The sequence below is a fragment of the Thalia democratica genome, chromosome 8 (genome assembly GCF_965202585.1).
Source record: "Thalia democratica chromosome 8, ktThaDemo2.hap1.1, whole genome shotgun sequence".
In the NCBI taxonomy this organism is placed as follows: domain Eukaryota; kingdom Metazoa; phylum Chordata; class Thaliacea; order Salpida; family Salpidae; genus Thalia; species Thalia democratica.
In genome coordinates, this window is record NC_139172.1 from 11076458 (window position 1) to 11220636 (window position 144179).

General features: G+C 26.1%; 4 protein-coding genes across 6 annotated transcripts; 2 read left to right on the forward strand and 2 right to left on the reverse strand.

Annotated features, from left to right (window-relative positions):
* Positions 1–10711: 10711 nt before the first annotated feature.
* Positions 10712–85487, reverse strand: LOC145842104 (uncharacterized). 3 transcript variants are annotated; one of them, XM_082949485.1, is made up of 33 exons: positions 85407–85487; positions 82012–82073; positions 79398–79528; positions 77619–77770; positions 75007–75135; positions 74479–74530; positions 70181–70284; positions 65942–66212; positions 59230–59442; positions 48276–48407; positions 48038–48123; positions 47084–47336; positions 43678–43817; positions 43429–43474; positions 38482–38625; positions 37061–37137; positions 36704–36871; positions 34173–34327; positions 30050–30263; positions 19388–19585; positions 18105–18297; positions 17603–17777; positions 15952–16032; positions 15700–15866; positions 15430–15510; positions 14618–14755; positions 14152–14258; positions 13909–14008; positions 13572–13727; positions 12900–13085; positions 11720–11805; positions 11372–11639; positions 10712–10956 (listed from the first exon to the last, which is right to left on the reverse strand). In XM_082949485.1, the coding sequence occupies exons 2-33, from the start codon at positions 82034–82036 to the stop codon at positions 10861–10863; spliced, it is 4524 nt and encodes a 1507-aa protein (XP_082805611.1). In that variant the 5' UTR covers positions 82037–82073; positions 85407–85487; the 3' UTR covers positions 10712–10860. The 3 variants fall into 3 exon arrangements, with proteins under 3 accessions (XP_082805611.1, XP_082805614.1, XP_082805612.1); XM_082949488.1 differs by lacking the exon at positions 59230–59442; XM_082949486.1 differs by lacking the exon at positions 19388–19585.
* A 4958-nt stretch (positions 85488–90445) lies between these two features.
* On the forward strand, positions 90446–94122 carry LOC145842786 (uncharacterized). The gene is made up of 5 exons (XM_082950267.1): positions 90446–90544; positions 91368–91479; positions 91605–91832; positions 93505–93641; positions 93895–94122. Exons 1-5 carry the CDS (start codon positions 90497–90499, stop codon positions 94105–94107), a joined length of 738 nt encoding a protein of 245 aa, XP_082806393.1. The 5' UTR covers positions 90446–90496; the 3' UTR covers positions 94108–94122.
* Positions 94123–103352: 9230 nt separating this feature from the next.
* Positions 103353–120977, reverse strand: LOC145842047 (kelch-like protein 9). The gene is made up of 16 exons (XM_082949406.1): positions 120851–120977; positions 118621–118806; positions 114605–114757; positions 114174–114320; positions 113937–114049; positions 111776–111959; positions 111477–111613; positions 111155–111262; positions 110959–111047; positions 110522–110714; positions 110157–110287; positions 109916–110022; positions 109527–109754; positions 106180–106319; positions 104133–104282; positions 103353–103562 (listed from the first exon to the last, which is right to left on the reverse strand). The coding sequence occupies exons 1-16, from the start codon at positions 120923–120925 to the stop codon at positions 103505–103507; spliced, it is 2199 nt and encodes a 732-aa protein (XP_082805532.1). The 5' UTR covers positions 120926–120977; the 3' UTR covers positions 103353–103504.
* An 8710-nt stretch (positions 120978–129687) lies between these two features.
* LOC145842911 (peroxisomal sarcosine oxidase-like) lies at positions 129688–138396 on the forward strand. Its single transcript, XM_082950385.1, has 8 exons — positions 129688–129783; positions 130081–130229; positions 132668–132851; positions 134423–134617; positions 134742–134885; positions 135027–135200; positions 135265–135340; positions 138266–138396. The coding sequence occupies exons 1-8, from the start codon at positions 129688–129690 to the stop codon at positions 138394–138396; spliced, it is 1149 nt and encodes a 382-aa protein (XP_082806511.1).
* Positions 138397–144179: the final 5783 nt, after the last annotated feature.

Below are 144179 nucleotides of genomic sequence, written 5' to 3' on the forward strand. Positions count from 1 at the left end.
AGTTTAATACAATTCTATCTTATTGATATAAAATAGATATTGATTTTTGTTTTGTTATTATCTTTGAAAATATTTAGCTTTTTTACACTAAAAAATTTCGCTTTCAAATAACTTTGGTAATATTTTTAAAGTTACTTGCAATAGAACATTTTTTTAAATACCAAAGTTTTTGTATTTTATTCAATCGTTGAAAACTTTTTTTACGCTATATTTTTGTTCTTTAGATATTTAGTTTTACTGTCATTAAGTTTTACGTTTTAAACTTGCCATAAAACAGTTTTTCACTATGTCTTGTAATTTAAATTTGTCATTTAACTAGTTTTTTTTGACAACTTTTGACTTGTACTTAATCAAAATATGAAAATATGCAATAATCTAAGTTCATCTTGCTTTAATTTTGTTGTAGTTCAGTTTAAATTTCTAGGATTAATACCTAATCTACATTAAATTAGCAAGCAATCTATTCTAATTATAAAATGTCACTTTCTACTACTCATAAATAATTTTTATAATATATATAATGTGCAATGAGGTGCTATTATCACCGTTGTATTGTATATTAAAGAGATTGATATTTTTTCCTTGAATAAAACAGATACTTTCGTTTTATTGAATATCTCAATTTTTATAGAAATTACTGTAACTAGTAAAAAAAAAATACTTAGTAAGTTTATAATTGTGCAAGTATAAGTAATTCTAATGAAGTTTTATTTTTTTAATCGTATAATTTTGAAATTCATAAGTATTTTTTAGAACAGTAACTTTGAATATACTTTGTTTAATAAAATTATCTCAATTATATTAAACAAAAAAGATCTTTTTATAGCTAATTACAAAAATCTTAAGCTAGGGGATTTTTTGAGAAAAAAAATGCGCACCCCTTGACCATTTTACCAAGCTACACCTTTGATTTGAAAACAAATTAAAAATAACAGAACATCTAAATTTGATTATTTGCGAAACTTTACTTTATCAATTATTTTTTTTTATGGTAAAAAAGCATCAGTCTCAAACTCCACCCCCTGCAACGATAAAGGTTGGTTAGTTTTTATTGTTTTTAATTTATAGTTTTAGCTAACTTGTTGTACTACCAAATGAAAATATTTTGTTTTACAAAATATGAATCAAAAGTTTTAAAATTTATACATTAAACTTGGTTTAACCTTAAGTTTTTATACTATACATCGTACTTAAAATTCTAATATACTTGAAATAAAAGCTTTGTTTTGAACTAACTAAAATTCTTAGTTTTTAATAACGTTTAAGTATTTACTTCAAATATGTATGGTTATTAATACGTATTTGAAAGCGAAATTTTTTAGTGTAAAATAGCTAAATATTTTCATAGATAATAACAAAACAAAAATCAATATCTACTTTATATCAATAAGATAGAATTGTATTAAACTCAAAATAACTTTAACTTTTAGATATCGCAGCATTTAAAATACTGTATAAATCTTTATTGTTAATTTTGTAAACAAAAATGTAAAATCTTCAGTATTAAAATTGAAAGTTTTAAATTCTTTTTAGAAGAATTCTAAGAAGCTAGTTTTTTGTCCTAATTTACACATTTTTAGCTTTATTACAATATATAAAACTGTAAAAATAAATCTTAATAATGAAGATAATATGAAATTTAGATAATTTAAAAATAAAAATTTAATACCACTTGAACTACAGTCTTGAGTAATAGTAATATCTGGTTTTGGTCTTCTATTTTCTAATTTGAGCTTTTCAACTTCAGATAATTTTGTAGTCGACAAAAAGGATGTTTTTGAACTTATAAATTTCACGTTATGTTGCACAATTTGGTTTTCTGTTGTTATTTATTAATTTGGTTATTTCTACATGTACAATTTCGTAAACCAGTTTCTTTCACTTTTCTTTTTTACCTTTAATACTTGAACTACTAATTGTTGTATATTTTATTCTTTCGAGACTTTTTTATGCAAACTAAGTTTCGGTCAAAGACCTCGTCAGTGCTTATATAAAAAAATTAGAAATATATGTAACAGTCATGGCGAGGTCTTTGACTGAAACTTAGTTAGCATAATAAAGTCCTGACAGAATAAAAAAATACTATTTCTCCTCTAGAAGTTGAGATCGTTTTATTTGTTTTCAAAAAACTAAAATGTACATATTTAAGTGTTATTTATTAATAATTCTTTCTAACTTGAAGTTTAACCGTTTCGTGTATTTTTAATTGATAATAGTTCATCAATAGTTTATTTTTAAAGTTTTAATTTAATGGCTAATCGCATAACCGAAGAAACCAGTAAAAATTAAAAGTTTGTAAATTTGTTTAAAACTTCACTTCTTGTGTTGTCTTCCGCTAAAAAGTATTAATTTTACACATTAAATCCAAAAAATACTTTTAGTAGAAAGTAATGGTTAGTATTTAATAATTTATTTAGACAAAATTAAACTTTAAGTACATTTTTAGTACATGGAAGTTTTTAGAACTTAAAAGGCATCGTTTTTAAACTTAAATTGTGGAATATAAATGTACAACAGCGTTATTACATCATATTTAATAGATAAAAAAAGAGTTCAAATAAAAAATGCTGTTTACAATAAAAATGGCAAAACCAAGTTGGCCTTCGAAACCTGAATCATTTCAAAAAGTCTTAGAACCCTCTTACACTAAGGGAAAGAGAATTTTTCAGCAAAAATGTTCAGCTTGCCATACTATGAAGAAAAACGGTGTTCACCATCAAAATGGTCCTAATCTAAATATGGTCATCGGTTAGTTGTATAAAAGCTAATTCTTTAAAATCGAGGATTGTAGTACTTTTGTTAATATTTTTACTAACTATAGTAAGCAGTAGGTTTAAATTTCAATCAAAACTTACGATTTATGTGAATATATGTAGAAACTATTGAAATTTAAGGTTGTATCTATTTATTGTCTTTAAGGATGCCAAAGTGTTTTACATAGCGCAAAACTTTTAAATACTTAGTGAACATAAAAGTTTTAGAAATTATACTAAGTAAGCTGTTTTTTAGATATAGAACTAATATTTTATTTTACAGGATTATTGTATTTTTATAGTCCATCGAACTTGTTTCGTTCGGAATATTTTTGATAAAGCATAGTAATCTAAGATTTTGAACATTATATTTTTTTTACATTTACAAGTGGCCTTTTAAGGAAATATTAGTTCTAAATGATTAACTACATAAGTAAAAACGCAGAATTTTTGAAAATATTATGTTTTGAGACCATTGCTATAATAATTTAACGAATAGTGGTATTTTTATACAGGGTTCCTTATACATATGAAAAAATTGATTCTTTTTAAATACTCAGTAAAAAACTGAAAAAAGATCATAAAAACTAGAATTTTATTTTTTTTTAATGGAAGACAAAATTTTATTTAAAAAAGACATATAAACACGTTTATAAAAAAAAAAAATTCAAAACAATATTGTTCCATTTTTATTGGAAGTTCAATGGAAACTCTGTATAAAAGTATTATTTTTCGTTGATTTGTTATAAGTGTCTTGGACAAGACGTTAAAAGGTATGCGTGGTGTGCGACTTGATAACCGAAAGGTCCTTCGTGCACCAGTTTCAAGGACCAAATATTTTAAGCGTTGCTTTTGTCGTTTAATAAACTATAATATTAGTTGCAAGATAATAAAAACAACTAACTTTTATCGTATCTAGGTAGAGAGGCCGGTAAAGTAGAAGGGTACAATTTTTCTGAATCTTTGAAGCAGGTAACTTAAATAAATAGTTGTTTGAACTTTAATAATTTCAAGTAAATCAAATAGGCGAAATAATCAAAAACAAATAACCAAAAAAATAATTACCAGCTTATTTAAATCCGTATAACTTGATTTAACAAGGTTGGATGCAGATGGACACGATCAAATATGAACATTTATTTAAAAAATCCCCACAAGTATGTTACACCTGGAATTGGTTTGTGTTTTAGGGGATTGAGACACGCACAAGAGAGAGTTGATCTGGTGGAATATCTAGAAAGGAATAGTGATCCTCCACTTTAAAATATTTAATTTAAAAATAATTTTTAAGTATGCGCTAAATTTTATACAAAAATAAATTTTGATGAATAAAGATAAAAAATTCGCGTTTTAAAAGTTTATGTTTAGTATGATTTGTTGTTGATTTTTTTAGTTTTAAATCACATATTTTTAATATTCAAAAAGACTTTAAAATAGTTGGCTAATAAAGATTCTAACAAAACAAGTTTGTTGTCATTTGATTGTTTGGTAAAGAGGTGATTATGAAAATAAGTTTTATAAACCCTGATTTTAGGTTAAAATTATTTAATTCACAAGCTAAAACTATTTTAACTTTCTGTATAAAAATATTTAACCTATTTTAAAAAACTCACTTAATTTTTTTGTAGGAAAAATGTAAGTTTAAATTACAACTATACCAAATAAGTAATTATGTTAGAAACCAAAATCTGTTTTATTTGCTTAACCTTCAAATTTGAAGCATGCCATAAGTAAAATATATTAAAAATTAATGGGTACATGTGAAACTGAAAAAATATAAATACTAAAGCTATATTGGGAAAATGAGTGTTTTTGTTTAACTTTATTTATTTTTTAAACACTTACATGTTCTCTTTAGCTATCCTAGTTTATTTTGACAATTAATTTTACACTTTTAGCTTTAGCTCCTTTAACTGGTCTTAAAATTAATTACTAAATTGTTTTAATTTTTTTATCTTTAAAAAACTTAACGCTAATGAGCAAAATGGTTTTAATTTTCAATGCGGAAAATTTAGCATTAGATTGTCTTGGGATTTTTTTCTTTTTAGAAGAAACATTTTTATTGTTTCCTGCAGTGCGTAGTTAAGATATTTTAGTATTAATTTTCGTACGTTAAGCCTAATACAAACATGTTAAAAGCCACAAAAGTTTACAGATGACTATTAAACCAAAATCTCCTAAAACAAAACCTTCACCATAAAAAAAATTCTTTCAGCTCGATCTGTGGTAATCCTTTTAATCTTTCAACAAATATTTTATTTTTATGGTGAAAATTGTGTTTTAAGAGATTTTGGTTTGATAGTTATCTATAAACTTTTGTGGCTTTTAACATGTTTGTTGAAAGATTTACAGGTTGCCACAGATCGAGCTGAAAAAATTCCTTACTTTTCTATATAAAATTTTGAATTAAAACAGATTAAAAAATGCATGACCAAAGACTTTAAATTATGTAAAGCTTTCAATCTTATTTTTACTTTTTTGCTTGATTCAATCATTTAACTTCTATCGGACCACTTGAACCACCTGTGTTTGATCGATGTATTTTCAATAAACAGCTCTATCACCAAAATATTTTTATTTTCTAAATTTTCTGCACAAATAATGCTTGCAACAACTTTCTGAGGAAAGATTTTGCAGGAACTTCTAATATTTCAAAATAGAATTGATCCAAACGATTTGCACTTTGCTTGAAGCTCTTGAACTTTAATGCACTAGTTGGACAACTTACCAAAGTTCTTAATTGTCCAAAGCAAGCATCACCTTTAAAGTTTTAGTGCATTTTTTTCTTTGTTAAGGAGTGCACAATGTTAGCAAAACGCTTGACAACTATTGTGACTTGCAATTTTTCAAGGCTATGCGGATTTAAGCATAACACAAATTTTACAATTGTACTCCCATAGCCATTCTGCTCTGAAGATTATCCACCTGTTTTACAACAACAGTTCTAAAATCTTCGTTAAAATTGAACACAAAATTCTTCATCAACTAGGTCTTTTTTCCTTAAATTTTTAACAAATTGGTTGCAGCACAACCAAGTTAAACAACAGGTTTTAGACAAATTTTATTTTTTAAATTAAGTTTGGATAGTTGATAAAGGCTGATGTTAAAAACCATCTCGTCTTTCATAGTGATGCACAACAATTCAATCATCAAGCACGAGGTCTCTTCATGCATAAAAGCAACAATAGGCTAGGTACTCTAGCTACTACTGATTAGCTTGACGATCACTGTTCTAGTACGATGTCAAAGAAGAATGCATCAGAGATGCCACATAACTCGAAAAATGCATTTTGACGAGAACAAAGTCATCAGCCGCAGCATCCTTTACAATTTGGTAGCATCTGCTGTCAGGACACTTGCTCTTTGGACGTGATTACCGAACTTTCAAAAACAATTTAATGTGTAGCCAAATTTCGATGGCACATACAGCCACAAAACTATCCTTGAGCCAACAAGTTTTACAAAAAGGAATATTTTAAACGTTTACTACCAGTTATAGATTTATAGTCCGTTTTCTGTCCCCCATCTTTTGAAAAAAGTTTAGGGAGACTTTGAAATGTCATCTAGCTTTCATTTACTATTGTCAGCTCCAAGCTCAAAAGCTTTGTGAGCACTGTGGAGACTGCTGCCAATGTTTATAAGCTTACGCAGGTCATCTTTGTTTCACTGATCCCTTATTTTCTATATAAAGACCAGTTTTAATTGGGTCCGTCCATACTTATCTGGACCAGTCATCTAGGGGCTGTTAAGCTAAAAGAAGGTTTTCTTTGAGGCCCTCGGCAATGATATGACCCAAAAATTTGAAGTTAAGTATTGAGAAACTACTTGATTATTACCTAACACCACGTAACCACAATATCGATTCGGGCTAAATAATTGATTTAATTGTAGCTTTCATCAAAAGATACACTGTATCACTTGGATTGCTTTATTGCTTCCAGCAAGGTGTCTTGGAAATGTGGTCCAAGGCCAATAATCATCATATATGACAGATTGGTTCGCATGACTGTGCTTTTGCACTGTCAAGATACACTTTTTTGTTAAGCTCTGTCACACGAACTGGCTGAGTAATTTCGTTAACAACATATAGTCCTCTGCTGTTACAGTTTGGTCTGATAACACATTTTGTTGGTCAGGAACTGCATAAAGCTCAGGATTACTTTTACGAGTATGCCTACTAGTACCGGACGTCTTCTCGGCCGGTTAGGCAAGCGTAGCGAGCTTAAAAACTAGCTTTGTAAGGCTAATGGCCGAGAGCGTCTTGGGCTTTTTACTGGTAGTACACATAGCTTAATAAAAGCTAAATATCTTATTAGTGGCTAGACTAGACAGTAGTTATATAAATTTAACTAGTGGTCTTAATATGTTATTTAATGAAACGTTTAATACAACTTTTAATTGAGCTATCGTACTTATTTAATTTAGTCTATGATGATTATAACATATACTTGGTATATAATCTTAATACAGACTAGAAAGTAAATCATTAAACAATCTAAATGATTTCAAGGTATACCTTACTATAAAAATTTAATATAGAACAAAATACGATACACTAGTTTTGTTAATATTAAAACTTAACTACTACGTTCAACTATTAATACTAAAAGTAAAGGTTTGGACATCTAAGTTTATTTTAGAATGTTACGAAAAAGCGATAAAAAGTAACACTGGTTTGAAGATGTTTTTTTTGCAGGGCAACTTTTATTAGATGTATTAGCGTTTATTTACAGTCCTCAGTAATTCTTTCTGAAGTCAGAGCCAAAATAGGACTTAAAGCTTCTAAAAGTCCGCTTTGGTTGAACTACAAAAGAAGTTTCTACTTGAGAAACGGTTTTTAAACAACAACGAAAGCTGGAAATATATACAAACCAATAAACACTTGCTTTAGTTTTTCGGCGATTCTTACAGGGGTCAATGACCCACTGTAGAAGTGTAGAGCTCGAAAAAACGGTTGTAGCGATCAACGAAAGCTGAAAAGTGTATTGAGTTACATTTACTTTCGTTTCTCAGCGGTTTTTTCTGAAGTCAGTGGACTACAATATAAGTGCAATGCTGAGTAATAGTCGCTAAAAAACAATGAAAGTTGAACGCATATAATCGCTAATATAAAATCTAAGTGACGTTCACTACTAGACCAAAACACGTTCTGGTAAACGTTTCTTGAAATCCTATTTGTTACTAGGTCAAACAATACACGATTCTAACAAAAACAGTGAAATCTTGTTCACAATAAATCTAAAAAGTGCCTGCTAAAACAAAAGAGCGTTTGCTTTAATTGTTACTAATTGTAACTTTTCTTGCCAACAATGATAGCTAACCGTAACGAAAAGGGAATGAACCTGCAAATGCAAAGCGCAACCGCTTTAAACAAAAAAGCTGCGACGCTTAACTACGACGAAAGTTTTAACATTCTACTCAAGGTATTAAAAAACTACAAAACTCCCCTTTCAAGCCGCACTTGGCTTTATATAGTGTTAAGCTAGAGTAAAAAGTTTTTTTTAAAGGTCTTTCGGAACAAGCAGATAATGCTTACACACTATGTAAAGCCCATTAGATCTCAGTAGTTGTGGTTGATGACTTACTTACAAAACTTATTGATATGCTTATAAAATTACCACTACTCTCACAACTTGCTACTCTGTCACTGCATGATTGAATTAGATTAACTCCTGGCATTTCATTTCTATGTAAGGCAACGGTCATATAGACAGTGAGCGCTTTTCTTTAAGGAGCCGTTTAGAAATTTTTTTCCAGAAAACCAAGAATTTTTGAAATATGTTGGTTTGACTTTGACATAATTAAAATATCATATATTAAATATATGGTACGTTAACAAGTTTACATAGCTATTAAAAACTGACCTGAAACGAAAAACAACTATGATTTTTCTGAGTTTGAAAACCCTATACATTAATTGTTAGTTTTTTTTTTACAAATAATTCTAACTAAACACCTTAAAAAAGAAAACTCACTCTCTACCATATATTTAATACACATGTGAAATCATAAATTTTCTAATTTTTATTTAGAAAATTCAGTTACAACCTGGTTAAAGATCAATAAAAGCAAAACTTTTTATAAAAAAACATTAGTAAAATACAATTTTAATAGATGATAAAGTTTCTTATTAAAAGTAAGTACTATATTAAACTTCTTGGTTTTTTTCAAAAACCTCCATTTTTTCCGGGCTTTTTATTTAACTGTTTGTACTGACTTTGCTAATGACTTAGCTAACGCTAATACAGGTTCAGCAACCCTGTATTAGAAAAATATACTTAAAATTAATAAAATACTCAGGTTAGTTTGATTTTATTTTACCACAACCATCAAATAAATAATTTCAATTTTTTTTGAAAATAACTTGTAATCAATGAAAAGTGTCTGCAAACTACACTTACAATTAAAATACATGTTTTCAAGAGCATCTAGTTCTGAATAAATTTAGTTTGCATTGTTTATTATTCTCGTTAACGCTAATTTTTACACTTATGTTTCAATCATGTGGTATGTAAATGTCAATTGAATTTTTTATTTACGTTAAGTATGAAAGTGTACGACTCGATAACCGAAAGGTTTTTCCGTGCACCAGGTCCTGGGACCAAATATTTTGAGCGCTTTTTTTGTCGTTCAATTGACAATTTATGACTAAGACTTTTATACGCTATTTACATTTATATATCAATCAAGATGAATGTAAACGTCAATTTCACTATTCGTTATTTTAGTTTATACAAATTTTGTATGTATACATTTCAAAAAAGTTTTATATTCCTGTTTTAATCATGGGATCTGCAAATTTAAAATTTACTGCTCTTTATTTCCGTCAAATAAACAAACTGAACCTGTTTGTTTTCAGTATTGGATTTGATATAAAATCTGTAAATTCATAACTTTTTTTATTTTGTTTAGTTTTCGATTATTAAAATTTAACACAGTATAATTTTTTTAAATATAATACTTTTGCACACTCTTTTTACAGAGATTTTTAATTTCGAAAAAAAAAAATAGAACAGCGATTTTTGGCTTTAAAAAGCGTACTCAACCAGTAGTACTTACCTAAGAAATGCGTATCTAGGCAGAAAATTACTATACGACATTCAAGTAGATTTGAAAAAAATCATATTAAATTAAAAAATGTTTATAATTTTAAAATTTACACTCTATATTAACTTATTTTTTAAGCTTAGGTTTCTTACTTAGAAAAAATACATTTGTTTTTGTTAAAGTAACAGTCATGAAACTTAAACTAAAAGGCACTACAGTTATAGACTATATTTTTAATTTTCACGCAATAATACAATATTTAAAAACTATTCAAGTAAGTAAATTCTACGTTTAGCAACATTAAATTGTACTACAATAGTATTAAAATGAACTATGGTAGCTAAAAATATTTTTTTTACGTGAAAAAACTATCTTTGTTGGCAGTGAGCGAACTTATAGCAAAAATTATGTAGCCTTTTCTCACAAATCATATATTGAAATGATTCACATTTGGTTTTCTATATACTTTTTGTTTTTTTATCGTTGGTTAATTTTAGTTTGATTTTATTGTAATAAGTTTTGATAGTACACACAGCAAAATTGTTTAACTTTAGTTAAAATTTTAAAATCTACACTTGATTATTATGCAATTTTACATTTTTTAAACACTAAATTTCTGATAAAAATATAATCTTATATCAGTTTAAATGAAGTTTAATTTAGTGAGATACAATTTTTTATAAGTCATAGTCGAAATTAGTTAAATAAAAAGTAGTAAAATGTGTTTTGTTATAAATTTTGAATATATTTATTTCTACTAATTAATGTGTAGTTTCAGTAAATTAGTTACAAAATAATCATAAGTTATTGAGTTTATTGAAAAACCATAGTATAAGTTTTTGTATAGTTCTTAGTTTTCTTAAATTAGTAAAGCAATACTAGTTATATGATTGAAGTTCTATTTACGACCGGAATAAACAGTTTAAACAGCATAAGGTTAAGTAAAACAGATTTCATGAGGAAAAACAGTTTTAAATTAAAAAAAAAATTCAAACCATTAAAAAACACAACTTTTTAAAAACAACATTGCAGAAAAACAAAATTTTATATGAAGACTTTGTTATGTGCAGTTAATTTTATCTTCAAGCAGTCTTAGACAATCTTCAAACTTATCCCAGAAAAGACGGCATAGTGTCTTTGCAAAAGGTAGCGAAAACTAAAAATAAAATTTTAACTTTTTTCAATAAACTTCTAAATAAATTTTTGAAAAATGTTATTGCAAATTTACTTCACTATCTTTTAAACAATCGTCTAATGTTTTACTTTATACCTTTGTTATATTTTTAATTGAAAAAATAATTTTGTGTTTAATGTTTAAATTAGTACCTCTAAAAACACTCGACTGCTATAGAAATCTTGAGGAAATGAAAAAAGTTAAAATTTGTTTTCATAGTTGAAAAGATATTTATTATATGAATTGACTGTTAGATTTTATAGAAATTTACCTTAGATGTACTTATCTTGAAAAGGTTTTAAAAGAGTATGAACTCTTAGAAGAAAAAAAGAGTGAGTTACAGTGTGTCTTTAAGCTTAATCATTACAACAAACTTATCAGTTTAAATAAAACTAACATTTTTTTTAGCTATACTATCAACAGTTTTTTTCCAACTTTCATCGTTTTCTTCTTCTAATATTTTTTTACTAAAGACTTTTTCAAATTTATTGTTCTGAATATTTTGATTACTTTTTAAAGAATGAGAAAGTACAGGTTGCATTAAATCAGAAAGTTCATTTCCTGAAATTTCAAGAACTTGGCATGCAACTTTTTTTGCATTTTCCGACATTTTTATTTTACTCTCTTTGTTTGCTTTATTCAAATTGTTTCTTTCCACTTTTGCACTAAAAATAGGATTAGTTTATTTTTTCAGCTCTTTATTAAGCTAAAATTTTTTAAATCTTATTTAAAAGCTTCAATATACCTCTCATGTTTTATTTGATATATTTTTCTATCATGTATGAAGTCCCTGTAACAAGTCAATTGAGTCAATATTTTCGTAGTCAAAACCTAAAAATAAAATAACCTAAGTTTTGGAAAATTAGCCAGATATACTTTATTTAGTTACTTATATGGTAGAGTGTTATTTTGCTTATCTTCAGCAAATATATTTTACCATCATCCAATAAGCACTTGTCTGCGACGCACGATTAAATACAACAGTTTTCAAAGGAATCTACGACCGGTTTCCTTCTAACTTGAACTTATCACAGGGTTGCCACTCGTTTTTTCAAAAATTTTTCCAAGTTTTTTCCAGGTTTTAAAAAGTAAACATTTTTGGGTCTATTTTTTATTTTAAGTTAATTTCTATAAAATAAACTGTGTTAAATAGTACAAAAACATTCAAAATATGCTGTAAAGTTACTTTAATGTGTTTTTTAACAAAATTTTTTTTTGATGATGATAAAAAAATCTTGTTTATATGATAGACTTTTTGTGTCAAATTGAAATTTTAGTACTGAAAATTTTAAAATTATTGGAAATTCCAGGTTTTTCCATGTTTTTTGATCAAAATTCCAGGTTTTTCCCGGTTTTGTCAAAATTTCTCAAATTACAGGTTTTTCCAGGTTATTTTTGCCTAAATTGTCGAATTCCAGGTTTTTCAAGGTTTTTCCAGGTAAAGTGGCAACCCTGTTATCAGTCGAAAAATTGTAAGGACTAATCATCTAACTCAATTTTCAATTTTAATTTAACTCAAATAAATTTGTTGATATTTTCTAGAATTAGTTTTATTAAATTGTGGCGTAAAAACTTCAGCTTTGCTAAAGACTGCCGAAATAATGCTAGTAGTTAAAATAGTATTAAATGAGCGTAATACATAATTTATGTAAAAACGTTCAATGTCTTAGACGTTGAATTGTGGAATATTTAATTGCATCAATTTTTCAACTGTACCCGAAAACCGATATTTTAAATATTTGATTCTAATGTTCTAAATCCTGATTGTTCTAAATCCTGATTGGTCAAATTTTAACAGCGGTTTCTCACGTCTAAGTCAGTCTTATCACTATTTTTACAACAGAACCGGTTGTAGATTGTAACAGAAACTTTTGGTAATAGTCATGTGTTGCGGTCTAGTTATTTTAATATTTATCAAAACCTACATTAACGAAATCTCCGAACTCTTTAATTTTTTCAGCAGACTTTTCAACTTTCCAGTTTAATTTGTCTATAGCCTCTTCGCTTTTGCTAGCTAAATTTGACAACTTTTGTTTTAAGTCTTTGTGTTTTTCATTTTCTAATTTGATGTATCTTTCGTTTTTAAACTTTAGATTTTCAATTAGTTCTACCTAAAAGTAAAAACTTCTATTTATTTGTTTTGAAAAATTAAGTTGTTAACTTTTTTATTTTATCAAACAGATGAAAATATAAACTATACTTTTTCTCTTTTGTTAAAAAAATATGCATTAACCTTTTCGAAAAATATTAAACATTTTTTATATTCGTACAGAAATGTTTTTTAGTTTTTTTTACAAAAAAAAAATTAAACATTTTACTAAAATTAAACTTAAAACTTAATAAAATTAAATTGTATAACTTCAAACAAAAGTTTCTCTAAAAATAAATAAACTCGTTTGTTTTTAAGTTTATATACAAGCTCAAAGCAAATATTTAAAAAAGGTTAGTGTCTGGTTAAAGGTTTGTTTACTAGTAAAAATTAGAAGTTATGATTAAAAAAAATATGGTATAAATTGTTATACAGTTTTTTTTATGTTTCAAGAAAACATAAGGCTTTAGAAGAGCTATTACACACGTTTAAATTCTTGTTTAAAAACCTGCTCTATACTTTTTGACACTACTTGTTGAAGTTTAGTTTCGAAGTCTTTTTTATCTTTAATTAGTACTTGAATTTGAGTTCTGCACGAGTCTATAGTATTCCTTTTGATTATTATTTCATTTTCTTTAGCAGTTAACGTTTTGCTTAATTTTTCCTGTAGTTAACATGAAGTATATGTAATTGTACTATACAAAGGAAATTTGTAATCTTAATAAAACACTAATAAGGTTAGTAAAATATTATGAACATTCGTTATTTTGTTTATCTATTTACTTTTAAATTAAGGGTATCAAAATAGTTTAATAATTATGCTATTAAAAAACAAATCAAATAACTGTTTGAAGCTGCATTTTGTTCAAGCTATCTGTAAAGAAAAACTGTTTTTCTTTTAAATTTTCTAATAGTTTTCTTTTCATGTTTACGTCTCGTTCTAACCTAAAAGAGAAAGCAAAATTGACTGAAAATTTAATAAAAAAATCAAAATATTACACAATGACTATAAGATAACGCTTAAAAAAATTGTTCAAATTACTAAAAATCGTAGAAAAAAGTCTTAGCACACAAATTAAAAAAGTAACCGTAAAATCTTATCTTCATCAGATTGGATTTTTATGTTCTTTATTTCCATATCTTTTTTTAATTTATGCATTTTTGTTGACAGCTTAACTTGTTCATGGTTTGCAGACTGCATTAGAAAAACAACTTACGCTACTATTGAATAATATAAAGTAATAATTGCATTTATAAAAGTGATATTAAATTATTACTTAAGTTTTAATATAAATAAAATTTAAGAAAGTTACAAGATAACACAGACATTTTTTAAGTACTTATAAAAACGTTTAAATTCTATTTAGACATAGTAAGTTTTCAGAACTCTTACAATATTTTAGAAAAAAAAACAAGACTTATGGTGTGGTGTAAAGTATAAACTTTTATTTAGTAGTAAACTGTTTTTAATAGTTTGGTAGCATAGCAAGTATATTTAAAACAAAATAAATGACATTAGTACAGTTTTTGTTAGTATCAATATCAAATTTAAACCTTTAATTTATTTTCAATTAGCTTGTAGTCTTTATCGCTATACTTTTGCTGCTCAAGTTTATATTTATCTATTTGGTCATGAAGACTTATTTTACTTATTTTTAGCATTTCCACTTCGTTTTGAAGACGTGAAACGTTCTAAATAAGCAGTTTTTGTTTAAATTGAATAAGTATTTTTTCTCTTTCATTTAAAGAAGTTGTTAATTTATATTTAAGCTTTTCTCAAATCTCAAAAAAAAAAAAACAATAATTTGATAAACAACTGACTTTAAAAAAAATCAGCAAATACCGTATTTCAAAGAATAAGTTAGGCAGAATGCTTAATACATTTTTTAATAAAAGGGTTGATCATGCCAATTCGAGACCGGTCTCAGTCTACCTAAACTTGTGGTCTGATGATCGAATTGGCATGACCAACCCTTTTGTTAAACTTGAGCTTGTCTCACGGCAAAGAAAGTCCAGGCTTCTGCTCTGCAGACTTTCGCCGATATTTTTTGTTGGTTGTACAGTTTTTATATTAAAAGTCATTTAAAGTTTTAAAATGTTTTATAAAACATAAAAATAATAAGTTGAGTATCAGTTCAAATTAGTTATATACTAGGTACAAAAAAGAATCTGACTTTTAGCAAAAGAGTAACTGATATGATAGATATATAATAGTTTGTACTTAACTTAGTTTTAAAAGTTAATTAAGGAAATATTAGAACAATTTTACAAAAAAACCACCTATCAAGACATTACTAAAGTTATAATAAAAAACTGTTTAAAATAACAGTAAACATTATTAAAAGTATATAGTATAGAAAACAGACTTGTTTTGCCAGTTTAAATTTGTATTTGTAGCTTTCTAATTCTTTTGTCAAGTTGAGAGTTTTTTCTTTCTCTTCATCAAGCTTTTTATTTTTTAAATATTTGCAGTTTAAAAAATATCTAGTGCATAAATAGTTATAAAACTTTATACCTATAATTTAAATTGATAGTTTAAATTAAAACAAGAAATAAGTAGTTGTATAAAACATTTTATAGATATACTATATATATATATATATTTTACCGTCGTTTTATTACAAGAAAAAAATTACCTTTAAAGTAACAAAAGCTTTAGTTTTCTTTAAGCTTTCTGATTGTTTTTGAAGTTGTTTAAATTTTAAATGAACTGAACTACTCAACAGTTGTTGACATTTTTGCGATGAATTCTTATTTTTGATTACAGAAAAAGATCCAATATTTTTATTTGTTCCCCAGTTGTCTAATAAAACAAGTATCTAACAATGGAACCAAAAAAAAAATTAAGTTTAAAAAATAATTGTAGTTTATTACTTAATTTTTTTTACCTGATATTTTATCAACCCTGGCTGTAGAAGAGTACTTTTCTTCTTGATATAAAGAATTAGAAGACTTTACTAGACTATCATCTGAAAAGTTAACATTTTTTGAATATAATATCATATACTTACAACATTTAGCATTAGTAAAGCCCTTAAAAGCAAAGAGTAGGTATAAACTGTAGACTGATATAGTAATAAAAATACCATACTAAATAAAAAAAATGAATTAAAAAAAAAATATATTTTTAAACAATGTAGAAGTTGTAGTTTATAAATAAAAATACATACCATAGTAAAATAATAAATTTTCAATATCAAAAAGAGTATTTCTACAACTTCCTACCATGGTGCAGCTTAAAATATCAAAAAAATAATTATGGAACTTGATAATAATTAAAAAAGTTGTAAATACTTTCCGCTAAAAAGCGCTATTAGCCATTTCTATAAGAAAAAATATCTATAACTTAATATGTTCGATCGTTTAAGAAATCAACTACATAAACTATTGTACCATATTTTATTTTAATTTACTTTTAATAGTCTTACACTGTAACTATAATGGCTGACTTGGCGTCTAAATTTACCATACTGGAGTATTCTACTTGAATAAGAATTTATTTAAGTACTGACGAGGTCTTTGACTGAAACTTAGTTCGCTAATTATAGTCTTGAAAGAATAAACTATATTACTTCTTATCTAGAAGTTAAGATTTTGTATTTGGTTTCAAAAATCAAAACATTTAAATACTGGACTAAAAGTAAATTAAAAACTAAACTGCCTGATCATCAACAAAAGTCTATGTAATTTTTCCGACAATCAATAATATAAAGATATTGTGTACCTTTGCTTAATTATTTGTTTTTTTGTTGGTTTTTACACATAATTACCAGTTTTATTTTATATTTAGCCTAATGTTTTCTTTCTTCTTTATAATAATTTTTACAGATTTTATTAATCAACTGAGGATCTCGTTTTAACTTATCTAAAACGAGTCAAACATTGTTTTGGCAATATAATCAAAAAATTTTAAGTTATATAAAAATGTTGTTAAACAGTTAGTACCTAAAAAGGTAGAAAATAAGTATATCTAAAATTACTTTTCCAAAAAATAAGATTTTTTCACATTTCTGAAAAAACTTAATTTTTTTTATTAGAAAAAGAAGCTTTAGATTTTTTATGAATAACAATTTCCTGACTTATCCTGACCTTTTTCTAAGAAAAAAAAACCTGTCATTTTCCTGACTATATTAATTAAATGGAAATCATGTACTTAAAGTTGTAGCATGTGAAAACATAATATAAGACTGTCTTCAAGTAATGATTGATGCGAACGTATTAAATGAGAAAATAAAAAGCAAAAATCCCTCTTTTCAACTACGTCTAGCGTATATTTGAAAAGCTTTTTTTTTTAGTATTCAAGAAAAATCTAAACAGCGAATTCGTATAAACTTGTATTTATTTTAGTTGATATCTAAGTAAATTTATTATAAGGAAGATTCTTATTTTTAAAATCATAGATGTTCTTAAAATTTTGTTATTATGTTTAAGCTACTTTTAAAAAAGATATTTTCCAAAAATAATATCATATAGTAAGTAAATATATTACGAACTATTAAAGAATTTATAACAGAATTAAAAAAACATCTATAATCTAACCTTTATTCTTATATTCAGGATGGTTGTACTTAGCTTTTGAAACTATAACCTCCCCTAGACTGCTTATATCTGAAGATTTGTCCGTAGCTATTGTACTCGTCAATGTTGCATTTTCAACAAAGTTACCGAACAACTTTTGCATTTGCTTTACTGACTTACTCAAAAACTTTTGATGCTGAATAATAAAACTTTTTGATAGCAACATTAAGTTTTGTAAAGAGTTTTTTAAGTATGATAATGTATTTCAAAATAGACAAGTTTTCAACATACTATAAAACAGTTATAGATTTATACTTTAGCTTTTAAGTTTAGTATCAAAGTAAAATAAAATGTTTAAATTTAAAAAATGAAAATAAAAGTCGCATGCTCAAATTTAGGAACATCTGTTCATTTGTAAATTTTTCAACAAGATAAGATCAACACATGAATCGAACAAAAGCACATAAACTAGTTTAAAAACTTTTACACATTAAGAAAAATATAGAAAGTTTCAACCATTTACTTTTCTTGCAAACTTTATTTTTCTAGTGAATTTTTTACGACTTTTTTTCGCTACATTGGGTTTTTTTGTTTTAGATGAAACCGAACTAAGTTGAGATAAATAAAAATTAGGGTTAGTTTTTAATTTTTGTTGCTGGTTGTAAATTTCCTGTTTTGATTTCTTTATTTCAGTTATTAAGTTGTCGTTTTCCCATCTGTAAAAAGTAGTTATGCGTTTACGTTTAATAGATAGTAGTAGTATTAGTAAAGAAAGAAGCAGATCTAAATAGTCTTTTTTAAGTGCAAAACAATTTAAAAAAAAAAGATATATTTACGTCAAGTTCAGAAAATTAAATAATTATTAATTACAAAATTGCAGTCATGATATAAGTATTGGTTTAATTTAAAAAATAACCTATATGCTTTTAAATTCGATCGTTAGACTAAAATTAATTTAAACTGGATTTTTATTATAATAAACTTAGCATACTAGGTTTTTAATTTAAATCTAACAAAGACTTGATTAGTCTATAATAAAAGCTTAAAATTTAAATTACATAACTAATTTTTAAAGGTTTATTGTTTTATCATTTTTGTAGACAATAATTTAAACAGTACAAAACGTTTTTTAACTAACGACGTTTCTTAAGTTTAAGGGATTTAGAAATATTGTTATTGTGTTCTATTAAACTTGTTTCGGTACGGTAGATGACGGGAAACGTTGATAAAGCTATAAATTAGTTTGTGGTTTTAATTGAAAAAAAAAGAACGAAATTAGTTTGAATTTAAATTTAGATTTAACTTCAAGGACTTTTTACAGGTTAGAAACAGTAAAGTGACATATAAGTATTCATACTGAGTAGGGAAAGTAAAGTTTGAAAACGAATTGGAACAGAAAAGATCAAGTCAGAAACGTTTAGAGTTAAAAAAGAACAATTTAAAAACGAAATAATTTTAAATTACCAGTTAGAAAAAAACGTTAAAAATATTCAAGCTAAAAATAATAGTTATCCCAGTAAAATAATTGCGTCGAAAAATTGAAGTAAACATCGGCTAAAGTCTAATAGAGCCGTAGTTTGTAGTTTTGTGTACCGTGAAACAAGCTCAAGTTAACAAGCTTTGATCATACCATTTCAATCTTTAGACTATAAGCCCTTGGTAGACTTAAACCCCGACCTCAGTCTACCGATGTGGTCTGATGATCTAAACGGTATGATAAAAACTAACTTTATGTTAAGAAGAAAAACTAAAGTGTGATGATATTAGTTAACAAAATAGTAGAACTAAAATAAATCACAAATAAACCTTAAATTATCGTTTTCATTTCTCATATTTTCTATTTCTTCAATATTTCGATCTTTCTTTAGTTTTAAGTGTTCTATATTTTCGTCTTTTTCTTTTAAGATATCACACATATCTTCAATCTCATTTCTTATTTTTTTCTCATTATTTTTTGCATCAATGACGTTTTTTCGAAGAGCAACATTTTCATTTTTTAGTTCACTAAAAGTTGCAAGATTGTTTGAAGTGATTTAAATTAAACTTTTAGAATTCTAAAACACATAAAGAATAGTTTTTTTTTTAACTAAAATTACAAGCTTAAAAACTGATGATATTTATATAAGGTTTTTATAATAAAAAATACTAAAAACGTAATGAAAATACACATTTTTAATACTTATAACTTGTGCAAACACTTTTATGTTTTTTACATTGCAATGAAAAAATTAAAGATAGTTATTAGACGTACGATAACTTTACTCTATTGAGACTCACATTGCTAACTAAACTAAGTTTTCAAGTGAACACTAAACAGGTATGTTAAAATTCAACATTTAATTCTGAAATTAAAAGTCAAAATGTTTAGCTTTTTATAAAACTTTTAGGTAAAACAAACGGCGCAAGTTATTAGATATTATTATTAGATGAGATTCGCATGAAATAACCGTTCGTATTAAATTAAACTGATTTAATTTTATAAGTACACAACTTTGCGTACTTGTTGTATATTGAAAAAAATATTTAACTATATGAAAGTAATCCTAAAAATTTATTTATACAACCGTAAAGCCAAGTTAATGTAAACAGAAAAATTTGGTTGATAAAGTTAAACTTTTAAAATCTTAATATTAAGTATCTTTATCCCAATCTTTTTTTTTTTATATACTTTTAAGTCTCATTTTATTACTGTTATTTATTTTTGCCTATTCGCTTTTAAATCTGAAGTATAATAACTTTTAACAGTAAGTAAACAGTAATGTTGTTAAAGCTTTTAGATAATGGGAAATTAAAACTGTACACTCGATGATAACGTCATTTTATATTCTAAAAAAAGAATGTTTTGCTTATAATATAGTTTTATTTTGACTAAAGTATTTTGTCTCTTATTATTAGATAAGTCTAAGTCTAAACATCTTTACAATATAATACTTTTCATTGAATGTTTACTGTTAAAAGTTTAAATTTTAATAAAGTATATAAATTTTATAGTTTATATATTGTACTAGAGTTATGAAACATATTTTTGTAACTAACGTAACAAAACTAACTTTGACATAACTAACGTAATGAGCCCGAAAATATTTCACGGTCTTAATATCTGCTAAACATATTTTTAATACATTTTGAAAAGGTTCTACTCTTAGTTACGGAACTAAAATCTCGAGTAAATTAATGTTCGAGAAATATAGCTTAGAGGAGATAATCGCTGCAACCTTTTAATTCAAAGGGAGCAACTTCGTAAATAAGGCAAACCTAAGTATAAACCAATTTATATCATCAGATATAAGATAAGGACCTATATTTTACATGAAAAATTGAACCAATATCCAGATGGGAATTCATTGGCTATGCGAAAGTGAGTTCAACTACTAAAATTAGATAAGGAGGAAGTTTATAGGCTTTAAGAGAAAATATTTCTTACCAAATTTAACGCACAACTATGTTAACTTACCTTTATAACAGATCAAACTTGATACGAGATCTATTGAAATAGAATACAAAAATATGATGAAACTTTAGTTAGACAGAAGATAAATGCAATAGAATCTTCTTGAATTGTAGACTTGTTGTTTAATATTACAACTATACTTAAACATGAAATTCATTCGACTTTACTATTTGTCATAAACAAAGTTTCGAAAAAGAAAAGCTGAATGAACCGATATTTTACATTGTGACTAGCTTAAAAAAAACTAATCAACTGTGAAACACATCGGTTCTTGAGAGTTTTCCGCATTTTAAAAATAGAAGAAAACAAGTAAAAATTTTTACAAAGTTATATTAATACCCACAGCAGGTAGGTATAAAAAAGGTAGACATATTGATGATCAAATAGTTAAGGAGTTACTAAATGGATCACAGGAGCAACAGAACATATTTTTTATTCTAGAAGCTGAAAGGCATACGCAAAAAAAATTGAAAAAAAAACTCTTGAACTTTTAAAAGGAAAAAGTTGAGTAAAAAAAAGTTTTTGGCTGTTGTTACTTATATAACACATACGGGTTCATATTTAAATACTAGCTGTGTCAGTAAATTCAACAACTACTTATTAAGGTGTACAGTACTGGAAATAATTTCTCTGGTATACTAACAGTTTAGACGAAATACTACAACTAAGACAGGGAATGCTAAAAAGAAAAGAAATGAGTAAAAGTATTATTTCAAATAATTTTTGTAGACCTCAAAAATGCTGACACCATTACAGAATATTAAAAAAAGATGATAACGCTCGCTGACAAGTGCTTATCTTAACGCCAGCTAGCTATCTAAATTAATTTCAAAGAACAGAGTCGGTAGAAACTAGAGATTAGATTGAAAAATGAATGCAAACAGCTAAAAAATAGAATTAATTCTTTACGCTCAGCTGTTTCAATTTCTAGTATGTTTCTGTGGTCGGATCACACTGTATGGCTATTTTTAATGAGACCTCTTAGACTAAGTATAGAGTGTCAAGACATAAATTTGCATTTTTGGGTGAATAATTTGATTGGGGTTTCTTGATGTTTACAAACACTATGTCAGTTTTTCCTAAACTCTTTTTTCTTCATTATAGATCAAAATGAAAAGGGCACCTAAACACTGACTTTACTGCACCTAAACTTTAGGCAAAATTAGGTTTTCTTAAATGACCACTAGGTCCAATGTTTTACGATTAAGCCAGGAAAAAAATGGTTGTACAAAAATTTTAGTTTTCGCTGCTATAAGTGATATTTCGGGTTGGAAAAGAAAATGTAAGAATGTAACTGGCGCATAAAGCTGAAAAATGAAACAGGTGCTGTTTTAAAGATTGATTTTTTGTTAAACAAAATGTAATTTAAGTAGTCGGATATTATCTAGTGACTTATTGGATCGAGATGCGAAAGATCATAAAAAGTATTGTTTAGATAATAAATGCCATATAAAAACGACTTGACTGACCATATTGGTAGACATGCGTGCTCTGAAAACGCACAATACTCTGTTTAAATAACAAATACCATATAAAAAACGACTTAATTTACTATATAGGTAGACATGCGTGCTCTGAAAACGCACAATACTTAAGTACATTTTACAGCTGTTTTCGCGCTGACAAGGTTATTAAAAGATAAGTAATGCAACTTTGAAACCTCTTGGGTGGATTTGATGTAAACTGCAGTTACATTGTTTAACACTTGTTGCAGAGATTTCAGGCGATAGAGAAACAAATAATAATAAAAAATATATTGAATTACAAAGACTACGTAAACTTGTTGTACTGCATTAATTAGTTTTATAGAGTGTAGGCGTCAGTATATACACTTAATAAATATTAGGGTAATACATAAGCCTATAAACAAACTTTAGGTAGCCTTCTTTAAACACGTTCATACGATTATTACACAGTAGTTTTAGAAAACTATAAATCAAAAAGTTAACAAACAAAATATTAGAAAAATAACACCAGAAAAAATTATTCTGAGAATTCTACCTTCAATGGTTTTTTAGTTTATAGAAAGGCCAGGTATTAAGTTCTTATGGACTAACAAACAAGTAATGAATGTTATTCTAATTTTTTCATAAGTATCTAAAATATTGTCTATATATAAAACAATACGACTATCTTATTAAAAGTTTACAAGAAAATGTTTAACATTATTTTTTTTTATATAAGCTGTTACTTGATTTCGCTCTGAGAGAAGTAACGAATAAAGGGTTACTGTCTACAAAATTTCAAGAACGAGCACAACGTAGGCTGCGCGCGTAGCTCAATGTTTTTTTTATGTAAGCTCAAAGCAAGTGCACTTTTTGATTTGTCGAAGAGCACGTATATTAAACTTTACATTTAAAGTTACACTTTAGATTTTCACTTAGATGCATCACTTTACGTACGTTGTTAAGTTCCTTTTGCTAAAGCTACTATATTGTATTTGGCTAACTATACCGTAGGTAGAAGAGTACGATCGAATACGAAAACATTCACTCTGTTTCCTCAATACAAAAAACAGGGACCGGGTCGAAATTGCACAAAGATAAAATTGCACGAGAACTAAATTGCACGAAGCCAAATTTGCACGAGGGCACAAAATTGCACGAAGACGATTTTGCACCAAGGGTCAATTTTGCACGAGTTACATTTACACGAGAGTAAAACAATACAGAAAAAAAAAAGAAAAAAAAAGTTAATAAAATAAATAGAAAGAAAAGGTACTGACCGAGGGTGTAAGAGTTAGGGGTAACAGTGATAGTAAAAATATAAAAAATAAATAAATATTAAAAAAAAAAAATCAAAAATTAACTAAAAAAAACCGAGGGTAAGGGTTATAGGTAACAGTGATAGTAAAAAAATTAATAAAAAAAAACAATAAAAAAAGACTTACCGACCGAGGGAAAGGGGTAACAGTGATAGTAAAAAAAAAAGGTAAATTAGAAAGAAATAAAATAAAATTAACAAAAAAAATAAAATTTAACCTGTGCAAAATTGTCTCTTCAAAATTGTCTGCTCGTGCAAAAGTGACTCTTTGTGCGTAAGTATCTTCATGAAATTTTATCTTCGTGCAAAATTATCCCCTCGTGCAAAAGTATTTTCGTGCAATTTTGTCCCCCCGTGCAATTTAGACAGCTACCCTAAAAAACAACCTAGTCTTGATTGTTGAACAACTTCTGTTGTTTAACTAGGTAATCTTAAGTCGTGAAATTATTGTTCTTCAAATCTTAACATTGATTTCAGAACAAGCTTTCGTGAAACAAAAGTAATTCAAGTTGTAAGCATTACCTGCTAGTTCCGAGAGACTTAAAAAAAAGAAGAGTTTTTTATTCTAGCTTAACACTATATAAAGGTGAGCGTGGCTCAAAAGGAGAGTTTTTTTTACAGCTTTTGAATTTCTTGAGTAGAATGTTAAAACTTCCGTTGTAGTTAAGCGTCGCAGCTTTTTGTTTAAAGCGAGTGCGCTTTGCATTTGCAGGTCATTTTTCTGCTTTTGTTTCGGCCAGCTAACATTGTTGGCAAGCATACTTACAATTCCTTACAATTAAAGCAAACGCTCTTTTGTTTTAGCAGGCCTTTTTTTAGATTCTTTGTGAACCAGACTTCACTATTTTTTGTTAGAATCACACATTGTTTGACTTAGTAACAAACTGAACCTCGAAAAACGTTTACCAAAACGTGTTTCGATCTAGTCGTGAACGTCACTTAGATTGTATTTTAGCGAATATATACGTTCAGCTTTCGTTGTATTTTAGCGACTGTTTGCTCAGCATTGCAATTATTTTGTAGTCCTCTGACTTCAATAAACATCGCTGAGAAGCGAAAGCAAGTGTAATTCACATCACTTCCCGACTTTCGTTGATCGCTACAATCGTTTTTTCGAGCTCTTTTCTACAGTGAATTATTTTCCCGTAAGAATCGCCGAAAAACTAAAGCAAACGTTACTCATTTCACTTTCTCGCTTACGTAGTTCGCTACAACCGTTTTTTTAAGTTCTACATTGAATTATTTTCCTGTAAGAATCGTCAAAAACTAAAGCAAGTGTATGTTTGACCGGTATTGATTTCCGGCTTTCGTTGTTTTTTAAACAACCGTTTCTCAAGTAGAAACTTCTACTGTAAACCAACCAAAGCGGACTTTTAGATACGCTTCAAGTCTTAGCTTGGCTCTGACTTCAGTAAGAATAGCTGAGGACTGTAGACAAACGCTAATACATTTAATAGAAGTTGCCTTGCAAACAAACCATTGAGCTCTGACTTGCATGTGTGTGAGTGTTATTTTTTATCGCTTGTTGTTAAACATTGTAAAATAAACTTAAAGTGCCGAACATATACTTTTAGAATTACAGTTGAAAATAGCTTAGTAAGTGTAATATTAATCTAATTAGTGTATCGTATTTTGTTCTCAATTAAAATAATATAGTGAAGTATACGTTGAAATCCCTAAGATTAAATTAAAGATTTACTTTCTAGTCTATAATAAGATTATATATATTAGAGTCATTATAAACTATCCTAAAATGACAAAAATAGAATCAGAGGGTTATAAAATACATACACGCCCGTTTAAGCAACTTAACTCTAAACTAAACTGTATAAAGGGTTAGTGTTCTTTTCTTATCACTAATTTGTTTAAGTTGTTAAAAAACTTTGAGTACCAAACCTTTAATTATTCACTAATTGCAGATTAGCTTAGCGAAATAAAAAAGTTATGTTTTTAATACTTATTTAGTATGTTAGCATTAGACTATAGTAAAGTTTTAAAAAAATAAGTCTAAGTGAATTGTACCTAATATATTATTATCGGTAGTACGAACCCTTGATATATGCTATGAGAAACTAAAGCTTTTGCCCGCTAGTAGTATATCTAAAATGGTCATCAAGCATATTATACCTCGAGCACAAACAGCTGAAAAGGTTTCGGGTGCGAGTAAACATACTTGATCAAGTAATTCCCAGCTAACTACAACATCTGGCCAAGACAATGTTTTATCACAAAACCATAAGGCGTTACCAAAGCATTATAATGTGGTATCTGAACACAGTTATGCAATAGAAGAGTTTTGCAATGTGACACCTGACATAAATATTTACCAGAGACAAAATTAGTAGCAGATTTTGTCTTATTATTTTAATTGTAAATTTACTAGAACATTTTTGACAAAAAAAGTCTGGATGTTAGTTTAGTTTACTATAGATTTTAGACTAAATAATCTAATAAAAATGTATAGAGCTATTTGGTTAATAATAAAAAGAAATTACCTTATACTGTAGCTTAAGTATTTTTTTTTATAATTTTATTTTAACATACTTCAATGTTTGATTTTTTAACTAGTTTTGAGGGGTAGCTGTCAAATTTGTACGAGCGTAAAAAATTGCACGTGGAAAGAAAATTGCATGTGTGCACAAAGATAAAATTGCACGAAGATACTTTTGCACCAAGGGTAACTTTTGCACGGAGACACTTTTGTACGGGTTAAATTTTATTATTTTAACTTTTTAGTAATTTTAATTTCTTTTTTGTTATTTTTTTTTTACTATCACTGTTATCCATAACCCTTACCCTCGGTCGGTAGCTTTTTTTTAATTATTATTATATTTTATTGTAATAATTTTTATTAGTTGTTTTTTGATTTTTATTTTTACTATCACTATTTTTCTCTTTTTTTCTTTATATTTTTTACTCTCGTGCAAAAGTGTAACTCGTACAAATTTGGGCTTTGTGTAATTTTTTGCACTTGTGCAATATTGTTCTCGTGCAATTTAGTCCCCTCGCGCAATTTAGTAACCTCGTGCAATTTAGATCCGTTCCCAGTTTTGAGACCTATATATTTCGCTCCTATTTTTTGGCTTTTTACTGAATAGTTTCAAGAGGTTTGACACAGTTCGAAATGACAGAAGTCGAACTTAATTCTACTCTTCACTACCATTTTTAGTAAAATAGCTAAAAATAAGCGGAGAGTTAAGATTCTCTTTAAGCTAGTAATAAGAGGAGTTTTAATAAAGTTGCCCTCTTCTTATACTTACTTAATTGAATGTAGTGTTTTACTAAATAAGCTAGTTAGAACGAGCCGTGTGTAAAACTGATGAAAGTGCTTTAACAAATAAGTTATATATTGCTGTGGAATTATAGTTGGTTTTGTCATGCCAGAAAAACAGCGAATTTGACATTCCAGAGTCACAACATTTTGAAATTTTAGAGATATATCCAGCCTAATAATCAGCAACCCAGTTCTCAGCGAAACAACTCTAATATTTCCAGAACACAGTGGTCACATTAATTTTATTGTTTTAGTGTATAATAGAGAATATTTAAATAAAGAAATATTTATTTGATATAAGCTTTTCTTTCATGAAGTTAAGTAAATAAGGCCATAGGTGGATTCATCTTTTATTTTACAAGCTGCCCTTGCTTTGTTAAGTTTTATTATAGTCATCAGAATCTTTCAGCTGCTTTACCAATTTAAAAGTGACTTTGGAGATATAAGCGATCAAAGTCAGTGAACTAAGTAGGTTTATTATGGAAGGCGCTAACCAAAAAGACTAGTTAAAAATCTATCTTCTTCTTTAATTCTTTAGCAACATCTTCAAATTTTTTAAGTAAGTCCACTTATAACACTCAGCTCTTAATACTAACTCTTTACCTGGTTTGTCTGACAACAATTTGTATCGGTCTGGTATGTTAGTCGGCCCAGGGTTACTTGTTGGTATGTGGTTACTAGCGTCCGAAAACTTTTCATTGGCATTGATCGCGTTGCGTGCTCAGTTACTAACCTCGAGCGGTCATAGACTGACAAAGGTATGGATTTCTTGCTGCTAGCGCTCATACTCATATATCAGTGATTAGTGCTACTAATAATGTTAATAAAAGTATGTTACAATTAATCCTACTTTTAAATAGGCTTAATACAATCTAGCCAGTAAATAAGTGCTAAAAATATATCTTAAGCTTAACTAGGTTAAATTCTAGTTGGTAAACAAATGCGAATTAAGACTCAATATCTATTTTACAATGTTACAATCTACGATCTTATAAAACAACTTAGTTACTCGCTAAATGAAAATCAGTGGCGTTGTCAAGAATATAAATCAATGTCCAATAGCAAATAATTCTTAGTAAGCGACTCAAAAATACGTCTAAAACATAGTCAAAAGTAGTGTTTGAAAACTAAACACATACGCCTTCACGCATGACCTTACAAAAACAACTAACGCACTTCTCTCGCGATGTTCGGATTTTTATTCCGTTTTTGCGTGTTTTACAAATCTCTTCAGAACGAGAAAAAGCAGATATGCTTACACACTACTAATATTTAAATATTTTCAACGCTTACTTTTTTCAATTTATTAAAATTATCTTTATTTTAATCTTAAATATTTCTTTTTAATTTTTTTTCAAAATTCAAAGTCTTTATAATATATGAGGAATGTTTTCTAAAAACTTGAGGTCTCTAGCTCAAAAATTAAGGCGAAGATGAAGGATAATTGTAGTGAACTTTTAAACTTCTGAAAAAATTGACGATCAAAAATTTACAGTCTGTACTTTGGTATTGAAAACTTTTAACATATATGACTAAATCTCAAAAACTAAATAGTTTTGTCATGTTCTAAAAACCATTTTATAGTATATTTTTTAAACTTTCAAAAAGGTCCAATGTTAATTTTTGTAAAAAATCTTGGACTCACTATGGCCTTAATTGTCATTTTAGCCTATATATTTCTTAAAATACTATCCACTCAAGCTTAAACTATTTGTTAATATTTTTATTCTGCTCTGCTGTGTGTAGCTTTCAAGTTAAGAATATATTGTTCTCGTCAAAAAAAAGTTAATGCACATCGACATCATCAAATGAAGTTAAACGTTTAGTGAATTAGCTAACTAATTTAAGAATATCGATCTAAGAATCAAATACCGTGGGTTCCGTCGTAATTTCTATCTTTACTATTGTTAGAACTTTTCATAGCTTTTACTGGTGTAATTTAAAAACGGTTTTTTTAATTTAATTTTAAATAGTTTACAAACTTGTAAATATATACTTGAAAACATTTCCAAGTGTATTATATTTTAGGAATGTAAGTTACTTGTAAGTAAGACACTAATTATATGTAACTTTAGTATTATAAGCTACTCGTTAGTATAGTACAGATTAGCCTAAGTGTTTGGAGACCATGTTTATAAGACCTCAGTAAACTTTACCCAAAAATACACATCCTGGTGTTCATACAAGTATAATTTGTATAATATTATTATATTTATTGCAAACTTTATTTAAATTTATTTACTGTTTATATTAGAAAGTTCCACTTAGTTGTTGTGTCTAGTTTGTATAACGTAGGAACTAGTAGTTTATTATTTATATTCGTAATCTAAGTCCTTACACTCAATGGCATGTCTGCTACAGATATTAAACAGTTACCCTACCTACAGCAGAAATTGAATCATTGGATGTTGAGAAATCAACATCCATTGGCCTTTTTTCAGATATATGAAAAAAATTAAGTACAGAATGCAATTATTGATTCTTAACATGTATCTACAAACTAATACTCGATAAAGAATTAGTATAGATCATGAACGTATTTAACAACTTTACTAACAGCTCAGTTTTGCAGTACTTATCACAAAAACTTTAATTTTTGCTTATCTTTAGGGTATCTTTAACTTTTATTTAAAATAAACTTATTGTTTTTATCTAGTAATCTTATAAGGTACAATGCTATTAGCAAATCTTTGCTAATATACTGTTAGACTAAAAACAAACATATCTACTTTGCACGTACTACGACTTGGTACGATTTTAAAAACCTAAGCATAAATCATAACTATAATACTTATCATATAAAATTGTATTAAAAAAACTTATTAAGACTGAATGAATATTAGATAACTACTCATTCTTAATTACATATAACAAAAGCAGAATATCTAGAACATATGAGTTTATTGTTTTAAAAATATACTGCTTGTGTAATTTCCGTACTTCAATATCATTAACTTTTTCTTTTTACATATTTACTGACTTGTTTTGTTCATTCATATTTTTCCTTTCTATTTGAAACTTTTGCAAATCTTGCAAGTATTTACGGAGTTTGTAGTTTAGATTTTTTACTTTTTGACGTAACAAATAGTTCTTTTGCGGACCTTTTGTAAACTGTCTACAGCTCGGACCAGGAACATCAACTTTTCTCCAACTAACTTTTGAAAATGATGACTCGGAATTTTTACAACTGATTTCTGAAATATAATATTTATATTCAATCATTAATGAGTTGTTAACGATTTTTAAAACAAGTAAAATTGTACCTTGAATAGAAAAAAGTATTAAAAAATTGTTCAGTTTATTTACTAATAAATTGAGAAATTAAGTCTAGTCAAAACAACAGTTTAATATTTTTTGGAACTAGGTTTTGAATAATACTTTTGCAGTAAAATTTGTTGCCGAAGCACCTGTTTTCTCGTATGGCAATAAAATTTTGACTACTTTTTTCTTAGGTTTTAACTAAGAATTTTAAAATCGTTTATTGAAGTAAAGAACATTTCCATCAAGTTTTTTGTACCATACAAAGTGAAATTCAGGGTTGCAAAACTTTGATGCAAAAAATAGCAAGCATGGGTGCTACTACTGATAGGTTGGTTATCAGTGTAAACTATGAGCTCTACTATCAAGAAAACAAAGACGTTTTCAGCATCAGACCTCACTAAAATAGTCACCAAGAACGTCATGCGTGCGCAGACCGGATGAAAAATTTCTTCTTCTAGTAAATCTACATGGTCAAGTTATTCAGAGTCAAACACAATACAATGAGTTATCAGAGTCGTTAATATCTAAATGAGGATTTTATGGTTTAAGTTTGTTCAAAGCGTAAAGACCTATGCGATCGCAAAGTTCAGCACCTAGAATGAACCCATAGGTACGTTGAATAGGTCGTCATCGCTTTTTTTTCCACATTTTGTTGTCTTTGGTTATCATAGTCTTACATGTGGGTTCTATAATTTAATATCCTTATCTTCTATTCCGTTAAAACTTTTAGCGAATTTTAGGGCTTCTGTTAGTTGAGTTTTGTTTAATACTCAATTAAAGTTTAGTATATCTAAACTGACGAAGTATCTGTGGCATTTGATGTTAAGGTTGCTGAATCATTCGATTATTTCATATTAGTTTTTCTATTGCACCAAATTAGACTTACTTCTAATGCATGGTTGCCACTCATCAAGCTGAGAAAAATTTCCTGACTTTTCCTGACTTTTTACCAAAATTTTCCTGACTTTTCTATATCAGTTTTACTTATATAAATTGTTCACTGAGTTTAATAAAATACTACCCAAACTATTTAATATAAAATACTTAAATTAAAAATCAATTAAAAAAGAATATACTTAAGTAACTGTAAAAAAAGACATAAAAAAGTAAACTATATATCTGTTGTATAAAATATTTCATCTTATCATTTAGTATAAAATTTGTATCAAATAAATATACTCTTATTTACTTTAAAAACTTAAGTTACTCTACAGAAAATACAAACAATAAGCAAACTTAATCTTGGCATATACCTCTCTTATAACTTAATTTATAAGTTTAAACAACTTTGAAAAAGTTATAAAGAGGTAAAGTATAAACATTAACTTGTTACATAAAATACTAAACTAACTGCTTAATTATAAAGAATTCAATTATTTAAACAAAAACACTTTGATTCTAAAATTATGCTAGATAAAATTTGTGTATATATCACAGTTTCACTATGGAAGTGTCCTTGCTACAGATCATCAATACTAAAAAGCTTAAAAAATCTGCTTGTTCAAGTAGGGTACTTGTTCAATATATTAATAGAAAATTTTTGCAGTTTTATAAAGGATGTTTTACTAATTTATACCAGGTGAAGGCATTGGAAATAAAATTAAATATTTTTGTAAATTTCTAGGAAAACTTCAGAATTTTTTTCTGACTTTAAAGGACTTTTATTTAATTTTTACCATTTGAAGGCTTTGCAAAACAAGGAATTTTGTAAATTTAAACTGACAAAATCTGACTTTTTTTTTAATCAAATTTCCTGACTTTTCCTGACTTTTTTACAAAACACCCCATTTTTTCCTGACTTTTCCTGACTTTTGTTATTTTTTAAAATTTTTCCTGACTTTTCCTGATTTCCTGACTTTTCCTGACCGAGTGGCAACCCTGCTAATGTCATTAACAATCCTTCCTAGAATTACTTAAACAAATCATAATTAGTTTTTGTCTGGGTTTGACATTTTGCAGTTTTGGTTTGTGGTCTTTCAATGATCTAGAAGCAACGTACATAGTGCATTTTAGTATTCTATTATTTTCTATTTTTGTGAGTTGTGTAATTTTTTTATTTTGATATTTTAAATCTTTAATTGATTATTAGTTAATTATTGATAACTATGTAACTTCTACTTATGCTATCGATCATGAAGACTTTTTTTTAATTTTGAATTGTCTCGGTATATATTTCTAGTTTATCTGCGAATACTCTTTTGTTTTAATGAAGAAGTTTGTTTTAATAATAGTTCAAAAAACAATATAAAGTTTTGGAAGATGGATTTATAACTTTTTGATATTTGTATTATTTCATGTTAGCTTAAATCATTTTCAGAATTTTTCAATTATTCACATGGCGGGGCTGACCTAAAAGTTTTAAAATTGTCTTTCTTTTTGTAAACTTCAATGTTACCTTTTAATTATTAATAAAAAACATGAATTTGTTAGCAAAGTTAGAGGCGGTATCATATATACTTATTGTTTTTTTTTGTCATCAATATCTTTTAAACTATAGCTAAAGTATATATCTTATTATAAACTCAAAGAAATTAAAACTTGTTCTTTAGGAAATAACTTTAGCAGGGATGCCAAAGGTTTTTGTAAACTTCTTCTAGGTTTTTAAAAAACAAGTATTTTGGTCAATTAATTTTAATAATAAATTAAACTAAAGCTAAAAAAAACTTGTAATGAAACAACTGCTTTTACTGGTTGTTTCTTTGTTTTGACTACCAAATGTGTAGAGTCAACAACAAAATAACCATATATGGAATTTAAAATCTAATGTGCAGTCAATCGTATTAGTCGAAAATAGACTCTGTTTTATTTACAGTCTATATTATGAAATAGTGTTGGTATTGAGATCAAGCTTGAAGTTATATTAGATCTACTTTTAGAACTGCATGCTTATTTATTGTTGTATGTTTATTAAATAAGTATCAAGAATTTTTATTTAAACAACACTTTAAAGGCATAGGGAGGGTTAAACACTTTTTTCACAATTTCATCTTATTTAATATAGTTTTTACTAAGCTACAAGATGCATTTTACTGATTTAAAAAATTCAAACTAATTTTTGAGATATAGTCGGTCAAAGTCGGAGGCAACAATAGGTCCCTATTGGGAGGCGCAAACTAAAACGTCAAAAATAGACTATATCACTAAAACTCTATCTTCTCCTACGTTTTTTTTAAATAACCACCTAAAAATTTTAGTTAGTGTTCCTTAATATATTTAGAAAATTCTGTAGAATTTTTTTTTTTAATTTCTTATAAATAAAATATAATTTTATACAAAATACAAACAAAAAAAAACTGTTTTTTTTTTGTTATTTTGTTATAATTTTTTTTTAAATTTTGTTCTGACAGAACTTTCTAAATATTGCAAAGAAACATTTCCTGGAAATTTGCGGTAGTTATCTCAAAAAATGTGGGAGAAGATAGATTTTTAGTGATTTCTAGATATTCGCCGTTTTAGTTTGCGCCTCCCATAAGGATCCTATTGTTTTCTCCGACTTTAACCGGCTATATCTCGATTTTTTTTTGAATTTCTAAAATCTGTAAAAAGCATCTTGTAGCTTAGTAAAAACTATAAAAATTAGATTAAATTTCAAAAAAAGTGTTCATTTATTGCTTCACTCCGTTTATAATTTATTAATATAGTTATTTTTTATTCTTCTATGAACAATAAGCATAGCCGATTCCGGGTATTTAATAAGCGGGCCTATTAGAGTATTTTTTGGTAATGGAGAACCGAACGACCAAGCTCATTGGAATATACAAAAATAATTTACAAAACATTCAATCTAATAAAAAATTATTCAAGAAATTGTTGTGATAACCAGGAAATAACTAATATCTAACTTTGAGACGAAGATATCCCTAACTTTTTGTGCTTTTTCTTGTTACTTTTTTTGATACTGTTTTCGGGCAAGAAACCAAGAAGCAGTTCTTGAATAGTAGCCTTATCACCGGAAATTTTTACTTGAAGGCGATCAATGTCATCTTCTAAAGCGTGTCTGTTGGAGTAATATTGCTTAAATAACTTTCTCAGATAGTATTAAACAGCTAGGAAAAATTAATTTAGTATGTTACAATAAGAAATAGTTTACTAATTTGATGAAAAGTTATACTTTTATATTCATATACAGTACAGATTAACTCTTAAAAAAAATAATTCAACATATTGTCAATCATACACAAGTATGAAAAATAAAATAATAATTAGTACATTTGATAATGTAAACTTAAAAAGTCCGTTTTACTTAAATTAACTTTAATTCAAATAAAACTTCAATATTTCATTTAAATTTAAACAGAATACTAAAACAACTTATTGCATAGCTATTGAAATTTATTCTAGAGCACTTTTGATATACTTTTATCGGTAAAACACTTGGACAACTAATAAAAATAATTTACTATTATTTCAATATTTAATATTTTAAATTAAACAAGAAATTACGTCATAAATGTAACATTTTGGTGTATACAAAATGAATTTCTAATTTACTTAAAATTTTGATTAAAACGACTGTTAGTAGTTAGTTTTTTGGAAGTATTAAATTTAAAAATACGAATAAGAGCTCAGCGAATTGTGACCCTCGAAGTACTTTTCAGCTGAAAGCCTTGGGAATTACTGTTAGTAAGATTATTACTAAGGTTTGTCCGCGGTGAATGTTTTCCACTAGGTAACTTTGAAACCAGAGGAGGTTGGCACGCCAACTTCCAAGGGTTTGTTTAGAAGGGTAGGGGGGTTAATAGTTGACTCATGGCTAAGAGGTCTTTGGCTCTGAATGCGAGCACTCTTAGCCCGACTCTTATATTGTCTGGAAGACACTCTGGATTTGGACTGACCCGTGACATAGTTTAAATTTATTTTAACAAAAACTATTTAATAATATAAAATACAAAGCAGTTGGGATAAATTTATATACTAAAAACTTATAAGTAAACCAATTTGTAACAAAATATAAAAAACTTAAAATTAATAAAGTAGTTAAAATTAGACAAAAATTACAATAAAAAACTCAGGTTTGAAATAATCAATAAAATTTTATAAACTGTTATAAAATCTTAAACAATATTAACAAAAATCAAGAAAACACTTAAATTTGTCTAAAGACAATTTAAGTGACTTGGTTATAAAAAAAGTCATTAAAATTAGTCACTAGCACACAGAAAAAGTGGATCTACTGGACAACAATTAAGTCCACTCCAATTCTTTCCTCAGAACTCAGACTACTGTCTCTAACAATGACCAAGCTCACAATAGTGATTTTTTTGAGTGATGACAGTTGTTATAGCAACAATTTCAAACTTCTTGTACTATAACTTGTCAACATCTCATTTGTTGTTGTTTATAGCTTGCCCAACAACAAAGTGTTTCCGATTAAAAAATAGAAAATTGTAATTAAATAACGTATCGTTACAACTTGGCTACATCTAGAGGGTGGCTGGTAATTAGGGTCCATTAATTTGATACTTATTCAAATGTAAAATATTTGCAATCAATACAATCAAAACAAGCAAAAATATAAAATATCAAACTAATATAAACCCTAAACAATTGGCAATGAAATAGATATAAAAATCAGCAATACAACAACAACTCAAGTTAATAAAAACCCCGAAAAAAGTGCAATGAAGCATATATAAGCAGTTAAAAATGTTACTTTAGTCTAAGTTCCGAACTTCAGCACAATGCAGAAACAATCTGATCAGAACCAATATCAAAACTGTGTGATGAAAGCAGAGCTGGGACTTTACTCAAGTCGTACCAACAAATCAATAATCAAACCATATTGAATTCCAAAACAAAGTAGAAACAATGTGAACAGAACCAATATCAAAACTGGCAGATAAATTTTTTGTAGGACAATTTATTTCAATTTCTTCAAAGTTTGGATAAGTTTTTTAACAGTAATTTACTCAACAGTAATGATTGAGAGTCAATAATCAACTATAGCAATAAATAGACAACTATTAAGTGTTATTTTACAATGAAATTAATAAACTATGTGTTGATTGATGATTGATCATGCAGTTTAATTTTGATATTAACTTGCTTTTTGGTCTTTTATACAAATGCTCTTTTAACAAGAATGCATTACATTCACTATTACAGTACTACTGAAAAACAATAAGTTTTTATGTAACAAACTTATAATAAGACTCTTAATTTAACAAACACTAATAACAACTGTTTTTGTATCCGTATACTTAATTGACTGAGGGCTTTTAACTGCTCATAAAATATTAACAGCTCTACGTTATTACATTACATCAATAACTATTTCTTTATTGCTCGCCTAACCCAATTTTTTGTTTAAACTAGTTGTTTTTTATTTATTTTTTATTTATGTTATTTTTAATCTTAAAAAAATGTAACAAACTTTTCTTGGCGAAGTACTCTGTTGTCTCGCTTAAGACAAGCATTTTCGTTCCAAATTTTATCAGTTTCACAATCTTCTTGAAATGTCATTCCAATTGTTTCATTTATCATACGATTATTTTTATCACTAGTGCAAAAATGAGCATAGTCACATTTCTGAATCATTTTTCTGGAAATAAAAATTTTATAAATGTTAGCCGTGCACTATTTGTTTGTCTTAGACAAAAATATTATCTTAATATACGATGTAAACACAATACCATTGTACCTTAAAACTGTAGTTATATCTTTAAACTATATATAAAAACTATTAGTTCCGTTTTTTTGTTAAAAAAATAAAGGTAAACAAGTATTTTACTTGAAATCTTTTTGAAGGCTTTGTAGTCTTTTTAGTCTTCGTTCATGAGCTGCTAACAAACTTTTAATTTCATCTTTCTGTATTTAAAATTAGCTGTCCAAATGTACTAACTTCTTTAAAAAAATCTTTAATATCTGACATATACTATCAACACTTTTAAGTGTATTTTAAAGGTTACTGTAAACTAAGTAGAAAAAGTTTAGCCTTTAGTTAGAAACTATTTTAAAGTTTGTTCCTAATCTTTTTTTAGTCCACAGTAGTGCTTATTAAATCATTAAGGGCATAAGGGAGAGGTAAATAATTTTTTTTTACAACTTAATATTAGTTTGTAGAATTTTAGCTTAATTATAAGTAGCTCTTTTGAGATATTAATTAATTTATCTATATAAATTATAGCCTGTTAAATTCAGGGATAAAAAAAAGGCTCCTTATTGGATGAAAAATTAAGGTTGCAATAAGTGAAAACAATTAAAAATCTATATGCTCCTACGTTTGTAAACCAAATTAGTTAACTTAATTGGAATATTACAAAAACTTGTAAAAAGCAAATTAAAAAATTTATGCAATTTTATGATCAATTTTTTTTTTTAAGTTTTATATCTAAATTAAAAAATACGTCTCCTACAAGCTGTATGTAGTTTATTAAAAATAATTTTCTTAAATTTCAAAAAATATTGCAGGAAAACTGTAAGAGAAGATAGATTTTTTGTGAAATAGTCTACATTCGTCTTTTTAGTTTGCGCCTACCAAAAAAAGTCTATTGAACTCTCTAACTCTGATCGCTTATATCGCAAAGCTCACTATGAAACTTGTAAACGTTTTTTCACAAACGGTAAAAAGTAACTGGTAGCTTAGTTAATCATATAAAAAACAAAATGAGAAAAGTGCTAAAACCCCCTTAAATCATTCAATTAAACTTTTGATGAGCTTTTTAAAAACTTCCATAACAATGTAATTTTTACTTACATTGACCGCTATATTATGTTTTTAACAAGCCAGCCCGCAAAAGAACTTTTCAAGTAAATCTGACATGCCTCTTAGAGCAGATAACAAACCCTTATGCTACACTCATTAGTAACTTAAGTATTGAATAACGTGTATAATATAACTATATATTGTATGAACAAACATTAATCATATTTAAAATAGTTATTATAAAAATATAAGCATATAGAAATACTGTTTTGTATTTTAGATCGGTTTGCTTAACAACAAAAGCTGATCGTAGGTAAATAATACAGCTGATCGAATTCACTCAATAACAAACAACAAATAATAAGAAGAATAATCTATCTAACTATTTTAAGATAATAAAAAATACATTATTTTTAGGTAGTATAAGTTTATTATGTAATCTGTAAGATATAAATAACAATGGAGTAATTTTAAGAGTATGACAAAATTTAGTTATCAAATAATACCTTGATTGTGAGCAAAATTTTCATGCAATCAACTTTTGTTTCTAGAGATTGTATCTTTTTTCGGGCTAGTATAAGTTCCTTACCAGGAGACTGTGAAGTTTGACTATAACACATGCTTGTAGGAGTTGAACAACGAGACGTATACTAATGATATGTTATTAAATTTCAAATGCGAGACTTTAAAAATATTACTTATTTTTTCAAATACAATTAAAAGATAATATCAAAAAGCTGTTTGTGTTCCTGAACAAAAAAAAAATTTACTCATCAACTTATGTTAAGATCTCAAAAAATTTTTAAACTAGTGTTTAAGCAAAGTTAGACAAATTTTACATTCAAACCCTACTATAAATACTTTTTGACGACATCTTCCGTTTTTTAAAAGTTTTATACTTATTAAACATACTACAAAAGTATAAGTTTATCTCTTGTAAACGGAAATAGGTGTTAGATAACTTAGAAAAAGTCAACTAAATTAGTCGGAATTCTTTATGATAGCAATATAATTTTACTAAATGTAGTTTGCCTAAGGTTTTTTGTAAACTTCTTTAAGGTTTTCTGAATTTCTTCCAGGGTTCAAAATACAAGTTTTTTGGTTCATTTTTAGTATAAAACGAAACCTAAGGTAAAACACATGACTTAAGTTGTAAAATAACACTGAAAAGATACTACTGTAAAGCTACTTAAAATGTGTTTTTTAATGAAAAAGACAAAAATTAAATTGATATAAAAAATGGGCATATTTATTTTTGATAAATTTTTCCTGTCTAATAAAAACTTTTTAACTTACGTTAAAAAATAAGTCTAAATTTTCAGGTTTTTTAGTGGTTTTGTTCAAAGTTTCAGGTTTTTATAGTTTTTTTTTTCACCCAAGTTGTCGAATTTAAAAATTTTCCAGGGTTCTAGGTTTTTTGGCAACCCTGTAAATGGTTGAAATGTAACGCTATCTGCCCTGCGTTGTGATAATAGTTAATAAGTTTACAAAATAACTAGTTGTAAACACTGACAAGTTTAAATTTATTAAAGCACTATGACGTTTGCTTAACGACGAATTTTTAATACAAAATGCTATTCTTGTTGTAGCAACGGTCAGTTTATTGTTGAACTCTGGCTGATGACATATCATTGAATTGGAACTCTGAGTGGATTGCAGTTGAGTGTTTAAACTTTTGTAAATTTGTTGCTTTAAAAGAAGTACCAAATTATAGATTAAACTTTGTTGCTTATTAAAGAAATTATTGAATTATTCTTTAGCTTTATCAACTTTTTGTATAATTTTACTTGAGTTAATACGTATTTTTTTAAATCACATTTGTTATAAAATATTGTTAATTAAACTGTGCTGTGTAATTTATAACCGGTTGTTTTTAATTTAAGCTACTATTTAAGTGATTACTATACCATTAGAATGATTAAGACTAAGAAGGGCTTAAGACAAAAAAATAAGTTAACGGGTCTTGCAGATACTGAGCCATCAGTATCTGCTGACTTCAATGGCGACTCTGACTTGATATCGAACTCACAATCTCCCAGCAATATTCAAGCGACCATAAACAGCGCTCATGAAACAGAAGTAAACGCGCAGACTAGGGAAAATAATGAAATTGTAGATTTTAATGCTTTAGATGAAGTTGACTTAGACGTTGAGGATTTAGCTCACTTATTAGAGCAAGCTAAGGTTTTAGAGAAAAAAAATAAACTAAAAAATGAACTAAAAGCAATTTATAGAAGATTAGATACAAATAAGACCATAAATGACAGTGGCCTCACCCTTAACAATCACACCTCGCACGCTTTAGGCGAAATGTCAACACAAATAAGTTTCAAGAAAAAAACTCTTGAAAATTGTAAGCTTTTTCAAAAAATTGATGCCGTACGCGATCCGGCTGTGGAGTTACGTTTTTTTGCAGACCGGTGTACGGCTTATGGTATAACATCTGAAATGGAGAAGTTTGAAATTCTCCAGAGAATTTGGCCCCGTTCAGATATAATTGACTTCGTTGAAACACATGACGAAGACAGAACGTATAGCAGTCTTGTTAACTTTTTACAAGGCAAAGGTAGCAAATTGCCTCGTATATTAGGTGCAAGCCCATCATGGCCAGAGCCAGTTCAATTCCAGGACTTGTTTTTGGCAGCTAAGCAATGGGCAAAGTCTAAAGAGGAAGACAGAATTAAATACTTTATGCACAGACATGCCCCTAATAATTTAAAAAACAAAATTAAGGAATGTTTTGGGCTTGAATATAATGAGTTTATTAGGCGCACGGAGTTTATATGCGATATTGAAGAACAGAGGGTCTTTGTAAATGCTAAAAACTTTTCATACGAACCTCAGCGATTTAAGCACAATAAGAGATACTCTTACAAACAAAAATGGCATGAGACCATTCCACAAAAAAGGGAACATTTCCGCAGTAATGAACACAATCGTAGTCAGGGGTATTTCGAGGAAGGGTATAACAAGCGCACGAATTACGAACAGAACGCGCTTTGTCACAAACATGCTAACTTGGGATATAGTGCAGACTATTGTGCTGCAGTCGCAACTTGTCCTATGTCTCCGTTAGAGCAACAACACCACCAAAAAAACGAGCTCCCGTCCTACACACAGTAAGAGGAGTTGAGGATGGGGTCAGAAAACCTCTTACAAAGATGGTTGAAGCTGCTCATTGTTTGTCATGCCATTTAGTTCCAACTAACGTGACAAGTAAATCCACTAAAAAGCAGTCAAAAGTATCTAAGCAGAAAATTTTTGTTCCCAGAAAACCTATAGCCTTTAGATTGACTGGTCAAGTCAAGTGGTTTCATGTTCGCAAAGGCTATGGTTTCATCCATAATGAAGAGTTAAACAGTGATATTTTTATCCATTATAGTGCCATAATCAAAAATAACCCTAGAAAATTAATGAAATCAGTTACAAAAGGGGAGGTAGTTGAATTTGATGTTGTCATGGGTAGTAAAAACTTACCAGAGGCTGCTAATGTTACAGGTCCAAACAATAAACCAGTTCGAGGTTCACGGTATGCTAAAGATAAGAGACACATCTATAACAAAAGTTTCAAATTGCAGCAACCGCCTCTACGAAATAGTTACATGTACTACAGCTGCAACAAATTAAGCAATCAGCAGCAGCGAAATAGGAGACCAAATAGTTACAGAAGGTATTAGAATTACGATTTGAGCCTACAACTTACAAGGAAGGATCTTAGAAGCTTCAAGCAAAGCTTCAGTTATAACAAGTATCGAGATTCTTCGTCAGAAAGAAGTGAATCTGGCTACGAGTCAGAAAAAAGTATGATTTTTCAGAACAATTCAGGACTAGGGAACGTGAAAGCTTTTGTTCCAAGGGTCGCATCGTGTAAGGATATCGATAGCTACAATAGGGAACTAAAAAGTCCCCATAAGTTATGCCGAAGCATGTAGCTCGGATGAATTCTAAGCGTTCATTCGGCGTAAGTATCTTTTTTTTACTGTTTTTAAGCGTTTATGTATATTTAGGGGTAGTGAATGGAAAACAACTGGTTATAATTTTATTTTCTTTCTATTTATTTCTTTGGTAACTAGTTTATTTAATGATTTATTAGTAGTTGATTTTTTTTTTTAGTTGTTGCAATTAAAATATTATTTTTGGTTAAAATACCTGTACAAATTTAATAAAGTTTTTCTCTCCTTTTTAATTAATTTTTCTTTTTTTAATATCTTCAAAAGTGGTTAATTTTTAATTTGGTACAAAAAAAAAAAAAAAAACTGACAAGTCATGGATTCGTGACATTTTTGAAATCACCAGCAGTGTCTAGAGAAGTGTGACGAGTTGCAAGCGGGCAACCTGTTTCAGATGCAAGAGAAAAGAAGCAGTTTAATGAGTTACGTCAATAGTTGTTTAGCAAACCAGTATGTTCGATTTTTCTTTCCTGTCTACTCATGACCTTGATGCTTATCATTGGAGCCTGGCCAAGAATGCCAAAAAAAGGGTACAAAGAAAGGAAAATGTAACGCTATCTGCCCTGCGTTGTGATAATAGTTAATAAGTTTACAAAATAACTAGTTGTAAACACTGACAAGTTTAAATTTATTAAAGCACTATGACGTTTGCTTAACGACGAATTTTTAATACAAAATGCTATTCTTGTTGTAGCAACGGTCAGTTTATTGTTGAACTCTGGCTGATGACATATCATTGAATTGGAACTCTGAGTGGATTGCAGTTGAGTGTTTAAACTTTTGTAAATTTGTTGTTTTAAAAGAAGTACCAAATTATAGATTAAACTTTGTTGCTTATTAAAGAAATTATTGAATTATTCTTTAGCTTTATCAACTTTTTGTATAATTTTACTTGAGTTAATACGTATTTTTTAAATCACATTTGTTATAAAATATTGTTAATTAAACTGTGCTGTGTAATTTATAACCGGTTGTTTTTAATTTAAGCTACTATTTAAGTGATTACTATACCATTAGAATGATTAAGACTAAGAAGGGCTTAAGACAAAGAAATAAGTTAACGGGTCTTGCAGATACTGAGCCATCAGTATCTGCTGACTTCAGAAAAATTTTTTTTAACACTTTTTAAAGAAAACCGCATACCTTTCTTAATTGATGAAAAAAAAAACTTGTAACTTATAGTTATTAAACACATACAAAATTATTTACGATTGAGTTATTAATTAACGATTTTCTTGGCATTAGAAGCATATAAGAAACAATAACTATTTGTAACACTAACTACATTAAGTACAAATATATTCATTTTATGTAGCAAAGTTATTTATCAAAAAAATATTTAAGAAACCAGTAGTATTTTTAATTATGCCTTTAAAAACACTAAAAAAACAGAATATATTTTTAGAATTAGTCTTTTTACTAAAACTTTTAGATGTATTTCAAACATTTTATTTTAATTCGAAGAGTTTTCAGCAAAAAGAAATAATAGAACTTATTACTAACTTCAAAAGCAGATGCTGATCTTTTTTTCCTTTTTTTGCTATTTTTTCTACAAATATAAAATTGATATTAATATAAAACATAAAAAAGTAACACTATTATTCAAAAAAAAAAATCAATTAAGTTGTCAAGACACATTTGTTTATTTCTTATCAAAATTAGAGAACTATAATGTACATAATAATTTACAAAACTTGTTTTTTACAGTAAAGGTTTTTAAAGGTCTTTAATTTTATTGAACTTTTTACATACCGGCCTCGTTTAGGTGTACTTATAGGAGTCGAAGCAAAAATAAAGTTGTCTACTGAAGTGTCGCAGTCTTTGGTGTTTATATTTCGATTATTTCCCACAGATCTAGATCTTCCACAAACGTTTGAAATGCAAGAGGTTTGCTGCAACATTACACATTACAATCATTTAAATAAAACACAATAATATTTATTATAATAAAAAATATTCTATGTACTAAAAAATTAAAACTTTAACCAATTAACGGTATTCTAAGTGAGAAAAATTATCATAAAGTTTTATAAAATAAATTAAAAGAAAACTTAAAAAAACTTAGTAAAAACACAATGTTGAGCTTATAAATCACTAAATGCTACTAAATTATTTCACTTGATAAGAATGCTTTTATAAAGGAATAATTACACAAGCCACCAGTATAGTTAGTAGTTAGAAAATAAATCGAATTAACATAATATACTTTAAAATGTATCAGAATTAAGTTACTTGATATTTTTAGCATAACAGTCAAAAAAATAATCTGAAGTCTAAAAAATTGTTTATTTTTGGCTTACTTAACGTGAAAATGTCTAACAACTGTAATAATAAACATAAAACGATATAGAAAGAGCGAAACAAAAGATATCTTGCAAGTGCTTTTGTTAAAACAATTTATACAGTTTATTTAAGGGCATAGGACGGGTTAAATTCTTTTTTTTTAATTTAGTTTCAATTTTTTACATGATTAGTTAAGCTACTCGTTACTTTCACCGCTTGTGAAAATTCGAAGTTCAAAGATAAAAGCGATCAAAGTTAGAGCGTTTAATAGGTTCCTTATTGGAGGCGTATACTAGAAAGGCGTAAATGGACTATTTCACTAAAAATCCATTTTTTGGTTTTTAATCATATTTTATATAGTTTTTACTAAGCTACAAGATGCTTTTTACAGATTTTAAAAATACAAAATAATTTTTGAGATATAGCCAGTCAAAGTCGGAGGCAACAGTAGGATCCTTATGGGAGGCGCAAACTAAAACGGCAAATAACTAGAAATCACTAAAAATCTATCTCCTCCTACGTTTTTTGAGATAACTACCTCAAATTTTCAGAAAATGTTTCTTGCAATTTTTAAAAAATTTTGTCGGAAGGAATTTTTTGAAATTTAAGAAATAAAAATTTTATAACGAAAAAACTTAAAAAAAATGTTTTGTTTGTTTATTTTTTATATAAAATTTTTATTTCTTAATTTCTAAAAAATTCCTTCCGACAGAATTTTCTAAATATATCAAGGAACATTTCCTGAAAATTTGCGGTAGTTATCTCAAAAAATGTAGGAGAAAAGAGATTTTAAGTGAAATAGTCTATTTTTGCCGTTTTAGTTTGCGCCTCCCATAAGGAACCCATTGTTGCCTCCGACTTTGGCCGTATATATCTCAAAAAACTATTTCGAACTTTTTAAATCTGTAAAAAGAATTTTGTAGCTTAGTAAAAACTATATAAAATAAGATCAAAAACCAAAAAAGGGTGTTTACCCCCCCCTATGCCCTTAATACAACTACATTTGTTCAAAATTTGCAAAATGAGATAAAATTGTATGAAATTTATTTACCTCCTATAGCGTTTAGCTTTGTGAATGACGTTCAAAACAAAAAACGTTTTAACTCTAAACATTAAATTTCGAATCGATTTTGTCAATTCTGTATACTTATTATGAAGTTAAACTGAAGAAAAATGTCTAGTGTTAGAATACTTTATTAACAATAAAAAATCTGAAACGATGATAAGTATAAATATAAGTACATATATAATACGAACACTGATACATAGTAAAATGTTCAATTATGCTACAAAAACCACCATGAAAATGGAAGAAAAGTTTGCAAAAAAGTAAAACTTCTGGTCAACTTTTCTCTATGTTTATTTCCTACTCTATAAATTGTGTTCACCAACATGTTAAAAAAGAAATATACTCGGGCACGAATCATAAACAATTTTGCTGAAAAATATTCGTATACGTTTTACTTTGCTATTAATACTACATGTACTCAAGAATATTATTATTTATTTGTAATACAATAAATGTTAATGATTTACAGTTTAAAATGGAGTATACTTCAGTTATAAAACATAACTAAGTATAGTAAATGATAGCTTTTAGTATAAGTGATTATTTTAAGTTGTATTAAATAATCAACATTAAATATTGCGTATTACTTTATTTAGAGTTTATCAATTTAGTGATTATCAATTTAACACTGTGTATAATCAACATACATTGTAATTACTATTAGTTACTAGTTTAATTATTTTCATCATATTAGACTCTAATACGTTACACATATTCATCTTCTTTTCTTTTCGCAGTACTTATTTTATTTTAGAGTTCCGTGGAACTGTGTCAATTGTTTAAGACAGAAACAGGCATCAGATCAATTAAAAAAGTACTGTACAATTTGTTTTCATTGGATATAGAGGTTTTTGTAAATAGTTTTCAATACAAACAAATGGACCGCAAATTTTTCACTGTCAATTTACTTCGAAACTTAAAAATTAAAAAAAAATATATCTTTTTATTTTCCAAGATATTGATCTCAAATAATAAGGAAATGTTACTTGCATTTAAAGAACAAATCATATTTGAAAACTAAAAACTAAAAAATTTAAAAAAAGTTTTATGATTTTTCTATTAATTTAAGATTATATTCAGTAAGTTTTAAAAACATAGCTTAAAAACAAAAAGAGAAGACAAATTTCTTACAAAATATTTTTTTTTTGTCTTTTTAACTTGACCCTCCCTTATAAAATTCTATTGAACTTTTTGACTCAGTGCCCTAATACCCCAAAAAAAAAGATACATTAAAAGAAACGGTAAAAAACACTGTTAACGAAGTTAAAAATCAATGAAAAATAAAATTACCAAGTAAAAAAGTTTCTTAAGCTCTATGCCCTTAACTGCGAAGACTTACCAAGTACATAACAGCAAAATAAATTTGAAACTCTTTTACTTTAAAAGTGAACATAATATAACGACTAAAAAGAGTTATCCTATAGAGAAACGGACAAAAACAAATCTTTAAAATATAAGTTCTTAAAACAATACTAAAATTTAAACATTTAAGCAATTAAATAGTAAAATCTGCGGGAAAATAGTTTGCAGATTTTTTGGTACATAAATATTATTAACAAGATTACTAAAACTATTATAGCATTAGTAATCTTAATGTTGCAACATTGTATCAGTTTTTAAATTTATTTACTCGACTTAGAAAAACGTTTGAAAAATACTATATAATAGCCAAACATTTGTCTATCTCAAATAAAAGCTATTATTTTAGAAAGTTTGTGTGTTTTGAACTATAATTGGTAAACTTAAATATATAAACGTTTATACAGTACAACTTATACTTTATAATATACTTATAGAAAAAATTACTTGTGGAGTTGATCGATTTTTACAAGCAATATTATCAAGCGATCTTTGAAATAACTCTCTCTCTTCTTTTTCACGTTGTTCAACTTCAAGTTGACACAATTTTCTTTCAAGTTCTAACTTAAGACTCTGATATTTTTCTTCTTGTTTTTCTATCTCCTGTTTGTACTTTCTGCTTTCAGATTGTAGCTTCTTTTTGTATTCCTGATCTAGGCTTCTAACTTTCTCTTCCAAAAAGTTAATATCAAACTGATACCTACAGATAAGCATGTTTAAAAACTATCTTTTGTACAACTCATAGTAAATTAAACTTTAAAAAAAATAAGGAGATGGTGAAAAATTATTTTTTTAAAAATAGTAAATGAAACCAATTTTATATAACAATTATAAAGCTTTAAATAACCGTAAAGCTAAAATGAGCGATTTAATTAAGTACTAAAAGTAAAAGTATATTTTGTCTTGTTTGCTTGATTGGTTTTTTTTAATATAATATGTTTGCTGTTTAATTAACTATTTTTTATTTTTATCACTATTTCAGTGTACATCTAGTTGATCATCTTTTAAGCGTGTTTGAACATAAACCTTGATTTTTTCTTTTATTATTGTGATTGTAAAACCCTGAAGATCGGCAAATAGTAGATAGTTATACTTCAATAAAAATACTAGTTGATTTTTCTATAGTTTATATTAAACTGAAAAGACTTGTTTTTATTACTGGAACATATTGGTTTGAGTAAAATACAACAAAAAACAAAAACTTTTTAGGAAAACTATGAGGATTAGTAAAGTTTCAATTGTGATCTGCAGACTAAAGTTTGCTCACCCCAGATGTAAACGTTTGTAAGTCAATTTTATTCACTGAAGGTGTAATTTTTAGTACAACTAACTTGCAAATAATAAAAATTGTTTTAAATTCTGAAGTTAAATGTAATCAAATAGAATCTTAAGTAATCTAACTTTTTTTCTTTTCTTTTAATATCTTCACAACACTTTTCTTGATTTTCTTTGATATTTTGCTTAGAATATTCTTCTGATTTCTCTAACTAATTTTATATGATTTTTTTAAATTTTATAACTATTATTTATTTTACATTAGTTTCAAAACAAATTGCATAGACATCAAAAATCATTAATAATTCATTATATAGTTGTAGAAAAATAATGTAAAATTAAATAAGATCAAAATACGGCCAACCTGGTTTTTGTGGTTTTCTTTAAGTTTTTTCACTTCTGCGCTATATTCTTTCTCTAAATCTTCAACTTTTTGATAAAACTCCCGTTCTAGTGTTTGGTGTTTTCGCTTGTTGTTCAAATCAATTTCAAGTTGCTATTAAATGATGTTAAAAGTATTTTTCTTGGTTATATGTTTTGTTTTTTTATTTTTCCAATATTTTTAGATTTATCTATTAACTTATATCATAATTTATGTTTTCGAATTTTTTTCTTAAAAAACTATTTATTAAATCACATAATAACTGATAAATAAACTGATTTTTTTTAACTACAAGCTAAAAAAAACACAATAGTATTAGCAGATACTTGAGTAATTTACTTGGCTTAATCTTTTTACACTATTATAAAAGTTTACATTGTTTTCTAAAGAACTACGAGCAAACTTTCAAAAATATAATCAAAATAGAACGTATAAAATTAAGCAGCTATACCCACAAAATCAATACTGACAACTTTGATCGTAAATAAACCATAATTGAGATTAAATACATACAACTAGTCAAACTAAGCCGAACAAAATATGTTCTCCCTGTAAATATAAAGACTGACATTGCAATCAAAGATAATAAAAAACTATTAAACACCAATTCAAAACTAATTAGAAAATGCAAGTACTATAAATGCTACTTGAAAGTTTGATTTTTTATAGCTTTATTTTATTTTACTTATAATAGTTACTATTTAAAATTGTTTATTTTGTATTTTGTCAGCAAATCTTTTGTGATCAGTTGTATACCGTCTTAGTTTTATAGCTTAATTCTTAATTATGTATATATTTTCATAATTTACTTGATTGTCTAGTACAACATAATAACTATGAATACTGAATATTTATAACAACCCTTTTTAATAAAACTTAATGAATAAACCTTAATACAAAAATAAACTAAAATTATTCAACGATTATAAATGTAAAATGTTTTGGCTTTATATAAAACAAATTTTCATAGTCTTTTATTAGTTTGTTTTCTGTGATCATCGTGCTTATACACGTGAAACAAATTTGAAAGGAATAAACTCACATTAAAAATTTTTGTAATTTTATCTAAGTTTATATTAACCTTAAACTAATGAAAAAACCTTTTCAAATTAAAAAACGTAACATCTAAGTAACTGCTGCTACTTAACGTATTTATAAATTAAGATTATATAGATGAAAAAAAAATCTTTTAATACTAATAACAAATTATTTTCAAAAAAAAAAACAAGGATAACGATCTTGTAGCTAGGGTTCCTAGATGATATCTTTAGTAAGTAGCTAGGTAATTGCATCACAGTCTGAACTTTAAGTTATAAGGATATTTAAGTTATTTTTATAATATGAAATTCTTTTGCAGATCTTTATATTCGCTGACAGAAATTATTATTAAGTAGTTTAAAAAACACCATGTATCAAAATTGAAGAGTCAATAGGTTCCATACAGAGTGTACAGACAAAAGTAATAATTACTTTATTTTCTTTTGCAACGAGCTTTAGATATTCTTCTTTGAACTTTTTAAATGATATCTAATTTTAACAACTTTCAAACTAGTTTACATGTATAACAGATTTAATTTTTTTTTAAAGTTTGCCGTAAAAACGTAAGAAAAACAATTCTAACATTGTCCGTTTTCTGATTAATTTTAAAGTTCACTTAAAAGTATATCTACTTTTTGGGTTTTATAAACTTGAGATGTAAATACTCTTACAAATTATTTCCTATATATTTTAAAGCATTGAAAAAGAAATTTAAAAAATTTGTGGCAAAATAAGACTTTTTTAGTTTTTGTTTCAGAATAACAAACTTGTAAAATTAAGTGTTTTAAAAATAATTGGAACAAACTGTTTTTTTTTTATTCAGTATATGTCTTAGTAAAGTAGTATTTTTTCAAAAGTCATGTAGTACCTAAAAAAAAATATCTTTGAAATAAATTCAACCTTTAGAACACAAGAAAGACATTTACACATCTAGTAAGATAAAAAAAGGTTGCAAATCGAATGCAACCACAACTGCAAAACTATGCAAACTAAAATTCAGAGAAGTACTAAACGAGATGCAGCTTATTAAAAAATTTTTGCCTAGATTATACACAGGCATGATTACAGGTAAAATAATTAATCAAAAGATCCTCATAACAAAAAATCTACAAAGTTGATTTTACATATCAAAAGTACTTTTGAGATAATGTCGTCGTAAGTAAAACTTTTTTCTTATTTATAAAAACTAGTCTATATTCATTATACAAAATTGTATCAACATTTAAGTTTTTTAATTTAACAAAAAAAGAAAATACTATATATTTTAATCGTTATATAAGAAACTAAAAATTTATTTTTGAAAAACTATGTTTTACAACTTACAGTTTTAGTTTTATTTATGTATCTTTTGTAAATTTAAATCTATAAGTATCTATTTTAAATAAAAGTAGTCATGCGAGAACTATCAATATCAATCCTATATAGCTAAAAAATTATTTTGGGCTGTTTTTACTTTAACTAATTTCATTTTGTAAATTTCCTTATCAATACCATTGAATTTAACATACCCGAAATTATAACAGATATTATTAAACTTAAAATTTGTATAAAGCTATTAAACCTAAAAAATTATGCAGGCTAGAATTAATTAATGGGCTGTTCAATAAAAAAATTAATTTGATGGAAGAGTGGGCTATTTTAACTATTTCACAGTGGGCTGGCAAGTGGCCATTGACTATTTTTACGACTAAACAATTAAAGCAAGATTTTTATTTAATTGTTTAGAGAGGGGTGTCGTCTTTTAAAAACTGGGTTTATTTCTGTTCTGCTCAAAGTATACTATAAGTTATGTAAGCTTAAATGTAGCCAAAGTTTGCTTTTTTTAAGTTTAAAAAAGCCTCGAAAAATGCTTAAATTTTTGTCAAAATTAAGGTCTACATCGATAAGGTAATGTTAGAAAACACCTTAAAAGCTTTTATACAAATACTTTTTTTTAAGTTTTTTCATTTCTTTGGTTTAGTGTTAATTGAAAAAAGTCAAAATTCTTTGAATATTTAAATGTAAAAGTATATTATTTCTCGTTTAAAAAATCTTCTATTCTCGTCGAAAATTCGTTGATGATTTCTGGCAATTTAGGGTATTCTTTAAGGTTAATTTTCTCAATTCGCCACCGTACAACCAACATATTTTTTTTTAATAATTTAGTAAAAATGACAAGGATTCTATATACAAATTTACAGACAAATCTATCATGTGGAATATAACTATTTTTTTAGGTTTTTACAAGCGATATTTCTGTTAAAAAATTTGAAATAATATCCTATCCCTGGTTTTTCACTATGAAAAAAAAGACCAATTTGTATGTTCTAGAAGGTTCTTAATGTGTACAGATTCACTTACTTTTGTTTACAGATCATTTAAGCTCCAAGAATGATGAGAACAGTTAGTATTGATCAAAACATGGTAGCTTAGCATATGTTTTAGTTATTGAAATAGTTTTTTTTTTTTTATTTTAGCAAATTTAAGGTATTGTAGTACTGAAGTTATTATAGTAGTTTTTGTAAAAGTAGTGTTTTTAATTATGATACAAGATAGCCAGAGTATTGCATCTGATTAAAACTAATATATTTTTTGTAGATTTATTACTATAACTTATTTAAACCTAGCAGTGATATGGATAGTTTAACTAACATCGAAATATACGAACTGTTAAAAAACCACAAACCACAATTTCAAACTAAGCCTAACTTTGACGCTATAAAATATGTTATCATGCTGTGGCTGGACATTTTAATTGGTCAGAATCGAAGTTTGAAGGAATATCTAAAAGTCAAGGTGTAAATAATTTAATTGAGTCAAAAAGAAAAATTCAGAAATGTGTAGAAGAAGAAATTAATGTTGCTCTTGAAAAACCGGATCCCACAGTCCATGGTGGAACTTCTACAACAGGTAACGTAGTCAAAACTTTGCTAAACACCAAAAATAGGACTCTGCTGACGAAGCATATTTCTGATGTTAGTTTAAAAGAAAACATTAACAAAATTATTTTATATGTTTCCATTGTTTTATGCCTCATAAATTCTAACAGAAAGATTAATGTAGAGAAATACTCAGTTTTATGTCAAAAAACAATGATGCTGGTCATGTCGGTTAAATGGATTCGCTTTACACCAACTGCGCATACTGTTCTTGCACATAGTGCTGAACTAATTGACCAAAACAACGGTAGAGGTTTGTTAAAATACACCGAAAGTGGATTGAAAGCTAACAACAAGTTTCTAAGACAGTACAGAATGAACTTTTCAAGGAAAACTTCTCAGTATAAAAATTTAACAGATTGTTTAAATCGATTATGTGACAAGAGTGACTACGATGTTAACAACACTTTAGACAGACTGAATTGCACTTATTGTAAAGAAGTTGGACATACTGAGCGAAGTTGTTTGCAGCTAGATGAAAAAATTTCATCATGTAGTTCAGAATGGGAAAAGTTGTCACATATGCTTTGTGCTACTGAATAGAGTGTTTTATTTAATTTAGAAACTTAATTTCAAAGAAGTTTTAAGAACTTACTGTTTGACTTATATTTTCTAGTAAATTTAAAGTACTTTTTTTTAATCACAGGCTAAATTATTTTGTTTTTTGCACTGTTTTGCAACGAATAAAAGTTTTTTTTGTTCAAAATGTTTACGGTTTTTTTTTTTTTTTGATAAACTAGTACAAATGTAACGTTATTAATAATACAAACTTTGATATACACAGAACAGCCTTAAATTAAAAATAAACTGTATTTAGAGTACAGTTTCACCCGGCTTGATATTGAAAATTCGGTATACTATCAAAATCCACCCGCGTTCAAAATCCACCCGATCAAAATCCACCCGCATTCAAAATCCACCCGATCAAAATCCACCCGGTTCAAAATCCACCCGATCAAAATCCACCCGGGTCAAAATCCACCCGATCAAAATCCACCCGAGTTAAAATCTACCCGATCAAAATCAACCCGAGTCAAAATCCACCCGATCAAAATCAACCCGGTTCAAAATCCATCCGATGAAAATCCACCCGATCAAAATCCACCCGAGTTAAAATCCACCCGATTAAAATCCACCCGGTTCAAAATCCACCCGATCAAAATCAACCCGACTCTAAATCCACCCGTTTTAAAATCCACCCGATCAAAATCCACCCGATCAAAATCCACCTGAGTCAAAATCCACCCGATCAAAATCCACCCGGTTCAAAATCCACCCGATCAAAATCAACCCAATTCTAAATCCACCCGTTTCAAAATCCACCCGATCAAAATCCACCCGGTTTAAAATCCACCCGATCAAAATCAACCCGAGTCAAAATCCACCCGATCAAAATCCACCTGAGTCAAAATCCACCCGATCAAAATTCATCCGAGTTAAAATCAACCCGAGTCAAAATCCTACCGACACAAAATCAACCAAAGTCAAAATCCAACCGAATCGAAACAAGCACCTTGTTTATTTATTTCTTTTTAAATCAAGTATCATTTAATTAAATCTCACCACTCTAAAGTACCAATCTTAAACAAGTTTTATTCAAAAAACACTTATAAAATCTTGTATTTTTGTCCCTTATAAATTGACTTAAGAATATAAAAACTGTACTACAGATTGAACTTATTTTGTGAGGTTTTTTGAGTTGTTATTTGGTATTTTTGCTTATTATAAGGAATTTTTGACAAAAATATTTTTGTTTTTTTGATTACTGAATATAATTTTGAATAGCTACAGCCGGCAAGCAGCTTTTAAAGGTACTGTTGTTTTTGATATAAGTATAACTATAAGAGCTAATAAAAGTTTAACAACGTCAGGATAAATAAATTAAAGTTTTACTATACAAATATGACTATGTTAAAACTTTTAGAAAACTAAAGGATGTGCCAGAAAAAATAATCTTGTATTATCTCAATCACAATTACACGACAATCAATTATATTTTACTGTTTCTAGGTATAAAATTTAATAATTTAGAACTTTTAAGTAATTTTTAAACAAATACGTCACACGATATAATTTTTATAAAAACTGAGTATTACAAGTGAAAGCTACCATTTATACTACAAATTAATCTATTTAATTTAGGGGTCAGCAAACTGCGGCCCTCGAAGTGTAAATATGTGGCCCTCGAGCATGTAAATTTGGTCAACTAAACAAAACAAAATTGAAATTTTCAAAAAAGAAAAAGAAATTATAATAGTTTGTTTTTAAGTTTCTGAATATCATTTAAAAATCATTTATTATGCTTAAGCCTTAGATGTGAAAAAAGACAGATAGTAAATCTAGAAGTTTTTCTTTAAAGTTTAGACTTTACTTTTCCTTTTAAACAACAAAAGCTTACGTACTTGGATAAATTACTTATATAATATTGCAAAGTTTTTTTAATTGGCAATTTTACATGTTTTTAACTTTTAAAAACACGGTGACTGGGTTGAAGTAACTGTTGTACTTTTTTGTTTCAAAAAGTTGCAACCCGAAAAACTTTAGATAGATTATTAAGGTATTTAAAGGTTTTAAAAGAAAAACTTACACTGTTTAAAATGAAAGTATTAATATTTGTTTATATTTTAACTAGTTTAACAAAATCACTAAAATTTTAAATACGTGATATGCTGTGCATTAAATAAAAAAAGATTTTTTTTAACTACTAAAAAGAAAATACAAATAAAATAATAGAAATTGATTATAAAAAGTATACATAATGATCTACACCTGTTTTTAATGATCTACACCTTGTAAATAATGATAGGAATAATAATATGACACAAGTTTTTAAAAAAAATAGTTTTCGACTTTAGAAAAAAATATACATTTTAAATATGCCAGGCCTGATCCCTTTAAGTAGATAAACGTGACTAAAACAGATTAAAAACAAAAATTGAATAAAACAACGGCTCGCGGAAAAAATTGAAACATTAAATTTGGCCCGAGATAAACAATTGTCTGCCGACTCTGATTAAATCCAACTGCATCTTCGTTACTTTTAATTACAAAAAAGTAAAAGGCAAACGTTTAAAATTCATTTAGTTTGTGTTTTTTTTAATATAATTTTTTTATGTGAAAGGTCTTAACAAGATATTTATCTATAAAAGTTCTCTTTGTTAAGAAAAGGTCACTAATTTACTTTAGATAGTTACTTTTACTGTATTGCCATTTAAAGATTTTTCAATATTAACTTAAAATTAAATATTTATTAATTTTCGGTTTTATTTGTTAGACAAAATTTTCACGCTTTTAAAGTTAATTTGTCTACTAAACAATTTGTTATAACAATAGTTGTCTTTACCGTTTAAATTCGTTATAACCAATATAAAATTTTGTTTAATTTTAATTTTGTTTCATTTTTAATTAAATTACTTAAAATTTCTTAAGTTTTAACAAAAGGACTTTTTTTATATGAAGATTATATTAAAAAAAAAATAGTGGTAAATAATAACATTTCCATTTCTATGAATTAAAAAATATCAATTAACAATATAATATTGAACAGTAAATAATAATTTATCTTACTTAATTACAATTTCTATGCAACTTTATATTTATAAAAAAACATAAAACGTTTACAACTAATTAATTAAAAACATGCAGTTATAGCTTTTAACTTAAATTGTCGGAAATTAATTCAAGAAAATTTATCGCATGTAAATTAAAAGTTTTAGATTAGAAAATTTTAAATTTAAAATTTAAACGTTAACCAAAAGAGATTTAATTTTATAAAACCACTCAATTAATCACTTTCAAAACTGGCCTTAACCTATTAATAAAATTAATAATACGATTGTTTAAGTTGATACAGTCTGGTACAAAAATTCATAAAAATAACTTATACTTGAATTTAAACTCTCTTGTCTGAAATACATACTTTTTTTAATGAACCTATGTAAAAATAGAACATTTTAATAATAAATTAAAAATGTTATAAGTTTTTTTTTCGTAATATTTGTTATAAATATAGTGTCATTTCTAAAAAACTCAACTTATTTATTTACTACTACAATTCTAAAGTATATAATTTCCCTAGCTCAAGTCTAACTACTAACTATTTTAGTTGCAATTTACAAGCTATTTGAGCAAACTCAATGAATTGTAGAGTCGATATTTGTTTTATGTAAAGGACTTTAGAATTCATAGAAAAATGTTTAGCTTTTTAATTTGTACTATTAGTTAAAAAATAGCAAATTAAGTTGTTATCTAATTAAAAATAACTTATAACTTTAGTTACCTTAGACGAAACAATTTTTTGTTTTTTCAAAAATAGATGGTTTATAAAAAAAACATTTAATAAAATAAAGTTCAATTAACTTAAACACTTTGAAAAAAACGATAATAGCACCTAAAATTATTGTATAAATTAAAAAAAATAACTAAAAAATATTTGTAACAAAAATTAGATAGAAAACAATAAAATTGTTTTAAAACAGTTATTGATTTCTTACATATTCCTCATTTATATTTTTAGTAAATTAGTTTTCGTATTTTTATATTAAAATTTATGTTCTGTTTTTAAAAATTACTAATAAAAGAAACGTCAATAAATTGTTTACTAAACGACAAATAAAAGCGCTCAAAATATTTGGTCCTAAGTCCTCTTGCACGAACATACCTTAAAGTTATCGAGTCGCACACCAAAAATATCTTTTAACGTCTTTTCCACGTCGTTAACAATAATGTTTAAAATATAATTAATAGGTGATAGTTTTTCCAAATTTAACAAAGGATTTTTATTTTATTATCACGTAGCAATTTTATATTATTCTTTATCTATATTTTATTTTTTATAAACACTGTTAGTTGAAATTTTTTATATAATAAAATATTGTATGTAATACTATTTTTAAATTTAAGTAAAGCACAAAACACAAAACTTTTTACATCAAAAAAAAAAGCTCAAAAATTTTAGATTAATATTTTAATTTTCTTTTTGTAACATTTAATTAACATTTTCCATAAATTTACATTATTTGGTATTTGATTTTTGTAATTTTCTTTAGCTTAATAAATGTTATTAAAGATTCTTCTAATTTATAAACTTCTATAGTTTTGATATTTTAATTTACTATGAGTTATCCTTAGTAAATATTTTTATTTAATTATGATTGACTTTGGGAAATTAAATTAGAAGGAAGTTTAAATGGATTGAAACTGAGCGTAATTCTTTTTTTATTTTTTTTAACTTCTTTTTTTAAAAGTAACACCAACACTACTAACATTAATAAATTATAAACATTTTAAATACTTGTAAAGCTACTATGAATTTTTTTTTAATGCTGTTTAATTATATTGTTTAACTTATTTTTATAATTATTTTATTAAATAAATTAAAATTTCTTTCTTTATAAATACTTACTCTTTTTTATACCAATAGTTGTTTAAACATATAACTTTATTCAATATTATAAAATTCTATTAGAAATTAATTCTTATTTCGAAAAAAAATGAACTCGGGTTGATTTTGATCGGGTGGATTTTGAACCGGGTGGATTTTGAACCGGGTGGAATTTGATCGGGTGGATTTTGACTCGGGTTGATTTTGATCAGGTTGATTTTAATCGGGTGGATTTTGAACCGGGTTGATTTTGATCGGGTGGATTTTGAACCGGGTTGATTTTGATCGGGTGGATTTTGACTCGGGTGGATTTTGACTCGGGTTGATTTTGATCGGGTTGATTTTAATCGGGTGGATTTTGACTCGGGTTGATTTTGATCGGGTGGATTTTGAACCGGGTTGATTTTGAACGGGTGGATTTTGACTCGGGTGGATTTTGACTCGGATGGATTTTGATCGGGTGGATTTTGACCCGGGTGGATTTTGATCGGGTGGATTTTGAACCGGGTAGATTTTGATCGGGTGGATTTTGACCCGGGTGGATTTTGACTCGGGTGGATTTTGACTCGGGTGGATTTTGATCGGGTGGATTTTGATCGGGTGGATTTTGATCGGGTGGATTTTGATCGCGGGTGGATTTTGATTGCGGGTGGATTTTGAACGTGTCCCGAAAATTCAATCATATTTAAACTAAAATGGGAGTAAATGTGACTCTCTTGAGGTAGCCAATTATTATTTTCTTTTTTTTAAGTTTCTTTCTTTAAAGTTTTATTAGAAATTAAAATTTTTACTATTTTTTAAATAAAAACAAACATTATTCATATTGTAACACTAAGTGTAACTTTAAATTGTATTATACTGCTTTTTATGACAGTTTTATGTCAATGGCCGCTTGAACCCTGTTTTCAGCCCACTGTGTATTTATTAAAAAACAATAATAACAAATTAAGTACAATGTGCAATGCTTTCCTATCACAAAATTAATTTCATTACAGACTATTGCATAGCTAAAAAAAAAGATTATCACAGCTCACATTTTAGGAATCAACAGGCTAAAGAATGCATGTGAAAAACAAATTTTATATTAGTTGATTTCATAACTATGATTTAAATTATATCATGTTTTCACAAACGAGTTAAGAAACTAAAATCTAACTATAGAATTTAGTAATTGTCTAAAATAGATTTTTTTAAATCATTGCAACTTGTTCTTATAAAAAGTGGTCTTGAGCATTTTTAAAAGCTGTGCACTGCACAGTAAATAGCTAAAAATTGAATTGTGTGAATACTAGACTATTAAAAGTTCACTTTTTTACTAAAAAAAACTATTTATTTTATGTTTTGAGTGACGTAATATATTAACTACGCGTAAAGAACTGAAAAGTTATGATATAACTTTTTCTAATAGAATAGAATAAAAAAGGTTTGTTTTTTTCAATATACTAAATGTTCTGTGCACAGGTACATAACATGAAGACCACTGATTTATATCATTACCTAGTTTATTTTCTATCAAATTTGTACTAGTTCTGTTTTTAAACATTTTAAAAGTATCTACATGACTTCTTTTAAATAAACAAAAAAATTGTTTCTATACCTTCTGGCAAAACTCTTCTTCCTGACTTTTTAGCCGTTTCTCAAAACTTAATCTTTCTTCTTGGAGTATATTTTCGTAAAAAAATTCTTTATCTTCTAACTCTTTAGTAAACTGACTTTTTTGTAAAGATAATTTTTGTTTCAACTCTTCAGATAAATCACTAACTAACGCTTCAGTTTTACGCTTATGGCTTTCTTCTCTAAAACGAATTTCCTGTAAAATATATATTTATACTTACAAAAAATAAACTTTTAGTATATGTATAAGCACAATAGTTTATTTAATTAAGTAATGTGTAGTCTTACGATATGAAAATTTTAGAAAGATGTAACTTATATATAGTACGTATGTCGGACATAAAAAGGTACGCACCTATAACTGAGGCAAAAGTGTGTACCTTACGTGAAATATGTACCTTACAGTTTTGTGACAAATTTTAACATTTTCTAACTAAATAATAAACTATACTTACTTGTTTTTTATTTATGGTCTTTTCTTGTTTACAGTCATATTTAGCTTATCTAATCTAACTTGATGCATTTATTATTTGTAACTTTTTAAGTTTTACATTATAGTTTTAACGTGTCTGACTACTTCGGTTTAAATTTTTTTAGTAATAAAAAAATGCTACTTAAAACGGCATGAATGAAACAATCTAGTGTCAATATAGTTTAAAACTTGTGCTAAAAGAATAACAACAAAATTGAAATAAATACTACAGCAGTAGTGCAAAACAATACTACTCTTAAAAAAAGATATTGTAACTGTAGCTTATACAACTAATAAAACAACTCAGTCGTAGGACATAGTTTCAAAATGACTACTCAATAAGCAATATATTTTAAAAATTAAACTACCATGACAAAACTAAAGATTGCAATGACATAACAATGTTATTATAACAACCAAATAGTAAATAACTAATGATATGGTTTATTATGTAAGACAGAAAAATAGGCGATTGATAAGATACAAAAAAAAGAAAAACTTAAAGCCAACAAGATAAAAACATTTAAGTTTTGGTATGGTAACAGTTAATAAAGTAATTAGTAAAACTATTGTTAGAACAGAACACTTGGATAATTTCGAATTATAAAAACTTTTTTTTTAAATATTCACACTGCAAAATAAATATTTCTAGTTTATTTTAGGTAAAAAAATAATTTATAACAACTGATGTAATTAATGATGTTACTTATTTTGATGGCTACATGACAATTCAAATTCGGACAACTCAAATTCCAAAAATTCAAATTCTTAAAAAATATCTAAATGATTATATCTCTAATAGTAATATAAAAATTGAAAAAAATAAAAAATACATATGTATATCTTGTTAATATCTACAAGCAACTTTTTTCTTTTTTGTAAAATCTAAAATATTTTTCAAAATAATTTAAAACTACTAAAAATAACTATATTTTTTATTTTATTAAAGCCATATCTCATAAAATATTTAATTTTTTGTAAAAAGAAAGAATGGCCAGTAGATATTAATATAATTCACATATGTATTTTTTATTTTTGTCAAATATACATTATTTTTTTTTATTTGTGGCCAATACTATGTCACAATATATATTATAAAGTTGGTTAATTAAATTGTATCTAACTTTGATTTTTCATTATTTTAGATTTAATCATTACAAACACTTAACACATAAAACACACGTTATATCAAGTTCATGTGACTTTTATTGTCTTGACCGTCGTTAAATTTCATTGATTCTTTAACTAATGGTTGTTGTTTCGTTTTTATTCAAAATAGATTACACACTACATTAATTAACCAACTTAATAATATAAATTAAATGGCTGTCTTAATCTTCATATATACTGTGACATAATTATTGGATTTAGTTTATTCAAACGTTTACAACAGTAAAATAAATTTGAATCAGTATTTCTTTCCATTAAAGTAAGTGGTTTGTTTATATTATGATTTGTTGTTTTGTTGTGTATTTTAGTTTACTTTACTTAGTTTAGACTTAATAATTATAAATATTTTATAGCTTTATACCAGTCGGATTTAACGTTAAGTATTTTACCTATTATTAACTATTAACCCGTGAAAATCTGTAGAAATTACTTTATTTTAATGAAAACATGTATACACCCACTTTATTCTATGCTTCTATTCTTACATTAAAGTATAATTACTTTTTTACAGAACCCAGTTGAAGTGTGTTGATTCGTTAACACACAGAAACATATGTTGGTACAATAAAGGAAGATTACTGTATAATTTGTTTTAAAAAAAAAAATTATATATATATATACAAAAACAGAAGAAAAAACTAAAAGATAAATTTAAAAAAAAGATTTACTGACCGAGGGTAAGGGTTAGGGGTAACAGTGATAGTAAAAATTAAAAAAAAACTAAGAAAAAAAAAATAAAAAAACAATAAATTAATTAAAATTAATTAATTTAAAAAAAAAGCTACCGACCGAGGGTAAGGGTTAGGGGTTACAGTGATAGTAAAAAAAAATTGATAAAAAAAGAATTGACATTAAGATTAATTAGAAAATTATTAAAATAAATAAAAATAAAATATAACCCGTGCAAAAATGTCCCCTCATGCAAATTTGTACGCTCGTGCAAATTTGACAGCTACCCATTAAAATTAGCTATAGTTCAATTATGCTACATCCCCTCCAGCTCATTTAAAGAACTCTTCTTCTACTTTGGAGTACTCCACTTTCAAGCTTTACTAGCGCCTTGAAATCTGACAAACGCAAGGCAAGTGGCAACTTATTTTCTATGGAGACTGAAAGAGCAGGAATGTGCACACTCAACTCATCTGTCAATCTCACGTGTTTCATCCGTATTGGCACCGTGGAAGTGTTCTGTAACCTCTACAGGAGAATCAACATGTTGATAACGTACGTTGCCCTTCGGTGAGCTGGGTAGATTTTTTAGCTAACCATTGAAAACTTTCGTTTCAACTGAGTTAAACAACCATAAAAACCTTATGTTCGAAAACGTTAGTCTTTGTGAGCCATCGATTCTCACTACAAACTGATCATGTGAAAGTACTTTCATCACCACTCCACTACATGGATACCGCCATGGTTCTGCAGTAAACACCTACTGCCAACATACAGAGGTTGCAACTTCCTAGCGTTATGGTTGATCGCTTTTGCATTTTTACGAATTTTGTACGAAGTGCCTCTTTTTTTAGTTTTACATGCTTCTCTCCATAAAGGACGCACAGCAGGATTAGAAAACTAATCCAGTTTGTTTAAAAATTCAAAACCATCTCGCAGCTGACGTCCGCATATAATTTCAGCTGGGTACACTTGACAGTCGCTGTCAGGCGTGTTCCTCAACTGAAGCATTGCACCCAGAAATTTATCACTTTCTAGGCTAAATGACTCGTTTAAATTAGACCTTGGAAGTCTTTTTGCTTGCTTTACAGTGAATTCCGCTCTTCCGTTTGATCTTGGATAAAAAGCGGAAGCTATTCGATGCGTAAGTTCCAGGTTATTAATTATTCCTTTGTTGAACTGAACAAGAATTCTGGTCCACTATCGCTCGATATCTCCTCGGGTACTCCGAATAAGTCTCGAAGGCATTTAATCAACCTACGCGAACCTTCTTGACAAAATTCCGCTGGGTGTATAAAATATTTCTGACCAGCCTGACAATCTGTCGCCCACTACTAATAAATTATTTCCAGCAAACTGGAGAAAATATGCAAATATATTTTCAAAAGGGTCTTGTAAGAGGATCAGATAACTCCCGGGTAACGATAGTTGAGAAGGAAAGTTGCGGTTACAGCTAAGGTATTTTTTCCGAATAGATTAAATTTCCTGTGTAATACTAGGCTAGAAGAAAATCTGTTGGACACGATTATTCATTGATATCACCCCTTGGTGCGCTGAATGTAATTTGTTGAGGACACAAGATCGTAGACTTAAAGGCACCACTCTATCCTTGTAAAGACTCCATCATATCTAAAATAACCTGAAAAATTTTTATCCCGTTTTTAACTCCGACCATCTTAAATACACCTTAAAATCTATAAAGGTAATTTGTTTATATGTCTCTTCCACGATTTCTTCATAAGTGATTGCCCTTGAATGGCATACTTCATTACTCAATGAAGCAATAAGAAGTGATTTATCAGTCAAATCATCATTGTGCAAGTTCATTTCATTTGTCAAGGTTGGATAACGTGATTCAGCGTCTGCAGCTAAACTGGTTTTACCAGGCATATAGTGTACTTCAATGAGCCCTGGCAGTGTGCGCAGTTTCAGTCTAAATATAAGTGTGTTCTGAATTTCGATAAATCCCGATGACCAAAAACTTTTATTAGTGGCTTATGACCCGTAACCACAAGAACTTTGCAGCACTTAGTTGAATACTTTGTCTGCTCTAACGACTAAGCAATAACAAGCGACTCTTCTTCAATCGCAGGATAATTCTTTTCTGCTCAATTTAAAAACCTTGAGCCTCTAAGTGTCACCTTCCAACCAGTGGTGCTTGCAGCAGTCTGGTAGCTCGCTATTGCAGTTGCAGTGTTTCTGCATACGAAAGTCGCCCAAGCCTTGCTTTGGCCAGTCTGATTTTAGAAATATCAGTTTCCCAAGATCAAAAATATGTACACCGCTTCTTATTGCATCAATGATCATTTCTTTTGATTCAATAAATGCTTGGTTTAAACTTTCTGACCACATGAATTTGTGTTTTAGAGTGAGAAAGTTTCTGTAAGGTGCAATAACTTTATGGAGTTTGGCGTAGTTTAAGACTTAAGCAAGACCAGTTCGGTACATCTGTGGCAGACTTTGGAGTTGGGAGTTCCAAGTACTTACATTAGGGGAGATTTCCTAATGGAGTACAAGTACTTTAACAAGTTTTGCATCTGGGAGACATGAACCTCAGGAACACCATTTAAATTAGCACGCATAATTCCAAAAGGAACGTTCAAGACTGTAACAGATGCGTGGAACGAGTATCATGGAGCCTCCTTGATAGAGAGTGATATGCATCTCACAACATTTATCACTCCGTTTGGTAGGTTTCGTTATACTAGAGCCCCCCAGGGCTTTATATCATCTGGTGATGGTTACAGTTTTCGTTTTGCAGCTATTTTATTATATTTTGAGAGAGAGGAAACGTGTGTTGACACCATATTTTATGATTCAGAATTAGAGTGTCACTGGTCGCGAACAATAGATTTCTTATCAAAAGCTGGAAAAGAAGCTATAACTTATAACCCAAAGAAGTTTCAGTTCTGTTAAAAGTCAGTAGATTTTGCAGGACTCAGAATTTCAAACAAACGCATAGAGCGTTTGCCAAAGTACTTGTACTCCATTAGGAAATCAGCTAAGGTAAACGATAACCTAGACAAAACATTTTAGTGCTAAAAATTTCTCTTCTAATTTAATTTCTACACCTGCAAGCATAACGTCTTTTACACTTCTTACGTATAAGTCGGGGCATTTTTTTTTTCACATTCACACTCACTGACTGTTGTGAAATCACAAGTTTCTTCTTTACTACGAACACGGGTTGCACATGTTCTAAATGGTTCATCGTGGTCTTGTGCAAGCTCATAAGTTCTGCTCTTTTTACTCCAATTACATTTAATGATCGCAATTGACTCCATCAGTTTAGCTACGTATTCTTCTGACTTAGCCATTAGCCAACATAAGATTGCCAGGTTTGTCATGCGCGCATTGAAAAAGCTGTATGCTTGCATTTTGGCTACTTATGTTTGACGAAGTTTGCAATGCCTCCCACCTGCGAATAAAGGCAAAACATGTTTCTTAGCTGATACCCCGGTAAACTCTTAGCCGAATCACTTGAGGCGCAGGAGGTATTATAACAGCATTTGATGATCCATAATTTATTTTCATGTTCCACTTTGTGCAAGTCGTGCAGGTCAAGAAGTCTGCAAACTACATCACATGGTTGATCTGGCGTCTCGTAGTTGCATCCATGAATTGGGCATTTTACTACAACTATTATAAGTTTAAAATATTTTTCATGAAGAAAAATTCCTTGTGTTTAAGTACTTTTTAACAATGAAAAATCTGAAACAATAATAAGTATAAATATAAACACACATATATAACACGAAAACTGATACATAGCAAAATGAGCTATATTTCAATTATGCTACCCAATAGTGAAACACTCATTTGAAAATTAAAACAAACAAGTCTTACCAAACTCAGTAAGCTTAGTCAAAAATTTTAGAACATTATATACTTGAAATAAGCAAGCAAGTAATTTAGCAATACTTAATGAATAATGAAATTTCAGTTAAACTTTTTTTTGACTTATAGTTATCTTTAATTACAATATTTGTTATGATCTAATTGTGATATACAGTAACATTAACCTTTATTTATAACAAACTTAACAAAAACGTTATATACTCTGGTAAATAAACTACTTATTTCGTCTATATTTGTGTTAGAGAAAAATAGCATTTTTTTTTTAAGTCAAAACTTTTTGTTAACTTTTAGCTTAATCTAGGAGCAACATTTAGAGTACACAACTTAATGCCAAGATTAATAATAAAAATTTAGTATTTTAAAGAACTTATTTACAAAAATATGCTTAACTCTGTATTTCAATTGAATTTCAATAACTATTTTAGAACTTAGTTATAACTGAAAATCTCTACAGGGCAAAACATTATTTTGTAAATAAACTGTTTGAAATGTAAATTTGTCATAAACTATACAAAAAATCTTTTACCTTTTCGAGATTATTTTTAAGATCAATATTGTCTTCACGGCACTTTTCTTCCGCAAGTTTTATCTTGTTGTTAAACTTCAAGTCTTGATCAGTTAGATTATTCTTTAGTTGGACCTCATTTTCCGCAAACTTTAATTTTAAGCACTTTATATGTTCATCAAACTTGATTTTATTTTGTTCAATAGTTGTTTTAAGTTCTTTATTTTCTAATTTAAAGGTTTCAATAGTGGTAGATTTTTTTTCGAGCTCCGTATTTAGTTTCACAAGTTCTCTGTAAAATAATAAGTTATTAATACAAATCTAATTAAATGTATAAACTATTAAGAAACAACTACCTTTGTATTTATTTTTGATCATAATTAATAATATGATAAACTATGACAACAAGGTCTATAGAAAACAAACTGCATTTAATATCCTAATTGCTTATAAAGTTATTGATATGCATTTCGACATAAACTATTTTATCATTTGAAGAAACATTAGTTTTATAAAAATTATTTTTACTTTAGTTTCAAAACTAATTGAAAAGTATATCCTTTTTTTCTACATTTAATTCAAGTGCATTTGAATAATAAAGAACTATTTAATGTCATTTTTATTCTCATTTCTAAGCACTTCGACTTTTAATGGCGTCCATGGGAGCCTGCCTCGTAAATAATGTTCAATAGGCATCAAAAACTGTACACACTACGCTTTTTTTCACAGTTTGAAGCTTCTTACCCGACTAACGTCGTTAGTATGTGCTATAACCAACATAGTTCTACAGAGTTTTTTCTAACAATATGAAATACTATTTTTACATTTAAAACAAGCAAGGCTTTTTTTGTAAATTTAGTGTTATATTGTTACTGGTCTTGTAAAATTTACTATCTATTTTATTGAGTGGCATTTTTTAGACAGTCTTTATTAATTTTATATTTTACCAACATCTTTTTTTAATCAGCATTAAAAGAAAAAAATATTTGTTCATTATATTTTATAGATTATATAGGTGTTTTTAAGTATAACTTTTAAAATACCAACAAAACACACTACAGTTTAAATACGTCTATTTTTTAAATAAAAAATTTTAAATTTGAACTTATATTTAACTTAACAACTTAGTTTTGATAATATAGTAATACAGTAACCTCTCGCTTATTAACGCACATTGTGTCCACAGAAAAAACGCGTAAAGATACGAGAGATCGTAAAGATACGAGAGGTACCAAATATACTTCCTATAATAGCTGTTTTTTGATATTGCTTATAGTTAAAAGCAGACTGGGGATTTTCCCACTTTTAAAAATTTGTTTACTTTATTTATAAGTATGAAAACAAAAGATAAAACTATCCATATAATAATAAAAAAGGATTTAAATTCATATAAAATAATAATACTTGTAGATAAATTTTACTAATTTTAATAATAAGTAGGTTTTTAAGAAGTAGAAAATTAGTAATATTTTTACTAAAAAAACAATTGAGATTTGTGTTAAGTGTAAGCTCTATATTTATGAAGTATCACTGCTACTTTTTGCTAAGAAGTTTCATTAGATTTCTTTTTTAGATGTTTATTCATATATAGGGCAAAAGTGCTGTACTATTTATTTTTGTTTTAAACTTTCATTATTTTATTATACTTTAATTTTTAAACACAGTCATATTTCTTTCAGAATTTTAATTTAATCTCTTATTGTTAACACAATTTCTGACATACTGAGGTATAACTAAATGTTTATCAATTAGTCAAGGAACATAAGTTTACAAAGTCTAAAAATATAGAGAGGTAATTAGTATTTAAAAACATATCTTAAGTTAAAAGTATACAATAAACCTAATTTGTGCAATATTAAATAAAAAAAAAAATATATTTTTTAACTTCTTAGAATTCTAAAATGCGTAACTAAACGAGAGTGCGTAACTAAACGAGTACGTAAAGATGCGAGAGGTTACTGTATTTAACTTAGTGCATTTTTTTAATACTTCAAACATTATCAGCTAATTCATATTTAATGCAAAAACAAATAAATAAAACACTCTCTCAAGTTTTTTCTGTGATAGTTTATACGTATTACACTACTTTTCGTCAGAACTTAACAGTAGAACAAATTTAAAACTATGAATAAGTTTTTTAAACAAAAACACAAAAAGTTAAAACTAACAAAGTAATAAGCACAATAAATAATCAGTGTAAAGTAATAAATAATTAAACTCAAATACTACTAACGGATAAAAAATAGATAATTTAACTAAACAAAGACACTTTGTTATCAAATTCCTTCTGTTTACACAGTTCTGGTTTCTCCAAAAATATAGAGATAGCCTCCAACTTCACGAGATCAAACACACTATTGCAATGATGGATTATTCTAAATCTGGATATGTCATATTTCCTAGCACAATCTCTATTATTTATTAGATGTTCTGCAACTGAAGATCTTTTTGCTGCGTTTTTTGTTGCTATTGTCTTAATTTCAGGTTCTTGTTCGACGAATTTCAACACACAAGCAGGTAGATGTTCTTTTATCCTGGTTTTTAAGTGCCTAGAGGTCTGACCGATATAGCTCTTTTCGCAAGAGCAATTAAACTTGTATACTACACAACTTTTGTCTTGGTCTGGTATCGGGTCCTTTAACTGCACTTTTAATAAAGATTTTGAAAGAAATATAACTTATGGAAGCACTTGATTGTAAGATGTTTTTGTGTCTTTTAGTTTGCTCTCAAATACTCGTGATTTTTCTCCAATATAAGGTAGTTTTAATATTGCTGGGAACTTCTCCGGTCCAAATAGCCTAGGTTGATTTATGTTATTGTGGTGTGATTTTATCACCTTCTTAATCAATTCTGGTGGGTAACCATTTTTTATTAAAATTTCTTTTATTCTCTCAACCTCTGAATGAAGTAATTCTTTCGAACAAATTCTGTATGCTCTATGGTACAGCGTTTTGATTAGGTTTACTTTTCGTTTCTTACTACAAAACGATTGGTAGTGTAAGTATTGCCCAGTGAAAGTTGTTTTTCTATAGACATTCGAAAAGAAGCTTGTTTTATCTTTTATTATTAATATATCTAGAAATGGCAGCTGGTTGTTCTCTTCTACTTCTCTAGTAAAAGAAATCTTTTCATGTAAAGAGTTTAATTTTTGAAAAATAGCTTCGTTTTCACTTTCTGTTTTGGATATAACCAAACAATCGTCAACGTATCTTATGTAGACAACCTGTGAAGACAAGTCGTCAGCAATTTTGGATTCTTGCGAAAAGAGCTATATCGGTCAGACCTCTAGGCACTTAAAAACCAGGATAAAAGAACATCTACCTGCTTGTGTATTGAAATTCATCGAACAAGAACCTGAAATTAAGACAATAGCAACAAAAAACGCAGCAAAAAGATCTTCAGTTGCAGAACATCTAATAAATAACAGAGATTGTGCTAGGAAATATGACATATCCAGATTTAGAATAATCCATCATTGCAATAGTGTGTTTGATCTCGTGAAGTTGGAGGCTATCTCTATATGTTTGGAGAAACCAGAACTGTGTAAACAGAAGGAATTTGATTACAAAGTGTCTTTATTTAGTTAAATTATCTATTTTTTATCCGCTAGTAGTATTTGAGTTTAATTATTTATTACTTTACACTGATTATTTATTGTGCTTATTACTTTGTTAGTTTTAACTTTTTGTGTTTTTGTTTAAAAACTTATTCATAGTTTTAAATTTGTTCTACTGTTAAGTTCTGACGAAAAGTAGTGTAATACGTATAAACTATCACAGAAAAAACTTGAGAGAGTGTTTTATTTATTTGTTTTTGCATTAGTGCATTTTAATGTTGAAGTTTCTACTTAGATTTTTTGAACATATATTTTTAGTTTAACATAAACCGCTTTAGTTTTGATGTTTTAAGTAAATATTTGTATTGTTTTTTTTACTAGCTAGTATATAAATTTATTTTGCAAAAGATTTAGTATAATTCTACTATTTAAAACAGGTCCTAAACTAGATTTATTTAAAAACTTAAACTGGGGTATATTTTTTAATATTTAATAGTTTTCGCAACCCAAACAAAAACACAATGCATCGTAACTGATGTGTAAAACACTAATGAGATATTTAAACTTTTTAGTTTATGAAAAGTTTTCTTTTTTTTTATGAACACATAAAAGAAGAATAACTTTTGTGATTCTTTAAGCAAGGTAAACAATAAGTCAAAATATATGTACATTACAGCTATATGAGTAAAACCAGAAATAATAACCTTTCTTTTAAATCAAGATTCCTTCTTATTTCACAATTAATTTTCTGGTTTCTTTCTTCGTTTTCACGTGTAATTCTCTCAGTTTCTTTTTTAGTTTGTTCCAACTATTTACATATAAAATATAAAATAAAAATTTTGCTAGCTTAAAACTGCTGCATCTAAGAAATCTATAAGATAAATATATATTTAGTAACATAATAATTTCCCTCACATACAAGATCCTTAGACAAATAAAGTTAGGTGATACACTCGCACAAAAATCAAGCATTTAATGAGTTAGTTTATTAAAAATAGTTTTGTTCTTGATACAATATATAAAAACACCTGCCTTAACTAAACATTGTTGAATATAATTATATAAAACTAAATATTGTTTAATATATATAAACTTTAAATATGTTTTAGAAAAAATTATAATAGGTCTGCTTATGTACTAATATTTACTAAATGAAAAAATAAATTACCTTTTAGGGATATAAGTTATTTGAAACTTTTTATATCTCCATAACTTTATGCTAATTTTTTACTGAATAATAAAAAGCTTTTATTTCTTTTTACAACTAATTTAGTGCAACAGAAAATTTGAAAATAAACAGAAAGTTTGAAATTTTTTAAATGTAAAACATTTAAAATTTGATGATAAAGTTAATTGAATAATAAAAAACTAAAACGTGACCTTAAACTGAGATGATAACTTGAAACATTTAGTTGGTCGAATTAAACAACTATTTAATGATGAAGTTATTTAAATAATTACATGTCTTTTATTAAACGTTCTCATTTTACCCTTACCTGGTATAAAAATTATTCATAAAGCTACAATCAAGTGATTCAAAAAACTAACTAGTAACTATAATACACAGTACTCAACGTTTAAACAAATTTCGTATAAACCTGAACTATAAGATAATTTTGTTTTTCAATTTCAGATCGAAAGTTATCGCACTCTTCCTGAGAAAGCAACAACTTCTGATGTTCCTCACTTATTTCATTATCGTGAGTTATACAAGAGCTTTCTAAACTTTCAATAACTTCTCTTAAACTATTGTTTTCTGCAGATAGTCTTTCAACCTACCAAGATTTTAACTACGTCAAAAAATCTAATGTAAAGTATAAAACTAACTTCTTTTATTAAAACAACAAAGCCTTGCACTATATCATAATTCTTTCACAAACATATAACAATTTTCGTGTAAAACCTAAACTTTCTCTAAGTAGTTTCTGGTTACAACTAATAACAGAAAAAGTTCATTATGCATTCCTAAGCTATCGTTTACTAGATCATAATGGCAATTAACTCTATTGAAACAGCTTAAGTATTCTAAATTAATAACAATATAAATATATTTAAGTATTTAACTGACAATATTAACTATATTTAGTAAAATAGAAACTTGAAGACAACTAGAAAATATCAACCTGAAGTTTGATAAATTAATTAAACTAACAGTATCTACTTTTCGAACAAAGCTTTATTTTAATTATAAAAAACTATATAATTTATATAGAAGTTTATCAAAAATATACTCTATATGTAACAACCAGCTTTCAAGATAATTGAAAAACTACTTATCTTAGATACCATGTATTGTTTGTTTTTATAATATATAACATCGTAGTTTTCAACCTAGATTTGTGATACTTTTGTTCTAAAAAATAGGAAGATTACGACAAAGAAAATCAAGAAGTAACTTATATGCTTAAGCAGTTTAAGTGCTTGAAAACAAAACAAATAAAGATAGATCAGTGACTAAAAGTTCAAAATGTTTTACAAATTATAGTACATACTGTTAACAGTTAAAAAGTATAAACTTTTGTTTATAACTGTTTAAACAAAAATATAACTAATGATAATATCAAAAAATATCTAAACTGCTCCGCCAAAAATAAAGAATACAATGAAAGGCATATACAGCGCGGAAATTCAAAATGTTTTGAAGTACTTTAAGTATCAAATAAGAGAAAGTTTTTTTTTTTCTTTTGTTAAAATTAAACTGTTCATACGAATGTGACTAATTAAAATATTGTTTGAGTAAAAATCGGGTTAATTATGCTAATCGTTAAAGTATAACAAAGTAAATAATTTTAGTAAAATATTTTTCTTCAAAAAGACTAATACTTACATATATATAGGTAAACGTATATTTTAAATTCTACTAATAATCAAGTCATTAATTCAATTAGTATTAAGTAGAATGTGAAGTTTGTCCTGAATCTTCACTGTTTCTAATAATCTAAAAACAACCAGAGCATGGATTTTAATCGTAGGAGCAAAGTATTCTTTATACTTATGACTAAAACTAAAACAAAATTTACAGTAGAGGTTGACAACATACGGCCCGCATGCTTGGTCCGTCTAGCTTAAAAGAAACCCGCGACGTATCTTTAGCTTCAGAACAAATAAAATATAACTATTTTATAAAAATACTTTGAAATGAGCTCTTAATTTCATTTTTAGTGAGCATTAATATCTTTTAGATAATTGTTTCAAAACAAACTAGTTTTTAAAGATTATTTTAACTTTTATAAAATATTTTTCGTGAAAAATACTCGATCTGTGAAGACTTATCACCTTTAACAGTCCGGGGTGAAAAAGACTTTTTTGGTAAATTTGGTCCGCCGATTATAAAAGTTGTTTACTGCATGGTCTAATCACAATCTTGACTTTATTTTAGGATAAGTAATGTTGTTTTAAAATAAAATGATGTATAATTATTTTGATTCTTTAGGTTTAGAAAAAACAATAAGAAAGCTATAAAAACAATGTATACCTATTCTGAAATGTATAAAGTGTTTATAAGACTATAATAAAAGAATGGCATTGAAACAACGTAGCGCAACTTTAAAGAATTTCATAATTTGATGTGAATATCCTTTAAAAAAGATAAGTTTAAGATCTTTGAGAGTTTTGCCAACATTTATATATAAAGTAAAGCATGACTTTACGATTGCATATGAATCATATTGATCATGGACTAAGAATATAAATCTTTAAATAAAACGTAGCTAAATACTTTTAAATTTAAAAATGATAGAACTTTTCTGATCAATGGTGAAAACGTAACATAACATTGCTGACGTTACAAATGAACAAACCAATAAAAACCATAAAACAACTAAAATAAACTATCTGATAACTGACTAAATACAATAGGTAAACTACAAATCTTAAAACGAAAAACCTCATGAGCTAGCTCTTCCAATGTATTAAGTTTGCAAACAATTTCAGTATGCAGTGCATTAACTTTAGTTGAAACTCGTGCATTTGCCCTCACATAATCGTTCTCTATTGCTACTGATGTGCTGCTTAACTATTAATATACTTTATATATTATCTTTACGGCTGCAAAAATTATGTTTTTAGTAAAAAAAACATTGTTTTAGTCGAAAGCAGTACACATATTAAATATAAATTAATAAAACTAAGTAGCTCTTACTGAACGCTTTTAAATTAAAAACGAACTTTAAATATTTGAACCATATTCTCTCTAAACACAACATACCAAACGGATAAAAAATTTAGTTACGTAAAAAGTTGGGTTATTACTTGGTCGCGTATTGATATATTATAATTCTTACTTTTCAACTTGGTGGCATTGTTAAGCTGTACAACTTTATAGCATAATACTATTTTAATTAGGTAAACTTGTAACAGTTCAAAAAATCAACTTTAATCCATATTTTGAAATGAAGTGGGTACCTTTTTTTTGCAAAGTTAAGTATAAACTTTACACGCTTAAAATTAACTTCAAATATCAGAATTGAACTTGAAAAAACTTTTACTAAACGAGCTTTAATTTTGAACCGACAACAAAAAGTATTAAGACAAGTAAAATCTAGTAACAATAGTTTTTAAAACATATTTATCATCTCTAAGTACAAACTGAAGTTAATATTTATAAGAAAACAAAACGTTGATAAAAACTTTTAAAACGTGCGGAAAAATTGAAATCTTACTATTTAAAGACATATAATTGTCTAAGTTTGACAGAAAAGATTTAAATGAGTATAAGTAAAGTTTTCAGTCAGCTTTAGTAAATTTAATTGATTTAAAACTGGTATTTTATCTAAAATATAAACTGCAAAATGTTAAATATTTAAAAAATTATGCTCAATAAACAATAGAACAAGCTCAATACTGTCAATATTTAGAATGTTCATATGTAACTATCTAAACGTATAAAAATGTTTAAATTGTCTGAAAACAACAGAAAATTTTCGCAAACTTTCAAAACATATAAAGCATTAAATTTTAAAGCATGTAAAAAAATTAGTGTATTAAAGTAAAATATGTTAACCTGGTTTATAAATGTGTTTGTATTGAGTTCTCCACTGATTCTTGTTAACCTCCTACAATGTTTATTACGTTTAATCAAAAAAAAAATTATAAAGAAAACTTCAGCAAAAGTCATAAAAGTAAAAGACTTACATATGCTGTCAAACAATTTCAACAAGTTAACAACAAGTTTGTATCATATTACTTCAATCATCTGTAAAGAACTTTTCTGATTAGGTGATCGAAACAGTATGTTCATAACTTGTTGTTTACAAATTTTAGCTTGTCTCACGGCACATAAAATCCTTAGCTCAAATGACTTTCAACTTTTTTTGAAACAATTACAAACAACCACTTTAGCTTTTTTGCTAGTGGACAATATTTTTACATAGCACAACAATTAGACTTTAATAACATACAAAAAAAAAAAGAAAAAAACTAGAGGAATTATTTTACCCTAAATACACTATCATTCGAGAAGCATAATAAAGATCTATGCACACTTTTTTAATGAAATAAAATATGACCTTATTCTAAACAAGCTACAAACTTTTCAACTACAGGCATGATAAGTTTTGGGTCAATGTGTTCAAAAGTGTTCGTCATATTTTCAATTTCTCTTCTTAAACCCTCAACTTCGTTTAATTCTTCATTAAACTTCGTACTTAACCTTCTATTTCTAATAATTAAAAAAAAAGTTTTGTTAAAATAACAATTTTTCAGAAGTTATCATAAAATTATATCATATTGCTTCTAGGTCCTAGGATAACTAAATCTTGACAAACTTTTTCAGTCTCTAAGAGGTTATTTTATATATAAATACAAATTATACAACCATAAACATTTTTAATTATTTTTTTAAGGCCATAGGGGGGGGTAGAAGCCATTTTTTGACCAAAAATAACATATAGACTTATATTATAGTAGATTTCATAATCTTTCAGATGCTTTTTTTAGATTTTAAAAATATTAAGTAACTTTTTTTTTATGACCGGTTATATAAAGGGTTGTCTTTATAAAGGGTATATAAAGGGTAACTTTAAAGCCGTTTTTCTCAAGTTTTTAAAAACGGGCTTTAAAATCTATCTTCTCCTTCATTTTTCAAGCAATCTTCTTCAAATTTTCAGGAAATGTTCCTTACATTATGAGAAAAAAACGTTATTTGTGAATTTAAATAATTTCAAAAAATAAAAATTTTATGACAAAAATAATAAAAAAAAAGTGATTTTTATCAAAAAATTTTTTTTTATTTTCAAAAAAAAGGTATTTTTACTTAAAATTTTTTAAAGTCACAAATAACGTTTTTTTGTTATTGTATAAAGAATAGACTGTGAAAGTTTGAAGAAGATTGCTTAAAAAATGAAGGAGGAGATAGATTTTGAATGCAATAGTCTTTTTTTGCCGTTTTAGTTTTTCCTTCCCCATAAGGAACCTGTTATGCGGCCCGACTTTGGCCGGTCATATCTCAAAAACTAATTCGAATTTTTAAAAACGGTAAAAAGCAACTTGAAGCTTAGTAAAAACTCTATAAAATAAGATTAACTTGTAAAAAACATGGCCTACCCCCCCCTATGGCCTTAACATTGAAACACTTTATAGTGTATTTTTTTATTTAAATAGGCTTAATTTCACAGCTAAATTTGGAAATTACCTGATAATAGCTTTAACAAGTTTTTTATTTTATTCGTAAAACTTAATAATGAATTTTCGATAACAATTTGTAGGCTGTCATTATTTTTAGTAAAAAGAACTATAAATTTAAGTGAGTCTGTTATTGCATAACTTAAGAAAGAACAACGTGATCCATAAAGTATTTTTTGTTTTATATAGTTTTATGACCAAAAACATATTTTATTGTAACAATTTTTTATTAGATTGAATTGTGTGCATTGCATGTTGTTCAATAAACTCTATTTTTTTAAAAATGCCATTGCAGTGTACTTCGTTGTATAGACTTCTATAACTACAGTTTTTAGGAATAATTGTTATCTTGATTTTAATATTATTTGAGTTGGATTAACTTATTTTAATGCTACTTGAACAAAACATGTTTTATCATTTAGTTTGATAGGTAAAAAGTGTTGCAACTACTAAAAAATATTAAGCTTTTTATTTCTTAAATACTTACAATACAGCATGTTGAAATATATATATATAAACATGTTTATACATGGTTGCCAAGGTTTTTGAGAAATTTCTTCCAGGTTTTCAAAAGTACAAGTTTTTAGGTCTATTTTTAGTTTAAAATTAAGTTTAAGGTAAAAAACTGTTTTAAATAGTAAGGGTTGTCACTGGTTTTTGGAAATTTTCTCCAAGTTCTGAAATTTTCATCCAGGTTTTTAAAAGTACACGTTTTTTGGTTTATTTTTAGTTTAAAGTTAAGTTTAAGGTAAAGAACTGTCTTAAATAGTATAACAACATTGAAAAGATACTGTAAAGCTACTTTGAATGTGTTTTTTAATTAAAAATTTTTGATGATGACAAACAAATTTTATTTATATGATAGATATTTTATGTCGAATCAAAGTTTTACTACTCAAAATGTAAAAATTATTTAAAGTTCCAGGATTTTTATTCAAATTCCAGGTTTTTCCAGCTTTTTTAGCTTGAATTGTCAAACTCCATTTTTTTTCAGAATAAACTGTCAAAATTCAACCCTGTTTATACTGTAAAAACATTAAAAAAAATTCAATTGAATACAATAATTAAATTCCATAGAAAAAAGACACTATAAACTGTCAAAATTATAAATTACCTAATAAATATCACTTCTTGGGTACCCGTATAGCACTTTAACAAAAATTAATCTTTGCTATTATATACATGTAAAACAAACTAAGAATATATAAAACTTAATCTGAAAGCATAATTACAAAGATCGTAATAAAAACAATCAAAATATATTAAAAAATGAAGTTTCACAAAAAAAAAAATTTTATGTTAAACAAACTGTAGATGAAAAAATTAATATAACTATTTGTAGCAAATTTTTGAAAAAAAAATTAAACAGTTACAATCATAAAATATGGTTATTGTTAAAAGAAACAACTGATTAAAATAAATAACAATAACAGTTTTTTACTATTTAAACCTTTAAATAATATATAGCTATATATCAGTAAGTAAAAAAATATGTTCTTATATAAGACTACTTTAGCTCACGTTTTTGTTAGGTCTTCCTTTGCTGATTTTAGTAGCTCAACTTCATTTTTTAATCTTCGTATTTCAGTATCTTTAGCATTGAGAATTTCCAACATTTTAGCATCTTTTTGTTCATTTTGACCCTTTTCACGCTGCATCACGTAATTGACAGCCTAAAATAATTTGTTTTGTCATTAACAAAAAATTAAAACACTTGTAATTCAGTAATTTACATAACACTTAGGATGAAAACTCCTTTTACTGAGCAAAAGAAAGCTGCCAGTAAAAGCTTATTTAGGATGTTACAAGCACGATTTCAAGTACAACGCTGAAAGAGGTAAAAACACCAAAAGGAATAACATCGCCACCATTTTTTGTCAGTAGAGACAAAGATTGGCTGACATTTCCTTTAAATTGTTAGCAGATACTTTTATCTAACAAACCCGTACCACAAAATTTTTGTCAGAAAACTGTACTCGTGCATGTTAAGCTAAAACGCTAGACAATGTTTTACAGCAGAAAATGTTAGAGGATAAGACAGAGAAACAAAAACTATGCTACTACAGAGATAAATGCATAGTGGATGGCAGTTGTTTACTGACAAATGTCACCTATAAAGCGACAATGGTAACATTGGAGAACAGTAAGCAATTTTTAAGATCATGTGGTTTATTGTTTAAAAGTAAGGATTACTTAAAGGAATAGATAAGTTACAAAAAAAATAATAACATTATTACTTATTTTGAATTTCATCCAAGGCGTACTTATGTAAAAAAATTACTTATTTCAATGTGACTATAAAACTTTTATAATTTAAATTTTGTTGAACTTAAAAGGTTGTTTTTGACGAGAAGACAGTTTACTCTGTCTATAAAAGAAGTTTTACATTGGTTTATACTAAACTCAGTTTAGGTTTAGATACATGATAATCATAATACATCTTTTGTTAAAGGCCAGTTCTATGAGAATGATACAAAGCTTTTAAAGTATGTTTGTTAACTAAAGCGCAAATACATTGAATTTAGAATCAATTGGGAGGTGATAAAAAAGCACAGCCTATAGCAGATGGTAACAGCCTTGTGTGTAGGCTATGTTGAAAAAAGCTACTGCCATTTAGTATGGTTTGAACCATGAGGATTGTATAAGTATAAAAAACTAATTTGTATCGTCTCATTGCAACATTAAATGAACAACTCTAAATGCTCACCAACTTTTTTTTAATTCTGTACTTAGTTATTTGAGGTATTTACACAAACTAAAATGGCAAAAAAAAAGACTATTTCACTAAAAATCTATCTTCTCCTACGTTTTTTGATATAACTATCTTAAACTTACAAGAAATTTTTAGAAAATTCTATCAGAACAATTTTTTTTTATATAAAAAATTAAAATTTTATAAAAAAATAAACAAAAAAACAGTTTTTATTTTTTTATTTTTTTAAATTTTGTTCTGACAAAATTTTCTAAATATTGCTAGGAACATTTCTTGAAAATTTGAGGTAGTTATCTTAAAAAACGTAGAAGAAGATAGATTTTTAGTTATTTCTTGTTATTTGCTGTGAAGTTTTTCATTATTATATGTTTCAGAAAACTTGCTTTGATAGGATCTTTACTAACAAACGGTTATTTAGCTTGAAATTTTAAATATTTATTATAAGATTAGCCATAATTAAAAACAGTTTATATTTGAAATTTCTTAAAATTATAAAAATATATCTAAACAATTATAATTTATAAGTGAAAATAAAAAAGAAAACATATGTACCGTGCACATTTTAGTATCTTTGTCAAGTAACTAACCTGTGTTACATCTGGATTACTTTTTTGAAGTTGTTGCCATAGAGACCATACAAATTCTTTATCAGATTTGCACTGGTTTATTTCGGAGTTAAGTAACCTATTTTCACTGAGTAAATTTGCTATTTCTTCATCTATTTAAGTATTATGTAATTATATTTACATATGTAAATAGTTTGAAGTGTAAAATGATATACCAAAAAGTATTCAAATGTTCTTTTTATAATTGACTTTTTTATCAGCCAAAATAACTTTGCGAGAAAAGTAAAGAGCATAATACAACATTAGTGAAGAATTGTTTGTTGCATTAATCAGATTTATGAGAAAGAGTACTCATTTCATTTTATATCACAAAAAAAATGAAGTTTTTTTTATTTTCTGACATGTATTGATACTTAAACTCAACATTATTTTATCATAAATTTAGATTTACTTTAAACAACACAATTTAGATGATTATTACAATCTAATAATTAAAACAAAACTAAAATTAAACAAATCTATTGTTAAAATAGCAAAAGAGGGTAGAAAAAACTGATGAAACACGAAGCAAAAAATTTACTAACAATTTGAATAACTTACAAAAATAAACACAATAATATTAGAATTTTTGTTATTGTGTTCAATCATTATAAATTATTAGAACTTTAAATTAGTGTGAGCTTTCTATAAAATAAGAAACATTTTTACTTGTTAATTTCCAGTAAATATTTAAATTTTGTATTACTTAAACAATTCAAAAAGTACCCAATTTACTAAGATTGTTTCTCTGTACTAGTTATAGCACAAAAAACACAACTTTTTAATAAAATTAGTACTTTTGAAACTGTTGTTTTTCAATTCCAACATTTTTTGGTTCAGATATCAAGTTAGCAAATATTATTAACAGCAAATATTTCTGAACTTTTAAAACTATTTTAATTTAATTTATTAAAATACAATCAGCTAATCATCAAAGTTTAGTTATTAAGTAATTAAGGACATAAAGTCCTTTTTTACATATGATCTTATTTTAAAGATTTTCAACTAAGCTAACAATTGCTTTTTACCGTTTCATATAATCAATATTCGTTTTTGAGATATAAGGGGACAAAGTTAAAAGCGACAGAGTTAAATAGGGTCTTAATGTAAAGATAAAGTTAAAAAGGCATAAAAATAGACTATTTCATTTAAAATCTATCTTCAATAGTTCCAAAATATCTATCTCAATCTTTCACAGTTCAATCTTAACTTTATAATAAACGATCATATTGTATGATTTTCTTTTAATTTTGAGTAAAAACATACTTAATTTTATTTTCCTGGGCATAAAACTTTTATTTTTATTTTTTTCTAAACTGTTGCAATATGATTTTTTTATAATGCAAGGAACATTTCCTGAAAATTTGAAGCTATATCTTGAAAAATAAAGGAAAACTTTTCAAAATTTGGAGAAAACCTGCCTTGAATTTTTTTTTATTTTATACGCTTATGTTAGATTTTTTGGTTATATTTTTTTATCTCAAAAATTAATTTATTTTTTGTTTAATAAAAAGTATCTTACAGTATATACTCTAAGCATACAAATATGAGTCAAGGTTAAATTTTTTAAATAAAATTTTAGACCTCCCCTCCTCTATGTCTTTGAATGAAACAACAAAATATTTAATTAAGCATAAGTTATTAAACACTTAGTTTAACTTTATGTACGAATGACTTTTTTTAACTTGTATATGTTATGAAACTGGAGAAACATAGTTAATTGTTTATTTAATAAAAAATGAGTCATCTCCATTTGTAACCAGATTCACATAATGAACAAAAAATTAATAAACTTCAAAATTAATTTGTTTAAAATTTATCACTCAATAATAATAGAAAAATTAGCAAGGAATGTAATATAAAATCAACTTAGTTTAAATATTATTTTGAGTGTATAGAAAAACTATTTTAACTTGTTTTTTTTTTTGAAAAATCTACTTTGTAAGAATAGTCAACTTTTAGCTATACATTAAGAATATTAGGGTCGGCTGCAGTTGTAAGGTTATAGATATTTTTTATTCATAACATTATACAAATGAGGTATAGTGATAATATAGTGGTATACTTATAATATCTAAACCCTTATTCCTAACAGAATTAACCCAAAATTTTTAATCTTTACCCTCAACCCTAACCCACCTTTCCCAAAAATACAAAAATACAAAAAACAAATCAAATAAAGCTTTATTACTTCAAACCTAAAACAATTTAATGAAAAAATTAGCCAATCAAAACCTTCTTACATTTGCAGCTAACACACTTTATTAGTCTAAACCAGGGGTCAGCAGATAAAAAAATGAAAAAAATTTATGTGCTTAAAAAGCATATTTTTTATTAAATTTTTTTTATTTAGGCAACAGATTATCTTTTAAAGATAACAAAAAAAAATTAATAATTTATTTGAAAACAAAATCATATTAAATAAGTTTAGAAAATTTTGAATACAGCCCTGCAGGCCACAGTTTGCCTATCCCTGGTCTAACTAATTAAAAGCTTTATTACATAACATATTTATATTTAGTTTTTTATTAGTTAAACCAATCTTGTAATAGCTTATGCAGTTATATTGTTATGACTCGATAAATTACGCTGCAACCTTTTTGTATAACTATAGCCTCCATTCTTCTTCTTATTGATTTGTTTTACAGAAACGGAAACCTGAGGATTTTTTTTTTATTAATAAAATAACTTAAAATATTAAAAAAGTCAAGTAAAAAGATTAAATCATAATATAAGCTTCTAATCAACTATTTTTAGGTCTAAAGGAAAGAATAAAGCACTGGATTTAGATGAAGAATTTATATATCTCAAATAAACTACATATTTAGCAACAAAACAATTGAAATACATTTATTAAAAAACTTAAATTTTATAAATTTTTAATGTCTTTAAACACAGAAACTATAAATTATACAATAGTTAATAATTGTTTAAATAACAACAGCTTTATAGGAAATCAGATAATCATATAAACATTTGAAAAAAAAGAGTTATAGGCTTTTAACAGAGACACATACTGAAAAGGAAAATAAGACTATTTCTATAGAAAACTATCTATTCCTACATTTTTTTAGCCATTTCAATTATGAAAAACTTTTAGTAAGCAGATTTTTTAAACTATTTCAAACTTTTTTCAGCCTGCTTTTTACAAGTTGTTTGAAATGTTCTAAAGAATATTACCTTAAAACAGTAAGTTATTTTTAAAATGTAGAAGGACATAGAATTTAATTAAGTTATTTTTTTATCCAGAAAAATTAGCTATCATAGTTTTTCAGATATTTGTATTGAAAACTTTTTTAAAACTAACTATATCTCAATAATCAATAGAGTTTTTTTAGTTCTATTAAAAGTAACTTTTAACTATAAACACATTAAGCTTGCACATATGGACCAATGCTTTTAATTTTCTAATGCGGTACCCCACCCCCTAAGTTCTTATCTATTAGTTCTTATTCAGATGCTAATATTTTACAGAGTAAGTTAGTTATCATATTGTTTGTATCTGTTATTGAGCTTTTTTTAAGAAAAATGTACTTCTAAAACCAATTGAAAAAAACAAGTCAAAACTGAAAAAACAATAATAATCAAGCTAAAAATAAATTAAATTATCAAATTACTAACAAAAAGACTTAATAAAACCATTATTCAAAAAAATAAAAAAGAGTTAAGAAAACTAGCCTGAGATTTGGAAAATAATACAAACTGACCTGAATTTCTCAAAAACAAACCAATTAATCTCGAGTTTTACATAAAAGTTTAAATTAGCCTGAGCTGAGCAATTTGAGTGTGTGGCAACCCTGCTAATAATGATTTAATACCAATTATAGAAAAACTGACTTTTGTTTACATTATATAGAGCAAATTTAAGACAGTAGTAGACATAGACAGTTACTTCATTCATAAGTTTTACTTTCATAAACTTATATATTACTTTTTTTTAAATATAGATTCTACCTTAGTTAAGAAGTTCTAAATATGGTATTAAAGTTAATATTATTTTTAGTTTTATAGGATTGCAACTTTTTGAAATAAAAAATTCATGCTGAGTGACCAAAACTAGATGGCATCTTAACAAATGAAAACCATAAGTTTTGTATGACTATTTTTGCTGCGCAACACTTATTATTCAGAACTATCCTTTAAATATCCTTTAACTATCCCTTGATAAGATGTGCATCCAAAACTAGCCTGAACTTAGGAGACAAATTTAGAGGATGTAACAGCTAAAGTTTAATTAGTTTACAGTTTATCAGGTTTAATATTTTAAAATAATAATTTAACAAAAGGACTTAAGATTTAATAAATATGATTTTTTAAGAATATGATTGAGTTTCAATTTAATAACTAGCCTAAGATTCAGAAACAATTTTAAACTAGCCTGCATAATAAAATAAAAATTATGATTTATCATGTAACTTTGTAAACATCAAACTTTTAAATATAAATAATATTGTAATTTTGTTTTAGCTATATACAGTAGAAGTTGAAAACAGTATACCAAAAAAATCCTACTAAAATCAATTTGATATTCAGAAGGGTATATATCCTTTTTTTAATATTTATTTGTGTTTTTTAACAATTTGCTTCTATATTTCGAATAAAATCGTTAAAACGTTTTTTTTTTACTATCAGCATTTCAATTGTTAAAAAGTTTAAGGTAATTACCTAAGATTATGTTGCACCAATATCAAACGAATATTGTATTATATTTGCATTGTTCATTGTTGCAGAGGGTAGAGTGAGTTCTGATTTTTTTCTACCTTATAAAAAAATATTTGATGTCTTTTTTAACCATAATTTTAGGCTAAAAATCAATGTTTTAAGGCTAATATGTTTAATCTAAAAGATACTTAGTTTTAACAAGCTATATAAACATATAGTAAGAATTAAATTTATTTATTAAAAACTAAAATATTTAATTGATTTTATTTTACAATTTTGTAATCAACATCAAATATTGTATAAGTATAATAGATTTATATCGAAAATAAAAGCAATCAAATATTTAACTTTTATTAGCTTATGATAAATAAGCTTAGTTGTATTTATGTATTTATAAAATATAAAAGTTTAGCCTATAACTATGGTTAAAAAAGATATTGAATATAATACAAATTCAGCTTCATATTGGTGCGACATCATCCTATAGCTATTTGTAATTACCAAGTTAAAACTTTACCATAGTCTCCTATAAAACAATTGCTAGGGGTTAGCCAAATTATTTAGGTCACACACAGGTAAGAAAAATACTTTTTTTTATATACTTTTATAAACAAATCTGATTTAATTTATTTTTCACACAGATACAAACTTATATAAGTGTACTAAAGATTACCTATGTTCAAGAGTTTTAATCAAAGTATATTGGGAAAATACACAAATGTCTTTATAACATAATTAAAACATTAAGAAAACAGGTAAGCCGTAATCCGGGGTCAAAAAACAACTCCAATTAACTATTGTTTCAGACAAAGCTATACTTAAATTTTCAAATACAAAAAAGCTAAACTAATAGCCCTTAAATAGCTGTCCAATGAAACAATAACCAGAACACTTTAGTTGCAAAGCTTTCGTCCTTTATTAGACATTTTCAATGCAAAAATACGGCTTATTCAATATATTCAATAAGCCGTATTTTTGCATTGAAAATGTCTAATAAAGGACGAAAGCTTTGCAACTAAAGTGTTCTGGTTATTGTTTCATTGGACAGCTATTTAAGGGCTATTAGTTTAGCTTTTTTGTATAATTAAAACATATGTTTAAAAATAATAGTTAGTTGTCAATATGTTAGTTATACTAATATTGTAATAACTATAATTATTTAAACTACACTTATATGCTAGTTATACTAATATGTTAATTAGAAAATTTCTTCCTTAAAAAAAAAAAGATATCTAAACAAATAAGATTATTAGAATATACTATTATAACCTTATTATTTAGAAAACATAATTTAGATAACTAAAATAAGTTCAGTTTACTTAACAGTACCTATTTGACATTCTTTACGACAATGATGTAGATAGTGAGTGGTTTCAAACACAAAAATAAAACTATACTAGCAACCTAAACTAACAAACAAACAAGATATCTTAACTGTTCATAAGCAATTTCAAATTAACAGCATTTTAGAATTGAACGCATGAGTAATTATTATGACTTTAAATGAATAAAATACTCCAAAATAGTTTTAAACATTTGAAGTCTGGTCTACAACGAAATAACTTGGCTTTTTTTTTTTGACCAAGAAGTCGAAGACAATGCATGAAAAATTAAAAGAATGTTCTTTAATTTGTTTATTAAGGATATAACTATTAGAAAAAGCACTACACATTATTTCAAGTTGAGTAGTCGAAAACTTTTTTGAAGCATTTAAATTGTCATATTTGATATAAGGTTTATGTATTTTAAGGAGAAGCCGCAGGGAACAAAATTTATTAACAAATTGTTATCATTAATAGTAACTTCTTTTGAGTTTTTAGGTGTATTTACCAAAATATACTGGCAGCTATCTTACTTAAATTACATTTTTAAGTTTTTATCGATTTTCTTTTGCTTCTTCGCACGAAACTATATCATGTGGTGTCTTATTTAGCAAAACTATTGCTTTGTAAATGCAGAATTTCAGCATTGCTTAGTTTTAAACTTTTTTTTAAAGTTTTTTCTTCTTAATACCTAGTTTTTTTTGTTTGTTTTTACCCCAAAGAGTAAATTTAACCCAGGTTAAAAATCACTAGTAAAGCGCTTCTGTTATACTTGTATCGAATTTTAGAAAGCGTGGGTTTTACATTTTGTATTGATTACTTCATTTGATTAATTTAAGTTCTTTGTTGTTTTATTTTGTAGGTTATAATAGTTATTAATATTTTTTAACTAAACAAGCAATCATATAGATAATAAACAATTAGTTTAAGATTTCAATAAAGTAAGAAAAGTTTTAAAAATACTGGGTACCTAAGCCTGTTAATCAATTGTATAGTTAAGATAATAGTAGTAATATAAAGTTATTTACAAAATAAATATAGATGCTGACTAACTAATATAATTTTTTTATAAATTTAGTAAAGTTTAAAAAATACTGGTTACCTAACACTGATAATAAGTTGCAGTTACTATTAAGTTTATAGTTAACGTTATATTAGCAATATATAGTTATTTATAAGACTTAGTAAATAATAATTTTAGCAGGTATTTAAATTTAATAATTTTATATAAAGTTTTATAAATTAATTAAAATTAGTGCACCGGTTAGACGTTATTGTATGCGATTTATAGAAAGGGCACTAGCCGACAGCTTGTAACTCTCAGTCAGTCACTCCCGCCGGCGCTAACAGGCCCGTCGATCAGACATGTTTACCACTTACAATTTTTAAAATAGTTATTAAAACAAATTTCCATCTTCTATAATCTAGAGTCTAAAGCAAATTTCCATCTCTATACTGTTTGTTAAAATGAATTGCTTAAACTACTAGTGCTTGAAATATTAACTAAAATTAATTTTTTTTACACTTCAGTGTGCTCAAGAGACTTAAACCCAAGTTTAGTAAATCTTTCTTGATATGATAAGTTGGAAATGTTACAACGACTAAATTCTAAACGAGCTAAGTTTTTTGTATATTCTCAATTTTGTTGCTGTCTTTTTTAAGAAAAGGGGGCCAAAGTGGAGTATTGTACTATAGCTTACGACGAACATATAGCGTAAATAATTTCTTAAAAGTAGTAATTGTGATAAATAGACAATCTCTTAGTATTTGATAGGATGATATCGATGTTAATTTGTATGCAAAACTATGTGTATGCAAAACGTTTTAAATTTTGAAATTTATATATTCCTAAGTCTTTAAATTCTATGGGTAATAAGTCTTATTAGATACGATTTCATAAGGGCTAGGCTTGCGTTTATCGATGTTAACGTTTTTACATTTATTAGGATTTAATTTTAGTTTTCTTGTATTTTACCATTGGTAAGTATTATCAAAAGTTAATTTTTATGTATAATTTGTAATAATTAATATAATTATTAAGATTAAGATTAAGCTTCATCTGCAAACTTTTATTTTTCAATTTGGTAACAACCTTTGCTTTGAAACTGAGTCGAATGCTTTTTGAATGTCGGTATACAATATTTTGATAGATTTAATATTTAAATAAGGTGTTAATCGATTTTAATTAGAATTTAATTTTAGTATGAGCTGTTTTTTATTAAATTTTATTTTAAGTTTTTTTTTAGTGTCATAAAAATATCAGTGCAAATCAGGTGCCGCGCAAAAGTGCAGCGCATGCGAAAATGACATCCGTGAAAAAAAATACTTTTTGTGCATACTTGACACCTTCTGACAAGTAAAATTAAATGGATATGTTTGAAAAATTTACTGCAAACTTACTTTTGTATGCAAAACGTAGAAACTTTTAAAGTAAAGTCGCTTATTGTTTCAGTGCTAATTTATCCTTTTTATTGTGCTCAAAAAGTATAAAAAGCTTAAATAAAATCTCTTTCAACAGAGTATCGTTGATTGAGTATTACGTTGTAATATATTTTATTAATTTTTTAAACCTTTAAAGTTCTTATTTTTCAAAAAAGTTTAAAACCATTTTGATTATATAAAAACAAATTACAAGCGAAAAACAATAATAAAAGACTATCTATAATTAGTCATATCAAAACAAATTTGTTTTCAAGTATAAACTTTTAGTGATGTCACAACGAATACAACTACTTCAAATTCCTCAGCTTTTGTTATAAGAATCCTTGAAATAAAAATAACTCCATGTACAAAAAAGTGACATATTTGCTCTTTAAATGATAGTCAAAAATATTTAACTAAAAATAAATTCAATTTTAGCTTGTATAAAATATTATTGATAGTTTTAGTTTTATTAAATACCAATTTTTATATGAAAACATTTATATAAATTTGCGTAGAAATGCAGCTATATAAAAAAAATGTTCAACGTTAAAAAATAGTGATAAAATATACTAGATAGTTTGAAATCGTATATACTGTTGACGCTGCAAGATATGATAACTTACTAACAAAAAATATGCGATCCTACCTTTCTCTAAACGTGTTCTGCAGATAGTTATGCAGTCAATGATATTATACAAGGCACCTTCAAATTGTATACCCAAACTTGTTTAAATCGAAATACACCGTAATAAAAAAAAGTACGTATCGAGATGCTTTTAATTTCTATTTTTGTGTATTAGTTTAAGTACTGGTTTAACTTTTTTCAATTAATTTGAAGAAACTTCTTTAGTTACGAGAGTAATACATTACTACATATTCTTAAACTATCTTTGTATTTTTATTAAATGTAGATAGAACATATAGAAAAAATTCACAAAATCACCCGAAAAACTTATGATGATTTATAAAACAATTTTATCTATATTTTTCAGTCTAAGAAATTATTTGTTATCGACTTTTGTACTAATTTTTTTTCTATATCTGAACCTTGTTAAAAAATTAAAAAATGTTTCAAAAGTAATATACATCTAAATTTTTTAAATAGCAGAATGAAACTTGTGAAAATTGTCTAAAAACAACTCTTTTTGTACGAAAATATTTTATTGGTTCCGAAATTTTATTAGTCATAAAATAAAAACTTTACAAAGTTAATGAAAGATTAATGTTTGTAGTAAATGCAAGAAAACTATAAAATTATGTTTTAGACATATTTAATATAGACATGCTTTTGTGAGTAATAAAAAAATAAGATGTTAAAATTTATAAGCAATTAAAAATTATGTTTAAATATCTTTATTTAAGTTTTAACAACAACAACAACAACAACATTACAATTATAAGATATGAATTTGCTAAAGGTCAAATTTTTTATCTTTCTTATGTATAATATTAACTTATATAGCAACAAAAATGTTATTAATTTATGCAAACTTGTTTGTTTGTAAAGAATAAATTACTAAAATTTATAAACTTTAATTCAAATTTTTTGTTCTTAAATAGTTGAGATATAATTGTTTTATAAAAATTTGTAAGCTATAAATTTCGTTTTACTTACTTATTTATTTAGTAAGAAGACTTAAATAATTTACACTTTAAAGTTTCAGTTTCCATTAAACCTACATACGTACGCAACTGACGAATTGTTTTTGACCAAAAGAATCGCTGACGTATAAAATATGTTTTTTATTTGTTGCTCTTTTATGTCACTGTTTTAAGGTTTATTAAATACTTTTATAAAATACTTTTAAATGTTAAATATAATATTTTAAATGTACTTTATAAAATTATAAATTAAAAATCGAATCTGTCTTCATGTTTATTGTTAATAGATAAATATTATTACTCAAATTAATTTATGGTAACATTGACAGTGTTGTATAAATATAATTTTAAAGTTTAAAGTAAAAAAATAGCTTAAAAGTAAAATTATTTTATTTATAAAATGAAAAGTTCATATTAAAGTTTAGATCAAGCTTTTATCAATGCTGAAAGTTAGTGTTTTTATTTCACGTTTCAAAGAATGTTTTCAAAAATTTAGAGTTTAATGTTTATAATTTTTTTTCAATTAAACTGCTTTCTAATTATTGTTTTTTTTTTTCTTCCAAAAAGCAATTGATTAAAAAAAGCTTTAGTATTACTTATGAATTATAAGTATACGTAATTTTGTTCAAAAAACAATAAATATTTAAAACAGTTGATCTCATTTGTGTAAGTATTAAACAAGTCATCAATTTTCTCAATAAAATTACATCCGAATAATTACTAAAGTAGATATATACAAAAAAAATACTAAAATTCAAGCTTTTTTTTCTAAAGTGCTTAAAAATATAACTTAAGCATGTAATAAAAACTTTTATGATAATAGACGCAATAATTCCCCGGTCAATTCAGGCAAATAAATAGAACACAAACCTAATAAGTTCATTTTGAAAAAGAAATCTATTTTGAAATTTTTGTGGTATAAATTCCTTTCTCTTTCTCATAAATAAACTTACTTTGTTTTGTTGTACGTTTATTATAAAAGCTTGCTCGAAAATTCTTTCAGTTAAATAGAAATTTATACAGGAATTATACTATTCTACTTGCAATATAAAATTTTAACACTATTTAACAATGAAAATCAACTTGTTTGAGGTTTTTTATTTAACAACAATTTTGTTGGTAAGTTATACTAAGTTATAGAGTTTTTGATTACGCGGACTGTATTAACTAAGACATACACACTATTTGTGACACTATTTTTAAGGAATAATGTTTTATAATAAATTTATAGTATTTGAAAAATTTAATAAGTATTTAAATATTGTGCAATTTTGTAAATGCTTTAATTGATAATTATTAAAACTTTTGTAAAAATTAATTGCTAATAAAGTCTTTTAAACGAAATATATGATAAATGTTGTACTTTTTGTTTTATGTAAATTAAATAGTATAAAAACATTTTATTTTGTATGTTTTAGTGCTAAAAATTAGTTTTAACTAAATTTTTAGTACAATTAGGTATATAATTTTTTTTTTGACTTTGTTTGTGTTGTATTCGACTAAAACAGGGATCGGCAGTCTTTTACAAGTCGTAGTATTTTTTGGTATTATCTTTTTTTACAAAATATAAGCTAAACAAAATATAAGCTACTAATTTATACTGATGAAATAAAGTTTTGACGTATGTTTGAAAACAAAAATATATAATAGCAACTAGAGAAATTTTATAAGTAAGTAAATTTCTCTAGTTGCTCGTATATGTTTTTGGTTTCTACAGAATTGATGATGTTTAGTTAATAAACGAAGGATCTTTTTAATGTTAGTGTTTTTTCAAAGACTGATACAGTGGTTTCTAATGGTTCCTTACCATTTTTTATTTTCTATTTAGTCAAATTTTCAAAAACTTTCCAGTTTTCAAAACCAAAAGAGGCAGGTTACCTTCATTCCATCATTTTAATTCCATTTTTAAGGTAGCTTAGTAAAATTGTTTTACTTAATACAGGTAGAAGGAAAGTTTATAACCATACGAGAAGTTTCAAAATCTGAAAAAAAAATTTGCCAATATAATAAACAATGTCCGAGCGATTTTTTATGCTATGAAGGAAGTTGTACTTGTTAGTTTATACATCTTTGTATTTTATCTTATGTATTTTAAAACTAATACTAATACTGTACTATATCTATACTAATGAAAACCCTTTCAAATAAACTAATTTATAGATTGTTAAAATATTTACAGTAAAACACCTTTTACCTGCTTGTCGCGATGGTGGTGAGTTATACGAAGAAGGAAAAAAGTTTAAAAGAAATTTTGATGAATGCCAGTGTTTGTCAAGTAAAATTGTGTGTAAAAGACATACTTGTCAAAAGATTAACCTGAAACCTCCTAAAAAATGTAAAAATCCCAAGCCTAGTTTTGCAAAGGATTTAAACAACTGCCCTTATATAAATTGGAGATGCGATAAAAGTAAGAAAAAAGTTTAAAAACAAAATCTAAAATTCTTAAAGGTGTATAAGTTGTACTTTAATTATAAAAAACAATTTATTAAGTATGTTTGAGTTCTAGATCAGGGTTTTTCAATTTCATCGACTAAATTACCTGATTTTCAACAAAAATAATTGATTCTCGAACGAGTGTATTATATCTAGTATTTCAAATGTAGCTAGCGATCTATCAAATCTAACTTTTTTTGCTAAGATATGGTAAATCTAGCCTATAGACTAGAACAATTTTCCATTCCTATTTTAGATAATAAAAAGATTTAAAAAAAATTCGAAGTTTGATTTAACATTAATACTTTTATCATTATTAATTATCTTGATCCGGATCTGGCTGGGACTTAATTTTTAAACAGAACCAGATCCTGTCAGTTCCTAACTTTATGGAATTGGTAGATCCCAAAATGTAACTATATCTTGTAACTTATCTTCCAATAAGTTTTTGTAGTATTATTACAGTGAAGTCCATAGCTTTATTGCAAATAAATAAGATTTAACTACTTTAATAAGCTTTTAAGATCTATAAAAAGAACCATTCAAATCTAGAACAGCTTTTTTCCTTATGCATTCAATCTTTAAGGCCCAGTTTATGTAAGCATAAAAAGTTTGTAAACCAAACTAGGCTTTTTAAATCCTTATATGAATTAATTTCAAAGTAAATAGTTTCTCGTAAAATTATTTTTTAAAGTGTAGTTCTATTTTCAAATTTATCGCTGGTTTATTTTAGTTTGATTATAATCTAACGAAGTTTATTAGTACAGCAAAGTTCTCCAGTACTATAAGCATTTAGTTAGTTTTTAAATTCGATCATTACGTCATTTTATATTTTAAAACTTTAAACTACAACATAATCTTATTTAAATTTCAATTCAGTTCAATTTAGTACGATACAATTTTTGATAAGACTTACTATGAAAGATCTCAAATAAATTTTAAAAAGTTAAATGTGTTTTGTTATATTTTAAAAATCTAGAACAGAAAATAAACTTGGTTCTAATTTCAATTATATTTTGTGCGACATTAAACAATAACTGTGTAAATTAGTTTTTTCTAAGCTTTTGGGTTACAAAGAGCAGCTAGATTGTGTGCCAATCTTGATGTCAAAACAGTACATTTTTACGATTTTACAATTAAAATATATTTTAATTTAACTACTAAAAATTGTTAAAATAACTACCTAAAAACTTAACATAGCTTTTATATTAATATATGTTAAAGAAATTACAATAATATTGTTCTTTTACAGACCATCAAATAAAAAACATTTCAAGTGTCAATAATTTTTTTTTGGTATTCTATAAACATTAAACTTACTAATTAAAAATATTTAACGTAAAGTAATATTATTTAACAACTTTCTACTTAAACAGTTTCTTTCTAAAATTTACCGAAGGAAAAGAAAAAAATATTTAGCTAATATTTTAATTATTTTTGTTCATTTAAAGATCTTATAACCGCCCCTTTGCCCATCTATTGTTTATTTCCCACAGACTTACTAAAACAGCTCTCATGCAAGATTGACCCTTTGGCTTACTCTGCTTAAGAAATTTGATTGCATCAGGGTTTCAGACGTTTAATTTTAGCCTAAAACTAAAATTAATTTTATAAACACTAAATTTAATAACCATTGCCTTTTTCAGGTAACAAAATAAGAACTACTACTTTAGAAGCTCAATCAGACTGTAAAAATAACTATGAATGCAAAGCTGATAGAACAAAAACAAAGTCAAGAAGCTCTAAACTTAAAATTTGCGCTACTATATTTTCTTCTAAAAAAGTTTGTGTATTTTTTAACACTATAAATTTTTTTTTATCATATGAAATTTGAAAAAGAAGCATCAAAAGTATACTTTTTTTCGTTAAGAACAAATTAAAGTTGTCCAATATAGAAGCAAGAGTTTTGTAAACATAACCTTTATTAAATTTCAACAACCGAAAACTAATCAAATTATTTTTTAATTATCAAGTAGACTCAAATACTTTGCAAACATTTTTAGCTAAAAATTTTAATAAATTTTTAATTCTTTTAGAAATCTAAAAAGTGTAAGAAGATAGTAAGTTCAAAGAAAAAGTTTGTATTGAGGAATGAAGGGTGCAAGTATTCCATTAAAATAGACAGAAAACTTTGTAGAAATCAAACTTCATACAAATTAAGCTTAGGCGATTTTCGTCAAGTAAAGTTTTTATGTCATAATGGAAAAACGATCGAAGGAAAAGTGCAATTTTTTTATTTATGTAAATAATGGATCAAAGTTTAAAATATTTATTCAATCCTTTTATTAATTAAGTGCTAACATCACTGCCCATATTATTTGACCAACTAGTTGTTGTTTCAGATTTTTAAAAGCATTGTAGATCAATGCTTGTTTTTATATTTATTTTAGCTAATACAGCAAAACAAGGGTGTAGCTTGAATGAATCTGCAGCCTTAAATTTTCTTTGAATAAGAGTAAATTTTTATATTTTAGTCTAAAAAATATATTGGTGTTATTTTAAGATAACTAAATTTTATTTGAGTAAATATAAATAAATAAAAATTTTTATTTTAAAGAAGTCAAAGCACTGCAGATTCCTTCAAGCTTCTTTCTAGTAATAAAAAATGTATAAATAGTAAAAAATACTTGTGTACAAGTCATTAGAGCTGACACTTAGCTGCATTTGAGTAGAGCCAAATTTTATTTTATTTTTAGAACATGGTTATTAGAAAATAAAGCTTCATTAAATCTACTTATTACAATCATGTACTTTTTTATTTATTTAATTGTTAACTTTGTTTAGTTATTATAAAGTAGCATTGAGATATAAGTCTTGACCAGGGTTTTCAAAATCAATTTTTTAAAATAACTGCTTTTTTTTTAGACATCGCCCCCTTACTAGTTAATTTATTTACCTATTTTTTATTCGGAACCTTACATATTACCGCCTAAAAAAGTAACGATAATGATTACCAATGGAAATCCTGGTAAAGACTATAGAAATTATAAAGTTTATACTATAGGCACTAGATTTACAACAACTAAAATGATGTTAATTTATCTTGTTAGTGTCTGTTTTGCTAAAACGTTATTATTGTAAACAAATTTTATTTAACTATCTTATAAACTTTTTATCTCATTGTGTAATATTTTCTTGTGAATAAAACATTCATATTTTTTTTATTTTCCTCTTTGTATGTAACATAAAGTTGTAATTCTAACAAAAATAACTAACTTAAACTTGTAGCATAAACTTAAAAATCAAAATTCAGTAACCTTTCAAGTAAATTCGCAACTATATAACTTCGCTTATCTTGTAATTTCTCACTTTTCAAAAATAAAACATTTAATCTAACATTTTACATTTAAGTTTAGACAAGTCAAGGTTTTCGAACCTGCCGTACATATTTTTAACTTTTAGCCTCGATCTTAACATGCAAAGTAAGCGGTTGGTTACTTTAATTATAAGGTTTTAAATAGTTGATTAATTAAAATTACATATTCTTGTTATGTCAAAACACAAACTTTAATAAAACTACTTAAATTTTGTTTTGTTTTAGGTTTAAAAAGAAAAAATAGTTGGAATTGCTCCTTCATAAGTTTACTTTAGTAGAGTGAACTTTTGCTTTTAATTTTAAAAGTAATTTTTAAACAATGTTTATATTAATTATTCAAATAAAAAATAAAAAAATCAATTTCGAGTTGTTAAAACTAAAATTAAAACTATTTATTTAAAAAAAGCTGTCCTTTAATTACACAAAGGTAAACTATTCAAACTCTGACAATTCAAATTACGACTGTTCAAGTTTTGCAAATTCTTAGTGATTTTTAATTATCTCATTTGATAAATATCAAAAAACAACATATTGTACCACCATAATCTAAATAATTAGACCTCATTTAATTCTTAGGTAAACTATTTTTTTAAATTTATTAAGGTACAGTAATTTCTGTAAAACAAGATTTTGATTGTTAAATTGATTGTTACCAAACATTTTGAGCTTATTTTTTGTCGTTCAATAAATTATATAGAACTATGTTTAAAAAAACTATGTTTATATAAACCAAGTTCTGTAGAATGAAGTTTTAAGATATAAAACGACGTAATAATCGAATGTTAAAACTAACTAACAGCTTATACTATAGAACAGGGGTCGGCAGGCAATCGGTTCTTGCGGGCCAAATTTCAAGTTTAAAAATATACCGCGGGCCGCAGTTTTATTTTTAGTCAGTTTTTATATTTAATCGGTTTTAGTCACATTTATCTACTTATAGAGGTCTGGTGTGTCCTATTTAAAATGTATTTTTATTTTAGAGTCTAAAATTAGTATTTAATAAAATACCTATGCCCTTATATTATTTTTATCATTATTTATAAATTTATTTAGTAAAATAACGATTTTGTTCTTTTCATTACCACCTAACTCTTTAACAATAAAATAAGCAGTCTATCAGAGGTTTTGTGTTTGAAAAAAAAAATTACACGATACACAACAATTAAAGATCAACTACAAACACAGTGATTCAATAAAACAACTATCAAAATTTGATAAGTTCTATAGTATAAGCTGTTAGTTAGTTTTATCATTCGATTATTACGTCATTTTATATTCTAAAACTTTATTCTAAGTATATTTTTAGTTCCATTTCAATTCGGTTTAACTTAGTAAGATACAATTTCTGATGAGCCTTACTACAAAAGTACTCAAATAATTTTAAAATGTTTATGAAATGTGTTTTGTTATATTTTATAAATAAATAGATATAAGTTTTTAGTAAAATATTTTAAAAGAAAACCGTATCACTTGTTTTTTTATTACGTTTATTTCAGTTTTTTCAGGAGTCGCACAAGAAACCAGTCAAAACGCGCCGTTGCTCTGAATATATAATTTGAATGAGCTATATTAGGACTTAGGAGTACACGTATGAACTTTCATAAATTAGTCTACAGAATAAGTTTAAAGTTGATTAGTTGTATGATATTTAACTATATATAGCAGTTAATTTTTTGTTTATTATTATAGCGTATTTGGTCATATAATAATATGTTAAATTAAAGGTCTTAATTTATTTTTAATGATTATATCCCATACTTAAGCGATATTCTTTGCAGAATTGTAGTACTTGATCTCTTCAACGATCTCATGTTAGTATGCATTGTAATAGATTTTTTTTTTCCGGGAACGGTTTAGAAAGTCATAAGTTTTGAAGGGATAAAACTCTTGACGGGTGTCATTTTTGCACGCATTACTTTGGTGAAACAAGAACAAAACTAAATAAATTTGTATAGAAATAGAATAAAATTAATTAGTATTATTATTGTAGTTTATTGTGCAAGCGCTGTACTCAGGAATCAAAACCCGAGCCTTTTAAGCAAAAACATATGAAGAGCAAAGATATAAAATAAAATAAAATAAAAGAAACTAAATTGAACAACAATTTTAGAATTATTTTTTTATAACTTAAGTTTTGCTTTTTAATAGTACAAATTACTTAATCGTAAAAAGGTGACGACTGTTTTCTTAAATGTACTTTTTAGCCAAACTCTTAAGTAAAAACTAGGCTAAATTAAAAATATTCTATACGAATCATTGTAAAAATAGCTTAATTTACACAAAGCTAAGTTAAAATATGACTTGAGTTATGAAGCAGATAAAAGTTTCCGTTTGCTATTTTTATTTTAAAAACTTTATAAAATTATAAATTAAGTTAAGCAAACTCGCGTTATTTTTAGCAGCAGCAATACAAATTTTTAAATATATCTACAACAGCAGTATTATAAATAGTCTAGGCTGGTAAATTTTAGTTTCTGTTCACATAAATTGGACTTAACATTTGTATCGATAAATTTTCCATATATTTAACTAAAAAGTGTCTTTAGTTTGCAATAAATTTAAAAAGTTCTTATTCTTTAGGCTTTCGACACTTTTGTTGCTGTCGTGTCGACTAACTATTTTTCAATCACGGATTTTTTATTTATCACTTAAGCCCTTTATGCAGCTTCCGAGGTACTTTCGCACATGCTGTTCAATGCAAAAGTGAAACGTTTGTGATTTTTTCCCACATTGTTATGACCACAGTGACAACAGACATCGCATAAACGAGATATCATATAAAAAGATATCGCATAACTTAAAAAAAAATTTCTATGTACTGAAAATTAGATAAGGGCATATTTAACTATATTTTTTATGCTCAGTTGTAATTAACTTTCACCAGATTTTTTCTACCTAAAAGTACTGTTGCGCGTCATACAGCCTGCCAGCTAACATGGTGCCCATCGTTTCCCTGAACTAAGATTATGTTCTAGACAGTAATTAAACTACATACACAATTTATGGTGTATTGATTTTCAACTCTAAAATTTTTTCTAAAATAGTATTACTATGATTTAACCAACTTATTTTTGGGTGGTTTTTTAATAGAGCTTGTCTATTAAAACCTTATAGAACTATTTGATAATCAATTGCAATTTAAACTTTATTTAAACCAATAGCCTCCTCGGTGTGCACTCATAGAATCATTTAGGGTGCATGAAGTTTTTAGGGTGCACAGAAAAACCATTAAAGATTCTTTTTATACTAACATAGCTTAAGCGAAGTAGTTAAAGGTTGATGTTAAAATTAGCGAGTATGTAAATCTGACCCGCTAAACTAAATATTGTTGAAAATTACATTAAAAATTTAGGGTTTGTAATAAAGAGTAAAAAATGTTGAGAAATAAGTTCTCAGGCATAGTGGACGGGAGAGAAGATACTTCCACTAGATGTTGTGAGAACTGAAATTTTTAGAAATTCACACTAGATATTTCTGGGTTTGTAATGAAGAGTAGAAAATAACTCGAGGCATAGTTGACGGGATATATGAATCTTTTACTAGCTATTCTCGAGTCTTGAATTTTTAAAATTTAGTTAAGATGTTCATTGGTTTTAATGAAGAATAAGAATAAAGATCACGTTGTCCTAACACTAACTGCGCATTTAACTACAAATAGGGGTTTACAGAGTTTTGTTTTTCCGCTTTAGTGTATACAAATTTTGACCAACTTGAAGACCTATGCTTTAAATTACAGTTTTAATTTATATAAATCTTTCAATACTTTCGAAAAGGGCTTTAGAAAAACGAAAATAATTGAGTGAAACTCCAGACTTTTTAAAAATGCGAAGTGTTGTAATTTTATATTGCAAATGGTGTTTAATACAGTGTTGTCGTTTGTTTACTATCTATTATTAGCTATTTGTTAGTAACTGAACGAACTTTGAAAACTATTTTATAGTTTATTAGCTTAAATTTACTTTGTGATAGAACTGATAAAAAAACAAATTCCAAAAAATAGTATATTTCTAAAAAAATACGGAAAAATAACTACATTAAGTGACGGCTTTAAAAATATATATTATTATAGAATTTTATAAATTTTCTAATAAATTATACTTTTAAACACAGCTATTCAAAATTTAGAGTTAATTTTTTGCTAATAAAGTATATTTTTAAAGCAATCAGTTATTGTACTTATTTCCGTAACTTTTTAAAAATTGATTTGTTTTGGAATTTGTTTTTTTTAAATCAATTCTGTCACAAAATTAGTTTAAAAATAATAAAGTACAAGTTATTTATCGAATAATTTTTTTACAGAGCTCAGTTGCAGTGTGTTAACATAAACATGTGTTATTTGAATAAAGAAAGAGTACTGTTAAAATTTATTATTATTTTTAAATATACGAATGTTAAATTTGAATTGATTGATAGAAACAGTCATACATTGGTATATCAACATGCTTTTTCGATTCAACAAATAAAGCATATGTAAATAAGATGAAAGTTGAAAATTTACCTTGAAATTTTCAGCAGTCTATACAATACTCTTTTTTGTAAAATCTAATATTGTAATACTCTTTTGTTACTTGTGCTTGATAGTTGCTTAGAGTTTTCATTTATCTTGGGACTTTCTAAATAAATTAAACAAGTAGTTTTCAAACCTTAGACGTTTTGTTCTAAAAAAAAATTGATTCAGTGCGTATTTTAATCAGTTAAATGGTCGTGCCGCAACCGGATCTTAGCAAAAAAGGTTGATTACGGTTAATCACGAACAATAATTTTGAGCCGTCTTTATAGTGTAGTTGATATAAAACAATTGGTATTTGGTCTATTTTATAACTAATTTTATTATTTTTTATTTAAATTTAGTTTTTATTATGCAATTAGAAGCTAATTTTTGTGACAAACACTTTGATTAAATTTTAAGTTGCTTTTGCTTTAAGTAGGATAACCCAAAGTAGGAGAAGCTTGTTGTACTTCAAAGTAATAACTAACACATTTTTAAACGGTTATCTAAATTTTGCTCTTAGATAAGTGTTACCTTCAAATTCTAATAAATAATTTACTCAAATTTTTTAGCTACATATTTTGGGAGCCTTATGCATTCAATCTTTAAAGCCCAGTTTGTGTAAGCAAAAAAAGTTCGTGTATCAAACTAAACTTTTCAAATCCTTGTATTAAGTAATTTTAAAGTAATTAGTTCCGTATTTTTTGAAAGTCTAGTTTTATCTTTATTGTTTTACTTTTGTCGCTGGTTTATTTTAGTTTGATTTTAACCTAACTATTTTTAATAATACAGCAAAGTTGTTTAGTATAAGCATTTAGTTAATTTTTACACTTGATTAGTACGTCTTTTTTAAACTTTAACTATATAACTACGTTATAATTTTTGTTTAAATTTCAAATATGTTTAATTTAGTAAGATACAATTTTTGACAAGACTTACTTGAAAATACTGAAATAGATTTAAGGAAAATAAACGAAATGAGTTTTATTATACTTTCTAAGTACTTTACTAGAAAACGTAATAGAAAAATATATTTTATAGTTGCTTATACTATACTTATAAACATATATTAAAATATTTTAATATATTTAATTATGTAATAAACGACAGTTTTTTTACAATTGTTTCATATGTGAGATTGAAATATCTCACACAGTCCTCAGAAAAGCTTTAAACATGTTTTACAGAATTTTAGAGCTTACAAATTTAGTATATATTGTGACTTAGTAATAGTGTTGAAGATTTTTGTACTTAAGTTAAGTATGAAAAATACGCTGCTTCTAATTTTTTTATTATATTAAGAACTTGTAAATATTGAAAAAGTTTTAGTAATTGTTAATAAATTTTGTAGAGTACAGAAGGGATTATTTTTTTAGAAACATTTTTTAAATTGCTCGTGTGCGCGACTTAATTTTACTTTGATTTAAACTTAATTAGGTTTAATTTTGCTAAAAAATAATTTTTGGCAATGTATGCATATATTTGTCTTTCGCTTTTCTGGTTTAATGTTTTAGTCTTGTCTGGTTTAAATTTCAAATTTCTCTAGGTTACAAAGTCTGCAACCAAATTCAGCATTAAATTTTGATTTTGTCCTGTTTAGTATTTTCCAATGAATATTATAATATGTGTTGTTATCGTTTAAATTCAAAATTTAATAGTTTTCCAGTTCTAATATATGTATTTTATTTATATTGTTAAATAAAGGTTTTTGATTCCTATATCTTTCTTTAAAACTCTTTCTAGTAGAACTCACGTACTGTTTGGTTGCTTTATTAAATATTACTGTTGCTCTTTATATTATATTAGAAATTATGCATTGGTTGTTAAACGGCTATGGTTCTTTGCGGCAATTGCAAAGTTTGTTTTTTTGTGTTACTTTTATCGTTTTTATTGTTTTTGTTTAAAACTTTATTGTTATGTGCTACCATTTTACTTCTAAAATTAAACACAAAACTTAAATAATTGTACAACTGTATGATATTTTCATTGTTTTGCGATTAAATATTTTTACATGGGTGGTTTTTGTCAAAAAGTGTGTTATTTAAATTTCTAACTTTTTGCTTACTTTAGAACTTACAATTAAACTAAATGGTCGGTTGAAAATATTATACCTCTTTTATTTGTCTTCTACCTTCTTTTTGATAGAATTGTCTTTTCGTTTTTGAAATTATCTCTGTAATCGGCTGAAATTAATGCTTTTTGATATTATTTTTGTACATTTCTAAAAGATTCTTCATAGTTAGAAAGTTTTATGAATGTTCTGTTTATTGTTTCAGGTAGTTGTTTTAGTATTTGTCGGGGGTCATTAGAATTATTGTTAACGTATAAAATTGGTGAGTTTGGTTTGTTGTTAAGTTAGTAACTTAAGTTTAATATATTAAAGGAAACATTTAAAAAACCTTTTTGGAATAATCTGGGTTTTAGTGTTATTTTAAAGCCGTTTTGTTTAATTGATTCAACTAAGTATTTAGCAGTATTTTCAGCTGATATCGGTGATTTGCTTCTTATTATCTCTATCCCGTCATCTCTATATAATTCATATTCAGCATCTCTTTATGAAAAAACATTTTGTTTTGTCTTATAACTAAATTTACTATGTGTAAGTTTTTTATTAACATCCTTTAACTTGTAGTATTTGAATGGAGTTTTTTCAGAAATTAATTTATTAAGCCTAATGTACTATATAATATAAAATTGCTAAAATTCAAAAGTATAATTTAACTTTTATTTGATGTTTGCTTCAGCTGATTCAGCACACAATAATAAAATTTTATCACTTCTTTAGTTTATTCGTAACTACTTAATTTGATAAATGTTTTTTGTATATTCGCTGTTAAACAAATCTTAATTTTATAGTATTCTAGATTCGTTTTTTCTAGCTTTACTTCTTAAAAAATGTTTCCTACCATTAAGCAGAATATGATACTGAAAAACTTATGATATTTTCAGTAGAGCCAAAAATTTGACAGATTGATTAGCATTAGATCAAAGGTCGAATCCAACTTGTTTATTGCTACAAGTTTTTATTATTATTTTTTTAATTTTGCACCGTAACTACTTATGTTCAACAGTATTTTAAAGAATAAGAAAAATTCTTAAATGAAAAAATTACGTTAAACAAGCTTAGAAAAATTTGATAGTCTAAGTACTATTTTCACGATGCTAAATCATCAAGTAAAAAGCTCATGATTTTTAACACTAGTTTCATACATGCCTTGAGTAAGAGAAATAACTAATTACAGTCTTTAGAAAAGATTAAGTACAATTTGATCGCCTAATGATACTTTTTTCAGGTAGCAGTTAGTAAAACTGTTTTGTCTGGGCCATGTTAAATTTTTTGTTTTATGGTTTTACATTTGTTTTAAAGTGTTATTAACAGTCAAAAACTTCTATTAAAATTACAAAATTTTAGTTGGTCAAAAAATTATGTATTTTGTTTTTGATTATTAATTTTTGTCGTTTTTACATTATTTTGTATTTACTCATTTTGGATCCTTTATCAAAAGGTAGAAAAACAAGTTATCTGGCACACCATTGAAAACTAAAACAATAATTTTCTTTTTTAATAAAAGAGTTATGATAAAGCAAGTATTTTAAGTCTAAAACTAAAACTAAGACATGAATAAGTAAAATGATAAGTTTCATATAAAAAGATCATTTAAGAATACGTTTTTTTATTTATAGTGAATATTTGTGCATAGATTAATATAAAAAGTTTTACTGAATAATCGAAAATAAATATCGAAGTTGTTTAATTAAAATTTTAGTTACAAAAGTGTGTGTTAGTGTTTAAAAATGATAAATATATAATTTAGTAATAAAAACTGTACATATATCGTTTTTACGAAGTTGTAGCATCATTTTGTTCTTTGGTTTCTATCTTTTCTTTTGTAATCGCTCTGTCAAATATATAAGGTTTAAATAAAAACTGAAAATTTACTTCTTTAATTTTTAGGTTTACTTAAAATTTTTATTTATTAAGTTTGGTTAAAAATATAAGTTTTATATAATAATAGAAATTTTCAGCCTCAAATTTATTTTTAATTACATTGTATCATAAACTTGTTTGAATCATTTATTTAGTAAGATACGTTTATGTTCTATGTTTTCCCTATTTAGATCTTTTGAACTTAATAAAAAACAAAGTATTAAAATAAAATAAAAAACTTTTGAAAGACATTGAGTTTTTGTTGTAAAATATAAAAGTTTCTTGTTTTTTATTAATTAAATATTAGACTAAAAAAACTAACTCAACGTATTAAGTTTTGAATACGATTTTAATTAATTTTATTTTAATCATGAAAAAAACATTAAAAAATGTTAGTAATCAAAATAAAGATAAACTTCTTATAGTTTTAACATTACCTAAAACAAATACATCTTTAAAAGTGTGTTTTTACTTACAGATTAGTAATCAAATGTTCTAATATACTGATAACTTAAATGCTTGTTTGTGTAGAATAAACTACTTAGAAGGCGTTGGAGTTTTATCAGATGCAACTGAAATATCGTCTTTACTAATGTTTCTTGGCCTGTTGTAAATGTTACCGTCTCTACTGTTCACATCATCGATTCCACTTTGTGATGATATCAATCTATCTCCCGGATGTCGCACTATGCTGGTTTACAAGTCTTGTTTATTTTGGCAGAAAATATAATAAAAAAGGTGAGTTTCGTACAATTTTTTATAGTTAACATCTTATAATTGTTCACAAAACTTAAAGGTTTCATATTTTTAATGTTTTTAATTTTAAACGGCAAAAAGGTCCTAGGTTATAAAAGATTTAACTATACACAAAAGTCTCCTAAAGTTTTACATCAATACTCATAAACTATACCAGTGGTTCTCAACAAACTTAAAAGCTGCTTACAGCAAGTTACTGAAAACAAACTCTGTGCCCTCTAGACTACAAAAAATATAATTTGTCATTAAAAAACACTTTATTTTTTTGTGGAGATTATGTATATAAGTTATATAAGTAAAGTTAATGACTTTTAAAGAACTGGTATTTTGTAAAATTTTTTAAATGTTTATCTTTTTAAGTTTATAAAGTACTAAGTAAGTATTTGAATTAATTTAGATAGCAAAAATGCTACTTAGTATAAGCTTTTTAAACTAAATTTGTAATTGTGTTAGCAATTAAATTCATTGTATTTTTATATCTTAAAAAATATTTAACTACACTGATAGTGAAATTATTTTTGACTATATTTAAACTAAATGCTATACTAACAAGCTACTTATATTAAATTTTATGTCCTCAGTATGTTTTTAATATTTTTATTAACTTCTATTAAAAAGAAACAAGACAAAGTACTAACCATAAAAATGATGCAAAAGCTAAACTTAAATATTACTATTAGGTAATTATTTAAATTTTTAAAAACTACATTGTGTGAGGTAGAAAATTATATTAAAACATTTAGCAACTCGCACTTCATAATAAAAACTTGTTGTAAAGATCTTTCGACTAAGACTTATCTACACAGTACCTTGTTATGAAAAAATTTAAATAAAATTATATTATAAGCAAAACACTTAAAAAATTTTAGAATATAAAATGACGTCGTAGTCGAGTGTGCAAATTGAATTTCTTATTATCCAAGATCTAAAACAGGGGTCGAAAAACTGTGATACTTTTACTTTATTTTATTACTAACAAGATATTGAGTTGATAATCCTTAGTCGACAGATCTTTACAACAAATTAGTTATGAAATGTGTGTTGTTAGATGCTATTATAAAGGTATGCACTGAAAAAAGCTTATTTAAAGATTATAACAGTAGTAGAATGTAGTTTTTAATTAGTTCTATAAACTGGTACATAGAAAAACTATATTTCTAGATAAATGGTCTTCACGGGGTGCACCCATGCACACTAATATGCACAATTTTTTTTGGGTGCACGAAAGCATTACAATATACGAAGCTCGTCTAGGGGTTCATTTTGAAACTTACACTAGATATTCTGGTAAGATAAAAAAAAAAAGTTAGATGTTCCGAAGTTTCTGATGAAAAGCAAATAAAAACACAGTCCTTAAAATGTTTAAAGGGAGTTTTAAAACTTAGACTAGATATTCCGGAAAACATTAGGAACTTACACTAGACCAGTGGTTTTTACGATGTATACGAAATTTATTTTTGACTGACAAAACCATAATCTTAAAGTGCTCCAAAACTATGTAGGGATGCACTAAATCTACTTTGAAATTTACACTAGGTAAAGCCTTTTACTTTAGAGCCTTTAATAAAGAGAAAAAATAAAGTTACAGTCATAACTGATGTGTGTTTTAAAATTTACTAAATATTAAGGGTAAATTTTGAAAATAGTTACTACACTTCTGGGTTATTATGAGCTTTGGGTGCACAAAATTGTTTTATTTTGTTTTTCATGCAGAGATTTCAATTACTATGATACAATTGCTCCTGATAACGATTTTTAATTTTTAAAACTACATTATTGAGGTAAAAAGTTGCAAGAAAATATCATAATTTTACCTATGTAAAAAAACAAACCTTGATGTAGGCCTTGATGAAAAGTCACTGAAATGATCTCTAACGTCCGATATTGTGAAGGGATCAACAAATCCATGATTGTAGAATTGAGACGATCCTGAGTTGCTTCCCAAATAAGAACCACCCGCCATTAAACGATCCTTCAGAGTAGTAAAAATAAAAATTTAAAATCAAATAACAGTGTTTTGTATTATAAAGCTACGTTTTAAATCGATAGTTAATAAATAAGTTAGTACTGACAAATAATAATTAAACACCTTTTATTATATATTTTTAAAGTTTAACGAAGCTATCGTTAACTCTTACACCGTAGTTCACGTACAGTAAACAATATTTACTTAAAAAATAATACTCTAAATCAGTGACGACGCGTGATGACGTCATTGGGGGAGCAGAGCAACATACACTACATAATACAGTTACTTCTCATACTTAGGTGTTTATTTTAATCAATGCATATTTGAATGAAAAATAGAGTAACACTGAAGCACTTTAGATCTGTTACGCATCCTTCTAGCGCATTTCCCTGGTTTGAATCAAGATAATAATGAAAATCAAACTACTTAAATGATAAAAACGAGTCAATAAAACAATCAAATTTAAAAAAGTAATAGTTGTTAAGTATACAATAAGATATAAAAAACACACAATTTTATCAAAACTAGATATAACTAGAAATAATTTTAACTAGATAGATAGTGTTTTCGATCAATTCTCATCAGTAGAGTACAAAGCAAACAAGAAACAAAATTTTACAAACTCATATAGTAACCAAGAAATCATAGAGTAATCAAGAAATTAATAAAAGACAAAAGTAATTAGTAACAATTGAAATTATTTAAGTTTACTTACTTTATACTTTACGTTATAATTAATCTACAGTAAAACTAAACATCAATGTAATGAAAACAACACTTATAAAGTATTACGAAAATAAAAAATTAATATAGTCAAAATATTTTTGCTTGCATAAAACAGATTTAACAAAATACAAAAACGTTTCTAATTTAACAAATCAAAAATATTACTACAAATTTTAATAATTTTAAATCTATTTATATTATAACTGTTTGCACAAGTTGAATTATTAACTAATTGTTCTGCAATAGATGAACGTTTTGATGCATTTAAAACCTTGACCGATGTATCATCTTTCTTATATTAAACTTAAAAATTATTTACACTCTTTGGGACATGCTATTTTATCCTTTTCCTTAGATGTATTGTTGTTAATCCAATATAGCTTGCTTTTTAACAGCAGCTGTATTGGGAATTACCATACTTTTATTTAAGATTCATATTGGATCCTTACCACCTTTTGTTTATAATGGTTAAGAGGTGGAGACGATTCTAGGGTTTGCTGCATAATAAGTAATTCTTATCAAGTGTCTAATTTTGTTTTCTAAAATTTCTGAGTTTTCATTAATGAATGGAATTGTTAAAGTAACTACAAATTTTTCAGGTCCTAATGTCTTTATTTTATCCAAATTTTTCAAATGTAAACGAATTGTTTTATTTACAAACTCTTGTGGGTACCAGTTATTGTTTAATAGTAACTTGATCTGTTTGATTTCACTTAGTAGCAATTTTGTTCTGATTAGATTCACTTTTCTAATTAAACTAAAGTTTTTAAAATTATTAAAACTTGTAGTAGTGTTTTTGATTTAATTAAATTATAAGCTATTTTTGGTTTGTTTAAAAAACCTATTTTATGTAAGCAAAACGTTTTTGACTATACTTTTCTTTGTTTCTATATTTTCGTAATACTTTATAAGTGTTATTTTCATTATATTGATGTTTATTTTCACTGTAGATTAATTTATAACGTTAAGTATAAAGTAAGTAAACTTGAACAATTTCATTGTTATTAATTGCTTTCGTCTTTTATTAATCTCTTGATTACTTTATGATTCCTTGGTTACTACATAAGTTTGTAAAATCTTATTTCTTGTTAGCTTTGTACTCTACTGATGAGAATTGCTCGAAATACATCTAGTTTTATTGAAATTGTATGCTTTGTATTTCTTATTGTAAAATTACTTGCCACTCATGTTCAAATAGTTGTTAAATACTTAATTTATTAGACTGACGCATGTTTCTATGTCTTAAACTTATAACACAGTTTCGGTAATTAAAAAAATTGTGTTGTTGTTATTATAATTATATTGTTATATTCAAACAAAACTTTTTGTATAAATCTCTAACATAAAACATACTTAAAAATTTGATACTTTTTAACGTTTATCTAATATTATAAATTCCTTAAAATTTTTAAGTTCACTATTTACGTAAAAGGGTGTTTTTATTGAATGTAAAAGATTACATTCACCAACACAAAGATTTATAAATTATGTAGTTGCGTCGTACATTCTGGTTAGGTATTGTTTTTTGTTATTCAAGAAACAACACAAAGATTTATAATTTTGAGGTACATTTCTTTAACTGATAAAATTTAAGTATCTAAAAGTTTAAATAAATAAATATATATATATTCTACTCATTATGTCCTTATTTCCATTTTTATCTTCTAAGTTACGCAAAGAACTTTTAAGACTTCAAGAAGATATTGTTATAAACCGGTCTATTTATCAAAAAAGTTTTTAAGCTCTATAAAAATCGAATTAATAAATTTTAAACAAACTTGTTAAATTACCAAATACAACAGCTAAGTTCTTAAAAAAATTCTTTATATTATAAAACAAATTAAGCTGCAGTTTAAAGAGAAATAAGATTATTTCCAACCCTACAAAAACGTGGGTTGTAAGTAATTGATAACCATAAAAAATACAACTTATTTACAAACGTGAAATAACAGACTAAATTAAAAAAAAATTTAACTACAAAACTTCAAATGAAACTTTTGTGTCCAAAGTATAAAAATAAGTAAATAAAACAAAAGAAAAATTGCAAGTTAAAATGTGAGTTGATTTTTTTTGGGTAAGTCAAAAATTTAAAAGTTACGTTTAAATTATTATTTTTTATTTAAACAATTGATAAAAACAAATTTTATGCTGGAAGTTATTTAAGTCTTAATATGTTTGTAGTAGAATATTTACATATTAAATTTACGTACAATTAATTTTCACTGTTTTAAAAGTTTGAAAGTTGTTTAACTTACGTAAATATCAGTGTATGAAGAAACCATTTACTCTATTTTAGTAGTAACTTCTAATAGGTCTTAATTTAAAATTTAGTATATTGATGTTTTGACTGAGCAACTCTTGCATTTAATTTAGTTTTGATTACAATAAAAAACCAAATTTTTCGTCAGACTCTAAAGTTTTTTAAAAGTAATTTTTTACTGACTTTATTTTTTTGTATAATACTATATATAAATGGAACTGAACCTGTTCACTGACAAGATGTGGATGCTGCCTAGGCCACGATAGTGGGACGTGACTGCCTGATACAAGACCACTCTTTGCAGAAACAGAGTAAGGAATTGTTAACGTAGCCAATCTTACACCAGATAGCTCGATAGGAATGTTTCCTGCAATTGACCATTGGTCTTTTTGAGGGTCATAACATTGTAGTAAGCTCATGCATTTTTGTTGTGACCAGCTATACCCTCCCACCTTTAAAAAAAAACAATGTTGACTAAATTAATTTTCAATTACAGTTTATTGTTTTTGTTTTTGTTATTTACTTCAAAGTATAGACCAAGTTTCGGAATAATATTATTTTTATTAAGCTTTTCAATTTATATGGTTAAACTGTTTTACACAGTATAACTAACAATATAAATTTTTTCATCGTAGAACTCACAACCACCTTCTGAGTGTGGATGAGGAAGTTGAGAAACCACTGACCATTGGTCAGTCATCACATTGTATATCTCTGTCTCTGTATTTTTTATTTTATTTTTATAATTTTACACATAAGCATTACAAGTTTTTTCAAAAAAATATCTAAAATACAATTTAGTGAAGAATAAACATGCAATTGTAACTGTATTGTTAAGTAAACACACAACAAACCTAGAACATCAGTCCTTTTGTTTAAACCAGTGTTTCCGCCAGCCACAAAAATATTGTTTTCACCAAAAGCTACCATAGCATGCCAACCGCGTGGAAGGTGCATAGGAGTACGTTCATGCCAGGTGTCATGTCTTTAATTATAAATTTTAACATCGCTTTTGAATACGAAGTGAAAATTTTCAAACAAATAATTAAAGTAATTTTGATTGCAAATTATTTTTTAATGATGTTCTCTAGTAAAATATTCGAACATCGTTATTTTAACTATAATAAGAATAATTGAAATCATGTTAGTCTGAAAAATAATCTTAAAAATGCTGCAACTATATTTTGACAATCTATAAAGTATTTTTAGATTTAAAAACCTTGGGCTGTATGCCAACAACTGATTAGTAAATCTGCCCTCTTTAAAGCCACCGCTAATATAAATTAGATTTCCCTGTATTGCTTGAGCATGATCACAAATTCCTGTTTGTACAGAAGCAACGTATCTCCATCTGTCATCATCTAAAGAATAACACTCCATCGAAGACATTCTACCTGCGGCATTTACTCCTCCTACGAAACGTAAAAAAAGGTTTAAACTTTAATTATTTGTAACAAAAGTAACAAAGACGCTTTATACTTTATAAAAAAATAAAACTATAGCTTTACAATATTTTTTCAATAGATTTTATGATACATTTTTAATAATTTAAAATATTAATTAATTGTACCATTTTTAAACAAATAAATAAGTATTTAGATACTAGTTAAAATAAGTTTAACTTTTTTTAAGTATATAAATAGTTTTTTTTATTACCTAAAGCATATATACGATTATCGACAACACTGACGGTAAATCCTGCCCTTTTGTCATTCATGGAAGCAATCCTCATCCAAATATTAAATCTTTAATAAGATAGAAATGATTAGAAAAATAAAGAAAGCTTGATTAAGTATTTATTAAGTTTGATAAATAGTTAAAACAGTTGCTTTGAACCTATTAGTTATCATACCTTGGGTCGTATCTAATTACAGTGTTGACAGCGGTCGCACCTCTTTCATCGAACATATTCTGTCCACCCAACACATACAAGAAGTTGTTCATTACACATGCACAGTGACTGTAGTTGTTTATGTTAAAAACTAGATATATAAATACACTAAGCAATGTGGTGCTTTTTGAAACAAAAGTAGTAGTTTTAAATATCGTGATTTAAACTGATTAAGCCTATAACACTTAACTTTACAGTGTGGTTGTTAGTTTTTTATAATTGAAGTTTAAATTAAAACTTTCCTTGAAAACAATCTAATGCTGATCTAAATTATGAAACTCACCTACAAAGTCCTTCATGCATTGGGGGTAAAAATTCAGACTTAGATAGATCTCCATTGATCGCGTATAATTGGTTTGATACTCTGTCATGAGGGTCAACTCCACCAATTACAACCATTCTCGAATCTGTTGATCTTACCTGGCAGATCCATTTATTAAATTTAAAAAAATAGTGAAAATTTATTAATTAAAATTATACTTAAGTTGAAGTTAAGTTAAAAATAAGTCCGAAAGTTTTTAGTTTTTCATAGATAGTTAATTGAAAATTAATGTTTATTTATAGTTCTACTGAAATAGTTACCTGAGTTCTTATAGATTGAAGTATGGGTTGCGAATGTGGCAACATATGATAGTTTGAAGCTTCCAATAATAGGAAATTACACTCAACTCTCATAAACTCAACAAAATTTACGTATCTTAGCAAGTCTCGTGGTGGTATGAGCGGAAAGTGAATCTTTTCCATTAACTGCCGAACAAAGCGGTATCTGTTGAAATTAAAATACGGTGTACCAGTTTTATGTGTTTCTTTTTTTTTTAAACTATAGCAACAGATTGTTTTAGAATAATTCAATTCTATCTTTGAATGTTCTTTTTTTAATTAGTCTAGAGAAGATAAATGAATGAGAAGAACAAATTGAACCAATGAAAAAAAAATATATATAAACTATGTCATTAATAAATGGAGTTATTCTTTCCATTAACAACCCAGTTAAAGTGTGTTGATTCGTTAACACACAGAAACACATGTTGGTACAATAAAGGAAGATTACTGTACAATTTGTTTTTATTTATATTTCAGTGAAGTTACTTCACTAAAATCTTTTTTAAGCAAACGATTTAACCTATATTTTTGAACAGTTATAAACTATGTCTTAAGTTTTTTAAGAATAAATTTGAAATTTAGAAAAATAATTTACAAAGATTTTAAAACTTATTCAAAAACATGAGAAAAAATGAGTACTTAACATTATTAAGAAATATATTAAATATATATTGTTCGTCTCAGTATAAGAAACTAGATTCACTAAGAAATGAAAAAAGTTGTTTCTTTTGAGAATTTTGTTACAAAAGTTAAAAAAAACTCCTAACAAAAGACATCTTACTGAGTAGTGAGTAGTAGATCAATACATTTAGCAAAGTTGTGAAACTTAAAAAGAAAAATACTTTTTGTAGTAGAAAACACAAGTAATTTTTACATTTGGTAAAAACGGTTCATAAAAAAATGGTTAATGGACCTATCAAGCTCAAAAAAGTTACGAAGCTGCAAAAAAAAAACAGGGACGACCTGAAAACGTCGAATGACGTTCAGAAAAATTTAAACTACCTCTAATGTTATAATATTTTGTATTATAGTATAGTATGCAGCTACCTTTAAACTTCAAAAATAATTTAAATTTTGAAGTAAAGAGGCAACTGTATACAAGGCAGTTTATGATGCTCCGCAACTCTTATGACTTTTCACGTGTTGCCAGTTATGTAGACAAATAAAATAAGTTAAAAAAACTCATAGTTTTATTCTAAAAATACGTTAGTCAGGCTTGAAATTTAGATTTTTTATAAAATTCTTAACGTTTCTTAAGTTATTTGCTAAAATTGTTGCTTTTATCAGGAAAAAAATTCTTAATTTATAGGAATTTATTTTATAATAACTTTATTATGAAATTATAAAGATCCGCTTCAAACTAAGTTTTTACAACGAGAATTTTGTATTAATTTTTTATAAAAAAGTATGTTTTTAGTTGAAAAGTATAACTCATGGTCCGCATATTTTTTCTCTGCGGGCTTCAGTTTGCCGACCCTTAAGCAATAAAGGTTCTTAACTTCAGCAAAGGATGATTAGATATAGATATGTGTGTTAAAAAGTATATCTAATTCATGTACTAATTTAAAAAAATCACAGTACTTTCTTTTTATTGAGCTGACATCTGTTTCTGTGTGTCAAGCAAGTTAAAAAAACTCAACGTAGTTCTGTAAAAAAATAAATACTGTAAGGAAAAGTAGAAGATAAGATAGGTAAATGGAACTCTTTTCTGACAGTATTTTTTTTACAGAGCTCCGTTGGAGTTTATTAACTTGCTTGACTCACAGAAACATAAGTCAGTTCAAGAAAAAGAAAGTACTGTTGAAAATTGTTTTTATTTTATAGTCTAACGATCTTGCTTCGATCTAATTTTAAGTTTTGAAAATTTGTTGCATAAACTATGTTCACTGTCTACGCCTAAAAAAATCAATTTGTTTTGAAAATAAAAATAAATTTGTACCAAAAAACTGATTTTCAAACTATTATAAGTATTTCCTTTAAAAGGTTGGCCTGATGGCGTAGAGATCCTATTGACGTCTTTAAAACTTTTGAAGTTGAACGTTGCAAAATCGAAATCCAGTGGTGACACATATACAAAAAAAAAGGAAATTTTTTAAGCTATTTTCACTAAAACTATAGTATAAAACGTTCAAAATCGAACCTCTCCGATTGTTTTAACAGCCACTGTCGCGATGCTTCAAAAAGTTCAAGCTCTGAAACATTTTTTAATGTATACGAATCCAATAACAAACTCATGTTTTCAATTGACAGTTTCTGCGAAAATTTTCTACATCTATAACTATACATAACGAAATTGACTTATTTTGAATGTTAGTACTTATAATTGTATTTAAATACAACAAAAACTATTAATAACAGCACTAGTTTATTTAAATACTTGTATTTCATCAGTTTTGACAAGTTCATTAAGGTGTTCAGCAATAAAGTTGTATGATTTCTCTTCGACATTTGGAAGTTGAAAATCTTCAGCTATGTGAATAATATCAACACAGTTGTAGACAGATATTTCAGATGATAAAAAGGCCTGTTTTTTAAAGAGAAATACGACTTGTTTTTGAAGTTTTTTGGGGATTATTAAAACATTTTTATTTGACTATCCAATTTTACAAAAAATAAATGAGTTTGATTAAGAAATTTACTTAAAAAAATTAAAATATTTTTAAACAAAAAAAAAAACCTTGAATAAATATCTAGAATTTTCTAGTCACAGCTATCAAATATTTTCTCTACTTAAGATACATGTTAATTAATACGAATAAACACATTACTTAATGTTCGGTTATTAACAATTTATAACAATATGTAAACTTTGCAGAAATTTAGAACAGTTTTTATCTCGAGTAGTTTCGCTGCAGTGATAACAGTGCTGACATTTTTCATACTTAGTTGAATTTCAGATGTGTAAATATAATTCAATACAGCACTAACTCCTTCAGAAGTAACATTTTCTATCACAATTGGCTAAACATTTTTGATAAAAAATTGTAGCAATGCTTTTTGAAGAAAAAAGTAAACTAATTTAAAAAAAATTAAATAAAGGATATTCTAAAATTAAGTACGGTTATCTAAATGTTAATAAAGTTTTTAAAATGTTTTTTATATATCTATTTATTCAAACATAAAATATTTGATAGAATAAGCTTTTTTTTCAAAACACTTTATGACTGAATTTATATTTTTTACAATAAATGTAATAACTAAATTTAGTTATAACACGCTATAAAAACATTGTTTACACGTAAGCTTAATATACATTTTGTGTAAGTAGCGTGGATCTAGGATTATAAATATAGTTTAGTAAATAGTAAACATGTACAATATTGGCTTATTTACTGTAAATGTTTTTATTTTTTGAAAAAGAATTTAAAAAACTTAAGTACGGATGACAATGATGAAGGATAATTTAAATACTAAAGCAGGGGTCGGCAGACTTTTATGGTCGCGGCCCAAGTTTCTTTAAAAAAAATGCTCGCGGACCGCACTTTATAGAAAAAAGTCTTCGCGGGCTGCAGTTTTTGTGAACTTAATACAATAATCAATACGAAAATACAATTTTAATCCAAAAATGTGATAAAATAAGCTTTAAGAAATAACTAGTAATGAGTTATAGCTTACATAACAACCTAAGTATAAGTTTTTACCGCGAAAACTGTTTATTTTAATGCTTTAAAAAGTCAGTTTTTAGCTAAAAATATATCTCATTGAGGGCCGAATTTGGCCTGCAGGCCGCAGTTTACCGACCCCTGTAAAAAAGCATACAAATATCTAAACTGTTTGATTACTGTTTTATATAGTTTTATTAAGTGTCAATGTAACCCTATTACCGAAGTTTTTGAAAAATTAATTAAATTAAGTACTTTTGATTGAGACTTTAAAAACTTTTTGTTTTTCTACTATATACAAAGTGACTATATCATAATCAAATATCTAAACACAAATTTTTGAATTAAACTTGAAATACTCAAACTTGATGCACAACGTCTGAATAATTAAATAATCTTCCAAAGCATTTTGAAAAGTTTTTAATTTTTCTAAAAATTTAGTGTAAGACAGTTGAGTTTTTATTTCGATGCTTGATTTATTTAAAAAGTGAAGGACTATTACTTTTTTACTTTCAAGAGCGTAGTAATAATTACTACTTTTTTTGTAATTTTGTTTCTAAATAGACAATTTAAACTATTTAACAGCAGTAAATGAAGGGTAGCTTCAAATTTCAACTACAGTTTTAGAATTGTTTGAAAATCATGCAAATAATTTGCATATTTTCCTAAACAGCAAAATATTTTTAAAGCTTTTTTTTTACTATATCCTCATCCTAACCCATCTTACCCAAACATAAAAAAATAAATCAAAAATTAAAATTTTATTATTAAAAAAAACAAGAAAAAAAAATTGCTGACTAAGCAAATATGCAAGTTATTTGCATGATTTTCAAGCAATTTAAAAAAGTAGTGAAAATCTGAAGTCACCCGTAAATGAACTTGAGTGTTTTTTAGGAGCCCACAAAAAAGGTAAATTTAATTTAAAACAAACTGTTGGGTAAATAATTTTCAAAAAATGTACTGAGAATACTAAACTAAATAATATTTTGTTTTAAAAGTTTTGATAAGTTCAACTCGTTAAGTATATTTTTGACACACCTTAAAACTAAAGTTTAAATTTAAACAAAATACCATTTAACATTTTATATAATGCTACAATTTAAACTTGTAACTAATTTTCTTCAATAAATTAACCTAAGTGAAATAGAATTTCAAAATACACAAATCTGTTTGATTTTTTTTTTATTAATTACTATTTTTCTACATATTCATTTTCACATAAAAAGTTTCTATTTAAACCACTAATCGTTTAAACTTAAATAACAAACTTTTTTATTGTTTGTTTGTAATTATTGAAAGTTTTCTTTTTCAGTTTAATTTAAGCTAGATATGATTTTTGGAATAGTTTTAAAGTCTGTAAATATTATTACTTTTTTTCTATGAAAACAAAAAAAAATGTAAATGAATTTTTATAAATATTTTATCATCGAAGTATAGTAATCTATAACTTAATTGTATTATATTTTACCAGCAGTAATGTTAATATGGTAGTTAGAAATGCTGTACGATTTGTAATACAAAGTTGTAAAAAAAGATATAGCATAGATAAAATAAAATATTTCTGTAAAATCATCTTATTTTATATTTTTAGAACTGTTTTAGGTTTTTATTTTTTAAAAGCAATAATTGTTAAAACACAATGAATGCTCAATTTTTTTAGTTCGTACCAGTGGCGTAACGTGGTATTTTGGTCAGGGGGTGCGCAATTTTTTTCTCAAAAAAACCCCTAAATTAAAACTTTTGTAATAAGCTATAAAAAGATCTTTTTTTAAGTAATATAATTGAAATAAATTCACTTGGTAAAGTAAGTTCAAAGTAACAATATATATAACTTATATATAAAAAAATTAAACAACTAAAAAAAAAGTATAAATTTCATTAGAATTACTTATACTTTCACAAATGTAAACTTACTAAATAAAAATAGTTTTTACTACTTACAGTAATCTTTATATCTTTAAAAATGATTATAATCAATAAAACGAAAGTATCTGTTTTATTTACGATAAAAATATAAATCTCTTTAATATACAATTCATCAGTGATAACAACACCTCATTGAACATAATTTAAATAAAGTTACACATAAGTTAAAATAGACCAACTCTATAACTGTTATTACAATTTATTACAACTTTGTAAAATAGTTAAAAGTATACTTTTTAATTTAATTCATCTGATTGTATTTGTTTAAAATAAAAATCACAAACTAAATTTATTTCTCATAGTCCAACACGCTTTTTCTTGAATTTTTACAAAAATAAAGGTCAGAAAACTAGCAGTAGTCTTAACATTTGTCGTAGGATAAAAAAAATTGTAAAATTGTTTAATTTTTTTTTAAGCATGACGTATTTTTGTTAACTTTTTGTAGAAAAATCTGTCATAAGGTTATACTACTGCGGTGCACTAACTAGTTGCGATCTTTTTGAGTCTAAATTCTTATTTAATAAAGTTATAAATTTTTTCTTTATGGAGTTTTTGATCAACATCGGTGCGCTCTTTCGTTTGCGCACCGAATCAGTATATTGGGTAAATTCCCTAACTTGTCTTTAATTGGTATTAGTTACTTTAAATTCTTTTTTTATTACTTTTTTTCTTTTTTGGGTGGCACGCATGCGCCCCTGGTTCGTACAAAAATTAAGTTTTTGAAATTAATAATTATAAACTTTTTTATAATGTAAATAACTATCTATTTGAGACACTTTTGATTGCAAACTTGTTTGTAAGAGTTTTGGTATGAAACATATCTAGTTGTAGTTAATCAAAATTTATTACTAATAAAAAAGTTTACACTATGTAGTACAGTTACATGCCGGTTGAGTTCGCATTTAAAACAAAGCCTAAAAGAGCATACTTAAGCAGGAGTGCATACTCAAGAAGTCCGTGTCTTAAATGTCTACTTAAAACTTAATACAAGTATGATAAAAACATATTTAGGTGTTACTTGAATTTGAGTAGAACATTATTAAAATTTTCTAGACTAATCGTTTATTGGATGCAGTTATAAAAGTATAATAATTTTTTTTATTAGATCAAACTACTACCTAATGTTTTTAGTATGTACTAAAATAAATAAACCAAATTTATTTAGGCTATCTAATATACTTAAAATGTAAAACAAATAATTCTAATGACCGTTTTAAAATACAATAGTTTTTGATAAGAAATTAACACAAATTTTTCGAGCTCAAAATTTTCAGTACGACTAGTATTAATACAAACCTCTGATGCCTTATCATTTGATTCAAACAGGTTCTTAAAAAATGAACTTGATGCTGTTAAGACGTTACGATGAGCAACAAATTTATCTTCTTCAACAACTAATACGACGTCACACAAAACATTTTCTAATCGTAATTCGTTTAGAGAAGTCAAAATAGATAAGTTGTTTGTACTTGATTTGTACACCTGATATAATAATGATCGTCAAAATTCAAAATAGTTTACTTTTTTATTGAATTGTTTTTACAAAGCAAAGACAAATACAGTTTGTTGTTTTTAAAACTATTATCAAGTGTTAAATGTTTAATTTAATTTTCGAAAACAAAGTTAGTAAAGTTAAATAAACAATATTATTAACAAATAGAATATTTAGTAATATCTTAGTAAAAACTTTATACTTTTTACTAAACTAAATAAAATGTGAACAATGTTTATATAGTTTAGTTAAATGAACTATAAGGAAATAATGAAAACTAATGAACACTTAAATCTTACAACTTTTTTTATAAAATGGGAGACATAAACATTAGAAACAGTAATGAAGTTTTTTAATTTTCCGTTTACACTGCTATGTCTAGAGTTTATCAAAACAAGTTAAAAAATATCGTTTCTCAAAACTTAACTAAACTAATTTTCAATCTTAGACTTTTAAAAACCTAAAAACTACTAAAAGATAAGCATAATGTTTACATTGTTATTTTTTAAACGATATTTAACTGCACAATCAAAGCGCTTCTGATTGACTTAAATTTGGTTTCTATTCTTTTTTAGTTTTAATGTATTAAACTTTTTTTTTGATTTGTTGTTAACTTGAGTAATGTTGGTTAGGAGTAATGGTTCAGATTTAAAGTTTTTGGTAAAATTGGTTAGGTATAAGATTTAAATGTTATTAATGTACTGCTTTACGACTACCTTATCTCATTTGCATAATACTGTGAATGAAAAATTTCCAAAACCTACTACTGAAGCCAACCTAATATGTAGTTAAAGAAGATAACTAAATTAAAATTTCTTATCGAATAAAAAGAAAAAAAAATGTTGGATAAATTTAAACTGAAAAAATTAGTTGTTGGTTGTTAAAGTATTTATATTTTCAAAACTTAAACTTTTTAGTGTTAAACTTTGTACTTTATTTATATGACAACACTAAATAAAATTACTTTACTTTCAAAAACGTTTATATTTTAAATAAGAATTTAAACATAAGTCACTCATTTAAAAAAAGTTTATTAATTTCGTATAGCGCATCCTAAGAATAATCTTGCTAAAAACTGATAGTATTATAGTGTAAATTTTGTTATAAACAATAAGTTTGAAAAGTCAGCGAAAAGTAGTTACGTCATAAAGTATGATCTATGTATGAGTGACTTATAAATAAATGTTTTATTTAAAATATAAACGTTTTTGAAAGTAAAGTAATTTTATTTAGTGTTGTCACATAAATAAAGTACAAAGTTTAACACTAAAAAGTTTAAGTTTTAGAAATATAAATACTTTAACCAAAATTTACCAAAACAAAGCTATTTAAAAATTTAAACTTTAATAGTAAATACGTGCTAACTTTATAAAATACTTGTCAAAATTAAGAACGGTATATCTAAATCAGGAGTCGGCAGCCTTTTGTAATTCGCGGGCCAATTTTCTCAGAGCAAATTGCTTGCGGGCCTCACTTTTGAGAAAAAAGTCGTCGAGGGCCGCAGTTATTTAAAAACAAATAAAGTAATTAGTAGAAACAAGCTATGTCAAACCAAAAACATGACAAAATAAGCAGTAAAATAGCACATTTAAAGAGTATTTATTAAATTAAGAGCCTAATTGTAAGTTTTGATTGCAAAACCGTTTATTTTTATGTTTAAAAAAAAATTTTTTTTTGGCTAAAAAGTAGCTCGCGGGCCGCAGATTTTGGCTTTGAGGGCCGGATTTGGTCTGCGGGCCACAGTTTGCAAACCCCTGATCTAAATTAATCAAAAAATGTTTTTATAAAAATAAAGAGTAGTTTTACGGATAAGGGTAATTCGATTACTTTAGTTTAATGTAGTAATTTTCAATTTTTACTTTTTTAAATGCGCTATTTCTAAAAAAATAATCTATGAGCACTAATTATTAAAAAATACATGACATATTGTACATTACTTTAGAAAGTATTCATTAATATTAACTTTACAGCAAATAGTCCTTTTCTATAGTACATATTTATAATTTTCTTTAACTTAGTTTTTTAATAAAAAACCTGGTATTCAGGTCTTCTGCTCAATGAACCTTGAACTGAAGACTGTACACTTCTTTTAGCAACTAATCCCGTCATTAAAATAAAGCTAAATCTGTATTAAAAACAAAAAGAATTAGAAACAAAAAAGTTACATTAGTATACAACTAAATGTTAAGATGAAATCGTAAAACAACATTTAGGCAACTAAACAAACGTTGTAAAGGTAGTTTTTGATCTTGCTATCAATCGCCGTAGGCTAAAACTCTACGTAAAAAAATTAGTTTATATTTTATACTAGTAACTATTTAAAGTCTTAAAGGTGCATCCGATTTAGCATACATATATTTCTAGAGTTTCATTTGATGCATTGTATAGATAAAAACAAAAGAAACTTTTGTTAAAACAAGTTATCAAAGTGTGAAACTTCATCACTACGATAGAAAGTAATCAAAATTCAAGCTTTAGCAACTTTATAAAAAAACTCAATTTATTTCGAGCTGGTTTACACGAACGAAACTTAGTTTTGTATTACAAAATACGAACTTTAAATAATTAGACTTTATAAATTAAAAATGCTCAAATTAGTTTATAGTTTAACTGTAATAATAATTCAACTTTATAAAATTATAAGTAGGTTTATAAGTAGTTTTTAGAAATAAAAAATAGAGATAGCACATGTTAAGAAAAAATAAAGACTAATGTTTCCTTTGATCAAATAAAAAAAACAGGATAAATCAACTATCAATATTAAAGAAACAGGTAGTATAAAAAAAAAAAGAAACTCTTTTTTTGTTTACTTATGATTTTCTTCCTATAAATTCTAAAATTTAAGATATTTTAAATATTTAAAATTCTATTAAATGAAAAAACTATTCAGGTTTAAAATCCATTTTTTTAATGATGTTAATATGTAGTAGAAAAAATATGGTAACAGTATGGATGAAATCAGTAAAAGAGTGCTAATTTAAAATACTTTTCAACTACATTTACATTTACAAAAAAGCTAACATCAAAAAAAAAATTGATTGAAGATTAAAAATTACTTTAAATAATGTACAATTACAAAACTTTGATGTTTTTAAGATAAGATTAGAGTTGAGTATTCTTTTGATTGTAACGTGCTAGATTAAGTACAAAATTCTTTACACGCCTATCTAATATAAAACAATTTTTCCACAGACCCTATAACCTAAAAAATGTAAAACAAAAAAATTAAAAGCAATAATAAGTCTAAATAACTATTTAATCAGCATCCTGTTAACTCACTATAAAATTATTATCACATTTGTAACTTAATAGTATAAAATTTTTAACTTAAGTCGACTTTTAAAAGTCATTTTTAAACAAAAAAACATGCTACAAACTTGAAATATTTAATTAACAGTTAGTTTGACGACTCCTGGTTTAGAGTATTAAATATCTACAATTCTCCTAAATTTAACTTGTTAAATAACTACTTTATATAAGTAATAACTAATTATTTACGTCGCTGACTATTTTTTTTTCGCTTTTCGCAGCATTATCGAAGCAACAAAAAAGTTTAATAGCGAAACAATTCTACAAACAAACCCAGTACGACTATAGTGTATATATATGACACAACTAGTTAGTTTAAGCTAGTTTATACTAAATCGCTAATTTACAAGTGTTTTGTGCGATATTTTAATTGTTCTTATTATAAGTTATTGATCATTTTAAATAAATGTTATGGTCGTGAAAGCAGAGTTGTTGTTGTTTTTTTTTGTTAAGCGGCGATTCTTTGTTTTCTTATCTCAAATCAAATCTTCATAGTCATTACATATTTATTATATTTAATTTTAGCTTGAATAGAAATACCAAGCCAAGCAAAAACTAAATCGAAAAATTGTTTATAGTTTGAAAACAAAAACATAAAATAAATACATAAACGCACTACAACATGAAAACACATTATTTTTGGAACCAGTCATACAAGTTTAGTTTTTGTACGGGTACCACTTTTGCACAGAACTGTAAGCTTTTGGATTTTAAATACTCTAATTTTAAAATTATAGAGAACTAAATTTCTTAAATTAAAATATAAATACTTTACTTAACTTATTTTTGCTTTTAAGTTAAGCATATTTGGTTAAAAAAATTATAGACTGTGTTAAAAGTCAAAAAATGCGAAAGTTATTTAAATGCTTTTGGACTTGATTCTATAATTATTTTAGCAATTGGAAACGTTAATGTATAAAGATAAATATGCTGTGTTTTTCATAAGGAACAAAAAAGTTGATATTAGTATTTTATTTATTTATGGTTTAATTTAACCTATTAAGAATTAAGAAATTTAAAAAGTTTAGACTAAATTTTGAATATTTTTGTTTAACAAAAAGAAAACTATTATTAAAAATACCGAATCATTTTTGTCTGGCGTATTTTTAATTTGGTTGCAAATCTATTAACATATGTAAAGTATCCATCAAACAACGATTTAAATAATTTTCTAAGACTTCTTATTTTTCTTTCTATTTTTCAGACGTCGCACCTGGCTCCAGGGAACCAGTCTAAACACGTTATAATAATAATAATAATAATAATAATAATAATAATAATAATAATAATAATAATAATAATAATAATAATAATAATAATAATAATAATAATAATAATAATAATAATAATAATAATAATAATAATAATAATAATAATAATAATAATAATAATAATAATAATAATAATAATAATAATAATAATAATAATAATAATAATAATAATAATAATAATAATAATAATAATAATAATAATAATAATAATAATAATAATAATAATAATAATAATAATAATAATAATAATAATAATAATAATAATAATAATAATAATAATAATAATAATAATAATAATAATAATAATAATAATAATAATAATAATAATAATAATAATAATAATAATAATAATAATAATAATAATAATAATAATAATAATAATAATAATAATAATAATAATAATAATAATAATAATAATAATAATAATAATAATAATAATAATAATAATAATAATAATAATAATAATAATAATAATAATAATAATAATAATAATAATAATAATAATAATAATAATAATAATAATAATAATAATAATAATAATAATAATAATAATAATAATAATAATAATAATAATAATAATAATAATAATAATAATAATAATAATAATAATAATAATAATAATAATAATAATAATAATAATAATAATAATAATAATAATAATAATAATAATAATAATAATAATAATAATAATAATAATAATAATAATAATAATAATAATAATAATAATAATAATAATAATAATAATAATAATAATAATAATAATATGATAATGATATTAACAATAATAATACTAATATACAAATAAATACCGAGTCTCAAGAAATAATCACCGACAGAAAATACAAAAACAAAAAAATACCTAAATTCTCAACCTCGGACGCCTTTATAGCAATAAAGGATTATAAGAAACAATTCCTTCTCAATGTAGACTGCCGACTCTTAAATCCAAACAAAAACGAACATGGGAGGATATGGAAAAAAAAACATCTTGGAAAAGCTGTGACGAAGATAAGATACGCTTCAAAGTTAGTCCAGTGGAAAAATTCCTTTGAATTAATCGAATGGTTCAAAAATGTCCAAAATAAAACTAAAATTTGCTTTAAAATTTTGATATTGTGAATTTCTACCCCAGTATAACTGAAAACAATTTGATTAACGCAATAAACGTAGCAAAAAAAATACACTAAATTGGAAGACAGAAACATTAAGTTAATAAAGCAAACACGTAAAAAAGTTTTAACTTTTAAGAAAAATAAAGCGAATTCAAAAAAGACAACAGCAATCTATTCGACGTTCCGATGGGCTCCTCTTCGGTTTTGGAAATGCTGTGTTAAAACGATTGTGCTTAATAAGACTATTTTTCTCTCCTAATAAACTAGAATTAACTTTTAACTGGAATTTGGTTTTATGAACTTATAAGTATTTTTCAACATTGATATTGTTCTATATATGTATTTTTTGTTTTTGTTAAAAATAAATTTATTTAAACTGAGCTTAAATGAATTAGTTGTGCTCCTTACGATTTCGAGTCTTAAAATAATCAAAATTAAATATCAATGACATCATTTAAATTAAAAAAATTTTTGAAATAATAAACTCGACAATTCAACATTCAAACAAAACCGAAAGATTAACATGAAAAATAAAAAGAAGACAAAGATTGAAATTATGTCTTATTTCAAAACAGTTTACGTTGGTAAACGTTCATTACTATTCCAAAAACGATTACTATCTACATTTCAAAGAAATAAAATTGTAATTGAACCGGCAAATATCAGCAAAAAAGTTTCTGACTACTTCAGCAACAAAAGTAAATTCTCGGAAATATTTGACTTGAATGTCGTTAATAGATACAGCTGCTATGCAGATCAGAGCATCTCCTATATTGGAGAGACTTCGAGATAAGTTTTCCGACGGATTGCAGACATCTGTAAAACAGACAACACTTTAAAATTTTACAACGATGTAAGCAGAGCAAACTCTACATCCTGGAATCAATTTTGACTGAGGGAGAAAGGCATAAACTAAACAAGCAAATAATAATAAATGGAAAAACCAAATTAAGGACAATATACTAATTAATATATCTATACTTAGATTTTGTTCTCTACATATTAAAATTCGTATTTGTTAAAATCCTATAGTTACAATTCTATGGTTAAATCATATAGTTTAATTTAAACTGTCTACTTAAAAAATAATTTTAAAACCTATTTATCATTAGAAAAATAAATTTTATTCAGTTTCAAAAACGTTTGTGAGAATATAAAAGCAAAAGAAGGGATCTAAATTTGTGTATCCCTAGTTGCAAATAACTTATTTTTTTAGAATATTAGATAACGAACAACGATAAATACTTAAAAAGGAGGCTCAGACTGGTGTGTACAATCTACAAAACTGTTATTTTGGATATGATTAACTTTGCTTTGGTAGATTTTTTTGTTGTAGAGTTTTTAGTAGTTATTGATAATTTTAAGTTTAACAAAAATGTACATTTATTTTTAATTTATACTATATTAATTTTTAGATTTTGGTACGCTGTGTCCTTTAGACATGTTAAATTAATATTTAACTAAGCTTGTTCAAAAAAAAATATATATAAAGAACTTTTGAACTATAAGAGTTATAATAAATATGTTATTTTTAGTTTATTTAAATTTCTGTAAAAAATGTATATTTGGTTGTTTTAAAATACATAATAAAATGCAAAATGCAGTTTTGGCTTAAAAATAAGTTTTTAAGACTTAATTTTAGACTCACTTTAGTTAAGTAATTTTAGTTAATCTTCAACTATCTCTATTTTAAGTAGTGTTTGAAGTTTCTGCAAAAAAAAATTGACTTAACTTGCAAGCATTATCACCTTTTTAGAACAGTACTAAACAGTTTTTAGAAACGAATTAACAATAAAAAAAGTTGATATTGAGATTTAAACAATAAATTTTTAGAGATCTTTACGCTTAGGGAACCTTTATATAAAAAGTTTATATACTGAACTGCAATATAAAAAAGCTCTTTTAAGTAAGTTGGTTATAACATTTTTTTTTTTCATTTTATTAATTTCATTATTACAAATAATAATTTCCTGTTTTGTGTGTTTTTTTAACTTTAAATTTTGTTGACAGTAAAAATTTTTTTACGTTCACACAACCATATAAAAAATTTTAGCAATTTATTTTATTTTAAGTAAGGGTTAACCTAGGGTCAGACAAAAGATATGCTGTTTCATTAAAAAGAATTATTTAAATTCAAACAAAAATACCTACGTAAACGTTTTATTTTATATTATTTTTTTATATCTAGATACTTAAGTGTATATTCGACTTAAAATTGTGTTTCAATTGTGTATATAGGTTTAGTATGAAATTATAAGTATTAAGGATACTATCTGATTTTTATTTTTGATTTATTGTTTTAAGTTTTTTTGGGTATCTGAGAGAACACATAATCGGACCAAACATGTCAATAAAAATCTGAAACTTAATATTACAAGCTAGTTTTATACACAGATGAACAAACTTAGTAACGTAAGATTTAATTTAATTGTAAGCTGATTAGGAGTATCTGCAAAACTTTAACTTTTTGTTACTGAACCTTAATAGCATACATAAAAATTTCATCGATGTTTAATAAAATCATAGTTTTCTATATGTTTAACGTAAAGAGTTGTTTTAATTTTATTAGACTTAATATTGGTTTTTATTAGTGATGTACCGGACCCGGATCCGGACTTTTTTTTCAAATTAGGATCCGGCCGGACCCGGATTCGGACTATTTTTTTCAAACTAGAATCCGGCCGGATCCGGATATCAGACAAAAATGACAATATCCGGCCGGATCCGGACCCGTATAGCGAGTCCGGTACATCACTAGTTTTCACATAAAAAGTAAAGCTTACATTTGTAATTTCAAAATTTCATTTCTATAAACGCTAAAAAAAACTATGAATAACTTTAAATTTAGTATAAAGAAAATTGATAGAAAGATGAAGTACATCACAGAAACAATATCTGGTAGCTAAGATTAAAATCTATTAAATAAGATCAACTTGCAAAAATCAAGGAGGACCCCCTCTATAGCCTTACTAATCTAAAATCAACTAAAATCAATTTTTCGAACAAAATTAACTAGAAAATCACAAAATATTGAAAACTGGATCAGCTAAAACTCATTCAAAATCTAAAAGAAAACTAGCCTGAGTTTTTCAAAAAATCTTAAAACTAGCCTAACAACTTGGTAGTAAAGTTTTTAATTTTACAACATAGGTAAAGAGTTGCATTTCTAAAATTTTTATTTAATAGTTTAAATGTAAACAAATGTAAATTAGTCACCAGTTCAAAATGAGCCAATCACGGTAGGTGTTTAATTTTAACTGACGAAAATGACTCTTTTTAATTTACAAAGGGTTTGTTTTAGAAAAAAATACTTTTCTATATGCTCTTTTTTACTAACTAGATCCGAATCGGCCGGATCCGGACTTTTTTTCAAATTAGGATCCAGCCGGACCCGGATCCGGACTTTTTTTTCGAATTATAATCCGGCCGGATCCGGACCCGGATAGTGAGTCCGGTGCATCACTAGTTTTTATAAGCTGCGAAAGCGGTACAGTATACGCAACAAACTAAACAATAATTTTATTTTATATATATTGCTTTATTTAGCCATATACACATACATTTTTTTTCACTAAATATCTATGTAGTTTGGAACCTGAAAGCAAACTAAGAGTTTAAACTTGTTGTATTTGTATTATACTGTTCAATGATATTGTAGATTAATTATAGTTTGTGTACATAATAGCTTAATCTAGTATATTTTTAATTTAACTTAGTATGTAACTTTTTTTTTCAAAAAGTTTTTTTTTTGTCGCAAACTTTATAAAATCAACGAAAAAAATTGACAAACTTTGAAAGTTTTTCTTTTGATAAAAGTTAGCATTTGCAACAAAAACTATTGATGTAGATAGTTTATATTTATTTATCAAAAATGTAGTTATCTATAGTTTTTTTTATTTTTGAACCGTGTTTAGAAATTTCGTTACTAAAATTTTTTTAGTAGTTCATTGTTAAAATCAATTTATTCTAATCATATAAAAAACACATCTAGTGTTTTTATTTTTAATTTAAAAGTTAGACTTAGCTTAAAACTTAGGTAATTTAGGATAAAAAAAAACTTAGATAATACTTCTTCTTAATAATAAATTTAATTAAAAATTTGTCGGTAAAACACATTTAATTGGTTCTGTGTTTTAAATTTACAATTAGCATCCATGACTTTGTGAAAGCTTTGTGTTCAACTTAATTTAAAAATAGAAGCTTTTCTACTTGAACGTATCTAAAATAAAACTAAAAAACTTTAAGCAGAAGAGTTAAAGGTTATTTTATAAAGTTTCAATAACATTGTTTATTATTGTGCAACATTTGTTTTGATAATAGATTGAGACAAATAAATATTTACGAAAGTTATCATGACAATGCTAGATGCGGCGTAAACGTTCAAATAGATCACTATTATAATAAAGAAGTTTTAAATTAAGCTTTTTAAAACCAAACATGAAACTTGGAAAAATCTGAGCGTTTTTTATAGTTTATATAGTATGTAGCTATTCTGCCTTTACTTTAGATATTATTAAACTCTGTCTCATTTTACTTTTGATAAAACTATAAATCTTCAATATACCAAGTCTGAAAACAATAACAATAAATCAACAATTATAAATATATTTAGCGAAAATGTTTTAAATAATATGAAATAATAGTTGTCTAGTGTCTTTATATAGACTTAGGTAGTTAAACCTTAAAGGTTTTTATTTTTTAAAGATATTTTTGTAAGAACATTACAAATGTTACAATAAGCACATACTTTTACAAATTTATTTTATATAATTTTGAAACTGTTTATTTTCTTATATTAAACAAACAAGATTTTTTAAGTTTTTAACAGACTTGTTTTTTCATTGTTTTGAATAAATTACAGATTTGTAACCTACGCTAGTAGCTTGAACAACATTGTGTTTTATAAAATTTGAGTTTAACACAAGATTTGTTTGTTCTAATAATGAATAATTAACTAAGCACTTGCTACAATGATACTAGCTTAAATGTGTCAGAAATTAAAATTGTTTTTGTGTTTAATTCATTTAAACAACTTAATAAAATTCAATGAAATTTAACTCTGTGTTTTAATCTAAGTTTTCTCGAACTTAAAAACTTCACTTATTGAGAATTAGTACAGAAATTAAACTTAAAACAATTAAATTTTGTATGTTAGATCGTAACTCCTAACAAAACGAAAATGTACGACGTAATAGTTGTTGGAGGAGGAATTATAGGTCTTTGGACAAGCTATCATCTAGCCAAAGAAAACAAAAAAGTTATTTTACTTGAGCAAGTAAGTCAGCTTTAAAACTAGTAGCTGAAAAATATTTATTTTTCTCGCAATAATTAAAAGAATAAAAGTTTATTAATTAGTTGAACACAAGTTTGAAAAGCAACAACATTTTCTTTTATAACAGATATTAAACGATATTAAACATAGGTGTACTGTACAGTTGTAAAATCAATGAAAAAAACATAAAGGATAAACTTTTTTACTAAGTCAAGATTAGTATTTTAAAACAAAAAAATTTTTGAAACTTGTTTCAAAAATAACTAGTTAACGTTTTTATAATTTATAAATAAAAAACAGTTTGAATGCAATCATTCAAACGGATCAAGTCATGGTTTTTCTCGTCTCATGAAACACTCACACAGAAAATCACAGTGTTCTGATCTTTACCCTGAGAGTTACCAACTCTGGCAGGAACTTCAAAAAGTTTCAGGAGAAACTATGCTACTGTAAGTGTAAAAATGAAACTATGCTACTGTAAGTGTAAAAATGATACAACTAGAATTCTAGAGTATATTAAACACAAAAAAGTTGTACTTATTTATATTTCATCTTTATAGTAGCTTACAAAATGCTTTACAAAGTTTCTTTATAAGTCTTAGTTGTAAAAATCAAAGTATTTAATATGTGTTTTTAACACATTGTTTTACAACCATTTCAGATTTGATGCTTGGGCAACTAGTTACCTTTACAAAGTTCTAGTATAAAACATATGTGAAACTAGTACTTTATGTATAGACCGAACACTACAACATTAGAATCAAACAATGCAATATTTTATATGTTTCATGTAGATTTATGGCCACAAGTTGTTAGGTTAGATAAATGTGTCTTAAAGTCTGCCAACTTCTAAATAGCTCTTTTTATTTTGTCAACTAAAAACAACGGCGAAAGTCTGTAGAGCAGAAGCCTGGACTCTCGTATGCCGTGAGACAAGCTCAAGTTTACAAAAGAGTTGATCATACCAATTCGGTCAGAAGCTTGTGGTCTAGTGATCGAATTGGTATGACCAACCCTTTTGTAAACTTGAGCTTGTCTCACAGCATACGAGAGTCCAAGTGTCTGCTCTACAGAATTTCACCGATGTTTTTCTTGATTGTATTTAATACGAGCGTACCAGATGTCTTGCCTAGTGGACAATGTATTGATATTGCACAGCAAAATACAATGCTAACGTCACTGATCAATAACAGCAAACGGTTGCTTAATGCAAAAGCACTATAAACCGTTTGTAGATTGAAGACTGCAAGTTTTTCAGTAATGACTGGCTAATGAGTCCTTAAGAGGACGAGACCGGTTTCAGTCTACCGAAGCTTGTGGTCTGATGATTTTTGTTTTGAATGATATGTTTCTTAAACCAAGACGATTAAATAGTAACTTTTAAATAGGGCACTTTTAAATCTATCAAAAAAGGCTCTTAAATTTATACCATTACAGCTTTCGATAAAATATTGTGTAAGTAACGTATAACAGTAAGGTTTTTGAAGAAAGAAAATGAGAAAAAATCATATTAGCTTTTATTTCGAATTAGTCATAAGCTTGAATAACGGAAACCACAATCGCAAGCTTTTTCTAAATACATTTTGGACGTACTAAAATACAATGAAATAAATATTATATCTTAAATAGTAAGACAAGTTCAAGGGTTGTTAACAACAAGTGTTGATTAGACAACAAACTCCCGGTAGACTAAGTCCTAGTTCTCGTTCTTGTTGAATCTTACCAGTCAGTCGTTACCGAATAAAATTTCAGCTGTCTGTTTACAAATAGTAATGATGTTTTACATTAAAGCTAATGTTTACTAATATGATTAGTGTTGCCAGCCTTATCTAATTTCAATCCAACGTTAAATACATTTTCCATTGGAAAGACAGCTTGTACGCTTGTTCGTGAAACAATCAAACTTATCGTCTAGAGTCAAAGCCTTGACTTTAATGGTTCGTAAAACAATCTTAATGTTCATTGGTACGATTAGGTTATTAAACCACAAGCATGCAGTAGAATGAGACCTAGTTTTGTTTTTATTGACGCTTATCATTCCTTATTTATGTACCGCTTGTAACTAAAAATGTATAGGTTACTCATTTTTTTACTTTGATTTTACTACATAAAAATTTTCAAAATTACACTGAGTTTCATTTTCAAGTGATAAATATTAATAGTTTGAAAATATTTGGTTAGTAAACAGTTTTTAAAATAAGTATAAACTCAATACATGAACTTAGGATTTAGATAAATACAAACTTTTAGACTTTAGCAAGTAAAACTTAAATAAACATATTTTAATACTAAATTGTTAACAGTTTAGCTTTTCAATTTAATGTTATTAGTGTATTTAACTTTGGATGTTCTTCCTTAATGATGGCTGTAGAGTTTGCTCCGTTTACATCGTTTCAAAACTTTAAAGTTTTGTAGTCTATCAGAGTTCTGACAGTTTGTGCAGTTAAATAGGTGGTTAAACATTGCGCAGTTTTTATCTGTTACACAGTGGTTTGCAATTTGTCCGAAGACTTGTCGTGATGACTCTCCATTATAAGAGATGCTCTGATCTGCAGAATAGGTGTATCTACGAATGACATTAGTCACAAAAATTTTCGAGCCTTTACTTTTGTTGCTGAAGTAGTCAGAAACTTTTTTGCTGGTGTAGGTAGCTTTAAAAACAATATTGCGTATTTGAAATATATATACTATTTGTTTTGGAAATTTTAATTAATAATTACCAACGTAAATTGTTGTAAAATAAGAGAAGCTTACGATGTCTTTCTTCTTTTCTTTTTTCGTGTTAATTTTTTGGTTTTGTTTGAATGTTGAGTTATCGATTTCACGTTTTCCAATAAATTTCTAATATTCTAGTAATAATTCTACTAATTTTTGTAAAAAACTTTAGTCAAACAGGTCATTTGTCTGTAATTGAGAAAGAATCGACTGGTCTTTTGTTTGATGATCTTATTGTTTCAATGCGAAAGAAAGCTATTTCGTTTGAGTATTTACCTAGTAACAAAATTGGAAAAAAATTCCCTAATCTTAAGTTTGGTTCAAACTTTGAAGGTTACTTTGAAGATAATGGAGCTGTACTTAAAGCTAACTTATGCAGAAAAGTTCTATTAGTAAGTTAAGATTTGTCTTAACTTTGCAATAAAAACTAAAAGTAAAAAAAATCAGTCTTAATCAAAATTTAGTAATGCTATTAAATTGATAACAAATTTTTCATTTGTTTGTATTTTACTTTTAAAACAAAAACTAATGTAAACTCGAATTAAAAAACAACTTTTATTTAAACTAACAATAGGAAAATATTAACTCTTTTCTATTTGAATTCCGTTTTAATAAAAATCGCAGCTAGGTAAGCGCATTTAACCGTAAAGCTAAGTAATTACCTGATTTTGTAGCAAACAAATTTTCCAATGTATATATTTTCAACTTGAATTGATTTCTGTCTTAAATCTGTTTTGACCGTATATCTAAGTTAACTTGTTCCTTGATACTAGTACTACTTCATACTATAAGTAGATAATTTACTACTTATACTACCTACTTCATCAAACATTTTATTTAAACTAAAACCTGATTTATTTTAACATTTAAGTATAAAAATTTTGTAAGTTTGACTTAATACAACTTTTATTAGCTTCCGAAATTTATAAGTGTCTAAGCTAAAGTAGTAGAATCTCGTTTATTTTCTTAATTTATATTTTATAAAGTTTTTAATGAAAAAAGCGGAAGACTAAAAATCAGTAATCTATATATAACCTAATTTATTATCGCGCCATGTCTCTGTTTTATAATACTTTAAAGTATAACAAATAATAAACTTCACCACACGACCATCAACAACAGTTTCCGATACCACCTATGGCCGGTTTCGTCCTTATTAGGACTTATTAGGTAGGCATCGAGAAACAGCTGTTTAGTTTTAACCGAGAGGTATTAAATAATATGCACTGAAGCGATCTTGTGAGTAAAGTCCAAAAAGTTGACGCAGCCAAATTGTTTACAGTCCAACGTCTAAGACAGCTTTTTGTGAGAATTTAGTCTACGCTCGTTTGATCAGTTCTAACCAGTAGTTATTACGGCCTTAATCAACAAAGATGAGATGTTGATCGTGATACTGTAGTTGATGGTCGCGTGGTAAAATTAAATATTTATTATTGATGGCGCGAAACAACTCAACTTTGTTGATGATGGTCGTAATAAATACTAGTATTTTAAGGTAATTAAGTTTTCAATCTTAACACGCATACACGAATTCGGCTGATTGCAGCCTAATTATAATATAATTTAAAACCATTTTTTCTAGTTATTAGTATAAATTCTACGTTTGTAACTCAATATTTGTTAACTCGATTCATTTTAAGTATGCTGTTTTCTAACTTAATTCATTTATTAATCGGTATAAGTTTAATTTATTTTTAGATTAGTTTTGAACTAACTTCAACTCTCAGTTGTCAATTCTAATTTTAAGGTCTTAACTTTAAATCTAAATTAAAAATTAAAAGGTTTTTTTTCTAAGAATAACTATTAAAATTATTATAAATATTTTATTAAAAATATTTTTTATTTAAATATATATTTTATTTAACTATACTGTTCGACATCGTAATACGTATAAATTTTTTAACTAAATTGAATTTCAAAATAATAGAAACAAATCAAGAAGCTAGGAGTACTAGTTTTAGAAAAGACGAGGGTTAATAAAATTGAAAGTACGTTAGATAAAGTTGAAGTAGAAACACAAGATGGAAAACTGTTTTTAGCTAGTAATCTAGTGCTGTGTTGTGGAAGTTGGATTAACAAAGTGATAGGCGCTATGAACTCAACGATTAGACTTGAAATAGAGGTTTCAACTTTTAAAAGTAAAACATATATTGTATAAAAAGTTTTAAGTTTAATTATTGACAAAAAAGTTTCATAAGAAGTAATAATGATTTCCGTTAAAAATGAAATACATATTTTTTTAATAGCCAGTAAAAGTCGTTACTTACTATTGGAAAGAAAAAATGAAAATGAACTATTCACGTCACAACGGATTCCCACCAATGATGGTATATAAGAAAAACTACCATGTTTATTCAATACCTTCCGATGATATACCTGGTTTTCTTAAGGTTTTCATTAGACTATAACAAATTAGGGACATATTATAAAGTTTAAATATATTCATTTCAATTTTTTTTATGGTAGCTAGTAAAAAAGCACTTTAAATATTAACAATAAGTTACCTTAACAACAAACTTATTTTTGTGAAGATATGTTACCACTATCGTCATAAAGTTGACCCAGATTTGTTACCAACTCAAACAAACAAAGAACTTGAAAAAAACGAAGAAAGACGCAAAGAAGAACTAAGAAATATAATCAAAGAGCACTTTTCAATGATTGACACGAAGCAGGAACCAATTGCTGAACCTGCTTTTCAAACGGTGTGTTCTTTTTTATTTTCAAAAATTTAAAAACCCTGTTGTTTTTATACTATAAATTTTTTAGACAACCAAAAACAGTAACTTTATTTTGACAAGACATCCAATATTTTCAAATGTCATAATTGGTGCAGGATTTTCAGGTAAATTTTTACTATACATTTTTATGCTAAAAAAATATTACAAAACTAAATAGGACTCTCGACAAAACTTAGTAGTTTAAACAAAATTTATAAAAAGGTTAACTTTTTTAAAAACAATTAGTTATTATTCAACAAAAAAAAGTTTCGAAAATTTTAACATCATAGAAATACAAAGTAACTAAGTATTGTACTATTAATATTATTTTTTTTTATAAACCTGTCGTTAGAAATTCAATATCGTAATCTATTAAAAATTTTAAACAATTATACTTTGCTTATGCAATTTTTGTTGTTTTAACTTTAAATTTGAATTTTTTTAACACACTTTTTTTAGTTTCATATAAAAAAAAGTAATTATAAGTTAAATTTATTTAGGCTGTTGCACAAAAATAAATAAGTTTTGATGTGGTACTTTAAAAAATTACATAAATAATACCAGACTACCAGATGTTGTTAACGATAAGGTTGTTATGATTAAATTTAGAAGTTTATGATTATGCTGTCAGCTGCAGATTCAAGGTTTAGATTACTTGATTATCAAAAACTTTAGAATAGTTGCGCAAAATAAATATAATAAACTTTTCGTTACTCACTAGGGTAGGTGTCAAATTTGCACGAGCGGAGAAAATTGCACAAGGGGACTAAACTGCACGAAGATACTTTTGCACAACGACACTTTTGCACGAGGGGACTAAATTGCACTAAGACACTTTAGCACGAAAACAATTTCTCACGAGAGAACATTTTTGCACGAGCAAACAATTTAGCACGGATTGAATTATTTTTTTTTTTAGTAATTAAGCAAAAAAAAAAATTATAAGTTAGTTTTTTTATTTGTTTTATTTTACTATCACTGTTACCGCTAACCCTAACCCTCGGTTGATAACTTTTTTTTTTCAATTTTTACTATCACTGTTACCCTCAACCCTTACCCTCGGTCAGTAGCTTTTTTATTTTTAATTTATTTATTTTTATATATTAATTTTTCTTAGTTTTATAGTAACTTTTACATATATATTTTTTAAATTTTTAATTTATTTGTTTTTCTGTTTTATTTTATATTTTTACTTTCTGTTTTTTTTTATTCTCGTGCAAAAATGACCCTCCGTGCAAAATTGTAACTCGTGCAAAATTGTTTTCGTGCAATTTTGTCCCATCGTGCAAATTTATCTTCGTGCATAGATATATTCGTGCAAAATTGACCCTTCGTGCAATATTGTCTTTTTGCAATTTTGACCCGTTAACACTGACTTATATAATAAAATGTAACATATTGGAAAAAGTACGAAATTGTTTCAAATTTAAAACAGTTATATTTTATTCAGTTAACTAAAAATACTCATAACTTTTTTTTCAAGTTGTAATTTTTTTTTAATTAAATGACGCTTAAATTTTTTGATAAACTGCTTTACTTTTTAAATAAGGTTGTCACTTTTTGCAACAAAAATGTCGCCTGAATTACATCAAACCAGCCGGATTTTGTTAAAAGTCATAAAAGTGTTTAAAATTCCAGTAAACTCTGTCATTAAAATAACTTAACTTATAATTAAAAAAAACTTTTTTAAGATAAAGGAAAAGCACACAAACTATCCTGAGTTTTATAAAAAATAACTTAAACAAGACAGGTGCATCTAAAGTTTTTTTTTTCAAACTAGCCTAAAATACTCTGAGTGACGAGGCAATTATAAAACAAAATATTAAATTAAGGTTTAACTTTACTTTTAACAAAGACAAGAAAGCCTTGTTAGTTTTAAATTACTAATAACCAATCAGTTGAAAAAAATAATCAACTAAATTTCAGTTAAGTTTAAAAAAAAGCTGGCCTTAATTTTTTCGGGAAACCTTCAAACAAGCCCGAAATTTGAGTCAAGGTGGCCACTGTTTTTTTTTTAGAAACTAATTTCATGCTTTCTAATTGACTTCCATTGACTTCCAGCTTTTGTAAAGCACAAGTTTTTGGTATCATTTTAGTAGAAGTCTAAATTTTAGGTTAAAAAATTCTTCTTAAGTATAAAGTTACCAAAAACATATTTTAAAGATACATTTAATGTGTTTTATAATAAATAAGGTTATAAGTATTACATAATTTTTTGAACCTAGTAGTTATTTGTCTTTTGTAATATCAATTTTATTGGTTTACATGTAAAAAAGTTTCAAAACTCAACGTTATTTTACCTAAGTTTTAAAATTCTAGGTTAAACAGCCACCCTACCGAGCATTGTAACCATTATAAATTTTTAGCAAGCATTAAAAATAAACTAAAATGGTTTTAATAAAGCAGTGCTGTTTACGAGGCAAATAATTACTTAAAATAACAGAATAATAAAAATATTTTAAACATTAGTGAAAGTTAAGTTATTAATTTTTATTCGACTTTTTTTTTTCTATACAACAAGTAAAAGTTTACAAAAGTAATTTGCCTAAAAAACAAGCCTAAAAAAGCAACAATTCTATACTATTAGTTCATTCATTCAATATCATTTTTAATGCTTGATAGTAAGACAAAACTGTTAAAAATAAAAGATTTATTTAATTTTTTAGCATATTTCATGGGCCCAACTAAACAGTATAAAACTTACTTTTACAAAAAAAAATTTTTTTGAATTGTTTGACATGTATTATGGTAAACCTAACATAAATAATTAATAACATTATACAGAAAAACATAGAAAAAGCTGAAAAATCAATAAAAATCTATTAGTTTTGTTTATAGATATAAAGAAGTATTTATTTCTTTGATATATAAACTTTTTTTTAATATGAACAAAACCAATAGCTTTTCTTTTATTTGTTAATTTTTTGTTTGTGCTTCTGTTTAATTTGAGGAACTGTTTTTCTTGAGAGAGGAACCATGTCATATTTCATAATACAAAAAACATTTCAGTAGTATAAAAATAATAAAAGTATAACACTTTCTAAATACAGGTCATGGATTTGGTGCGTCCCCTTCAGTTGGAAGAATTTTAAAAGACTTAGTTCTTAAAGATTTACGTGTTGAAAGTTTTTGCTGCAAAAAATTTCCGATTCAAGTTAAACAACCTAAAGCAAAAATCTGAACTAAATTTAAGTTTTTTATCAAACAACAGTTCAGTTATGTTAAAGACTTACTTTACTATTTATGGTTGAAAAAACATTTTTTTTACTGTAATCAATAAGAATTAAACATTTTATAATGTTCTTTCATATAAAACAACTTTTCTCAAATAATAAACAGCGGTAAATATAAGCCTAGTAAAATTATTGACAAGTAATAAAGTTAATATAGAAGTTCAAACTTTAACTAACCTAATTAACAAGTTACTTATGATTAACGTCTTAATATAAAACAGCATTACAGTTTTAATGATAAATAGCAAGAATTAGCGTAGAAAAATATGACAAAAGTGGACACGTGTATATATTTCTTAATAAAATACATTTTTTAAAGGGTAGTTTACATTATTTATAAATGGTTTCAAACAATTAATTTAAGATTATACATATTCATATATTAATCAATTTTTCATTATTATTTTTATTTTAGTTAGTAAACAACATTAAATAAATAAATAAACTTAAAAAAGGAGACTCGTTTAGCTAGTTTTTGTAAACAATTAATAAAGTTTTCTTTGAAAACTAAAAACTTTTATAAAAAAAAAAAAAAACTTAAAGTACGTTTTTAAAATTATTTGATAAGCTTTTAAGTAATTTTTACCAGTTTTGTAGTATACAAACACACTTTTTTTTTTCAACTACATTAGAACAAACCTGTAATAAGTTTGTAAAACTTTTTATTTTATAGCAACGCTTTAATTTTCAATATATTGATTATTAAGCATTTGACATGGTATTTTAAACAAGCATCTCAATTTCTGAAACATTAACATTTTGTTTTATTTTTGTGAAAAAATTTATTGTTTTAACACATTTAACTTTATCGAAACATAAAAGTATTATTGATTGTTGAAGAAACAAATAGAGATCTCCACTTTAAAAAGGAGAACAAATATACTTTTTTTTAAAGTTTACTCCTTAGAAAATGTTTCGCTCAAAGAGCTCATCAGTGTTTATAAAAACAAAATAAATATAAAAAAACATGTACTTAAAAGTCATTGAAAATGGTTATTTTGTTACATAAGAGTTTAGTTCAATTATGGATAGATAAGAAAAATGTACAGTACAAATAAAATTTTTATTTCAAGGTGCAAGTTAATCAACTAACTTAGTAACAAATGATAGAATTTAATTTTTTTAACTCGATACACAATTTTGGTGCTACAGGACTCTAAAATTGACTAATTCTTGATAAGCAGAAATATATAAGGTTTAAACACTTTAACATAAATTGCTTGTTTTAAGATTAAGAACTATGCAACTAAAAATATATATATTTTTTAATTTCATAAAGTTTAGTGTCGTCGTGTTGTTTTGCATCAAATTAAGTTATAATTTCGTTGATAATAGCTAAAATTAGTAAATTGTATTTTTTTCTGCAGATTGTAGTAAATTTTGTAAGTAAAAATTAATGAACCAATAATGTTTGACTGCTAAAATAATATTTTAGATTGCATAATACTAAAATATTATCCAAATTAATGATTTACTAACTTTAATTCAAAAGTTTAACGAACTTTGAGTTTACGAACTTAAACCTAAGCTTTTACTAGTCTTTATAAATTTGTGTCACCTTTTCATAAGTTAAAGTTGTGACTTTTTTGATTTTTTTTAACACTAAGTCTGAATTTATTTTAAATGATAGTAATCCTTTATCAACTTCTTTAAAAAAATCTTCTGACCTTGTTTAGTAGTCCTGGACAAAACGTTAAAAGGTATCCGTGGTGTGCGACTCAATAGCCGAAAGGTTCTTCGTGCACTAGGTCCTAGGACCAAACATTTGACCGTATTTTTTTGTCGTTTAACAAACTATAAATTTGATTGATATTTTATCATCAGGTTTCTTTTATAGCTTCATCCAAACCAGATTTAAGCTTTTCAATAGTGGTTTTCTTATTATTAATTTTTGTTCTATTTGTTAAGACCATATTTAAGTAGGTATCTCATGTAAAAAATGTTAATATTAAGCCACTCCAGTTTAATTAGTTTAACTTATAAACTAAGAAGTATTTGTGTCTGTTATATTTTGTCATATCTCATTAGTTGCTTTAAAAATCGCTGGTTTCAAAAAACAAAAAAGATAGTAGTTGAGTAAAAGTTTAGTCAATAATTAAGTAACGAATTTCTTTTGTAAAATTATTTAAAGTAAATTTAAACTTTTTATCTATGTTTATCGAATTTCGCAAAAATTCAAATACAGTTTTGTAGGCTAAAATTAATGGTTTTATTATTACAAAATTAACATTTACAATTTTATTCAGTAGATAAAATATTTCATTAGTGTTTATTAACAATCTTTAATAACCTTAAACATATTCTGTCAGTAGACTTTTTATAAGCATTTAGATTAAAGCTATTTTACCAGTTTTCATTAGTTTTGTATAATGAGTTTTTTGTTATGTGTCTAAATATAGTTTGTAAACTTAATCAAAGCTTTTAGGTCTACACAATCTTTTATTTTAGATTTCAGTTATTTATTATATCTGAAGATCTCAATAATTTTACTTATTAAGTGAAACATAGTTTTATAAATGAATTTGTAAATCAATAAACTTTAAATACAAATCGAAAACTTAGTTGGTACTTTCGAAAAAAACTAAAAGTATACTAAATTATTGTTATATATCTTTTGAATTATGATGTTGGACGCTAACGTAAACATTTTAGTTTTAATGTTGAGCATCCATAAAACAACGTGCTTATAAACATCAGACAAGTTTACAACGCTAGTAAAGCTAAAGAGCACATTTTGGAAGTAAGTATTAGACAATATAATCATGTGAGTAAGAAAATCCAGCAGAGAAAAGAGTCTGATGTAAAAAACAAATTTACTATAATCTTGTTTTCTTACGACTCTTCATTCTTGGAAGTAATTGCCGCAGTTAAAATAGTTTGTAGATTGACGACTGCAAGCTTTTTATATAGCAACTGACTTACGAATTTTAATAAAAACAAAAGCCAAGTCTCAGTCTAAACAAGGGTTGGTGGTCTGATAATCTGAGTGGTATGATCTAAAGTTTATCTTAATTTTAGCTTATCTCACGGCACACGAAATTCCAGGCTTCGGCAATGTGTGACTTTTGCTTTTTGATGTTTTATTTAAAATAGATACTTATTTTTAAGTTTTTTCTGAAGACAATCTTTAGCTTAAAGAGCTCGTCAGTGCTTATAAAACTTGAAATTCCAAAAAAAATATATTTGGATGTCATGGAAAATTGGTTGTTTAGTTAGTTAAAATATTAATAGAAAACAAAAAACCCAAGTTATCATCTAAAGTGAAATGTAATTAAAATAGTAATAAAAAAAAGAATCGAGTTTTTCAGAACTAGAGGTATAAGTTAAATGATACAAGACTCTTAATTAACTAATTGCTGATAAATGTTCTTAAACAAAGTTTAAACATTTCAATATAACTGCTAGTTTTAAGATTAAGAACTATGTTTCTGAAAGTAAAATCTTCATCGAAATCGAAACTAAGTTATGATATAGTTTTCAGTAGCTAAAAAAATCAAAATAAAACATCTACTTGTCGATTTCTGCAGGTTTTATCAAATTTAATAAGTAATTATCATTGTACTGAAATGTTTGACTGCTAAAGGTGTAGTTTTCTAAGCCTTAAATAGTAAATTTTGTTTTATTATTTTGAGCTTCGTTTAAAGAGATATTCAAACTTATTTAGTTTTTTTAAAAACAATAGCTACAAAAAAGTTTTAGAACATGTATCATATTATACTTATAGAACAGACAAAATTTAAGCTCTGAAGTGTAGTTTTTTGAAGTATGGATGAGCTCGTATTGTTATTTTTAATTATCTCTTCAATAAACTTAAGCGATTGCAATTTTGTCAAGGATGCAGGTTCTGCTGTAGCAGGTAGTAAATCTGTCTGGGTAATAAGGACCTTGGGAAACCGTACTACTGTTTATTATTATAGAGGTTTGTTCGACAGTGTTGGTGAGTTAGAGCTGTTGGGTAGTGTGTTCGAATTAGTGGGTAGTAACCTCTGCTGTACAGCAAAGTTCTACAGTATAAGAATTTAATTATTTTTTTCATTCGATTATTACGTGATTTTATATTTTAAAACTTTAAACTACAATAATAGTTTGTTCAATATAGTTTAATTTAGTAAGATACAAAATGTATTATTGTATAATTTTTTTTCATAAAAATAATTACATTTTTTGCATAATTAGTTATCTTAATATTTTTTTATTACAGAATCGCAGTTTGATAATCCTTTCAGGGTTGAAACTTATTAACTGTCTGAGTTTTGTTATAAATATTTTTCAATATTTTTAAAATTATTTTAAAATATAAAATACAATATAAATTACTACTAATATAATTACAGAAAAATAACAAAAACTAAGTTTTTTTAATATGTAATATAAACTGTATACTAAGCATGTATATAATAGCTAGTTCATTTTTCACATGTTTCTCTGTGTCTATCGAGTTAACACACTTCAACGAAGTTCTGTAAACAATTAGATACTGTAAGGAAAGATTAGAAGTTAATATAAGTGAATGTGTATCTACTATAAATTATCTTAATTTTTATAAAAACATATTCATTTATTTTAACTTTTACTCTTTCCTTACAGTATTTAATTATTTACAGAACTTCATTGAAGTGTGTTAACTAAACTCGATTAACACACAGAAACATATGTTAGTTCCATAAAGAAAAAGTACCGTGGAAATTACTTCTTATTATTATATATTTCAGTGAGCTTGCTTCGCTAAGATCTTTATTAACAAACGATTAGCTTTAAATTTTGAGTACTAACACATTTGTCAAAAGTTGATCTATAAAAAGAAGTTTAAATGATGTAAACAAAATTTTGACACCTTATTATTTATTGCCCACTTTTGGAAATGCCGACTAACACAGTGTCTAATTTTGGTTATAAACATTTGTTCAAAAAAATAATTCAAGTAACTTACAATTTTTTTTAATAACCAATACACAAAAGAAATTTTAATATATAAAACACAGTGAGAACATACAAAATAAAATAGCAAATATTAAGCAATCAAAACTTAATTTAACAATCTAAGACTATTTTTTCAATAAAAATAGCACAATTTTACAACGAAGTTAAAAGAATCTCAGGGCGGAATTCAAGAAATACAAAGAAAATATCTGATAGTTTTAAGCAAATAAGTCTAAGCTCGGAAAAAACTATAAATTACAATCAAATACATTTTTAAAACAGCGAGACTTTAAAAATTGAACAACAAAATAAAAAGATCTTTTTGAAATTAATATGGTTTATTCTATTTTCCGTTACGTTATTTAACTTCTAAATCAATAATAAGAAATCTACGCTATTGTTTAAAACTTCACTGAACACAAAAATTTCTCTCAGTTTTTTCTTAATATTTAAAAAAGTAGTTAATTTCAACAAAAAAAGCAGATTTTAAATAACTAAAGCCTAAAATAATAGCATACAAATAAAGATTTAAAATATAATGAATGCAGTTAGTATAAAATTAAGAAAACATTCGCAACTAACAAAATATTTTATTTAAAAAAGGATTGAATCATTTTTAAATATGAAAAAACAAGGAAACTAACAACACTCATAGAATTTTTTTTTTCCAACCTTCTTATTATTTTATATAATTAAACTGTTAAATTGGTAGTAATCATTAGCACATCAATAAACCAAGAAAAATACAAATGCCGCCATCGGTGAATTAATTACATAGAAACTAGTTTTAAAACATTTGACAACTAGTATC

Coding starts and splice junctions, on each gene's coding strand:
- LOC145842104 (XM_082949485.1), bottom strand. CDS start 82,036: ATGGAGGCTATAGTTATACAAAAAG. Junction 70,285..74,478: donor CAAACACATTTATAAACCAG/GTTAACATATTT, acceptor ATATGTAAATAG/TTGGAACAAACTAAAAAAGA. Junction 15,867..15,951: donor CAGGGTTGATAAAATATCAG/GTAAAAAAAATT, acceptor TTGTTTTATTAG/ACAACTGGGGAACAAATAAA.
- LOC145842786 (XM_082950267.1), top strand. CDS start 90,497: ATGAAAATCAACTTGTTTGAGGTTTTTTATTTAACAACAATTTTGTTG. Junction 90,545..91,367: donor ATTTAACAACAATTTTGTTG/GTAAGTTATACT, acceptor TACTTAATACAG/GTAGAAGGAAAGTTTATAAC. Junction 93,642..93,894: donor CTATATTTTCTTCTAAAAAA/GTTTGTGTATTT, acceptor TAATTCTTTTAG/AAATCTAAAAAGTGTAAGAA.
- LOC145842047 (XM_082949406.1), bottom strand. CDS start 120,925: ATGACGGGATTAGTTGCTAAAAGAAGTGTACAGTCTTCAGTTCAAGGT. Junction 114,321..114,604: donor CTGTTCTAAATTTCTGCAAA/GTTTACATATTG, acceptor TTTAAAAAACAG/GCCTTTTTATCATCTGAAAT. Junction 110,288..110,521: donor TTGTTGGCATACAGCCCAAG/GTTTTTAAATCT, acceptor TTATAATTAAAG/ACATGACACCTGGCATGAAC.
- LOC145842911 (XM_082950385.1), top strand. CDS start 129,688: ATGTACGACGTAATAGTTGTTGGAGGAGGAATTATAGGTCTTTGGACA. Junction 135,201..135,264: donor CTGAACCTGCTTTTCAAACG/GTGTGTTCTTTT, acceptor TAAATTTTTTAG/ACAACCAAAAACAGTAACTT. Junction 135,341..138,265: donor AATTGGTGCAGGATTTTCAG/GTAAATTTTTAC, acceptor TTCTAAATACAG/GTCATGGATTTGGTGCGTCC.